The 144,179-nt window shown below is 42.1% G+C and overlaps 1 protein-coding gene across 3 annotated transcripts; it reads left to right on the top strand.

Annotated features, from left to right (window-relative positions):
• The first annotated feature begins 40,813 nt into the window (after positions 1-40,813).
• On the top strand, positions 40,814-119,954 carry PIK3R1 (phosphoinositide-3-kinase regulatory subunit 1). Of its 3 annotated transcripts, XM_081133683.1 has the most exons (16): positions 40,814-41,060; positions 50,453-51,164; positions 95,067-95,159; positions 95,583-95,657; positions 101,147-101,278; positions 102,104-102,305; positions 102,480-102,559; positions 114,189-114,291; positions 115,039-115,137; positions 115,241-115,421; positions 115,668-115,793; positions 116,533-116,675; positions 116,906-117,082; positions 117,170-117,238; positions 117,865-118,035; positions 118,852-119,954. In XM_081133683.1, exons 2-16 carry the CDS (start codon positions 50,831-50,833, stop codon positions 119,039-119,041), a joined length of 2,175 nt encoding a protein of 724 aa, XP_080989809.1. In that variant the 5' UTR covers positions 40,814-41,060; positions 50,453-50,830; the 3' UTR covers positions 119,042-119,954. The 3 variants fall into 3 exon arrangements, with proteins under 3 accessions (XP_080989809.1, XP_080989811.1, XP_080989810.1); XM_081133685.1 differs by lacking the exons at positions 40,814-41,060; positions 50,453-51,164; positions 95,067-95,159; ... (2 more) ...; positions 102,104-102,305; positions 102,480-102,559 and adding an exon at positions 110,296-110,613; XM_081133684.1 differs by lacking the exons at positions 40,814-41,060; positions 50,453-51,164; positions 95,067-95,159; ... (2 more) ...; positions 102,104-102,305; positions 102,480-102,559 and adding an exon at positions 112,211-112,773.
• Positions 119,955-144,179: the final 24,225 nt, after the last annotated feature.

Raw genomic sequence — 144,179 nt, 5'->3', positions numbered from 1 at the left:
CTAGGGGTCCAACCCCACCCTGGGCTGCCCAGCCCAGAGCACTAGAGCCAGGAGGAGGCACCCACATAACATTGGCTGTGAAAATCAGTGGGGATTCTGTCCACTGGGGAGAGACAAGAGTCTGCTAGAGACACAGGCACACTCTGAAAGGCCCAATGTGCAAAACCTCATTCTCAGTGACTCACCCTGGGCTCCAGCAGAGGTAGGATGGAGCAGACTAGAGTTATATGAGGAGTGACAGAGGTTTGTGGCCCTGCGGGGAAAGCTGAAGGGACAGCCAACTGGATTCCTATGTTGAGTCCCTCTCACACACCACAGATGCCATCTTTCTTGGGTGGAACACTCCCCTCCTTAGGCCATCAGTTGGGGGAAATGCAATAGTCCCTCTCTCTGGAGTCCCTGTCTCCCCACCTTGTGGAGCTTATGCCTTGAAAAAGTCAACTGCCTGGACTCTGGTGTAGAGGTTCCCGCAGATCCCAGGTGTCAGTGACTGAGTTGTGTGATTCTGGGGTGGGGGCCATTCCCCTCACCTTCCTGGGAGCCTATCTGGGGTTTCCCCGTGACAGGAGATCCACAAACCCCTCCTTCTGGGTTCCCAGCAGCCCCACACCCAACTCCTGGGGCCCTGCTCCCAGGGGGTGGTGCTGAGTATGACCCCTCCAGGAAGTCTGGGCAGAATCCAAGACATATTGTGTGTGTGGCCCTGGGGTGGGGACCACTACCCCCACATTTCCCCAAGCCTGCCTGACTGGCACCTCCCCATCATGGATGATCCACTAGCCCCACCTTTCCAACTCCCTGCAGTCCCACTCTGCTGAATTTGGGCTATCCAGGAGGTCCCAGCAGAATCTGGGGCAGGCTGAATTGTGTGACTGTAGGACAGGGGCCATTTTTTCCTTTCACACCTGACCAGTGCAGAGCTTTCCATTCACATGGTCAAATCTTGGTCTGTTTGGGCCTCGTAAACTCTGCTGGCCTCACCCTGCTGACTCCCTGAGACCCTGCCCTACCATAATGATCTGTGGGTACCCAGTGGGTGACAGCCAGACTTGGGACTTTCGCTGAGTAGCCTCAGACCCAGCACTGAGTTTAAAACACTATCAGTCTGGTGAACTCCACTTGCCCCTACCTGGCGACTTACTGAGAACCTACCTCATGCAACTCGAGTACCACCAAAGGCTTTTTTAGTAACTAAGCCTAACAGGAAGCCTGTAGGTGGAGGTGGAACATGGGCCTGTTGCTGACTTGCCCCAGGCTTGGTGCTGGTGGGAGACAGCCTTGGTGTGCAGCTTGGTCCTTCCCATATGCACCCAGGCCCAGGAGAGGCAGCCACAAACTGTGAGCCCTAATGTCAACAGTGTTTTGTTTTTGTGGTAGTATTATACAGATGATTATAATTTTCCTTGTTTCCTATCTCTTGGTGTATGGGAGTATTTTTTGTAAATTAACACGTATCACTTAGTAGTAAACTTATTTTATATTACATTAAAAATAATGTGTGATGTGTCTGACAGTGAAGACTCCCTATTGAAACACTATTTTCCAGTACAACATAGACTAAATATGTTTGCTCAGGCAAAGAAAATGATTTCCTAGCAGGTAGTTCATCCCAATGGTTCTATTCCTAGACTTGCTTTTCCTCGCCATGAGAAGGGCTGGAACTTGAGTATGTCGTCGCTCTTCCTTACCTGGAGCTGGTGCTAACAGAGCACTGTTCACAATGACATTTGAGATAGGTTCTATTGACGAACGCGAAATCGGAGGCCCTGGCATAAGCAGCTCCCAACAGGATGCTATTATAAGGCGTGCACGTGTTCTAACTGATTTACTCTTTTACACCCTGGTTAATGTTTCTAATTCTGATTTAGAGAAGAGGGCAAGGCAGATGTTTTTAGCCAGAAAGTTCAGAGAAGAAGAAATTATGATTTCTGTACTTCAAAAAGTCAACATTTTTAGTGTTCAGAAGTTGTAAGAGATAGTTACAATCTACAACAGAAAAGCACCCTGTGTGTTAAAGTACTAATAAGGGCTGCAAACAGATATGAAAATATTACACTAGTAGTAGTGATAGTGACATTTATTGAGTGTCTACCATGTATCTGGCACTGTGCTGTATGCTTTATTACATTATCTCTAGCCAGAAACAACATCTTTAAAAACAAGCTTTTTTAAAAAATTTATTTTTATTGTTGGAAGTATTACAAATGTCCCCTTTCCCCCCTATTGATCCCCTTCACCCTGTACCCCTCCCCCAGGCCTTCACCATACTATTGTCTCTGTCCATGGGTTTTGCCTATATGCATATAAGTTCTTATGTTAATCTCTCCCCACCCACTGACCCCCACCTTCCCTCTGAGATCCCTCAGTCTGTTGCATGCTTCTGTGTCTCTGGGTCTATTTTGTTCATCAGTTTATTTTGTTCATTAGATTCCACATATGAGTAAGATCATGTGACACTTGTCTTTCTCTGACTGGCTTATTTCGCTTAGCATAATACTCTCCAGGTCCCTCTGTGCTGTCTCATAGGGTAAGGGATCCTTCTTTTTTACAGCTGTATTAGTATTCCATGGTGTAAATGTCCAAGAAGATGACAAGCTTATTTATTGATTACTTTTCAAAAAGATAATTACATAAAAGTTAGATTTTTTTGAAACTTCTTTAGCTCATCACGTTATCCTGAAAATTATTGCTGTTGAGTCAAACATAAATAATAATTAATAAAAGTCCTAATACCTATTAGAATTTCCCTAAGGAAGGTTTAAGGTCTTCCCTAAGTGAAGATCTTTGAACTGTTTTATTTTCCGTAGTGAAAAGCAAGAGTTTATAGTAGGGTCAGACACTTAGATTCTAACCAGAGGCTGGGAGATGACAATAACAATGATGACAATAGCTAACACCTAATAACCCTTACTACATGTCAAACACTATTCCATGCGCTTTACATGTATGAATTAATTTAGATCTACCTGACAACTCTTCGAGCAGTTACAAGTGTTCTCTTAACTAAAGCATAAAGAAACTTAAAAACTTCTGCAAGATCACACGGCTAGCGAGTAATGTTGCTGATAATTGAACCCAGACGGCTTGATTCTAGAGCTCTTACACAACACACTGTGTCTTGGGATCTGGCCTCTCTAACCCAGATCCTTTTGGGGTGAGATGGGCTGTGGAAGCAAGTTATCAGACCATGGAAATAGGCCTGCATTATTTTACTAGCACATCAAAATGAAACACAAGTTATTTGGACAAAATCAGCCCCACTCTAATACGAAATTAAAAGAAAGCAGGGGGTGCCTAGGTTACTGAACTAACTGCCCTGCGGTTTTGTCCTCTGCTGCGGGGCACCTACCTGGAAGGCCACAGTCCCTTGGCCAGCTTCCTCTGTGACTCTAAAGGACCAGGTTTCACTTCGAGCCATTGCCCTTCCCCTGAGAAAGTGAGTTTGTCTTTTATCTAAATCACTGAGGCATTGACTGGAACGACAGCACTGTAAGTGCAGTGTAGGTACCACTGTGTATAGCAGAAACACGAATCCCCACTCTGTACCACATGTGGCACCTTGGGAATGCAGTCGAGTCCATGTAGCATAGTGACTTTGCAAGTCAGAACTGGTTTCGAATGTGGGCCCCCCAACCTACTCGCCCCAAGACCTTGGGAAAGCCACGGAGCCTCCCTACGCCTGTTTTCTCCATCTCAAGACGGACGTAATGCACTTTCCAGAGCTGCTGGGAGGGCTGAGGGCCCGCGCCTGGCAGTCACCGTGCCTCTAAGCGGCCCCGTATCGTTGGTTGTGCTTCTTTTCATTGTCGCCTTCAACGTGCCTGTTTGTCCGCATTCTGCAGCTCTAAAAGTGACTTTCAACGTGGCTGTCATCCTTGCTTTTAGTTGTCAACTACAGACAGTGGGATGTTGAGACACAAAACAAAGTATCCAGTTAGGCTCTTGAATTTTCCATCTAAAGCATCCTGTAAATATGAACCAACAGGAAGGAAGGACAAGACAAGATGATAATGAGGGAAGTCCACCCCACAGAGCATCCGTGTGGCCAAAGCGCTCTCAGTCAATGCAAAGCACACGAGACGGAACATCCCCTTATGTCACAGCTGAAAACTGTTAACGTAAATATTTTTGTCAGTTGGCTTTACTCTGCAGATGTTTTTGAGGATTTGTTATTGAAACAGCCAATCCACTCCTGAATTAAAAACTTTTGGCAGTATTCAAAGTGTCAACTAATTAGATCCAAATTGCAGCTGAACATTTTGAAATGTATGCATCGCCCATTGAATACTGAGTCAATCTATTATAAATAGAATTTCAATTGCTGTGAAAGGACACTCAATGGCACGGAAGTAAACTAATTTGTGAGCGTTTATTAAACACCTTATTAAGATCTCCCCTTACAAGGGACCTCATACAGTGGATAAAACGATGGGTATTCCGACAGTGTGCATAAGGAAAGCACGCTGCATGAGAGTCAGAAAAAAACACTCCAAGTTGTGCAAAAAGAACTGGATTCTAATCCCATTTCTAACACTAACTATAGAAACTTGAAAAGTCACTTAATCCTCTTGTGTAAATTGAGCCCCTACACTGTGGGCCTAATCTCCCCTGCAAACATTTTTAAAACTGAACTGGAATAACTTGCCTTGATGCCACCCATTCTCATTTGCAGGACCCACAGCTCCCTAACAGCTTGGTGGGCAGCTTTACACATTTGTGCTGCTGCCTACTCTGAAGGTGCTGAGTAGACAGGACTTTGATTTACCCTTTTGGGACCTCACTTTCTGCCTTTAGATGAGAGGTACTCTCAGTGAACCATTTGCCAAAGTATATCATGATATGTATCATAGATTATAGAATTCTAGACTGGTGGTTGATAAAAATAAAACAATTCAGGGAGCCAAGCAGAAAAATCTGTCTGCTTGTTATGTAAAGAAGAACGTTCTAGCTTTTAGAACCATCCAGCAATGACCTGCCTGTGCTGTTAGGTAGGGAGCACCCCATCACTGGCCCTTCTCAGGCCAACGCCAGAAAACAATCTACAGAAGTTTGAAGGAAGAGACTTCAGTATAGATTGGTAGATGTATTAGTGTCCTTAGGCTGCTGTGATACAAACTGGGTGACTTAAAACAGCAGAGGCTTATTGTCTCATAGTTCTGGAAGTTGGAAATCAAGGTGTTGGTGGGCCAAGTTCCCTTTGAAGGGGAAAAATCATTCCTTGCCTCTTTCTAGTTCCTGGTGTTTGCCAGAAATTCCTAGTGCACCTTGGTTTATAGCTGCATCACTCCAATATCTGCTTCTGTCTTCATTTGGACTTGTCTTTTCTCTGTGTGTCTCTCCAAACCTTTCTCTTCTTATAAAAGCACCAGTCATTGGATTTGGGGCCCACCTTAATCCAGCCTGACCTCATCGTAACTTGATTAGGTCTGCAAAGACCCTATTTCCAAGTAAGGTCACATTCACAAATACCGAGGATTAGGACTTCAATCCAGGATTAGGGAATTGGGGGAGAGCACACAGTTCAACCTACAACAGTATGACTACTTGACAGGATGATTCTACCTCCTGTGAGATTCTAGGAGTTTATAATTACTCTCTACCAAAATTATGTCATTAAATTGGCCCAACTATTAATAACTATCTCCCTTTTTTTTTTTTAAATGTGATATATTGCTAATTCTTTAAGTCTTCTATTTTATGAATAATTGGGGAACCTTAGGATGTTGCCTTGAGTCAGAGCACAAGATATTACTGTCTTTTTAATTCACATTCAGGCTTATGGGCCTCACATTTTGCTTTGTATTCAGAAAAACAGATATAGTTGTACATTGCCAGACTTGAGTTATATATTGAGCATGAGATAAAATGAACTTCTAAAATTTATTAGAGTTTTAATGATAGACCAGAACACAGATATTTTCCCTTTATTTGCCTTTAGAAAATGACAGGCTGGTCTCACTGGTAAATTAAAAAACAGCTTTATGGCTTAAACCTACTGTCCTATGCTGATCTGTATGTACATTGATGGGGAAATGTGGTGTTTTGGATTCATACACTTAGGTGATTTAGCTTCACTGTTTTGTTTCGATAGGCAGTTTTTATTTCTATCTACTATGCTCTAGGGTTTCTCAACCTCGACACTACTGACATTTTTTGCTGGTTAATTCTTTTTGTGGGGACTGTCCTGGGCATTGTAAGAAGTTGAGCATCCTCTCTGGCCTCTACCCACTAAATGCCAATAGCACTTCTGCCCCCACCTCTACCCACTCAGTGTGACAGCCAACAATGTTTAAAGACATTTCAAGTGTCCCTGAAGGAGATGATGGTCAATATTACCTTCAGTTAGGAACCACTGCTTTGCCAGTTTTTTAAATTGACATTCTTAGTCATTGCTTCCAAATTTGTCTCCTCAGTCTACCCAAATCCATGACTCAATTCAAGACTGAGCCATGAATAGAAAGACCAATTAAGGTTTGTTTAATTCTCATACTTCTGGGTCTTAACACCCCTTACTACTACTAAAAATCACTGAGGACCTCAAAGAGCTTTTATTTATGTTGGGTATAATTTATCAATATTTACTGCATGAGGGAAAAATTAATACTTATGTATTTCTTTAAAAGCAACAATAATAAACCTATCACATGTCTATGTAAGTAGTATATTTTATGAAAATTAACTATATTTTTCCAAAAAAAATCTTAGAGTAATACCATTGCTACATTGTTGCAAATATCTTTAATGTTCAGCTTAATAGAAGACAGCTGGATTCTCTTATCTACTTCTTTCATCCTGTTGATATGTTGTTTTGTTTGAAGTATATAAAGAAAATTCTACAGAGATATATAGTTGGAAAATGGAGAAATATTTAATAGCCTTTTTGAGTAGTTATAGATATTTTTCTTTAATACTTACCCAAATGCACCAAGTAGTAGTTTCTTAAAGGTTATTTTGTCACATTAGAATTATTTTCTGTACCTTTCACTTTGGATGGATCTTTTACCTATGCATTGGTCATTTGTAAAATGTTGATTCACTGAATTATGTGGTTCTTCTAAAATTTTGACACATTTATTATCAGTTTTATTGTTTTAGCATAAAAATTTACAATCATTAACATCACCACCAATCTCAAAGGCATCTTTAAGTATTAGGATATTGTCCAGTTCACAGTGGTAGATATGAGTTTTCCAAAATTTTAATTTCCTTTGAAAGCTTGAATTTTATTATTGGTTGCAAATACTGCCAGTTTTGTTTTTTTGAAGTGACAGACTCATTTCATTAATTCTTGAAAAAATGTCTGACAAATGCTCAAGTCTGAATAGCCATAATTTGTCATTCTTTCAAATAAAAAATTGTGTTCTGTGAAAAATGGCTATTAGCTTGCCAACCATACAATTCAGTGTGCACTTCTCAAGACAGCCACCCTACTTCAGGTGCAGCAGAGGTGTTTATGTGCCCTACCCATTTTGTCACACAGAATAGCTTTTAAAGTGTACTTAACAGTTAAGATTTAATACGGTTAATAATTTTTATACTTTACCAAAGACATTCTTAAGTGAACCTACTGTTTTTGTTGTTTTGTTGTTTTGCTACTGTAAGTGCCTGGTAACAGAGAATACAGTGTCTGCTATCGAAGTTTGTCACTGTCTTGGTTTGTGCTAAAGCACCAGCCTGCATTACACCATTGGTGCAAATATCAACACAGTGAAAAAGGCAAATCATGTGTTAGAATTAGTATAAATTTTCTTGACCTTGGGCACCCCCCAAAGTCCACAGGCTGACCTTGAGAACTGCTGGTCTGTGAAGGTCATTCTCCACTACACCTGATTTGAATAATCTAGAAAATATCTTCAGGTAGGCATTCACCACCATAGACACAGATTTTCAAACTAGAACTTAGTAGATTCCAAGAACTACATGGCATTCAAGGAATGTCTCTCCCCCTACTACTAAAATTGTGGAAAAACATACTGTTTTCCTTGACAAGAATCTCAGAGGTTAGAAATGTTTTTGAAACATTTTAGTTTATCTTGATGGAGCTGACATTTGTGAATTTACCTGTATCTATTTTGAAATTATTTCCACATTTAGCCTTAGACCCTCTTGAAGTAGTAAGTTTCAGTACCATATTTGTCATGACTGCTTTCTTATTCTTTTTTCACTTAAAGAGTAGTTTCTAATTCCTAGGAATTTGATAAAGAAGGGTGCATTCACCGGGTTTCCAACAATGCTTTGCTCAGAGTAGGCACTTCGTATTTGTTGACTCTGAAATTTATTTACCCTTTTTAATAGTGATATTTTTATAGTCAGATCGTATGACTTTCAACCTTCATCCATCTGTACAGAAGAGGGCTAATTTTTAAGACTCCTGGAATATTTGAAGGCAAAAATAAGGCTCTATATTGAAATCATCAGGCAGAAGAATAATTCTGTCTGAGAAAACTGATAAGCTGAAGAGATAAGGCAAAGATAACTGGCACTTGGAGTTCCCCAAAGAACCAGATGGGTCTTGTGTACAGACAGGTCTACCACTTGACAGTTCCCACCCCATGTGCACAGAGAAGAAGGCAGATAGTATCTGACAGAAGAAAGAGGTAATAAGAATTTCTAGGATGTTATTGACTGAAGTCGTGGGATAACTCTTAGTAAGCTAGGTTTGAACAAGGAGATGGCATAGTCCATGAAGTGTCTCCAACATGGAAATTACCCATTGAATTTGACTGTGTTTAGGGACTTCCAGAGACCTGAATGGAGAGTTTGGGTATAAATTGTTGATAGGTAAGTAGAAAACTATTCAAATATAAAAGGGGCAGTTAGCTCCTGGAAAATTTAAAAGCTATATAAGAAAAAAAAAGGTGTTCACAGTGTGCTACATGGTTCAGCTGGGACTTACGGGTTCATGGCCATAATAATGTAAACTCTATGCTGATTTAACCAAAACCTGTGAAAGATTTATGCTGGGATGATAAAGATGTGTGCGTGTGTTCTAGAGGCTACGGGTGATAGTTAGAAAAGAGCCAAGTCCTAGTAAAGAAAACCATGTCTGAATCAAGAAGTAGCATTTTAGGTATGTTATTTATGATATTTAAAAGGGGGTTGGGGACTGACCAGTGTGGCTCAGGGGTTGGAGCGTCAGCCCATGCAGGGAAGGGTCTTGGTCTGATTCCCAGTCCAGGGCACATACTTGGGTTGCAGGCTTGATCCCCAGCTCCTGCTGGGGTGAGTGCAGGAGGCAACCAATCGATGTGTCTCTCTCATATCCATGTTTCTCTCTCTCCCCTTCCCTCCCTCCCTTCCACTCTCTCTAAGAACTAGTGGAAAAAATATCCTCGGGTGAGGATTGACAACAAAAAAAGAAATTAAAACCAGAAGAAAGAGCCTAAAGAAGTTGAAAGTAGTTCCTCTAGGTGGTGGAACTCAGGAATGGGCCGGGTTTAGAGGAAGTAACTATTATTTTTCATTATTAACCTTATAGAGTTATTAACTTAAAACTACATACATATATTCCATCAAATTATATTGACAAAAAGAATGAAAGTAAGTCAAAGATGTCTGACCACATAACCAGGCTTTTGCCTAAGAGTCTTGAGTAAACCGCACTATCATTGTTTCCAGGTAGAGACAGCTAGCAGCCACATCCCTGAGTTTCCCTGACTTCCTCCCATCAAAATATATCCGTAGTGTGTCCTCGTACCTCACAATTCTGACTTTGTATATGTAATTGAATTCAGAATTTGTTCTAACTTCTCTTTTCAGCCTGCTTTGGTTGCTACACCCCACATGAACAAGTCTCTGTCCAGACTGATCTACTTCTTATCACTTGATTATGTAATTCTGTCAAGGTTAAAATATCTCCCACTCGTCTGAGTTTTGTCTGTCAAACTTCCAGTAATCATTCAAATCCTAATTCCTTGTGGAATCTACTCTTGACCACTTCAGTTGAAAGTATTTGCTCCTGTCATATGCTACCTGGTTTCATTACCTTTTAACTTTTTATAGCAAAATTTACCCCAGATACAAAATGTATACATCCTGTATCCGTATGACTTAAAATAAAATTAGCATCCAAGAGCTCACCTCTCAGTTGAAGGAATGGAAGGTTACTCTCCGCGGTTGCCCCCCCAGGAGGGACCTGCTGTCTCTCTTACTGGCTTCCTCTCCGCTTTGTGGCTCTGTTGTTACTGGATGTGTGTTCGCACAATGTCTTGACTTGTTTGCCGTGGACTTTGTGTAACCCAAGTCCGCTTTCTGTATTTTCCTTACATTTTCTTCTTTGCCCAGTGTTTTTGAGATTTAGCTATGTTGATGCATGTGGCTGTAGTTTATCTTTGCTATCACTGTACAGTGTTCAACTGACTGAATATACTACGGTTTATCTATGGTATCTGTTGTTGATTGGCATAACACGTTGTTGTTGATACTTTGCAATAATGGCCAATGCTGCTCTTAGCTTTAGTATACGCCTCCTTAGCTTTAGTATAGGCCTGCAGTTTTCAGTGTGGTCCCTGGACCAGTAGTACCAGCAACACTTGGGAACCTTGCGAGAGATGCAGATTCTTGGGCCCTACTCCAGACCCACTGAATCAGAAATGGTAGGGATGGGCCCAGGAATCTGTGTTTTAAAAAGCCCTCCAGGTGCACACTCAAGGCCAAGAACCACAAATCTAGTGTGATAACGGATTTGGCAGTTTCTCCTTGTAGTTTTGTTCATATTTAGTTTATATATTTTGAGGCTACATGATTGGGATATATGAATTAGAGTTACTATATCTTCCTGATTAATTGAAACTTTTATAAAAAGTTTTTTAAAAATTCAGTCTCATAGTCTTACAACTGATTTTAGTCCACCTATATTGATTACTGGTCTATTTTAATTCATTTCTACCATCTTATTTTCATACTCTATTTGCTCTGATTTTTCCATTTTTTGCTTTTGCTCTTTTTTTTGCTTTTTTGGGTTTGAGATTTATTTTTTCCTTGTTTCATTTCTTCTCTCTGCTTGTTTTGTACTTTTAGTGTTTTTCCTATAAATAATTTTATATGCAAGTGTAATTTTTAAAAGTCTAAGTTAAATTAGCATTTCTACTCTGAACAGTATAAGAAGTATGATGTTTTAATGTTAAATGGCACGCCTCCTGACATTTTAATAAAGGATTTTAATTTATTAACTCCATAAATTAGACATTATTGTTTTATTCCATTTTTCATACTTAGAAAACAACACATTCCCATTTTTGATGATTATTAATTTTTCTTAGTAATTCAGGTCTTCTGAGATCCTTTTCTTCATGAAACCTGTCATGTAGGAGATTTTTTAGCGAAGATCAGGTGGTAGCAAATTTTCCATTTTTGTATGAAACATTCTGCAGCTTATCCTATTTTTAAGTGATAGTTTTACTGGGTAAACAGTTTTATCATGACAGTTATTTCATCTTCAACAGTTTAAAATTAGTACTCAGATGTCTTCTCATTTCACATTGCTGTTGAGAAGTCTGCTAATTGTTCTTTTGTAGTAAAACTGTCTTTCTTTCAAAGTGATATTCTTTATTCTACTTCTGCAGTTTCTCTAAAATCTATCTAAATGAAGGTTTCTATTTAACTTGCCTGGGATTTGTTGAGATACCTGAATCTAAAAATTGGTCTTTTCGTAGAGATACCAGTACAATTTTCATGTAACTTAAAATCTATTGAATTTTCCCATGATCTTTTCTAGCAGTCTGATTACATTAGATAATCTCACCCCATGCTCAATATCTTTGGATTTCTCTTTTATATTTTCATTCTTTTTCAAATCCTTCTAGTCTTCTTTAACTTTGTATCTGATAATTCCAATATCTCACAGGTTTGCGTTCTGTTTCTGTTTGTTGTTATGCTGACTCTTACTCAAGGTGGCCTGTTTCTCCATGTTACTATTATTGGGGCAGAGCAGGTATTAGAGAATGGTGATGGCTGATGTTCCTTGGAACATGACATAGAAATTCATTTGAAACCTGGGTTTAAAGAGAATTTGTGTTTGCTTCTGCCAGGCATCTGGGGCCAATACAAATTTGAGATCTCTTAGACACTGTATAGATATCAGTAATTGTGGCCTCAAACCCATGTGGTTAGAAATTCTAGAAGAAGACATTTTAAAATATTTTTCCCATCATTTTTTGTTTGTATTTCACTACATTAGTTTACAGTATCTTTTACTACAAGCCAAGATCTTATATCCTCTTTGAGAACATTTTAAAATTGTAACTACAAAATTAAAGGAATAAAGTGAAGAGCATCTAAAGGCTGGTTAATTATAACATTGTATTATTTTTAAATGAAACTTTCCTAGGATCTCAGGCAACACAATCCAATGTGTTTTGCTTTTAAAGTAGGTTTCAGGGCATTGCCTAAGGCAGCAATAGCAGAATGAATTGATTTTAAAAAGTGCTTAGGCAGGCTCAAAATATGAAACAAGAAAACATGGAAGAAATTCCAAGTCAACATTAAATATTTACATGGAAATTAAAATTCAGAGACTTAGAACATCAGACCTGGGTTTGCTTCCCAATGTGAGTGGGCAGGATGGAGCAATGTGGGCTGTGTGTAAAAGAGAACATTAAAGCTCCAAAATCTGCTGAGTGAAAATCTATAAGTGCAGAACTGTGTGTGTAATATGCTGCCTTTCATGTAAAAGAGGGAAGGACATGCATTTGCTTGCATGTGCATGTAGTACCTATGGAAGGATACCCAGGAAACCAAAAATATTGGCTGCCTCTGGAAATGGGAACTGGATGGTAGGGAACAGAGGTCATAGAGATTTTTACTGTGCATCATTTTGACCCTCTTGAGTTTTGAGACATGAAAACATATTCAAATAAATAGATGTATAGATATAGAGATTGATATATGTAAAGATAGGTAGAAAGAAAAGTCAGTGAGTAAATGAATGACAGAGTGAATGAATGTATACCTTAACTAGATGCATCACTTACTAGATGTTGTCTAACTCCTACATGCCTTCACTTACCCATCTGTAAAAAGGGGATAGTGGCACACACCTCATTGTGTTGTTATGAAAATTCAGTGAGATAAGACAAGTAGTTAGAGCAATGTTTGGCACATAGTAAGTATACAAGACATGCTAGCTATCATTATTTTTATTACTGTAAGCCTGTGACCTTGAGAAAATGACTTACCTGACTAAACATGGGCTTTGTGTTCACCTCTCCTTGAACCTAGAAGTAGGTTCTCCTGTTGGTCTTCTGTGACTGTGCAGGATTTTAATGTTCTCTTGCCCTTAGTTCCTGTAATTGTAAAATGGGAATAATAATAATATAACAACAATTCAAAAAGCTGTCTCATTGACTTGATATTTGTTTATTTTAGGAAATTATTGTTAATATTTTAGATGTCATAATGACATCGTGTTCATTTTTTTTTAATGTTTTTATTGATTTTTTTTTTTAAAGAAAGAGGAAGAGAGAGGGAGAGAGAACCATCGATTGGCTGCCTCCTGCATGCCCCCCACCGGGAACTGAGCCCAAAACCCAGGCACGTACCCTGACTGGGAATCAAACCTGCAACTTCTCAGTGCGTGGGACCTCAATCAACTGAGTCACACTGGCCAGGGTGATATTATGTTCATTTTTAATGAGTTCTTATGTTTTATAAATATATATTAAAATATGTATGGATAAAAATATCTGAAATTTGCTTAAAGATAATAGAGGGAGCAATGAGTGGGAGCATGGGTAAAACAAGAAGCCCATAAAGTGATGATTGCTGTAATTAAGTGATGGGTACATGGGGCTCATCAGATTATTCTCTCCTCTTTTGTGTATGTTTAAAATTTTTCCTAATAAAAAGGTTTTTTAAGAGACTGTCATTAAGTGAGAAAATATATCATATAGTAGCAGGTATGCCATAGTGACTCAGTAAGGGCTGCTGGTAGCCAGCTGTCTTAGAGCCCTAGTTATTGTAGTGTCCTATTTATTTTTATTAGCTCAGTTAAGTGGTCAGGAACAAAAGCCTACAGCAAGGGAATGGATTAACTGATACATGTGGGGGAAACTGTTGCTTTTCTTTTTTCTTTTTTAGTTCTCTTGATGAAGATCTCAGCTTTCTGATATTTGGGGAAACACCAACCAACCTTCCCACACCCATTACAGAAGTCTTCATTTTCTGATAAGTAACATTGACAGCTCTCAGCCAAAAAACCAGACCCTGAAAAACAGTAAGTAGAATTCTCTCCCTTGTTAAATGTCAGTCAGTACCCATTTTGCATTCATTCTGAGCCTCAGTTCTGAGTTTCAGTTAAACAGTACCAACATGGCAGGCATCTTTTATTTATGCAGATACACCTTGACAATCAAATACCTATTTTCAGTCATTTAACCTTAAAGTGAATTTCAGTTACTGATGTGTGGCCAGTCTTATCTAGGACAGCCATTAATATTGGAGGTGTAGGGATTTGGAAATGCTGCCTTAAAAAAGTTTCCCCCTTAACTTATTTTTACCCTTTCCCACCTCCGTCTCCATGGAAATGGGGTCAGAGTTCCACACAGAGAGCAAGCAGCTGAGAATGAGAATTCTCACTTAGAGATTTCAGCTGAAAGCTATAAACTCTTTTACAAAGACCAGCTGAGTCTTTTGGCCACTAGTCTCTGGTTCTTAACACTGATAAGTAAGTAAGGTGGCTTTTTTTCTATGTGGAGGAGGGAGGTATGATATTAAGTAAAAAGCATTTCTTTTGCATTTATACTTGAACTTTTACTGTGCAATAAATCAAGTATAGAGACATTTCTTAAGAAATTATTTTCAACGTAAAATTTTTAAGTGATAGTGTACATTTGGAATTAAGCAATTATCACTAGTTTGATGATTTCATGCTTATGACATTACTGGGTATTTGAAGAAAAACGTGAATTTACTTATTGCATGCTATCAGTAATAAATGATTCTGTGTAATGAAATATCACCATAGCACAATTCAAAATCACTTGAAAAAAAAATCCTCAAGATTATGAGAAGTCAGTGCCATTTCACAAAATGTTTAATGAATTTAAAGTATGTTACTTTACTCCTAATTTTCTTGAGCTGTTAACACTATTTTTTATTTTTTGCTCTTTAAATATTCAGTTTACTTTCTTTTATAAACCATTTGAAATATCTGAGAAAACTGGATACTCAAATATGCTAAATATTTTAAGTTATTTATGTATTACACATTATTATTTTATCTATTAGCAGCTGAGTAATTATTGAAACAATATGAAATGTAAATTTAGGTTCAAAAAAGCCCTAGCAGGTTCTTATTAAATTTGGAGCTAAAAAAGTCTGTTTTAAGTGATTTTTTTTTTTTCTTTTTCTCTTCATGCCACATATCTTTATGGTTCAAAGTTTATAATCTCAGTATTAGTTCCAATTACTTTTGCAAAATGTCATCAGTACTCTTACATAAAACATTCATTTATTACTTTTAACCATCAATCACACAACTGCTCTGAAGTTTCTAGAATTTAGCTTCAGTAAACATCAGAACTACAGCACCTCTCTCAGGGGCTTTAATGGGTTTTGTTTGATTGTTTGGTGGTTTGGTTCCCACCCCCCCCCCCAACACCCCTCTCTGCCTCTCAATTCTGTGGTCAGCGGCCTAACCATGTTGCCTTTGTTCCTGTGTTTCCTGGGGTCTGGCCCTCTTGCTGTCTGTGCTGAGCAAGCGCTGTCTCTGTCCTGGGCTGAGCCCTTCCTCCACTTTCCTTTGCTCTCAGAGTGAACCAGAACATCGTGTTCTGAGGCTGCCCCGGCGCACATGCTTCACGGTGCTGCCAAGTTTGCAGCTGACCAATTGGCCTACTTTAGAGGACTTGCATTTGTAAAATTTACAACTCTTTATTTCCACCACCCCTTCACCCCCCCCCCCCAAAAAAAAGAGTGTGCCAAATGTACTGATAAATCAAGAGTTCTTTGGTTTTGTTGCAACAGAATGGGCAGCCCTTTCTTTTTCCGTCGCTGGCTCTCAGCCTTGCCGTTCCCTCCTGAGTAGATGGAAAGTAGCAGTTGATACATTGAAGACGTCTGATAGTGGCTGCCTCTGTAGTAATAACTAATTTTTTTTAGTGCAGTAATGAAATGATATGCTCTTGAGTTTCTGGAACTTTGTACTTCCAAAGTAATTCCTTTCCAAAACCCAGTCCAGGCAACTTTGTCTTCTTCCAGATTAGGAAGACAGAGTGGGTTCTCGCTTTCTCAGTGAGATCAGGTCAGGCAGGTCCTTTGTGTTTAGATATTCTAAACCCTCCTTATTGACATTTGAATCTTCTCTGCTTTCTTAATAGATAATCAGATGTCAAACCTTTTAGGCTGCGTTTCCTCCAGTTACATCATAATGCCTGAACTTTTTTAGAGTGAAAAGTTTGTTTACCATTTTCTTAAATGTTTAGACCAAGATATTGGGAGATTATTTTGAAAATAGGAACATGTCTTCTTCTTGCTTCTTGAGGATTCTGAGATGTTTCTCTTGAACTGTGGGGAGAAAATAATGCAGTCAGTGTGTTCCATGTGTGGATTATTGTGGCCTGTTCCTTTCTTGAGACTGAAAGCCACAAACTCTTCAGATAATGAGTAGGGATGGAAAGAACACATGAAACTCATAGATTACATCGAATCTTATAGCTAGCACTGACATAATGTATTCTACCTTTTTATTCGTGAATAAAATGCTCAGAGAGACTAAATGAATTGCCCAAAGTTATAATCATGAGTGGCATTAATCAGAAGTTCTGGAAGGGCAGCATAATAAAGCTCTTCCTCAAAATAAGTTTTGGAACTTTTCCTACCTCTAATTTTCATTTCCCCATCAGCTCTTCTTTCTAATACCATGATAACCATGATGAGCTATGTCTGTGTCAGTAATGTTTGAAAACTCAATATTTAATAATAATTGCACTCAATATTTGATAATAAGGCCCTGGGAGACCAAGAGAATTAGAGGTGTTATCTAGGAGGAACTTGACATTGACATGGCGCTGAGCACCCAGTGAGCATTTGAAGAACACTTACAGAAATAAATTGGGTACATTGAATCTTTGTCTCTAATTTCCCATACAGTACTGCAAACTGCAGCACCTCCCATTAATGTATTAATTTATTCAACAAACACTTGTTAGACCACTGCTCCAAGTCAGGCACTTTGCTCAGAGGGGCCTATATTGATATTAAAACAGGAACCCTGCCTTCCAGGAGATCACAATTTAGTGGAGAAGACAGATGCATAATGTATTAGTTTCTATTATTGTGCAACCAAATCACAACTTTAGCAGCGTAAAACAACACCCTTTTATTAGCTTACAGTTCTATAGGTGAGAAGTTTGGGTGAAGCACAATTGGGTTCTCTGCTCAGAGTCTCGCAGGGTTAAAATCAAGGTTTTGGGTGGGCTGCGCTCTTACCTGGAGCTGTTCTCAAATCCCAGTGGCTGCCTGCATTCCTTGCCATGTGGCCCCTCCACCTGCAAGCAGGCAATGGGCTGTCTCCTTTGCATCAAATCACTCTCACGCTTCAAGTCTTTTTTGAGAAGCCTCATCTCTTTTCAGTGATGACTTGATCAGGTTGGTCAGTCCTGTCCAGGGTAATCTCACTATTTTAAGGGGTCAACTGATTTGACACCTTAATCTCATTTACAATCCCTTTTGCCATGTATACTGTTACATAGTCATAGGAGTAATATGTCCTCACATTTCTAAGTCCTGCTGACATGCAATAAATAAATTATACAAGGGAATCATTAGAGGTCATCTTAGAATTCTACCTACTGCACATAACAAAAAGTTACATCTGCCAGAGTAAATGATTTATTGAAGATAGCCACAAAGAGCTATGAGAATTCAAAGAAGAAAACAAATACCTCTGCTTAGTGGAATGGATGGAGCTAGGGTAAGAGAAGAGGTCAGGTTTGAGCTGATTGGGAAGAGTGAGTGGGAGTACAACAGGTAGAGAAAGGGCAGGTTCTTACATAAGTGTCTGTTTCATTTCTACCTTGAGTTCATGGAGCATGGTACCTCTGGGGCCTCCCTCCCCTAAGCGTGAACATACCAAGCCTCATCATTCATTCATAGTAATGTTTATTTTGATTGAATATCTAACTAATTTATGAGAATTATGTAATCTTGGAACTCTTACCTACCTTATTCTTACCCATTAGAGATTTTAAATTTATAAAATTTGAAGTCATTTATTAGACAATTAAGGAAATCTGAATAACTTCTGATGTTAAATGATATTAAGGAATTACTTATTTTTAAGTGTGATAATGGTATTGTGGATTTTTAAAATCTTTATACCTTAGAAATACATAGATATATTTATAAGTACAATGATACAATGTCTTAAAAAATAATAGTAAAATTTTATTTGGTAAAAAGTTGTGAGATCTTTGGAGATAAGCATGTGCACATATGCACACACACACACACACACAGATGCAGAAGTACGTAATTGACTTTTGGTTTCAGACAGTAGAAGGGGACATGATATCACATGGCATCCCTAGTGGCATTACAACTCTGGATTCTGCATGTCACCTGTTAGGAAGGGAGAATTATAGAAAAGTGACTGGAACTAAACCTTAATGAGCACTTACTGTGTGTCAGGTGCTGGCCCTGGTTATTTAATATCTTACTAACTCTTCACAGAAAGCCCTTTGAGTAGTTACTATTATCGCTGTAGATGTAGAAGCCAAGGCTCAGATAAGATAATTAACTTGGCTAATGTCATTGCTAAAGTCAAGCAAGTTTTCCATCTGGCTTCAGTGCCTCCTTCCTTCTCCTTTAACAGATCCCAAAGCACCTCTCACATCTGTTGTCATCACCATCAAGCATAATTAACAGTGAGGATAAAGAAAGGAAGGAAAACACTGCAACTCTGGACACATAAATCTCTGGGGGAGGGGATGGAGTGGAGGGGACAAGGCCTACCCTCAACCTCTTAGTCAAGCAAGTTATCAAGTCTCTTGGCCTCATGTGTTCCATGTACCATCACTGAGTGTTGGAGCAGTGAGAGAACCTTGTGTCATTTGCTCTGATTTTTTCCTCTTACATTTGATGGAAATGAGGCCAGAGAGCCTAAAGGACCTGCGCTAAAGCCACGCAACAGGAGGCACTGCTTGAGCTGCAACCAGGGCGTGCTTTCGGCTCTCCTGTCCAGTCCAGAGCACAGTGTTGTTGGAGAGATCTGACTTTGGAACAATCTTCCTGGGTGCAGTGCTTGGGCCTGCCACTTACTGAGTGAGTTGGGCAAATTATTTAATCTTTCTTGGCCTTGATTTACTCGCCTGTTAAATGGGGCATAATAACAGCACCTATCTCTTGGATATAAATCCCATAAAACAGCACTAGGGACATAGTGAGTGCTCTGTTTCCTACATTGACCAGACCACAGCTCACTGCCTCAATTGCACTTTTTTTCCCCCATGCTGGCCCCATTTTCAGCACCTCTCAGGAGCATTGTTAAACTCTGGTTACCTCCAGTATGAACTGAATTACAATGTCAGTCATCTGCCTATATCTGTTCTAGAAAAAAACATTTGACTATGCACTGTGAAGCAAGAAAGACAATAGGGTAAGAACCCTGATTTTAGTCTTAATCTGCCTAACCTTTAGTTTTCCATTTTTTGCTTTCTCCTGACTGTTGGTGGAAGTAGAAGGAGGAAGGTTTCGTGTTCTTTCCACCTTCTGATTAGCTCACATAGTAGTAACTTACTGATAAGGCTTAACCAGTGACCTCTGTTTTTAGGGGGATTTAGCAGGTTTTAGGGGTTTTACCAAAGGTTAAAACCTAAACCACAGGATCTCTAATGTTAGGGTTTCAATATCAGTCAAGAGTGTTGCAGGTTTGCATTTTAGCTTTGTTTTGCTAGTGGTGCAGAAAGAAAGGCAGGAAACCCCTGTCTTATCCAGGTGTCACCTCCAGGCTAGGAGTGAGCTAACCAGGTAGAAAAAGTGTTGGATTTCCCCCAGGATTTCCTGAGGCAGCCAACTAGGATAGAAAACCAGAATTGTATCAGGGAGCTGAGGGGTGGGGGTGGAGGGCAGATCCACCAAGAAGCAAGGACTCCCCTGGCCAGGTGCCCGGGGGGTTGGGGCGTGGTCCCATACACCAGAAGATTGCAGGTTTGGTCCCTGGTCAGGGTGCATACTGGAGGCAACTGATTGATGTTTAGCCCTCATATAGATGTTTTTCTCTCTCCCTCTCCCTCTCCCTCTCCCTCTCCCTCTCCCTCTCCCTCTCCCTCCCTCTCTAAAATCAATAAAAATCATATACTCAGGTGAGGGTTAATAAAAGAAGACAACAAAGAAGTGAGGCCTTTATTGAAGACAGAAAAAGCACACATCATATCTAGAAGCCAAAATAGTACAGAGTGGTATGTGAGCGACCTCAGGAGTGAGTCTGAACCAGAGCTGACACCCTTTTTTGATTTGTGCTGGCTCTGTTTTGTGGAGCAGGGACAGATTCTAGGTACCAAGACATGGACACTTACTGCCCACTTTCTTTGCCTGAGGTTCATATACCTTCCAGAGTGGTGGGGGCTGCGGGGAGGCATTGGTCACTGTGACCAAGAGTTGCTTGGACTCTAGAACACCAGAATCCCATCCAGGTCAACCTACTAGCCCACGCGGAGCTGCCTGTGCACTTCCTTCTCACAAAGTTCTCTGGGGGTGTGAGGAGGGGGAGGTCCAGGGAACTGGAAGTCCAGGTAGAAAAGCTGCTCTGCTAGAACAGGAGGCCTAGGTCAAGGGCCTGGGGTGAGGCGTGGGAAGGAGTGGGCAGGGGAGCAGAAGTGCATGCTTTCCTTATTCGGCGCCCCAGGGGTTATTATAGGCTTTATGCAGCGAGCACTATCTACAGACTTAACAGGTGCGTGTTTTCACACACGTGTGCCACTGGTTTTTCAAATGTATATGGAAGCTGCAGTATGTTATATGATTAATGTCACCCTTAATTTATAATTCTTTATTTTCTCAATGAATGGATAATAAAACACAACTACTCTCCTATGGGGAACGATGAAATTATTTTGACTTTCAAAAGAAATTCCCTTTCTCGAAAAGGTTGCAAGCATTGGGCTACATCATTGCCTTTTCATCACCACTGCCGCATGCTTTATCATAGTTCTATGAATCTGATCCCTTTGCCCACCATGACTTTACCACCAAAGAGTATCTCTTTGGTTTCCTCTTCTGAACATTGGGAAAAATAAACAAATATGTTTGTTAAAAACTTCCTTTAAAATATCCCTCAGTGTATTTCCATTGAGCAGTACCCTTGGGACAAATTCTCCTAATCCATCTTGCCTACCAGTTCCTTATATGGACTAGGGGCACATTGTTCTGGGGAAAATTGAACTCTGCTCTCTGAATCTTCCCACTCACAAAATAATTTAGACAAATGTGACTTACAGGCAAGATAGACCTAAGTAATCTGGGACCTTGGTAACGTGTTAAAAAGTGTGCTACTCAGATTGCTAGTCAAATAACAGTTCAAGGTCAGAGGTACACAGCTAATTTCATTCAGTTTCCTTTCCACTAAAGTGAGTTGACTATCAGACAATTTTTATATTCCTAACATAATTTTGTTTCAATTTTTTAATTTTTAAAATGTATCTTAATTGTTGAAAGTATTACAGATGTCCGTCCCCTTTGTACAAAAATTTGTTGTAAACCATTTAAAGAGACTAGAAGTGCATAAAGGAAAAGTGCCCTTGTTAGTCCGTAGATAGAGGTGATTAAAATTTGAAATGCTTAGGCAGCAACAGTTGTGCTTACATCCGACATTGTTTTAAGATTATTTTTTCGTTTCTATTATAAATACTGTAGACGTCCAAACAAATGCTTGTGTATATAATGCTGAAGAAATGGCACTGCCTCCATCTCAGATTTCCATCTTTCTCCATCATCTTGTTTTCCTCCTGTGTCTTGTTGGGAATCTGTGTTCAAGGCAGATGTCTGTCCCTATCTGGAGTAAGCCGACTTCCTTTCCCTGAGTTGAGACACTACATTTGTAAACTGGAGCAACTCACTTCTCCTCAACTCTTCTGTAAAGGATGAGGGGTGTTTAAAACTTTGATACTGAAAACACTATGCCACCCTTTAATATTATTCAAAATAAAAATAACACCAGTCCCTAAAATAAATGTCAGAACACTCAACAAATGTCTGACTATCCCATGATGACTATTTCCTTGCCTCTGGGAGATACTAAATTCTTTCAGTACGTGTGTGTCTCCTTCATCGGGCTGTCAGGTAACCCAGTCCTAAAAGGGCCAGTGCATGTCACACCCTCTTCCCGCTCTGAAAGTCTTTGATTTGGAGTGGAGTGGAAGTAGAGGTGAAGAGATTAGTAGATATAAGTGGTATCAAATCAGGCTAAACAAGAAGAAATCACTTTGAGAGAAGAGGAGAAACGAATAAAACTGTTGTCGAGCACCCTGCTTAGGTGTGACTTCCAAAGGGCACAGTATGGAGAGTTGGGGGGAAGGAGGTAGCTTTTCAGTGGAGAAACCTGACAAAACACTACCTCAGCAAGTGATTAAGGTCAACATTGACAGCCATAAACCATGTTGATAGTATATACCCTTGATACCATGTGATGAAATGGCACTTTACCTCTGAGGCCCTCCCCTCAAAAACCCATTACTCTTGTCTAATCAGGAGTAAAAGACAGATTTCAAAAGAAGGACATCCTCTTGGCCTCTTACAAAATCACCAGTACATCTCAAAACTGTTAAGATCATCAAAATTAAGAAACTGAGAAACTGTCACAGCCAAGAGTCGCCTAAATAAACTGGACTTCAGCAATATTAGTTCATTAATTAAAACAACTGTGCATTGTTAGATGGTGATAACAGGAGAAGCAGGGTGCAGGGTATATGGGAACTCTCTGTACTGTCTTCTCAGTTTTTGTTTTCAATTAACCTTAAGCTGTTCTAAACAATGAAGTCCATTTTTAAAAATTAAAAATTAATGAGCAATTATTTAAAATAAGAACAGTGGCCTGGGAGCATTACATTTTCTTTACAGGCTCACCAAGCCCAGACTGGGGGGTTGCTTAAAGTACTGAGAAGGAATCCTTCTGCAATTCTGCCTAATGGTTCTACCTCTGAATTTTCCTGGAATTCTCTGTGATGAAAAGTAGACGTTGTATACAAAAATTATTGACTTTGTATTCTGGTGGCCAACTTGCCTGTTTTAGGCCACAGCCACCTGGCACCTTGAATTTAAAATTAACTAGGTATAAGTTACGTGTTTCTTAAGAAAGAGTAGAAGTTATTTTACACTCATGTCAAGCTGGATTTCTGGTTGAGCCATTTATAAACTGCATAATAAATACTGAACGAATTACTTAACCTTCCTGAAACTCAGTGTTCTCCTTTGTTAATAAGGGGGGGAACAACAAAATCTTGCAGGCTTGAGGTGATAAGCAGGTTCATCAGTCCAAATCAAGAGAAGGTAATGTCCGTGGGTAGTACCGAAATATAACTTGGAGCTCTTTCCTTGCAATCCCCCTCCCCACTCTAATAGGTCACACTCATCACACATCTACAGGGCTCTCTGCCAACAACCCTGCTGGCTTGTTATCTAAGTGAATCTTGGTCATTAAGCAAAGTCAGAGTCTTTGTTATGGTTCTCATCACCACTGGCCCAACAGAGAAAGACTGAGCCACAGGGTACATCTCTGCCTGCCAACATCCCGTATTCCTGAAACAAAAACGCAATAAAAAGGGCAGTCAGTGTCTGACACTGAGCTGGGCTTGGAAGCGGGTGGGGGGAGCTCCTCCTCTCCTCCGGGTTCCTCAGCACCTGTCAGAGCGGGTATGGCCCAGGCTGGGGAGTCTGCTCCCACCTCTTCCCCCCAGCTCCTGGGCAGCTCCAGACCTTCATCCCAGCAACACAGCACAGCCAGCCCACTCTGGGACTAGAAAGCTCCCATTGAGGGCTTGCAGCTGCCGGTGCCGCTTGCCCAAATACTAAATAAAGCCTCAACTTCAGTTCCAGCAAAGAAGCCACTACTGTATTCTTCCAAGGCCAGTCACGGCTATCAAACACTCAAAGCAAACTGGCGATGGTTAAACACTGCGTGTGTTTACACCCTGAATCTTGAATCACAATGGGGCGGTCTGAGCTGCCGAGGCTGGGCCAGGCCTGGCTTTATCCTGGACACTGGAGCCTTCTCTAACCCACCGGACAGGAGTAGAGTTGAGTAAATACCATATCGCTTTGCTTTTGATAGATGTTTGCTCTCAGGGACTTCAATAGGACTTGTCTGGGGGTGGGGTTGAAGGGCACATACTTGCAGAATCAAGATGCTGCCTCACGTTAGTGGGCGTTCAGAAGTTTTGAGGCTTTGTGAGCGATCCAACAAGAAAAAGCCCAAGCTATGTAAAATAAAATACATCCAAACAAATTAAAGGGTAACTGGGACCCGTTTGAAAAACTACTGCTTTGAAGAAGTGGGGAGGGGAAACTAGATGAAAAAAGACGGCAGTGTGGTTAATGGGCTGAATGATGGATCTCTGGGACCTCATTATACTATTCTCTGTCCTTGAGAATTAAAAGTTGTATTCATTTAAAAAAAACACCACTTTTCTCCCCTTTTCCCAGGCAATAGTACAAAACACAAATTTTCTTATAAATATTCTAGGCTATTCTGTCTTTTTAGCTTTTTCAGTTTTGTTTTGTTTTTAAATAACATGCCAGGATTCTGTTTTGTCTAGTTATAAAAAAATACATTATCATCATGGTAAATTGAGAGATGCAGGAAAGAAGTATAATGGAGAAAATATAAGTCCCATATCTTTGAATTAGCACTTGTTAGTATTTTATATATTTCCTTTCAATCTTTATATATACATACACAGAGAGAGAGAGAGAAAAAGAAGAAAAACTGTAGCATCCTAAATGGAATCCAGTTCTATTTAGCTTTATACCATGCTTACCTGCTTTCTTTTTTCACCTCTGGTGACCCTGCCCCCTGCCATTATATATTCTTAAAACAATGATATGTAAGGACTTTGAATATTTTCACCCTGTGCTTCTCAGTGCCAGAAAAAGTCCAGAACAGAGTTTTACTTATACCATGCCATACTTTAAAAAAATAGAAAAGGACTTTTACAGCTAGAGATTACAAGGAAATTTATTTTGTACTAGATATATACCACTTTCTTCAGCATAATTTAAGAATTGCAGTTGGATTCGGCATAGTATTTGGCAAGTACAAATATAGTAGTAAGATGAAGTTTTCTCACCTTCAGATGTGCTCCAAAAGGGAAATGAGAAGGAATGAAAATAGAGTGTAAGGGTGGGCTGTGGCTGTGAGGAGCAAAGCCAGAAATGGGGGATAGTGACTCAGCTCACACACACACTGACTTCTGCAGGCCTGGCATTAGCTGGCATGATCTCTGTCTCTTCATTAAGAACTTTGGAATCAAAGCTCAAAAGAATGCAGTGAAAATCACAAAGACTAAGAGGAAAAGACATATTACATATTTGAAGTGCAAAGGAAACAAAATGATGGCCAGCAGATCCCAAGACAAGCCGTGCAGCACTGACTGAGCACCTGCTGCACTCAGGGCCGTACGCTGGGTTGTGAAGATGAATGAGGCCCTGTGGACCTCACCATCTAAGGGAGGAGACACGATACTGGCGAGTTAGTTCAGCTCTGCATTGGAATTGCATGTACAGAGAAACGAACCAAGTCCAGTGGGAGCCCAGCACAAGAGACCAGGATGCACAAAGATCAGGCCTCAGACGAGCACCCTGGAGCCATGTGTAGGATGAAATCTCACAAACGTAGGCGGAATGGAGAAATAACGGGGAACATTTCACAGTTGGGTTAGCACAGAAAAACAACTATTTTTTAAAATGTCTTTTCCTCATGGCCTTGGGACCCAGTGTTATTTGATAGACACTTGCCCTTTCTTTCTGTAACAAGTACTCCTGAAAAGTTTTGCACAGGACGAACTTTGATGTTGTGTAAGCATATTCCAAATAAGTAAAGAAACTTGCCACTTAAAGAAACTCTGCCCTGGTTTTGTTTATCCCGATAACTCCTTATTCATCTGTTACTTTTTTGCACATGGGACTTTACATATCACCTGTAGTTTGTGCAATCAGGAAAATAGATATTTTCCTACTTGTTCCGTTCATTAGTTCCAAACACAAAAAGACCTTTGGTGAGTTTTATGTTTATTTACTGACACCCATCCCCACATCCCTTCTGTTCCCACCCCCACACACATTCACTACTCTACTCATAGAGTGAATATTAACACTCAGATGACAAAAGGCAGGCAACAGCACAGGCAGACATGGCTAAGGAAAATGCAAATTTTAAAGATTAACCATTTTTTAAAAAGCAAGTTTAGTTAATTTTGAAAACTACCATATTTGCAAAGCTGATGTAGTTCCATGGGTATGTTTCTAGTTTGAGGAGACCTAAACTGCTTTTCAAGGCTGGACTTTAAAAACATAAGACATTTGAGAAAATTGCATAAGGATTTTAGGTCACTTATACAATTATCTTTCTCTCCTTGAACAGACTGTATACCTATTGAAAAAAATTACTTTAATATAAATGGCTTCATGATTTTGATTCAGGATTAGTTTCAGAGTAATTTTGGTGAAGATAGTGTTCTGGTTACTATTGCTGTATAACAAATTACCCCAAAGCCAGCAGCTTAAAACCACCATTGTATTTAGTTCAGTTTTGTGAGTCGGGGATTCAGGAAGAGCTCAGCCTGGGCAGGCCTCACTTTGGGATCTTTCATGCCCTTCCAGTCAAATGTTGGCTGGGGCTCCCTCATCAAAGGTTCCACTGAGCTCTCTCACAGATCCACAGTTGAGGGGGTCCCCTGGGAGCTCAGAAGGGGCAGTTAACTAACAGAGTGCCTACGCCAGCACGCAGACTTCCTTCCTGCGTGGTGGATGGCGAGTGTCCCAAGAGAACCAGGCAGAAACCTTTCCAACCTAACCTCTGACATCACACAGCAACACCATCAAGAGACTCAGCTGGTTACAAGCGAGTCCTTAAGATCGGCCCCCTCTTGTTGGGAGATTTATTGAAGACATTTTAAAACTGCCATACAATACAATTTAGTGTGTATTATCTTGTGTGTGTGCGTGTGTGTGTGTTATCTTAAACTAGCAACCAAGATCCTTCTGAAGACCCCCACAAGTTTGTGAGTTTACTTTATACTTTGAGATCCTAGCACAAGGTCCAGATTATAGAAAATGCTCCAAAATATTTGTTAAACTAAACAGATGCCTGACAAGCTAAGCAACCTGCCATGCAAATGAAGGAGAAACTTTGTAGCTGCCAAATTTTTACCTTTGATAAATTGAAAGACTTACCATGCTGATAAAACTACTCTGAATAGAGATAACAAAAAAGCTTAGGTTTTTAAAGACAAAGGTCTCACAAATCCTGTGGTCCCACCCTCCCCTTCCTCCCACCTCTCCTCACCACCCCAGTCTTGCAGCTGAGGCCCAGAGAAGCTGAGAGCCATAACTAGTGACAGAGGTAGTCTCTAGCCGTAAATTCTTTTCCATTCTATTGTGTCAGCTGCTTTTTGGGGTTCTTACTTTATCAAAAATTGCAGGGTCACCGAGTATTTAGAGTGAGACTCCTGCCAACCTGTTCATCTCAGCCAGAGCCCTCTTCCTCCTGGACCTTCCATACCTTTCATCTGGCAGGCAAAGAAAAGTCCCAGAAAGATCTCACCAGGAGGCCACGGGACTACACGTTGCTCTATTAAGATATAGGTCAGAAATACAAACTTCCTGACCCTTTCCTCACATCTTGCATTAAAACCTTAGGTTTCTACATCTGGGGCAGTACTGAGGCTGGAAGGCTTCCTGTGATTTGCAAAAAGCCTGTGAAGAAATGGAGCTGTCCCTGAGCCTACCTAAACCTGTGACAGTGACCTATGGTATTTCCAGGTAGTGACCACACACCTAGTACGAGACATCACCCTCGCTGTTGCTGTTGTGGGTCAGGATGGCAGAATGTGCAGCCACCTACTTTGCATCACAATGATGCAGCTGTGTCAGGAAGAATAGTATGTTCAAGGCCGCCGTCCAGTTAACACAAGGAAGGTAATCACACCTTCTCCTTTGAAGTTTCTACAGCTTCCATTAGCAAGAGCAGGCTCTTGCCTTAGCCTGTGTCATGGCTAAATTGGAGGCTTTTCAATTTAGTAAATTCCATATTTATTGGGAAAGGAAAATGATAGAACTAGTGTCTGGGACTTATTCTTAAACGAATTCCTTAGGTCAGTCAGTATTCCTTTAACTCATTAAATTGATGTTTATGAAAGTGACTGGCTTAAAGTGAGCACTCAGTATATGTCAATTCCAGTGTTGTTCCCCACAGCACTGTATAGTGAGAGTCATGTTCACTCAAGTCCAGTACTTTTCTAAAATCCTCTGAATCTTTGTTAGCAAGGGAAAAGTCCATAACATTTGGCCTCCTGAATTTACTAAAGCAGATCAATCTCCTAAATTCTCTGTATTAGTCACAGTTCTCCAGAGACCCACTAGAATATATATAGAAAGAGACTTAGTATAAGGAATTGGCTCACATGATCATGGTGCTTGATAAGTCCCAAGATCAACAGTCGACAAGCTGGAGACTCAGGAGAGTGATGGTGTAGTTCTGATCAAAGTCCAAAAGCCCAAGGAAGAGGAGAATCAGTGGCGTATTCCAGCATGAAAGCCTGTAGGCTTGAGTTCAGAAAGAACCAAGTGTTCCCTTTGAGTTCAAAGGCAGGAAAAAAAAGAGTGTCCCAGCTCAAGGCAGTCAGACAGGAGGGTTACGTGGCAGGTCAGCCTTTTTGTTCTGTTTAGGTCCTTAACTGATTGGATGGGGCCCACCCACACTGGGAAGGGCAATCTGCTTTACCAAGTGCAAATGCTTCTGTCATCCAGAAGCGCCCTCACAGACACACCCAGAGTAGTGTGGGCACCCCAAGGCCCAGTCCAGTTAATACATGACTGAGCCATCACACTCCTCTTCCAATGAGTGCTAGTCAAAGTGAAATTTCAGATGACATGTGCATGGTTGTAACAGAAAGGACTTCCTGGTTAAAAGGGATATTTTACCAAGGCTGTGTCATGGGCCCAATTCTCTGAGCCTTCAGGTATTACTGTGTGCTCAGAACACTTGGCTTTAGGGCATGTGAATAAGTGGGATGTCCCCTCATCCCCATCTTTGGAAATGCATTACAGTGTTAATGTGGGTGCAGGGGGGAGGGTGTTGTCACATGGTCACCTTTGTGACCATCCCAGGAAGGGATGCTGGTGCCAGCTCTCCGTATTCACTCCAGAGGTATGACAGGGCATGGAGATTACAGGACAGCTTCATAGACATTCTCAGACAGTGGTGATATTTTAGTGCACGCAGTTAGAAGGCACATCCTCTGCACAAATATGATCTATCTAAAATTCAGAAATCATAAATGGGCTACATTGTGGTCTCATTCAGAAGCCAGGAGCCTGTTCTTAACATGTGGTAGAAGCTGGGCTTGACAGTGGAGGCCACGTGCTGCAGTGGTTAAGAGCATGCAACTACCAGGGCTCCACTTCAGGTCTACCAGCACCAAAGCAAAAATGAGAACCTTGTAGAGTTCTTAGTGTGGAAATAAATTGTTAAAAGAATAGTGGGAGAAGACTTGTGTTAGCTAGAAATCAAAATATTTGTGATTACGATGCTAAAGAGATTATATCTGTACAATCTCATACACCTGCTGTGAGGCTGATACTGTTGTCATCCCTAAGCTACGGTCAGGAAACAGAAGAAGCCTAGAGAACCTAAGGAACTTATCCTAAGATCACAGAGCAGGTAAGGAGCAAGCTCCCTGCAGAGAGCTGAGACCAGGGAGCCTAGCTCCACGTCCAACACCAAACTAGACACCTCTTAGTTGGGTGAGTCCTCTCCCTGCCACCCATACAAAGCCCCGATCTGCCCCAGTGACTCACAGGGCTGCCACCTTGCACTGCCAAGTCCCATGGGGATTACTGGGCAAAGCCTATCTACTCAGAGCCCTGTACCCGGGCAGGAAGGAGTGTGGTGATTTTGAGGAACTGAGAGAAGGCCAGCGTGGCTGGAGAACAGAAGATGGGGATGTAATTCTTTCAAGCCCTGACGCTTAACCCACAGCTGGAGGTTTATGGGGATGAAGTGACAGACCAGACCTGCTGGGGTCAGAGATCTCTCCTCCAGACCTTTCCCTATCCTGAGCCTTTTTACAGCCAACTCCCTCCATCCTACAACCCACCGTCAATCACATGCCTCTTAAAGTTCTGGACTGTCCATTCCAACCAAGGCTTGGGTTCCCTTTAAAGTTTTTGTTTCTTCTGTAACAAGAATCTTGGTTCTAAATTTTAATTTGCACAACCAATAGTGCTGCCCTTGGTAAATATTACCCTTGTCCTTACCATATATTAGGAGGGTAGCCTCTCCCAGACATAGGCTGGGGACTGGAGACGCGCTGGTGAGCAAAGCAAGCAGGGTCCCTCCCTGCCCACACAGAGTTCGCAGCCTAGTGGGGAAGACACACATATTTAACGAATTACATGTAAATGTAAAGCTATCCTGTGATAAGGAAAGGTGCAGAGTTGGGTGACCCAGAGTGGACATTTGACCTACTCGGGGAGGTTGAGGAAGTTTTCCCTAAGGATATGGTACAAAGTGCAGATCTGCAGACAAAGGAGTGTGTCACAGGAAGAACCTACTCAGAGCCCTGTTCCCCACAGGAAGGAGCATGGTGATTTTGAGGAACTGAGAGAAGGCCAGCGTGGCTGGAGAACAGAAGATGGGGATCTGGTCTATGCTGAAGGAGGAGGCTGGAGCAGGAGCAAGACTGCGTGCAGCCCACGCCTGTCTATCCACAGCAGTTCTTTCTGTTCGGCCTGCTCATCAGAATCACCTGAGGAGCATTTGAAGAATACTGATAAGAGGATCTCATGCCAGAACAATTAAATCCACATTTCTGGAAATGAGACCCAGGCCTGTTTTTTTGTTTTGTTTGTTTTGTTTTGTTTTGTTTTGTTGTTTTTCAAGTTTCCAGGTGATTTTATTGTGAAACCAGGGGTGAGAATCATTGCCCTACACCAATAGGAAACCATAAGTGTTTAAAAGAGAATATGTATATTGGGTGTGTTTAGGGGGAAATGGATGTCATTGAGATTTGCATTTCAAAAAGCATCCCTTGGAATTAGGAATTAAGAGGCTTCAGAAAGACCAATTAATTGGCTACTGAGTGATGGCAGGATGGGTGGAGTAGCAGCCATGGAGATGAAAAGAAGGATGACCGTGAGAGATTTCTAGTTGGTTAAGCCCCTGGCCCTGGAGGGGTGATGAAATGATGGGCTCGCTGTGGGAGAGAGGGAGATTACGAGGGTTATGCTTACACGAGGGGCTGCATAATGTGCTGTTTGTCAGATAAAGACAAAGATTAGACCCAGACATGGTTAGAGTGCAGGTGAGGCTTTAATTCTGACATGTGGAGTGTGCTTTCATTCGTCATGTGCTTTACTTCTCTTTTCTCTGGAACATCTATATGGCCTTCACCAAACTTTGCTGTTTATTATTCATGAAAACAAACAACAAAAACAATAACCACAAACTATTGAGCACTTGCTAAATTCAAGACATTGGCCTAATTAATCTCTCTTTGATTGCAACTTGTAGAAGGTTACTGATGAGTAAAAAAACTTTCCTAGTACATGCACATGTTTTCCTAGGAAAATTGTTTCTACTTCATCGTTTCCATAACATTTTTTATGTTGCGTATTTCTTAAGCTGTTTAGTGCCAAGGGACAGACACCCCACTCCAAAAGTGTAAACAAAAGAACATTTTGTTGTAAAGATACAAAAGTATCTCATGGAGTACAGAGATGAACCTGCGGTTAGGTTTCAGGAAAAACTAAACTCATGAACTCATGACTTCATGGTATCTCTCCTCAGGGCTTCCTCTCTACACATCTGCTGTGTTCTTTTCTCTCTCTCCTCACAAACCAGTTTCCAACACTTTTCTTGTAAAGATAAAAGAAAACGTGGCAATTCACACTTCTGAGGTTTAAGTCTTATAGCTCCAGCATCAGGGAGACTGTTCTGCCTCAGTATAAAATCCAAACCCTGAGGGAGGAGCTCATTGGCTCACCTGAGCCCGGTGCCCTTCCCTGGTCCAATCAGCTGTGGCCAGGAAGTAAGGCCTGAGGAGCTGGTTATGATCTTTCCGAATTGGTACTCGTACCCCACTGAACTAACTGTGGCTGAAATGCACTCTTCTGTGATGGCCCCCCGGGATTGCCTTGGGACTGGGGCTGCAAGTCCTGGAAAAGCAAAGACTGGCCAAATTGTGCAAGTTTGCCCTAACATCCCAATTGAGTAAATCACCATAAGATCTAACTGAAAACAATTCCAAGAAGGCTGAGGATTTTACAAAATATTTTATTTCTCGGGACTGGTGTTATTATGGCATCTGAAGTTTTCAAAATTTCTACATAGTGATGGATGCAAATAGACTGCACTTGTATCTGATTTGGACTATGAAGTTTTGAATGGATTGACAGAGCCCTGAGCTAGTTCTGAAATGTTAATGATTCTAAATATCATTCGCATTTATGTGGATGGCAAATTTTATAACAGAGTCTAGCTCTTTTAGTTCTCATTAGTATTTGATTAACACTAAGACTCCCCCAAACCTTAAAAGTAGCAGGAGTTGAGATTTCGGTTGCATTTGGGAAAATATGTACTTTGTTCCCTTGGAAATAAAGGACAGCATGTTAGATGACAGCCATGAAGAAGTTGGTTTCACAGTGTACTCTTTTGAAACTCTAAGATAAAGTGAGGGCTTTGCAAATTACTGGTGATCATAAATAAAGGTCTCTTACGAGCTTTCTTATGGAAATCCTAAGAAATAATCAGGTCAGTATTTCTGCTCTGACTTCCCAGGGTGTGGCCCTCTTTGCAGACTCTGTATCTCCTGTGTTCATGACCTTTGGAATTTCCCTCAAGGGATAGACAATCCAGTTAGGATTAAACAAATACGTGGTTAATAATGTTTATAATATAATCTATTCTTGAGTGTCTAGTAGACAACCTACAGTAATTTAAAGAGAAGTGAGGGCCTGGGAGTCCAAGCACGCTTGAGCAGCCCAGCCAGGACTGGCCCTGGACGAAGCCGTGAAGTAGGTGCAGTCTGTCTTGGGGGCCTTGAACCCTTGTCAGCACAGATCATGTTTTCTCCCTTTGGGCCTCTCTGTACTTACCTTTACCTCTCTTTTCCATCTGCTGGATGGTACCTATAATTTGTTCCAGCCTTGCTCTCAGCTCATTCAACTAATCCTTGTTAAGGTGCTAATTGAAAATTGAGGTGTTATTTCAAGCAGAACTACAGGTTTGGGCATTTGGATTCCAGAACTGGCTCTGCTGTTATCACTCAGTATAATTTAGGGATGATTTTTCTTGTCCCCAGACCTCATTTCCTCATCTTTAAAATTATTGGGAAGGAATTAGATAGATGTTACACTGTCTTCCAGATATTAAATCATTTGTCTATGTAACAACACCCTTCAGGGTTAGTATTTTTTAAAGGTGTGAGATAGACAGTCCCCATCCTTCCCCAGTATAATTTAGACCAAGGCTCAGCAACTTCTTAAGAAAAGCCAGATAGTATTTTAGGCTTTGAGGGCCATACAGTTCCTGCCACAACTACTACCTCTGCCAGGGTAGCATGAAAACAGCCACAGACAAGTTATTTACAAACATGGGGGCGGGGCAGAGTGGGCCTGCCGGGCATAGGTTGCAGAACCCTGGTTTAGAGTATGCTGTGTGGAACCAAGCTGCTTGTGTTCAAAGCTGAGCTCTGCCAGCTATCTAACCTCTTTGTGCCGCAGCTTTCTTATCTGTAAAATGGTAGATGTCGCACTCTGCCCACCTCATAGGATGGCTGTGGGGACTAAGTGAATCCATGTGTGTAAAGCACTCGGACCAGGAGTTAATAAGTGCTGTTACCTACTGCTATTATTCCCCCTCTTTTCAACTTCCTTTTGTGTTTCTGCACCTGTTTTTCTGTTGATGAGTTTGGCCCAACCTCTTCTGCAGGGAGGGGAGTAAGTACTAGTGAAAGAGCCTGCCAGTGAGGAAATACCTCCCCCTATAAGGTGAGCTTTCTACTTGGGAGCAGGCTTCGATACATTCAAAGCTTCATTCTAGAGCAAAAGCACATTCACTGGGACTGCCTGAAATCAATGGCCATAGCGATCATCTGTGTGGCATCACTTTGAATCTAAAGACAAATGGTCATGCGGCCTTCTGCAAGGTAGCTTGTTGGTAAGCCAAGAAGTTTCTGAACCCCTTTCCCAGAAAGAGTGAATGAAGAAAAGCTTAGCAAAGCCCCCTCTCACTAGGAAGAACACTAGGCTTTTAGTATTACACAGAGATTGGGGAGGGAAGGTTCCCTGAATGAGAATATTAGGATACAGTTTTTGTGGGTTCCAACATGGACTGTGGAGAGAAGGTGGCGGTAGCGGATCTGGGGGGAGGGGTGCCAGCTTTCATGGTCAGGTAAATGGCTTGGGAACAGATATGGATTCTTTTCTCCTCATTTCGATGACAAAAAAAATTAGCAGAAATTGCCAACTCCTTTGCCATGGAATTGTATGGTATTCCATGGAATTCCATGGAATTTCATAGTATTTCAGGTTTAAAGTAGTTTTGCCGTAGATTGCATCATCAGCCTGCACAGCATCTCCTGTTTTTCATGTGGCACAGTGCCTAAATTATGTACAAGATTATTAATCTTTTACAAGGGCATTGATGACAGACCTGTAATCATGTGTAAGAGTCATAAATCTTTTCTTCAATAAGTCAACGGTGCCTGTTATATTTGGCAAGTATTTACCAGGCACTAGCTAAGCAGGAATGATAGCAGTGAGGCCACAGGCTAGAACAGGGAGTCCTGTGCCTAAATTTAGGAAACTTAGGTTCTTGCTGTGATTCTGTCACTAATTAGTTGTGTGACTTGAGGCATCAACTAACTTTGTACATGGAGACAGGCACCACTGAGCAGTGAGATAGCATGTATTGCAGTCCCACAGTCAGAAGGCCCACGTGGAGATTTGGTTCTGTTGCTTACTATCTACTTGGGCCAGATCACACAGCATCCCTGAGTCTGTGACTTCATCTGTAAAATGATATCATGATACCTGCCCTTCCTACAACCCAGGGCTGGTCCATTAAATAAGACAATTCCTGTAAAAGCTCTGTCTACACATTACAATACAAAAGACATCATTAGCATGGCTCCCTTCTTAAAACAGAAAACATAAGATATGCTTTTCACACATTTTAGTGGTTATAGAAACTAATAACTTACCAAGCATCCTAAATTATCAGTAGTCTTTCCTTCAAAGTGCATTTTATTCAGAACTGGATAAAGGAAGTCCTTGTTAACATTGTGATACAGCCACCCAACAAGGATTTTGAGTGTTAAAATGAGAGATTCTAACCACTTTTAGAAAAATTGGTACTGTCACACCTTTTCTACAGTGTTTTCCGTGCACACAGCTTGGCAAGACCCAGACAAGGCTGTGTGATAGGCGCTCGATTGAGGAGGCTGATGGTAATGTGTTCCTTTATTCTGCAGAGCTGGCTGAATACTCTGGGCTAGGCTCTGTCAGAGCACTGACAGTTCTGGATCCCCTCCAGTGGCAGGAACAAAGGCTGGTGTTTCTTTTGAAAAATTCTTTCTGAGCAGTGAGATTGTCCAACAGTGTTTCCTTGATAAAGGGCTCATTATCTATCGGTGTGACTTTGCCCTTAATTTTTATGCTGGCAGGGCCAACATGGGCATATTTAAGCAAATCCTTTTACCCAGACAGCTGTAACAGCACCCTAACAATTGTAACAGTGCTCAAAGCTTGGGGGAGGTTTATAATCAACTATGGCTAAATTTCCAATTAGTTGAATCATTAACAAATATAGTTTATTGGTTTGCTTTTCATTGTATTTACAGTTTTTGTCATGTTTCAAATGCAAGCTCCTTTTTAAATATAAAAAATGATAGAATGGTTCAGAATTGCTTCTTTAATTCAAATGACACATCCTTGTGGACTAAGATCTGTGGTTGCTTTTGTTGGAATAAAGTGGCTTCAGAACTTTGGGAAAGGTGACCCTCTGAGAAAGAAATCGATATAACAATCAACACATGATGAATCAGTCCAAGAGAGAATCTGTAAACAGTGATGGAAAATATCTTGTAGTAACCCATCTAAACAAGGTGAGTATGTTTTAGTTTCTGAGGCAGGATGGGAATATTAGCTTAGGAAGCTGAAAGCTGATTAAGTGTACTGTAAGCTTTGTAAAACATTTTTAATCAAAGTGAGGTAGCTTCATGGAGCCCACAGAAAGATGTCATAGGTTAAGAGTGATTCCATGTTTATCAGACATACCAGGGAGAAGTTCCTGAGATGCAGGATATAAACATTCTGCTCACTAGGGAGATGAACTCCTTTGCCTGGGACACTTCACTAAGGTTTTCCAAAACCAGAATGAAATACCCCTGAAGTCTCTTCACCAACATTTACCCTGAAGGTTTTCAGGGCTCATCCATGTTGGAGTATGTATCATAACTCCATTCCTTTTCAAGGCCAAGTAATATTCCATTGTGTGTATCTATCATATTTTGTTTATTCATCTGCAATGAAGACTCGGGTTGTTTCCCACTTCTGGTTATTGTGAGTAGTGCTGCTATGAACGTTGGTATGTAAGTATCTATTTAAGTGCCTTCCCACTGTGATTTTAATTTGCATTTGTGATTTTAATTTGCCTTGCCCTAATAACTAAAGATGTTGAGCGTCTATACGTGAGCTTATTTGCCATCTATATATCTTTGGTAAAGTGTTCAAATCTTTTGTATATTTTTAAAAAACTTGTATTGTTTGCTTTTTCTAATTATTGTGTTGTGAGAATGCCTAATGAATTCTAAATGCAAGTCCTTTGTTAGATATATATTTTGCAAATATTTTCTGTGGCTTTTTATTTCCATAACTGTTTTTTGAGGAACAAAACTTTTCAATTTTGATGAAGTCCAATTTATTAATTTTTTTTTTATAGTTCATGCTTTTTGTGTGTAATATTTAAGAAATATAGGGTATCCCCAAAAATGTATACACACGCTTTGAATAATTATAAAGGCAGTGTTTATTAAAATACATTTCATTTTTAAAATTGAGCTGTCAGCTGTTAAAGTGTGTATACATTTTTTGGGGGACACCCTGTATATATTTTTAGGCCCTCTTAATTTTATGATGTACAACATCATAAAACCATAAACTAGTAGGCATCACAGTTATGTGGCCTATCCCAGGTTTCAAAGAATGTTGAATTAATTGCCAGCATTTAATAATTAAGAAATTGCTAATAAAAATCTGGATTTTTAAAAATATATATATTTTTATTGATTTCTGAGAGAGAGATGAGTCATTGATCAGTTGCCTCCTGCACGCCCCCTGCTGGGGATGGAGCCCACAACAGGGGCATGTGCCCTGACATGGGAATCGAACCTGGATCTCCTGGATCAAACGTCGATGCTCAACCTCTGAGCCACACTGGCCGGCCTAAAAACCTGGATTTTAAAACTTCTCTTTGAAAATTGAAAGGTCTGGCAAACTGGGCTCACATCCCTGTGTAACAACAATCAGCTAAACTCTAGTACCCAGCTGCTTCCTGTAACACGAGCCATTTGGGCTCCAGTCTCTCCCCAGCTGACTTTCCTGATGGCACCTTTCCTACCTGGTTCCTCCAAGGCAGTGGTTCTTTTAAACCTGGCTTCACATTGGAATTGCCTGAGGAACCTTAAAAGCTACTGATGCCTGTGTCCTACCCCCAGAGATTTTGATATAATCCATCTGGGGTACAGAGCAGACAATTCCAAATGTGTAGCCACAATTGAGGACCCCATCTAAGACAGAGCATCTCAAAGTTTAACTTGCATATCAATCACCTGGGATCTTGTTAAAATGCAGATTGTGATTCAGTAGGTCTAGGTTAGGGATTTTGCATGTATAACAAGCTTCTAGATGGTGCCAAAGCTGGTGGTCTGTGTTCCTCTCTTTGAGAAGTAAGGCTCTAAGGCATTCATATTCATTTTATTTTGTTTTTTGAACCCTAAACTACATACTTAGGTTTCAAGTCTAACGGAAGCATATTCTAGCACTCACATTATTGAGGTAGCTGGAGTGATAGTGGCAAATGAGAGTATCCTACTGGTCCTTTTGGAGAGGACACTTCTCAGCTTGCTCTGGCCACCGAAAACCTTTCAAGATGCATGGGCAAGGGAGGGAGGCTTGACTCCCTTAGGTCTGACTTCCAAAACACCTTCACCATCACCAGTTGTACGTGACAATCGGGCTTTGGTAAGATGTACAACCTCTGACATTTTGAGCTCCTTGGTGGTGGCACCACTTGTCCAGCTAACAGTTTGGTCTTGAATGAACTGTGGTGCTTGTGTGCTTGAGTGTTTTATTACAGTCATTTTCAGTCTGTGTTCCCAGATACCCTAGGCCTAGAGCAATGGTCCTCAAACCCTAGCATGCACCAGATCATTTGGAAGGCTTATTTAAACACATTGCTAGGCTCCACCCCCAATATTTCTGATTCAGTGAGGACAGAGAATTTGCGATTCCAACAAGTTCCCAGGAGATAATTATGTGGCTGGTCCAAAGACCTAGTGGCCCTCTTGGCCTCACCACGTGGCTTCTTATAACAGTTCCATTTGAGGAGTCCAGATAAGATTTTATTAAAGAAAAAGTTGTTTAAGTTTGACTACTGCGGTTTTGTTGCCTTTGTTTTATTATTTCATAGAAATCACTGGGAGTGAATAAATAAAAATGCTTAATATTAGTAATATGGGCACAGGTACCAATTTTATACAGATGATACGAAGACTAAAATTATTCAGTTTATGAAAAAAGAGGTCTGTTCTTCCATGGACACTCTTTGGACTTATGCTGTGTGTTCCAATATGATGGAATTTTTTTTAAGTACAATATATACTGGAAATAAATTACTGAAGACTTTTAAAAAGGAAGCTCAATTAAGGCTTTCATGCTATTTTTAAGTTTGAGGGGGACAGAACCCCAATTCTCAAGCAGTCCCTTTCCAGGAACTCATCATGTGCAAAAGGAGGAGATTGTTGGTAAGGTTTGTTCTGACCCAGGCATAAAGGAAATACTGTAAAGATCACAGCAGTTACATCTCAGCTTATTGCATTGGATCAAAGTAATTCTACCACAGGGTGAGGCACCTCGCTGTGTCTACAAAGCTCAAACAGCACATGAGGCCCTTCATTTTACATAGTCGGGAAGGATGAGCTGGGTGAACTTACTAAGTGCTTTTAGAGTGGTTCTTAGGTAGGTAGCTGTCTGCATCTGCATCTCCACTTGGAGACATACTGGAATAGAAATGCTAGTGCCCGATTCACCCAAAGGAGAGCTTTTCCGATTGAATGTGATTTAAAGAAAATGATTATATTTCCTGAGGACAGTCAATACATTTCAGAATGTTCTTTCCTCTACTTTCAACGCCCACTGGAATAAACCACCAAACTCACTGTTTGACAGAAGTCTAACTGCTTGATTTAAAAAATGCAATATTCTTGCAAGGAAATTGGGAAAGAGATGTAAAAAGGGCTTCGGGGCAGCAGGCTGGGCAGGTGCAGATCTCAAAACTGCAGAGGAGGAAGGAATCTGGGAAGAGCTTTCTAAAAAGCGACACTTACATCTTGTAATGGAAAGAGCGGAACACAAGGCGCTGGCATCCCATTTTACCCGTCAGTGGAAGGTCTGACCAGCATCAGGATTTTTGAAGAATCTGCCTTTGAAAGCTAACACATTCATGGGACCATAATTCAGGTGCGCTTCCTTCACCGACCTCAGGAAGGAACAACGAGAGGGCCATAGTCTGCCTGAGAGACCTACATTTGCGCCGTAATCTCAGGGCTGGAAGGGGTCAGCCAGCGTGCGCCCTCTTAAAACTCTCTTCCCTTTTCGCGGACCCGACAGGAGCGGGGCGACAGGAAGGGTCCGCCGGGTCGGAGCTCCGCCCCTCCGGCCTCTCGGCTCCGAGGCGGGCCCGGCTCCCGGTGGCGGTGCCAGGCTCTTGGATTTCGCGGCCAGCTGCGGACGCTCGTCCCCTCGGTTCACACTTTCACCCCTCCGTCACCGCCGGGCGCCACGCGGGGTGGCGTGGTTTTTCCGCCCACTCCCGAGGCTGTGCTGGCGAGGCCGGGAATTGCAGGGCCTCCGGGCTTTGGCGACTTCTAGAATCTGAGTCCTTCCCGCGCAGCCACTCGGCTGGGGCTGGGGGCACGAAAGAGGCCGGGGTTGGTTTGAGGACGCTCGGAGTAGACACGCAGCCTCTAAGTCTGAACTTGTCCTCGATCTCCCCCAGCCCAGCTGCCTCCGGTGCGGGAGACGCCCAGCAGCCGGCTCCGCCGCGGGCGGGCACAGCCTGGTCCCGGAGGGCGCGGACCCAGAGCGCTCCACAGCGGAGGCAGCGCGCGTCCCGGCCGGGCGGGCATCCCCGCGGCGGAGGCGGAAGGCGAGCGGGGCGGCTGGCGAGCGGGGCGACAGGAAGGGTCCGCCGGGTCGGAGCTCCGCCCCTCCGGCCTCTCGGCTCCGAGGCGGGCCCGGCGCCAGCGGAGAGGGGCGGAGACGCGGGCGCTGGTTGGTGGGGGCTCGGGGGCGGGACCCGCGGGGCTGGGCCGAAGGCGGGGCCGGCGCCGGCCGCTGGAGCTGCGGGCGCACGGAGAGGAGTCGCGAGCAGCTGGAGCGGAGTTGGAGGAAGCGGAGGTTGCGGCGAAGCTGGCGGGCGAGCGGCTTGGAGACGGCGAGCTCGGACTGGGAAGGCCGGTGCGTCGCCGCCGGAGCGGGGGCCGGGGCCGAGGCGCGTCGGAGCCGTGCGTGCTGGAGGCCGCCGCTGCAGCCCGGGCTCGGGAGAGGAAGGAAGCCGGCCAGCGGGGGAGGTAGGCGACGGCGGCGGGTCCGGGCGTGTGTGCTCGGGAGGGGGAGGCGGTGCGTGCGCGCGGCTGTCGCCGCTCTCTTCCTGTCACCAGCAGCGGCTTCTCCTTCAGCAGAGCCGAGCCTAGGGAAAGCTGTCGGCCGCCGGTCCTCCTCGCCGCCGGCATCTCCCGCCCGCGGGGGCCCCGCTCGCGGCCAGCGTCCTGGCTCCCGTTTCCCGGCCTCCGCCGAGCTGGTCCTGCACGCCGCCGGGCGCATCCGTCCCCGGAGTTGCAGGCGACCCCCGGCTTTCCCCCACCCCTCCGTCAGCGCACGCTTTGAGGGGTCCCCGCTGTTGCCTTGCTGCAGTTTTCCGGAACCCTGCCCCGGAGGGGAGCGCCGCGGCCGCTGCCTTTGCGTTTGCGGGAGGGAGCGCTGCCTTCCTCCGCGGCCTCCAGCAGCGACCCGGGTCGCCGCCGGGGCCCTTCCCGGCACCGGGGCGGCGGTGGTCCCCGGAGCTCGCCGCCCCCTCCCCCTCCCGAAGTTTGCCTCCCTCCTCTTCCGGGGTGGAGGAAGCGCGCCGCGGGGCAGCGGGCCCTGGGCCCCAGCGCGGCGCCGGGTGCCGGCCGCCGGCCGGGCCTGGCAGGTTGCTGGCGGCGCGGTGAATGGGGTCTCGGAGCAGCCCGGGAATCCAGCTTTTTGTGTCGCGGGGCGAGACCGGAGGGGCTGGCCCAGCGGTCCGGAGCCGGCTAGGGAGCCGGGGAGCCTGCAGCCCCAGCTGAGCGTCCCGGGGAATGTCTGGAAACCACAGCTCCAGCCCTCACTTCCCCAGGGCAGAAACCGCCGGCACATCCCCAGACAAAGGCGACCGAAAAGCTCGGGCCAGCCACCCCAGCCCAGAAATGTACCTTGGTGACGAGGATTTGAGCACGAAATGTACGGGTGCGAGCCGAAGGCGGTGACTGCTGAGCGGGGCGTGAGCCGCGCGGCTCCGGGCGCCGGCGGTACCGGGAAGGGCTCTCGCTCGCGGACCCGGGGAGCTGCTGCGCTCTTGGCAGCGAGTAGAGTTGAGTCTCATTTGGGGGTTTTTAAGACTTCGGAAGCTGTAGGGCTTCTTTTCGTTATTTCTTTCCCTGCCCTTCTCCTCTTTGTCGGTGCGAAGTACGAGTGGAGAAAGCAGTTCCGGGTTTTGAATGCAGCGTGAGATTGTCATTTCAGTGTGATGAGGCCAAGTTTTAGATGTGAGGCGGCACATTCACAAGCTTATCGACCCAAGCTTAATGTGGAATTGTATTTTAACATTTCATTATCTTGTGTTGCGTTTTGGCAACTTTAAAGATGGTGTGTGGTGTTAGTTAGGAAAGGCTGGAGTAGGTAAGCAGGTTCCTGTCTGAGGCAGAACAATGTATCTTCAAGGTGTAAGTCACTGGGGATTTCGTGACTTCTGCACAGAAGGCCACAAACATCTTTTATGGTTGAGAAAGAAAATACAAAGCACCCCCATAGCTATACTTGTTTGGCAGCTTGCACTGTTCTTGAAATAAACAGTTTAAAAGCAGTAGATTATGGTTTTCTTAGGAACAAATGTTACTTAAACTTTTGGAGGCAAATGTTTTGATCACTACAAAGAAAATACTCTAACAGGGATTTTTTTTGGGGGGGTCCCTCTAAAGTTTGGGCAGGTGTGTTCGGTTCGGAATCGAGGTTTAAACTGGAACGGCCAGTGGAAGAGGCTTCCTGCCTTGCGGAGGTGTTGGTCATGTCACGGCTGCTGCCTCAGCTTTTACATGCCAGTTGCAGGTAGTAGTAGAGAGTCATACTTTTTCCGTAGAAATGGATAGATTTTTGTGATTGGAAGAAAGTTTTATGTATCCAGTACTGGCTTTCAGAGTGTTACGTGCATTTGCGCTCTTTAACTGTCATCTTGATATGGGGCCTGTTCTTGCCAGTTGCCTAACAGAACTCTGAAATGTATACGCTATTATCTGCTGCTTTATCTGCTTTTGTAAAACGATGATATCACTCTTTTTACACGTGATGCCAATAGCCAATGTGAAAAAGCATTTTACTTCCCGCTGATTAATTATATTGTCTTCCTTTAGCTATTTCTTGAAATTGAAATTTTTTAAGATACGGAAAGCCCTGCAGCTTAAAGTTTGTTTTGTGAAACAAGTGATGCAATAAGTTATAGGTAATACATATTTTGGTTATTGACAGTGGTGGTGGTAGTGTGCATTTATTTTCTGGGACTGTGTGGAAGAGTTTTGTATCTCAAATGCAAACCTACTCCACTTTACCCAAATTTTGTGGTGTTAAAAGTGTTGGCCAAACCTTTAATTAAATTTTTCCATGAATGCCATGTAACCTTTAGGTTAGTGTGTTGGGTGAAATTTTTTTCCTTAGGTAGTTTAGGAGAGTATTCTAAAAAGGCATACTCTGAAAGGCTGTTCATTAAAACAGGAACAGTTCTAGTTCAGCTTTTATTGTGCTTGCATTTTGTAATTTGCCAAATGTGTTTTAGTAACTAAAGAGATGGTACATGAACAGATTGAAAAAAACATTTCATGGTCAGAAAGCTGAGATAATGTTTGCATTTGGGGTTTTGCTTTTAATTCTCACATCTGAGGCATGCACAGTGCAGAGAAAATGGGAAGTGCCTTTTTCAGTATGTTACACATTTTAGACAGGCTCCCCACAGGTCTCTTTGGGAAGGCACAGGGATTTGCCACTGAAGGCAGGAGAATGGAGCACTTCGGGGAAGCCCTCAGAAGGTGAGAAAGTTACTTAATGGAAGGCGAGGATTACCAATTAGTTTTTACCTCAGAAGACATAATATAAATTATATGACTTGTTTAACCAAAAACTTAGGTTGTAATTAATTTTGAAAACATATTATTTATTGCATTTTTTCCTATCTCCTTCACCTGCACTTCTAATGTGATTACTTGCCAAAAGAGTGGTGATTAAAAGCCATTTCATGTATATTATGCCAAATGAGCTGAAAAATAGATGCTGTCCTCACCCATTAACTTGTCTGTTTGGCTTATGTTAGTTTTTTTTTAAAGGTAGAATGAATGTAGTGTAGATTTTGCTAAAAACAAAAGAATTCTACTATAAAGACATCTTTGGATATTTTATCTTCCCAGTGTTGTTTTTCTTAAAGTAAATCAAATACATACCCACAGGCACCTGTAGTCAAAATAGTTTTCAGGTTAACAAACACTCCTACCCCCACCTCCAGCCCCACCCCCAGATTATTTAAGTCAGAGGAGTTTGGCCAAAATGTAAGGAGAGACTCCACCAGTGGGTGGAGTACTTTAATAAATCGAGGTGCCTGGGCTGTTGGGCCCTGCCCCTTTCCCTCTTCACCAGACCTCGGTGGTCCAGACTCAGGGCTCAGCCCCAAGAGCTGGGGCTGTAACATTCAGACTAGGCTGCCTTCAGTCCCTGGAGGATTGCATTAGTGTCTTCATCTTTTTTCTCTCCGAGAGCAGCTAGGGAGCAGCAGCCAAGCCCTGTTGGAGAGGAGTATTGTCCCCTACTCTGCCTCCTACATGAGGTGCACTCTCACACACCCTTGCTGCTTCCTTAGTCTCCTTTGCCTTGACCTTTGCAGGGCCACCCTCTACCTCAGGTAGGGAGAAGACTAGATGGACAAAGTCTGCATGCAGTCTTTATGTCTGCCTGTTTACTTTGAAAAGGAGTTAGGGGGACAGCGGAGTTTTATTATGGCTAGCTTCAGGATTCATTTAGAACAGGTTGCAGCATTTAGAGGCAATGCAAAAGAAAATTCCTGGCAAATGTTCCTGTTTTACTTATATCTATCTATATATATGTGTGTGTGTGTGTGTGTGTGTGTATATACACACACACATATATTTCTGAGAGAGGAAAGGAGAGGGAGAGAGAGACAGAAACATCAATGATGAGAGAGTCGTCATTGATTAGCTGCCTCCTGCATGCCTCCCACTGGGGATCAAGCCTGCTACGGGGCATGTGCCCTGACAGGGAATCAAACCTGGATCTCCTGGATCATAGGTCGATGCTCAACCACTGAGCCAAGCCAGCTGGGTGCAAATGTTCCTGTTTGAAATATGAATTGTATAAATGGCAGTGTCATTCAATGCTATTACTAATAGTAGTAACAATAGTAGCAATACCATGGCTGTAATTTACTAGCTGTGTAACTTCAGGCAAATTAACTTCTCTGCTTGTTTTCTCATCTGTGAAATGGGGATAATAATTGTACCTAGGGTGGTTATATGGATTAAATGAGTTGACATATGCAAAACTCTTAACAGCTGAGCCTGGCCCATAGCAAGCACTGTGTCGGTGTTAATTATTAAGCTCTAATTGTCAAGCATGGAGTTCAGTGCTTTATATATGCCATTTAATTTAATCCTCATAGTAACCCTATGAGCTGTAGGTTTGCTTTTTTGTATCTGTCTCATAGATGCTAAAATTGTTCCATACAGAGGTTTAAGTAACTTGCCCAAGTTTAAAAACCTAGGCACTGATGGGGACAGCTGCTGAGTCTGAAGCTTAGTGCTTGTTAAGAATGTTACAAAATGGCATTGTATTTTAACTAGAGGAGGGACTTTAGATTGTCTACCTCGATCCTCTCATTCCATGGCGCCTCCTCAGGGCGTCTTTTCAGTGATGATGCAGAGAAGCGGGATGGTCAGCACTGTGGCCATTTCTCAGGCCCAGGAAGCCCCAGTGTGAGTGCCTCGTCATCCCTTCTCCTTGCCCCCAGGTGATGACCTCTGAGCCCCAGAGCTGCTCCAGCTGGGCCTGGGTCTCAGACCCTCCTCCACCCCTCCCTCCTGCAGCGCTCTGGCGCCAGGCCAGTGCTTTGCATTCTGGCAACTCCGCCTCCTTGTCCTTCCTTGTAATTTCACCTGGGCTTTTCCTGTGCCCCCACCCCCATCCACTAAGGGCTTGCTGGCGGGAGTCCTGACCTAGACACCCTGGTTCCCCAGGCAAACAGCCCCAAGCGTGGCAGCCAGCAGCACATTCTGATTGGTTTGAAAATGAATGGAGATATTTGATGGCTGTGACTTCAAGATTAATCAGATCCCATCTTTTTTATTTTGTTTTAGTTGAGATAAAATTCACATGCCATAAAATTTATCCTGAGTGCATCATTTTAAGTTGAACTTTATTATGGTTTACTAGGAAATTTTAATTTTTGTTCAGTTCAATTTTCATGATTTTCAGGACGTAAAGTGGAAAGATTTTTAAGTAATGATTTTTATTTTTTAAAAACTGAATTTAGGTGGGGGGCTTGCCCTAGACTCAGGGCTAGCACACAGAGGATGGAGAGATGGCATGTAAGGAGGTAAGGGCCCAGGAACTGCTCCGTGGCCTTTGCATCTGGATCACAAACCCATTTTGTGCTGGGACCCAGTGCCAAATTGCTAATTTTATCGCAGGATAGAATCATATGATCAGGATATAGTCTTGCTTTATTTAAAGTGATTTTAAAATACCCTTAATCCTGCCTCTTACCAAGTTTGCTAAATCCCTGTCCTTTGTAAAAGGGGAGCAAGTAAGTGGACAAAAAGGGCTTTTCAAAGAATTTTGTTTGGTTCTTTGCCAAAATGCCTGCAGGTTAGAGGGTTAAATTGAAATTTTACTTTCAAGCAATTGTACATTAAGAAGTCGTGTTGGCTCCTTGTCAGGCATCAGAAATAACATTTATTTTGAGGAAGAGAGTGACAATTGCTCAGTGTCTTAGTAGAGAGAGGAAATCTGCTTCCACTGATCGGTGCTGCGGGTAGTCTAACAGGACTGAAGGAGGGAGCAGAGTCGCTCCCAGTAAGGAGATCTTGAGTGGTCCCTGTGATGTTACATAAGAGGATGTTAATTCGTTATTTGTTCCGTAGGCTTCCTTTTACCTTTTGTTATAGCAGCACACCTTTGCATTAGCTTGGAGATTAGGTATCATAACACCCCCTTGGTTATTTGAAAACATTAACATATGGATGGCGGATATTAGCTACATATAAAAACCTTTACTTTGTGAATAATTATGTTAGTGCTGGGTGGAAATAATTCAATGGACAGGTAGCCAAAGAGACTGGAAGCAAAATCTTGTGGAGCTGGGCAACAGAACGCCTGGGGATCTGATTAGTTTGGGCTCCCTTGATCTCTGGAGGATTACACACACACTGCCAGTGCCTCAGGCTTCTGAGGCTTCTGCATTCCTGTGGAGAATTGGAGGGTGAGGGAAAAGAACTTGTCAGTCCTCTAGATGTGATAGCTCTCCTGACTATGGATTGATGCTTCACATATCTCCTTAGGGAGGAGCTGAGCTTTTAGAAATTGTGCACTGAGGAGCCTGGGATAGCCACGGGGGCATAGATGCTAAGAGGGATACAGGTGGCAGAAGGTTGAGCTCATAGAGCAGAAGTGGGCACAGTTCCAGAAATGATGTGCCCAGGATTCTTTTACTCACTCGTTTATGGACTTCTTTGGCAAGAATGCATTTTAGTGAAGTCTGTATGGAAGGAAATTTGCATGGTCCTAGATGCTGGGTCTTGGACTTGACAGAACTGCTGCTGAGTTAGAATGGCTCTTTTTTGTGCAGGTGTGTTCGTGAAAGAGCCACAAACACTATCAGTAAGGCTGCTGTCACAAAGGATGAAAAGCGGAGGTCAGAGTGTACAGGCAAGGAATCTGCATCGGTGACCCTGTGGACATACCTGGGCTGTCTTTAGGTATTGAATCAAGCTGAGTTTGGGCAGTAGGTTCTAGTGGTGTTAAAAGTGGCGGCTCTGGAGCCAGCCTGCCTGGATCTGAATCCTGGTTCCACCTCTCAGTTGCTTAGTGTTATTATGGCCAAGATACTAAATTTTCTGCACCTCAGTTTCCTCCCATGTAAAGTGAGAATTATTGATAGTACCTGCCTTGTGATTATTTTGCTGTTGATTGTGTTAATTGTATTGTATTGTATTGAATGTGTTAATACAGATATAGCTTCCAATAAATATTAGATGATGACTGAACAGCTCCCGTAAGTGTTAGGTTAGGGAGGAAGAGGAAGGCATTTGAATTGGTTAGAACCCACATAGCTTCCAGTATCAGGTGATGGCCACGCTGACTGTGACAACAGTGACAATCATTAAAATGGGCCTAGCGACTGCAAAGGTGAATAATTGGCCACAGTTGTTTCATGAGCAACAAATAAACTTGGAATGGGGGCGGGGATGGGCCTAGCGGTCAGGAGAAGTGTGCCTGCCTCTTCTTAGCCAAGGACGCTGTGTACCTCGCACTAGGACACCATCCGGTCCTCACTCGATGACTAGGCAGATCTCCGTCTTATCTTATAACATTGCTCTCCAACCACTTATTTGGCCCCGAATCGTGGCCTATCTTGAGTTGTTTTGGTTGATCTTCCTGGCCTTGGTGGAGGAGTCCCAGAAGATAGGAGTGGTGTGTTCTACTTCCATACTGGAGTCATAGAAGGCCTGGGGTTCTTTGTAGCAGGTGAGGGCCCAGAGTTCTGTACAGGGTTCACCTTACACAGGAAGTAAGCTTCTTGCACATGGTGAGGGAGCGGGAATTTGTGGACACCTACTGGTCTCTGGCACAGATAGCAGAGATCGCCACTCCAGACTTTGACCTCACTAAAGCCAGCAGGTTCCTCGGGGATATTTTTATGTTTGCACGAACTTAGCTTCAGGCCTACCTAAGCACGGCTTTCCGGTTGGTAATACCTTGACTAGACATGGAGCCTTCCTTACTGCAGTGTCCCCTGGTGAGGAACATGCGTAGCTGCATAGGTATGTGCTGAGCAGGGGCTTGGTTGCTGAGGGCTATGGAAGAAGAGATCACGCTCCCCATCCTGTTAAGAATTTCACCAAATTAGCCCACTGGGTTGTTGAAACAGGAAGCCACAGGCAGCAGCTGGAGGAAAGATGTGCCAGCCTACTGGTTGAGGATTTTTCCCTCCAAAAAGGACATACATTGCCTGGAAAAGCTAACAAAAATTTCAGAGCAGATTTGGAGGAATTAAATTGTTCTTAGGCATATTGCCTGGTTTCCAGGCATTTAGGGATATGTAAATTTTTTCATGTTCTTTAGAGTTCTGTGTCTCATTTGTACAGAGAACATTAGTACTAAAAGTGAGATTTGCTAGTTCTGCGTTTTTGTGTGAATTTATGCAGTGAATATTTAATTTGATTTGGGATCTAGCAAAAGGAGAGGCTGTCTTCAAACATAATATAGTTTATTTTCTTAATCCACTCTGCTGGTTGCTGTAATTTTTTCTCTGATAACTGAAATACAAAGTAGAATAATACTAACCAAAATTAATATTCTTGCTACCCAAAGATTTCCATTGTTTGTTTTTGCTTCTTTTAATATGTAACTCTCTTAAGAGTGTTGTTATATTACAGCTAAGAGTCTTTAGCCATGTAAGGTTGAACACTTTACACTTCTGAATGCCAACATAACAATTACCTGTGATCAGATGTGGCTTCTTAAGATGCCTACACTGAGTAATATTAAACTTATAGTGTTCTACACTGTAAAACTCGTACAGGCTCTCTTTGATTTAACCAAAAGTGTGTGGCTATTTTTATTGCTTTATTGTCCAGCCAGCTTAACGGAAACCCTTAGGTTGCTTTGACTTTTTATAATAAAGATAATGATGAGAAATGAGTGGAGTGCAAAGTGCACACATATGCACACTGTCCTATTGGCAGCCCAGCGCTAGCTTACTAACTCACTAGCTTAGAGAATCTTTGGCTCTCCAGTTCTTCTTCCTTCACTATGTTAAAAAAAGAAAAAGAAAAAACTTTCATTTCCCATTTCTCCCTCCACTAAGTGATCCTCGTAGAGGAGTCTCCGGCAACCGTCTCTACTTCCTCTCGCTTCCTTAACTCCTTAAGTTCTAGTTGCCATCCCCAGTAGTGCTAGTCTGGAGTCTGCTTTCTCAAAAGTCAGCGATGCTCCCTCTGCCTCCAGACGGATTGGGCTCCCTGTTCTGGCTCTTTCCAGAATATGATATTTGCTTAGTCACATCTGTACCTAAGGCCATGCCACACATTTCATCTGTCTTCAGATTCCTACAGTTAGAGTTGTCTCTCCCTCATTTGAACTCCACAGCGATTAGTCTCTGCTGTCTTCTGGCATTTTCCTAATGTTATTATATACCATTTCCTTGTGTACCAGTCTTATCTCTGAGACATTGCCACATGCCAGCACCCCTCCCACCCCTGCCTGGTGCTTTTGGAAGGCAGGGATGTCTCACTGATCTTTGTTGTGGATATTGTGCCCAGCAATAGCACGCGGCCTGTGTACATCTGCCAGACTGATTAAGCACTTGTTGAATGTAAGTAGAAATTCAAATTCATACAGATGGCAAAGTGTGATGTTCATTCTTAAGTCTTTTTTTTTTTTTCTTTGCTAGGTGAAGCTCGCTTGTGGAGTGCAACAATAAAATCAGACGGCAGATGGACAGTGTGGCGGGAGTGTCAGAAAGGATGGGGCCTCGCTGTGAGAGTCAGCCTGGAGTCAAAGTGTTCACGAGCTGCTGAAAAGGAAGCCGGTGGGAGAACTGGCCCACAGAGGAAGGGGAGCCCTGTCTTCAGCCACACCGTTGATGGAGGACAGATGGACAGCCAATGGCCAGTCACCTCTCCTCTTAAACCTTCGGAGAGTTGTCCTTTGTCCTCTGCTGGACACATATTGGGAATCCTAACACACTCTCTGAGTTCACGTTCCATAGAAACGTAAAATTAGCAGCATTGACTAGACGCGCCTATTGCATGGTCCCAGATCTGCAAGCATGAGTGCCGAGGGGTTCCAGTACCGAGCCCTCTATGACTATAAAAAGGAGCGAGAAGAAGACATTGACTTGCACTTGGGTGACATATTAACTGTGAATAAAGGGTCCTTAGTAGCTCTTGGATTCAGTGATGGACAGGAAGCCAGGCCTGAAGAAATTGGCTGGTTAAATGGCTATAATGAAACCACAGGGGAGAGAGGAGACTTTCCAGGAACTTATGTAGAATATATTGGAAGGAAAAAAATCTCACCTCCCACCCCAAAGCCCCGGCCGCCTCGACCCCTTCCTGTTGCACCAGGTTCTTCAAAAACTGAAGCGGAAAGTGAGCAACAAGGTCAGTATTGATGAGTGAATGCTTAATGACTCTCCCCCCACCCCCCCCTTTTTTTTTTTTTTTTTTAAGAGAAAGTGTTACATTTGGGTTGAGCCGAAATGCTCTGGGCAGAAGCCGTTTTGGCATCTTTACCTGAATTTATATATGGTGCATAAAAGCTTGGTCAATCACTGCACAACTAGAAATTTGTGTTTGTGGGGCAGAGGATCTAGTTATAAAATAGGGAGACAGTACCTGAGAACCTGTTTAGTGAGTGTCTTTAAACTACTTTTGTAGTTGTCATTAAATACTGCTTTTGTATTCCTGTCATTGGTATTATATATCAAAATGATCATTTTAGGAAAGTACAGGGTAAGTCTGATATAAGTATACTTAACATTAATATGATTTGTATGGAAAAATGCAGAGCAATAAAATGACCACAGAACTCGGGGGAGAAGAAACCATTGTTTTTATAACCCGGTGTCTACCTCTTGGTTTCCTCTCCAGGAACACCGTGCCTGCAGCTGAAACCCAATCCTGTCGTTAGTGTAGATGTGGAGGGAGTTCTCTTCCTTTGTGGGCAGTGTGTATGTAGCATTAGTGCCTATAGTGTGCTTGGCCTTCCTGAGAAAAAGAGATCAGTGAATACTTTTCCTAAATGGAAACCACCTTGATTCAAAAACCATTCATCGTTTATTGGAGATGGTCCACATTTGAGCTTTGCGCACAGCTGTTCATTTAAAGGTTTTTTTCTGTTCAGTTTCTCACAGAGACAAGCCCTGTACTCAGCTTTGCTGTTAGCATCAGCTTTGTCTATTCATTTCCTTGCTAGTAGATTTCAAGCAGTTTTTCCCTTGTGCCATCTTTTTCCCCTCCTAGATGGAGGTAGGTATAGAAAGGCAAGTTTAAAGTGGGTGGGCTTAGGCAGTGGTTACATGTTGCGGAGAACTGACAGTGTATTTCTGGAAGAGATTCTGATACTGTTACACTAATGTTGGCTCATTGTAGCAAAAATGAGTGTAAAGCAGCAGCACATAAGGGCAAATAGCTGCCTTTTGGTGTAGAGTAATAGTAGAATTGGGAATATCTTGTAAAAGTCTAAAAAGAATTTACTAAGGATGCCTGAAGGGATATGCTTTTCCCTCTTCTACCTGACCCAAACGAGATACTTGTTTCATGAACATTATACTATAATGTCCAAGTATGTTTTACAGTGCAGTTCAAAAGCAAAATTTAATTTTTTTCAGGTGAATCAAAATCTTGACCCACACAAATTTTGTCAACCATTGTGTGTCTTGTATAGTTTCACTTAGCAGATCAAAGGTATATACAAGTTGGTTTTTCCCACCAAATTACACATTTTTAATTTGAATTTTTGTTTTGTAAATTGCAAACACATCCTCATAGGTAGGCTAATTCAAGAGGAAAAATGATATAATTGATCCCAGAATACAAAAGATTACAGGACCATAAAAATATCTGAATTGGATTAGAGAAGGTTACTTAAAAGGTGGAAAGGGATATTTTGTCAATATTAGTAACAAAAAGATTTTGTAAAAGTAATTTCTAAACAAAATTGCATTTGATAATTTCTGTCAGGTGTAATTTTATTTGGATGATAATTGCTGTCAGGTGTAATTTTATTTGGATGTAGTGTACAAAAAAAGCAAGTCTTTTAAGAAAAGTGATTTTCTCTTTTTAGGTCCTAAACTCTTTTATAATGCTTTCTTTCTCATGTAATGTGGTGACAATTGAAAATTTTAACAGTTTTTTAATCTTTTAAAAATCAGAAATATAGAGTAAAATGAAAATTTTTAACAGAATTTAAGAAAGAGACCCATGATAATGTGCATTAAAGTATTAGAAAGAACGGGCCTGAATATAGACAAGAAATTAGGAATAATTTCTAGAGAGAGGTGGAAAAGGCAGTGTTTGGGGGGTTGGGCAGGGAATGTAGTATTAGACAATAGATTTTCTGGAAACGTTCATCTTGTATTCTCATTTAAATACGATTCCTGCCCTGGCCAGATAGCTCAGTCCTTTAGGGCTTTGTGCTGATGCCAAGGTTGCAGGTTTGATTCCTGATCAGGGCATGTACAAGAAGCAACCAGTGAATGCATCAGTAAGTGGAACAACAAATCCTTCTGTCCCTCCCTCTCTCTCTTTCTAAAATCAATGAATTTTTTTAGTAAGTGAATAAATAAATACGATTTCTATGAAATGAGAATTCGGTAGCTCCTACTAGTTGCATATCTAGTTGATGTGGAAAGTAGTTGTAAGGACAAATTTAGGTGTTGAAACCTATGGGACTCTGATAAATAAGTGTGTATTTATTTGAAAAGCTTTTGCAGTGACCAAGTGTGCAGGCGAGAAAGGGTCCCTCTTTTCTCTTCGCCTGTAGTTGGATTCTTTAGCTCCTTTTCACCTTTTTCCCCCCACGTGACTTAGCCTGTTTTTCATGTTTGCCTGTGTTTTATTAGAAGGTGACCCCTGAGGCCTAAGGACTACATGCAGGCCCCCTTGTTGAGACAGTGTCCTGTGGGCAGTTTGCATTCTTCCACAACAGGCACAGGGCAGTAGGGTGCTCGGACCTGCCTGCCTGCTTGCTTATCCCGCGCCCCTCCTACTCTGGGCCTGCCACCTTCTCTGTTCTTAAAAGAAAGTTGTCATTAGACTCTGGCCAAAAGTAGATTTTGTGTGAAGGATTCCTCGTATAATAGAACCTGCTTTTCCACTTTCCTTGTGTGTTCCTGGAAATAAAGCTGTAATGTGTAAGTTTTAGGGAGAAGAAGTAAAAAAAAGGCCCATTTAACAATCTGATATACAACCTTTCTTGGGAAAATGTATGTTCTGCCCATACATTTTGTGTAGTTTTCTTACAAAGCCCTGCCTATAGTTTGGATCAAGTTTATATTGAATAATCTTTTATTTACTGGAATTTAAGAAATTCCGTAAACGTGAACTGCATCCTGTTGTGTGCTCTGGAGCAGGGATGAAAGATGGAATCAAGACTTGAGCGGCAGCTTGCCCTCCGATGCCCTTGCCCACCTCCCTCCTCGGGGCTGTGCTTGTCCCCTCTGCTTGGACAGCTCTTCCTCAGACACCCCTCTGCCTGGCCCACTCTCCCCACCTTGCTCAGATCCTTCTCGTGGAGCCTGGCTCTGCTCACCTTATTTCAACCTGCCCCTCTGCTTTGGCAAAGCCTTTATTGTCTAAACTGTTCATTTACTTAGCACACTGATTGTGTCTTGTCTGTCCCTGTGGTAGAGTGTGAGCTCCATGAGGGCAGGGATCTCAGTTGTCCCGCCATCGTCCCCAAGTATCTAGAACAGTACAGTAGGTTCTCTGCGATAGATGCTTGTTATTGAAGCTCAACGTCTAGCTATTTGACGTCCACGTGACTTTTGAAATTAGCCACATGCCTTGTGTGTCACATGCAGGCACGTGAGCCTGTGAGGGCCCACTCCTGGTTTTGAAGTCCCGGTTCATTTGTTACTTGCATGATTCACATCTGAGGCATGTTGCAGCCCCGGCCTTGACCGTTACCTGCTGTGTCTCCAGAGCTGTTTCACTCCCCATGGGTACACAGGCAGTTCTGTTGGCGGGAAGGTGTGTGACGCTGATGGTGTGCTCTGCCCTCTGCCTAAGCGAAGTGAGCAGAACACATGTCCAGGTCAGCAAGTGTCCTCAGAGGCAGGTTTTTTGCCCTCTCTCCCCTTCTTTTAGCTGGATTTTGATATGAGGGCCACATTGCGTTTCCCCACAGCCCAGAAAAGGCCCTTTTTGCCGCCTTTGCAGGAACCTCGTCCATGTTTTACAGGTGAAGGTGTCGATGGGAGTGTGTCCTGCTCCTTAGGAGAGACATCCTGTTCAAAGACGATACTCGAGCTCTTTCTGCATCGGGCTGCTCAGACTCTGGCATTTGATTCCCGCACACACAGCCCTGTCCAACCCTGGTTCCATGTGTCCTCTTGTACCCCAAGAAGCGAGTCAAAGGGGTGGAGACTTGGGATAGGGAATGAAACTATGTCTTCCTTCCATAAGGAAGCTTCTCCAGTGGGGCTGTTTCTCAAGGCAATATTTTGAGATCCTTTCAAGTCAAGCTAAAGCAGAATATTTAGACTGGTGAGATTCTGGGACCATGTTAGTTTGTATAGAACATTGAAATCCGCTGCCTGGAGAGGTCACTTATGAATCTGAGTCCATAACCCATTTCCATCCCCTGTCCACACACCCCTCCGTCTCACAGCTCTGACCCTGACGGTGGATCCCTGGTCCCACTGGGTTCACATCTGAAACAGAAAGCAGCCCGGCCGGGCGTGGCTCAGCGGTTGAGCGTCGACCTAGGATCCAGGCGATCAGGGTTCGATTCCCTGATCGCCCGGGTTGTGGGCTCGCACATGCCCGGGTTGTGGGCTCAGTCGTTGAACATCGACCTAGGATCCAGGCGATCAGGGTTCAATTCCCTGATCGCCTGGGTTGTGGGATTGCACATGCCCGGGTTGTGGGCTCAATCAATGACTCTCTCATCATTGATGTTTCTATCTCTCTCTCTCCCTCTCCTGTCCTCTCTCTGAAATCAATGAAGATATATTTAAAATAAATAAATAAATAAAAAACATGCATTTGGCGTGGCCTGCTTTAAATTTTGATCAAAATTCTTTCTAAACAGAAAAAGTAATAAGCCCCCAGTTTGTGTTAGCTTTTCATGGTTCCCCCAGCCCTGTTGTTTTCATGTTTTTCACACAGCATTTGAGTGTCCCTCCATGGGTGTTGCTCCCCCCCTGGAGAGCCAGGCTGTAGTATGTCACATACATTGAAGACACTGTACAGAGGTCAGAAGATAGCGACCCGATCCCAATTGCACATCTGTGCTAGGCCCCGTGGTTGTAACCTGTCTCCGTCCTTCACAGAAATAGCGTCTGTGAAAGGGATTCGCTTTGCCTCACGCACTCCTGCCTTTGTGAATTCTGTTTAGTTCAGAATATGCCTTGTCGTAACTTTCCTCTCTTTCTCCTGCGTAAGTGAGGCTCTGCTGGGAAGCTGGAGGCTCCTGTTGTGACAGCCCCCGGGTGTTGGGTGAGGCCGCTGCCTCGGGCCGGCTGCCTAGTCCGCACTGACTGCTGGCTTCTCTGAGAAATCGGGGCTGTGTACAGGACACATGGAGACAGGGCCTGTCTCCAACTTCTGACCAACCAGAAGAGTGAATTGGAACGCAAGATTTTTTTTTTACCCAAGTGTAAAAATTTAAGTGTTTGCCCTCTATGTTTTTGTGCGAAATGAAATACATTTCCAAAAGATGTAACAATATGATTGATTAAAGAGTAAGTACATCTGGAGAAAACAAATGTAGTATCAGATGAGCCTGCTCTCTTCTCTTATGACCACAAAATATATTCCTCATGTGTTAAGGTACATGCTATGACACAACTCTTATAAGAACCAGCATTTCTGTGTGTTTTTTAATTTTTATTAAATTCTTGATTTTTAAGACATTTTCCTGTTAATTTTAAATTAGGTTACTTGTTTTCCCAGAAATGTGAAAGAGATAGGAAAGCAACCTTAATGAACAATTTACATATCTGGATGGGTTATCTGAAACAAATTGACAAGAAGAGAAAGGATCCTCACCTTTGCTGCTTTTAGCTGGAAGGTTCTGTCCTGAGCTGGCCCAGCCACTGAGAAATTTACCAGGTGTCCCTGAATGGTAGGGAGCCCCCCTTGGTATCCTGGAGAGCAGAAGGGGGGCGATCCTCCCACCTTCCCAGGGAAGGGCCTGGTTCTCTCATTCCTGGAGTCCTGGTGACAGTTAAATTCAGGGTTACAGATAAGACATTATTTGATGAAAATCTTTCTGTCAGGCCTCCATGACCTGTATCATTTAGCATCACAGAGCTTGTGGTGCGAAAATTTTACATTTTCTTCCTTAAGTGAAAGATATTGTCAGACACTTTTCGTTAAGGCTTTAGTGATTTCATTCTCTGTTCTCTTTCCAAAATGGTTAAGAGGTCCAATATCCATATCTGTAGAACTTAAAGCCCTCACACCTCTGATTCGAATAGGAGCCATAGAAGTGGAGTGAGTCTATTTTGTTTACCTTCAACCAAGCTAATGTTGACACACTAATGAAATTCTTTGTTGTGAAAGTAGAACTCTGTATCCTAAAAGTGTTTCCTTTTTTCCCTTAGTTTCAGTATAGATTCTTTGATAGAATTAACGTCAGTCTTTTCTGGTTTCTAGGTGAATGCATCTTTGTCTAAACCAGGAGAAATTCTGATTAATAAGCACTTTTCCTGTAAGCCTGAGTTTAAGAAAATAAACATTCGAAATTCTGAAACTCAACAACAAATGGTGCCTTACATCTGCTAAGTAGCATCCAAAAAGGGGAGAATTTTGTACCTCTGGCAAGTAAGAATACCAAGTATATGGTGCCATTTACATACCCATGATTTTCTTAGTAAAAGAAACCAGATGTCAGCAGTACAGCTGGCCGTCCCTTATGTGTGTCTTTGTTGATAACAGATTTCCATGAGGAAAGACATTAAATTGGTTGACCCCTGAAAGAGAAAATGGTGTGATCGCTAGAAACGAGAAGCATAATTGTATGATGGCTTATATCTAAATATTTTGAGGTCTTAATTGAGTTTATAGCATTCACTATCAAAAACAGTTCTTAGGCTTTCAGTGAAACTAATATAAATAGAGGTGGTCAGAGGGATCCTGGACATTGGCTTTATTGGAGTTACTTGGGTCTGATTTCTCTAAAATGTCAAGTTTAACAGAATATTGTCACAGTACTTTACAAATGTGTTATTCCTACTTATTGGTTTATGTAAAGGACCATGGTATTTTGTTTCCACCATGATAATTTCGTACAGTGTACGTTGTTAAAATGTTCTGATAAAATACAACTTTGCATTTAAAGCAAGCAAGCAGATCTTTCTGTTTAATTATGTATGCAGAACTTTCTCCCCCTGTTTTTATGCCACCTAAAGCATGGCTGTCCTTTTTAGGAATACCTTCTCTGAACTGTTTCTTGCTTGGAGGTGTGTGTGCTCCTCCGCATACCAAGTCTTAGTTGGCAGTGTGTACTCTGCAGGTCCTGTAGGTTCTTAAGTCCTGTCACAATCTGATGCATATTGAAGTTCCAGCTGTGAGTTTATTACACTGTATTGTAGGAGACGCTTTGTAATTTGATGGTCAACTATGATATCCAAGATCGTAAAGATGGAGGCATTTGTGAATTGTAAATCTCTGTGATATATTATTTGAGTCAGAAATTTTACTCTGCTTTGCTTCTAGTAAATTCCTTAACCTTGTAATCTCAGTGTCCTCTAATTGTAAAATAAGTAGATACCACCTCTCTTGAATTTTGGCTGTTTTTGCTTTAACCTCTTATACTTGATCAGCAAAAGTTTCTCCATTCCTACGCATAAGAATTGTTAGAGAAACAAACCCAGAAAATCTAAGTTCTCACTAGTAGTAATGCAACCCTGAGGCCAGAGAAGGGTTCTTACATAGAGAAACAAGCTAGGATGGTTGGGCAGATGCACTCACGTGACCTCATGGCAAGATCTGATTGGAGATTGGTCCACGGGATTATTGCTAATGAAGGTACCACATTGGTACCAAGTTTTTGCAGATGTACATACTCTGATTTTAAGATATATTTCACCAGTGTGAGAATTTATGCTCTACCTCTGTCAGTAGGCACTCGCCAATTTCTGACATCTAAATTGGTTGGAGACTCTTCCAATTTTATACATTGTAGTCCATGAGGGAATTAAAAGATATTCATGGAATGTTGTCTTGGTACAGTGCTGCATGGTATAACAAAAATTGTTGGCATGATATGCTCTCAGAGTTCCTAAGGATTCGTCTGATGGTTTTTTTGTTAAATTTTCCAAGGCAGGTAGAAGGTGATGGTTATAACATGAGTCTACTCAGGTTATAGTTTCGTTTTTTCACCTCTCTTCAAATGTATGTGATAGAAGTATTAAAATAACACATTAGCACAGGCATTCAGCAGGGCTGCGTTGTAAAGCCAGTAGGACTGTGGGGTGGTCATTCTCATTGTAGGCTTTACCCCAAGGAGGCAAACTGCCATAGTGCCCTCAGAATCAGCATGTGGTACCATTGTGACAGTGAGAAAAGTCAGCATTGGTTCCAACCTGTGACTGGGCTTGGAAAATGCAGTTTTCAGAATTGCCTAAGGTTGTTAATACGATACTCTATTGTGAACCTGCATTAAACACTATTTTTAAAAATAATTTTTAATGTTTAAGAATGTTGCTTCTTTATCGGTAAACAGTTCCCTTGAAATACATCTTTCTGTGTCCTAACTATAGAAACATAGTTGTATATTTGTGTCTTTATTAATTTATAATTTTGAAGTATTTCACAACATTGTTAACTTAAGTCTTACCATGTTTTTTCCAGGTAGCAAAAAGGAAATTTTTCGTTTTGAAGGAGGGAAATTTAAGGAGGGTAGAGCAAAATGACTGTACTGCTAAATAATACTGAATATCTACTGAGTACCAAGAAATAACATTTAATGAATTTGGTCAGATCACGTCAAAGTCTACCTGCTAGTCGTTGTCCCACACTTCCCCATAGGTCTATTTAAATGTTGAAAATGCCCTTTTTTGAATGTACCTTAAACATTTGCAGACTTCCTGTTTGCCAAGCGTTCTGTTAGGCATTTTAGATACTTTTCATTTGACCTTCAACCACCCTGCAAAGAAGATGGCATTATTATAACAATTTTCCAGATTAGGAAAGGGAAGCTCAGATGATTACTCAAATATTTAAAAAGAAGGTGGTTCATTCACAGGGTTCAAGAACCCTCTGGCAGGCAGCTGTGTGGGTCTCGTTAAGCGTTCCTTTGTGAAGTTATCAGTATTGGAAGAAACCAGGTATTTTCTGCTTTTTGGGAGATCTTATAGTTATGTCTGTTGTTTCTAAGTTTCATTGGCTGTTGCGTTCATACAACCACATAACACATTACCTTTGCTTTACGTATGACTTACATTTTCTTATGTCTGCTAAATATAGTGAAGGGTTGAGTTATAAAGAGACTGATAGGGCCATGAAACTAAAGTCAGAGTTTGGGTATATGTGTATATATGCAGCTTTTCTTAGGAGGAAAAATACCTTGACTAGATATTCTAAAGTTATGTACCATTGATAAATGATTTTCCTTCCATTTCTGTTATTTTTGAAGAAGTTAAATATGTGCTTCAAATGTTTCCTTGAGTTTCAAATTTTCTTATTTCTGACTCATAATTACATCATTTTGATTAAAATGGAACACAGAATGCTTATTTCCAGCTTAAAAGCCCCAAAGCTGAAGGTATCTGGCGTAGGAGTTACATGTTTTGGCATGTGGATAGTGGCTTGAAATTCATAAGTATAAGAAATCTCAGGTTGGCTCAGACGAATGGGAAGGCTGAGTCCTGTCAACGTGAGCAATACACACCATTTTAAAGACTAGAGAAACAGCTAAATTCCTTTGAATGTCAAACTTCATTTTTCAGAAAAGTCAGTGATGGCCAAGTTTATAACGTAAACATTGTGTTTCACCTGAATCCAAGGACAGAAGGGTGGATGAGGGCAGGTGAAAGGCACAGGTGAATTTTGTTTCTAGGTGTTTAAAGGGACAGTGTGACATTGCACAAAGATGGTCTTTCAAAGGCAAAGCTTCTTGGATACTTTTATTTTTGCTTATTTTTTTTCAGTTGAAAAAGAAATGTATTTAAACATTTCCTGAGGCACAACCTCTTGAGACTTCTCACTGGAGTCCCTAAGAAGGTAGAGGAAAGCACTTACTCTAAACAGTTATAAAACTAGTGAGAGAAATGTCTACTGTCAAATCCATGGGCCTGGGTTTAAAAATATAGGCAGAGTAAGTGTTGGCCACCTAAAAACAGGTCGGCAGAGCCATCTCCTCCCCAACTCTCTGCTCCTAATTCAGAAAACCCAGGCAGCTGTCCCCAGAAGGCCCTTTCCTTCCCCTTTGTCATGTCCTGCAGCAGGGCCTTTCTACTCAGTGAAAGGTTGTAACTCAAAATAGCCGCGCAGAGCTGGGACGGTGGGATGGGGCGTTACTATTATGCCCTGAGAATCTTCCTCCACAAAAGTAAAGTGCCATAGGTGGGCTAGAGTTAGAAAGACGACCCATGTTTACTGAGGGTTTGAGTATCGTTTGTTTGAATTGTCCACCATTCAGAGCCTTAGGAAGCCAGGCAGTGACGGCAGAGGTTTTCTTTCAGGCTAACCAAACCACAATGACGTGAAACCACATTGGGAACTGGCCTGGGAACTGTTCATCTCCACCTGCCAACAGCTCCAGGTCTGAGACCAGCACCCAAGTGGATTAAGAGTGGTCCATAGCAGATTCCAGGTCTGGGCAGATCTCTCCTAGCTGATCAGTAAACAGGAAAAATAAAAGCCAAGCCAACCGTCCATTGTTCTATAAAGAAAATGGGGGATCATACTGAGGATTTGAAGGGAGAGCAGATCTCCAACAGTGATCTTTACTAAAAGGACGTGGCCCTAGCGAAAGGGGACAGAAAGCAGGTAGATGATCATGAGCTGAAAAGACAATAGGATGGGACAAAATGGAAATGAAACCATAACGAGAATGGTTGTAAAGAAATTGAAAATGTAACAGGACCTTACAGTCCATAGGAGAGGCAGTCAAGGGTAGAATTAACACCATGAAAATACAGTTGGTGTAAAGGAGCAATGCAGATAAAGCTCTTCCAGAATCCAAAGGAAGAGATAAAAACAGAGAAAATGGTAGCTGTGTAGAAAGGAGCTCTCACATGAGAATCTAAAGTGTTGGTAAACAGGAAACCATGTCACGGGAAGAAGAAAACATAAAAATGAGCTTCCTGTGTGTGTGCAGATTTGAAGGTGTTCTCCACATCGTTTGATTGAAATCAACGAAAGACATGTTGTGGGAACTTTTTTTAAATTATAAGAATACTATTAAAGCATCCAGCCACTACCTTGAAACAAAATTTAGGCTCCCTTTTCCTTCATAGTAGTAAATGCAGCAGGTAGTAGGTTGCTTCAGCAGAATTTTGAGAAAAGATGGTGACTGAAGAACGTAATGTGCTGCTTCCCTGTGTTCCATGTGGAAAGGCCATTGGGAGACGCTCCCTGATAAGCAAGCTCCCAGAAAGTCATGTGCAATGTCTCGTGTCATGTGGGAAGATTTAAAGACTTGCCCTTTCATCCTTAGACTTTCTAAGTAGAAAAGCAGGTTAAAAAATAATTTATTTTGAATAACTTAAAGAGTAATTAGCAAAAGAATAAAACTGTAAGGTATATATATTTTTCAAATACTTAGAAATATAATGCATATTCCAAAAACAGAGAAAGTGTAAACATATTATTGCCATGGGGAAAATGCTTACTATGTATGAAAACTTCAAAGAAATATATATATGAACATATATATGTACATGTAATATATACATACATAGGATTTTTACCTACCTATATTTGTGTGTGTGCGACAAATGCTAGTTCTGTGTCAGATACTGTAGTAACATTTTACTACATTAACTTGTTACTTTTCATAAGAATTCTATGACATTGGCCTTATTATTACACCTGTGGTAAAGATCAAGAAATTAAAGCTTAATTAAATAATGACCCAAGCTCGCCTGCTACTGGAGGAGTTGGGATTTGTCCCCAAACCACCTGACTGTTGACCCAGTGTTTTTAAGCAACAGGGCCATACTGCGAACGCACCCTTGATAGTGTTTGTGCTGGGTGACACAGCTTTATTTCTGGACAGCTGATCAGTCAGGAGGGCACCCTGAGCCAAAGGCAGATGATCACTGGCTTGCAAGGGACTTATGAGATGGCCTGATATTTGAAAATGAGTTAAACAGCAAGATTTTTCCACTCTCAGGAAATAGAACCCAGAAAAACTAAAGAGAATGAAGCAGATGTACAGTTACTCTTCCTTCCAGGAAAAGAACCTCATCACAGCAGGCTGAGAAGAGATGATTAGTTCAAAAGCATGTTGGAACCTATGGGCTTAAGTGGTTAAAGTTCACCCTCACTTGTGTAGGGATTCTCTCTCTCCTTCCATATATATATGTGTGTGTGTATATATATATATATTTATATATATATACATATATATTTATATATACACACATATATATCTCCACATGTTTATTTGTATAGCATGTTTATATAACATTTATAAAATGACATAACATATGTAAACATTTATATAAAGTATATGTAAGTATACAGTAGCATTTATATATAGTGTTATATATAACATCTGATAGTCTAGTATATAGGGCAATATAGAAAAGTCACTGTTGAGTTAAAATCAGCGTTAGAGGATTGCAGGCTGGTTCCAACTTGCTGCTTTACTACCCATCATCATCTGTAGTTACATGTACAGTTATATTGTAACTGTCATTTGTGGTCTAGTCTTCCCTTTAAGAGAAACTTGAGAAACCTGGTCAGCTTGAGCATTTAGAGGAAGTTTAAACACACTGGAGCGAAATACTCACAGTTGTTTAGGTTGAAACTCCGGTTTCTTGTCAGTCTGCATCTATCCAGCTCTTCTGCGACTGGAATCCAACTTTGGCCCACATGAAGGAAAGGTTTCCCGAGATGCACAGGGTGTTTACTCTTGTCTCCTTTGCCAGGTTCCGGAGTCCACGCAGCAGACTCTGAGACCTCTGCCTGTCTGCAGTGCAATCAAATAAGTGAATTGTCCCACTTAACCATTTTTTTTTTCCTTTTACTGCTTTTGGTGAATTCCAACCTGGTTGTTACATCCCTTCAATATTTAGAGTAATTTAGATTCTCGAACACTAAGGGTGAAAATGTTTTTGTTTTGTTGCAGGGGGGAGGGTTAGTTTTAGTCCAGCTGTGAGACTAGTTGCCTTTTGTATATTCTAGAAGGGAAGTCTGGAGGTCAGTTTCACAATGATATTTTTCCAAAATATAAAACCTTGTCCTTCCACCTCTAAGGCAACTCCCACTCAATCCATTTTCTAGAACACTTTTAAAATACAACTGAGGCTTTTGCCTACGAGTCTCTTGATTTGGTGGATCCCTAGGGACCATGTTTTGCCAGTGTCATATGCTCTATTTAGTTCACATTTTGAAACGTTTTAGGTTTATATCCTTGCAAATGTACTCAGTAATCTGCAGATTATGTTGTCTCACATTAGTATGTAATTTCCAAAGAAGAAAATGGAGAAGACAGGGTTAATAGTTGTCATTAAAGCTTCTTAAAATGAAGGGAAGAACTCTTTTGTGGATAGGAGTTGAAAAGCAGCAACCACTGCCGATTGGTTTTATTCATTTCCCAGAAGTCCTCCTCACGGAGTTGATATTTAATGTTTTAGGCAAAGGCAATGCAGGTTATGATTAATTTTACCTTACTCTGGACCTCTCAGTGATGGGTGTGTAGCTGAATGATTATGTGCATTTTTGATTTGCTAAAAGGGTTGTATTTGCAATTTCTTTATATTAATGTTTTTTAGTTCATTGCTTCTGGACTATGTTTACTTAAATACATGTGAGATGAAATGATTAATATAATTGCTGGCATGCACTGAGCAAATCCCTTGTGCCGGGCACCGTGCTGCATGCTCTACCTGCATTATCTCACTCCGTCCTGTTTATAGGTTGAGGCTTAAAGAGTAAAAGAAACCTGCCCCAAGGCAAACACTGGTAGGTGTGGGCAGCTGGGACATTGCGCAGCATTCACACTGTACCACCTCAAAGTGAAGTGGAGGTAGAGAGGAACCTAGTCTAGCAGGATCAGCCTTTCCAGAGGCCATGTCATACTAAAGCAATCACTGATTCTGAAAGCAAATAGTCAGTAAATGTTAGGAAGTAGTGGCCTATAAATTGCAGACTTACAGTCTCACATGTAATCTTTGCCTATATTTCAGTTTCTCAAACTAATTTAGAAGTCTTAAAGACATATATATTAAAAATGCTCGGTTGGCTAATATTTTCTGTCAAAGATCATGAATCTGAACTATACTTCAAACCAGAGACTTATATGAGACAGTTTCTGTAGACATTTGCATGAAATCACCCAACTTCTTTAAGCATTTTGATAAAGAGGGAAGGATATGAACTATATATACATTAAAGCAAGGGCCTCATTCCATTCAGGCAAAGTATTGTGCTATTAGTACATTACCGTATTTGAACCTAGAACAGACTCCTTTATGGCTGTCGAGAAGAATGTTTTAGTTGATTAAATGAAAGTTTAATCTTTACTTAGAGAAGAGAGCAGCCCTGACTGAGAGCAGTTTAGACTAGAACATGGACTCAGGGTTTCAACTTTCCTTGTGACCTCAGTTGAGTCTCGTCTTGCTCAGAGAACACAGCGCTTAGATTTTGGTTCATGTCATAGTCATGATGGATGAAGCCAAAAGAAAAGTTGTAGGTACTAGATGGTTGCCTTAAATCATCAAGACAGATTTAGTGATTTTAGAAAGCCAGAGCAGGGGGTCCCAGAAAGAAAGGTCTTGCATGGGTAGATTGGTCCTCATGCTTTTCAGGTGTCAACTGTCATGGTCTGGCTTAACCCTAAGACAGATAATTCTCCCTGTTTTAGGAGTTAGGGTCTCCTCTGTAGCTGGGATTGGGGAAAATCATTCCTATGAAACGTGAGTTATGCTGGGTTGACCAGATGGCCCGAGGATAGCCCAGGGCTGAGCTATAGTCAATGATTTCTCAATTTGGGAAGCCACCTTCTCAAGTTTCCTTTCCTTCAAACTTAAACCTCAGTTTCTGGGTAAGTTGGAGTATATTTGTAGGGAAAGCCCCTAGTTTGGGGTTAGTCAAGTTTGCCAGAGAAAACTGGATCTAAGCAGGAATGAAAGTTGCTGACCCCGGTCTCAGAGGTTACATTTTCATCTATGCTTTACATGACTCATTTTAAATTACAGTGCTCCACAGATACAGAAAGAAGCCTTCCTCCTCCCACCCTCCCCCAGACACCACATAATGGAAAAAGCAAGCATTTTCTGCATAAGCAAGGCTTTTTCTTTTCTTTTTTTTTAAACAAAAAGCCAGTCTCCGATGGGACTTTTTTCCTGCCAGAATTCCCACTGGTTGACTGTCGCAATTTTACAAAAGGCCACGGTGAAAGAGGAAGGCCTGTGGAACATAACTTATATTTCTCTTAACTCGTACTTCTGTGCTTGGTATCTGAATAGTTATCTTTGAACCTCTCTGGTAGGCATGTAAAACCTAAGCTCTGTAACTGTTGAAGTAATAATTTTGATTAAGAAAAGATTTGTTCCGCTGCTGTGACTAGACACATAAAACTTTGAAAAGTTTTGATGTTCTACTTCCTGTCTTTTTTTTAATGTGTCCTCTCTCATGAGCTCTGACCGGATGAGAGGGTTTTCCTCAGAGAAAGTCCGCTCTGGGAAGAGCTATCGTGGAGGTCATAACCTAGAACATTTTTGAAGGGAAGTTTCAGTGAATTAGAAGGGGGAGTTAGGAAGCTGAAAGTTCTGTTCTACTATAACTGTAGCAGAATAAACCATTTCACTCTGGGCAGGTCCATAACTTGTAGCAAGTATGTCTGCGGAAGTGACCACTGTCAGTTCATAGTGGACGGGAGAGGTGGCCGGCAGCCCCCGAGGAGCTGTACTCAAAGTTGTACCTTTCCTTCCTCCCAGAGGACATACACATAACCAGCTGGGGTAGACACGTGGATCCCATTGTTGCCGCCTTTCTTTTGCTTTAGAGGCAGTTTAATTTGCTAACCAGAAAGAAGCAGGACCAGACTAGCTCCCAGCCCGGGGCTCCAGCGTAAAGCAAGTAAGTGCTCAGTGAACTTTGGTGCCTGGGGCAGAAACAAGTGAGCTCTGGGGTCCAGATCTTGAATAGTCTGCCCTTCAACAGTCACAGGGGCCAGAGTGACAAGGGACTCATTTAATTGAAACTACGTGAAATGGTTCCTTAGGCTTCATGGACAATTGAGTAACTTCGGTTTCCTCTCTCTACTCGTGTTGACTTCCTGCTCTTTTAGAATCAAGCATTGGGGATTCTGGTCTCTTACAATGAGAAGATTAAACAGCTGCAGTTTAAATTGTAGCATTAATTTAGAGTGTTCTGTGGCCACATTAATTATATCTTTACTGAGATAACATTCCTGTGGACTTCACAGATGCAGTAAGTAACCGTATGGCTTATCCAGGGCAAACCAAACTTCTGTTAACCACTGATCCTTGTTGATCTTTTACTTATACGTAAAGAGCTATTAAAATAGAAATAATCTGACTTGATGTTTTTTCTTTCAGTGAGGTAGAAGATAAGGGAATCAACACGAAGCACAGTTGAGGGTTGTACTGGGATTCTGTTCTTTCATTCAGTGGGCTGTAGCGGAAAGCATGTGTTGAAAGTTTCTTACCTAAATGGATCATAATTAAAGAAATAAATAGTACTTACTTATTTTAATTAGAACATTAAACTCAGTAGTCCTTGTGAAAACTTTTCTTGTGACTGCATATTTTATATCTAGTAATAAGTTAAATTTTTGTGGTACAGTGAAGAGTTTCTGCTGTAAACATAATTGTAGCTCATGCTGAATATATTAATGCTGCTGTTTTTCTGAATAGTTGACTGGTCAGGCCCATTGTTAATTTTAAGTTTTTCTCCTTTGTTTTCTAATAATAGTTTTAAGACAATATATGTTTGGGAAAATGCACTTGCTTGAACTTCTCAGACCTAATGTGGAGCTCAGTGGGACTAGAGGTAAGAAATAGTAGCTCTAACTGAACATCATCGTCTAAAATTCTGTAATATTTTATTGTATAACACATCCCATGGGTATTATAGACAGACAGTTTCTAAGAAATCCAAAGTAGTGTTCAGTTTATCAGTCTCTTTGCATCTCCGTGACACAAGGAATTATTTTTGTTATGAGGGGACAAAACAGGTGAAGTAGCTCCCAGTTAACTGCCGGATTAAATCAGGCATCCAAGTCCTTCTGCTTCAGGTCAGTTCTCTGAAACTCAGCTGCTGTCCTCAAATGGAAGAAATACATTTCAGGTCCAAAAAGAACACAATGTGTAATATGTAATGGGTCTTACTAACTATCCCGTCTTCTAATCAGAAGGACTTCCTGGTGTGAGGGAAATTTTGAACTACTTTAGTACAGCAGCGAATCTTTATTATATTTCATTATTGTTTATTACATTGGGAATGGCTATATTTCAGCGGTGTGGTTGTACCCCTTGGAGAGTTTGGAATTTGGATAAATGTGCTTTCTTTCCTTGAGTTTTGAGTATGTTAAGTTTGGGTCTTACGGGCGTGTGCAAGACATAGGCGAGTGAGCTTGTGACCGATGTTACAGGAGCACCAGAGCAACCGCTGCACTTCTGCCCAGCGTCGTCTTTCATTGTTCTTGCTTTCGTGGAGGCTGTGCACAGGCTGGGCATCAGGGCTTTGAACAGTGCCCTTGGCCAACCGTTAGTCCTAATTGCCATGACTAATTTGTTGTGTGACCTAAAGATGGTCATGTACTTAACATTGGTGCTCCCATCTGTAACCGAGAATTAATGACACTCTACCAAGCCAAGGATGCCAGTGAGGCATCGTGATCACAACCAGGCCCCTAAAAAATGAATTAGAGTACTAAAAACCAGGTATTTGGTGAAAACCAAATATTTATTGATACCATTCAAAGATTTTTACAGTGTTTGGCACATGCACGCATACGCACACACGAGTTGTTTCTTAGACTTAAGTGGTATGTTTAGATCTGAAGGAAATGAAAGGAATTAAAATTGTTTAACCACAGGAAATAAAGATGCAGGTTTGATTTTAAACAATTAAAAGGTACATGAAGCAGTGTTTTATGGAGAATAGTAGTGAATTCTTTTTCAACTTCTTTGAGTCTGTCCATAGAAGAAATGAGGTTGCATAAATTGGACAGCAATGGTGGTGATACTGACCTATTCTTTCTAAGACACATGCTTGAATCTTCTCTTCAGTTTCAGTGAAAGGGGTGATGAACTTGCCAAACAGCTTCTACTTTTTCCCTCAAAAATTCCTCTGGAATAAGTGCCATTTCTTAGGGCAGTGTTTTCATTTGCATTTATGAGTCTCAGCCCCTGGAACATGTTGTCTAGTCAATTCCTGTATTCTTTTTCCCTTGTATGTCTTCATTACCTGTACTGTTTGGTCAAGAGCCATTCCAGAGTCTGTAATATGCCATGTGGTTATATTCTATACTTAATCTATGCCTTACTTGGTAATAATACTGTCAAAACCATGCTGGGACCAAACAAAAGAGAAAAAAAAGGCTCATTTTAAGAAGATTTTAAATTCTCAGGTCTTCTTTTTCTCTTACAAGGCCAAAATTACAGTTACTAATGATTTACAACTATTTCACTTTTATAACAGGAGGGAAGAAAAACTATCTTTCTAAACTGAACCTTGCCAAAATTGTCTTTGCAATAAAGATTGCCACCTACTGGTTATAAAAAGGAACTAAAAACTCAGAGACCTTTGCCAACCTGACAGGTAGTGGGTGTGATCAAAACAATTATTTTGAAGGTGCTCTTGTTGAGGTATTTGAAAATGCACGATTTAATGAGGAGTCTTTGTTCTGTGCTCTGAATTTCTCAGCCAACCTCATTAAGTCATAGCAGATATTTAGGGAGAGGAAGTGTGCAGCTCTCAGTCCCCTTTTAAAAAGCGTATTTTAAAAGAATTTAATTTTAATGAAATATTAGGTGGATAAATGCATTTTTAAGTGGACAAATGTTGGAGGCTTTATTTTGAAAACAATTTTTTAACTCTGGTTAGTTTGGGCTTTCCTTCCATGTACAGGCTTCAAAATCCAGAATTTCCTGTCCATCTGAAGTGGGACGGGCTTGATGACAGCCTTTTGTGGCACCTGATGCCAGGATTTGTTTTCCCTGGTCATGAGCACTATACAGAGAACACTGCCCTGAGACTGAACCTCTCCAGAGTCATGAGAACATCCATCCTTAAGGAACATTTGATTAAAAAAAAAAAAAGTTCATTGTTTTTTGTTGAAAAGTCTGGAGTGGTTACAAACTGGAAAATTGTTCTTTTTAGTAATTCTTTCCCCAATATTTTGATTGATATATAAATTCAGTTCTTAAGAAAACTTGTATTTAAATATAAAACACCAATTTTTTATTGGTGATACTGTATCATCTTAAATCCACCTCCCTTCTGTGTCCCCTATATCTAAACATCCCTCAAATCTTGAGAAAATGAAAATTTACATAGGTTAGAGTTTTATCTGTAACTGTGATTGTGTGCATGTGTGTTTGTGTGTATGTGCTGGTATGTGTCCTAACAAACTTAGGAGTAAAGCCACCACTGTTCTATATTTAGAATTTTAAGCTATTTTATGTAAGGTACTTCTCAAATAACCGTTTGATAACCTTCATTGGCATTGCATATTTGGCTAATTAATTTGGAAAAGTTTATTTAACACCGCCTCCCCCACTTTGAGAACTAAGTCCTCTAACAACTAAAGAAAGAGGTGTTACAGGGAAGTTGGGAGAACCATATGCTATTTGCTTTCATTTTTACATAGTGCACCTATCTATGTGTGAAAAAATACATAAACTGTTATAAAGCACCATAATGATGAATTTAAATGAGTAGGCACAATAAAAGCAAAAACCAAACAGAAGAGTTGTTGGAGTTGAGGTTATGGTAAATAAAGGAATGTTTTCTGAGGGAGGTAAAACATATCTTCCAGTGGATTCCTGTGGACGTCAGCAGGAGGCTTATACCTCGTATTGCTGTATAAGTTGAAACGCTGAGAGGGAGAAGAGGTGACTGAACACGACAGGGAATTTAAGATTAAGCATTTTGTGTAGGAAAGTTAAAACGCATTGTTATAACCATTCTGTGTAATTTCCTTCTGCAAAGACCTGCCCATTTACCAGTAATGATACCTTCTTTCGCTTCTATTTTTGTCCCTTCCTTTAGGAAAAGGAATATATGCTTACTCATTATTTAAAATTCAGAGTCATTTTCCTGTTACAGTTGGTCATGTTCCTACCATTAAAAGAAGAACAGAATTAGGTATACATGAAACTTTTTCCCTTTTAAATTTCTGCTTTTTTCCAACTTTCCAACTTTTATCCCTTTTAAAATTCTACTCTTTCCACCATCAAGTCTGAATAGAGGTTATCTCCCCCTGGTCTTTTTGTAGTGTATTTCCATAAAAGCAGACGTACAGGGCTTTTTCCATGCCACCCAGACAAATGATCTACCCTTGGCACTGGGCAGTCCTGTCACAAAATCTAGCATTTAAACACACATGACTGAACCATGTAAATTCAAATTCATTTTTAAAGAACATTGTTTTTGGGCAATTGGACTTTGTAACTAAACAGTTTCTTTCTCCCAGTGGCATAGGTTAAACAGGCATTGTAGGAATTCTGTTACCCCAGAAACTCCTGTACTACGATAATGATTTAACCTCCCATAAAGCTGCATTTTAATAGGTGTTTATAGGCATCACTTACCAAACATTTCAAGTGCTCTTTGAATGAAACTGCTGGGAAAAGTTAGCACAGGCCCTCCCTCCATCAGGCCACCATTTGCATGTTCCACAAAGAAGGCTGTTGATAGGCTGCTATTGAGTAAGTGAATGAATGGGTGACTACTGTCTCATTCCATGTTCCCCTGGAGAAGTGGAGGTGAGTCCCTGGGCCCCACTGTACACAGTCATTATGTGCTCACTCTGCCAAGTACTGCGCTGGATGCTGGGATCACCATAATGAATAAGGCATCTTCCCTGCCTTCTCCAAAGCTCAGCACCTAGTGGAGGGAAGCACAGAGCATGCGTCCCACCCAGCTGGTGAGCAGGGTCCTTGGAAACCTTTACCCTGACCGCCCCTCTCTCGTGTCACTGCCCTTGCTTCTCCCTGAGGTCTAGACGGCTGGGGCCACAGTGCCCCCCTGCAGCACCTCCCACAGGGTCTGGAATCTCAGTGACAGGCCCCAGCACACAAGGGAAGACAAGGCAGTGGGAACCCTGTGTTGCTCTCTGGCATTGTACCTCCCCTGTACCCCATCCCTTGTGATTCCCCTTGCTCTGTCATCACCCTTGCCTCTGATGTTATTTGCGAAGGGGGTAGGATTGGATTGTTCCCATTGGCCTTGACATGCTTAGATAGAGAGATTATCATAAGTGAGTTAGGTTTCCATATTTATTTACTAAAATTTTTATTACCCGTAATGTCACTCAAATATGCCCATATAAAGTCATCACCAATGAAGTTATTTTAAATAACTTGATCAAAATAGACTTCGGTGCTCTAATCTGAGGACCACCAAACACTAACATTTCTGGGGGGAAATCTGTGCCTAGTTTTGCTCAACCATCTTACAAATGAGCTTTGGAAACCCAATCCATGTGTAAGTTGGAGACTTCCTCTATTGACATGCAGCCATTCCAGGCGAGCCCAGCTTTGTGTGTCCCCAGCCTTCAGTTCCTAAAAGCAGTGCTGCTGGGGGATTTTGAATGGACTTTCTTGAGAGTTCTTAGGGTTAGTTGGGCAATTTCAAAACCTACTTATCAGTGCCACTGAGCCAAGGGAAACCTAATCGATGTACTAAAAGGTCCTTTTAAACCAAGACTGTGTGTGTTTACCTTTAATGCATATACTAAAATTAACCTGGTGCTCCAACATTTTGTTGCATTGAGACTTCCCAGGGAGAAGGGAAGTAAGAGATATGATTAATTTTTGGACACAATAACCAACTTTTAGATACCAAAGATTTACCTTCAAAACCTATCAGCATATAGTGTGTTACTCTTACTGCTTTCAGATAAGGATCACATTTACTGCCCTAGGGTTTTGTTGTTTTGGCCACTTGATTCTTTAAGGTAGATGATGAGTGGTTCTTCGTTATGGAAGTTAAAATCCCTGGGTTCTAGATGTAATAGAGTGTGCTGGAAACATTTTCCTGATGAAACCTTTGCAGCACACCTCAGGTAGTCTTACTGTGCATGAGGTCCCCCAGAGGGCTGTGGTTCAGAAAAGGAAAGGTGTAAATACTTTTTGCTCAGTTGGTTCTTCAGTGTACCCTGTTATGTTAAAAAGAAAAAAAGAAAGTAGTAGTTTTTAAAGTTAGTTTGTTTTTATGAGCCCTAATGGTCCTCAAGGTTTTTACTTGTTTGGTAGAACTGAGGGGGCTGGATATTGTGAGCTGTTGACTAACACCCACAGGAAGTGCGTAAGTCAGCCTCCCAGGTTGGGGCTGGGTATGTGGAGAGCTTGGTTCCTGTAGACCTGGATTAACCAGCCACTGATTTCTGATGGTCGACCCAGCTGCTGACAGTAGGACACTTTCTTTTCTAATGGGCTGGAATTACAGATCCTGTTCTTTCTTTCAAATCTTTCAGCCTTAGTCCAGTTTTCATCTGAAAACTGCACATTTTTAAACAGTCATTCTATATCCACAGAGGAAAGCATGCAGTTGACAGCTCTGTGACAGGGGAAAGGAGCAAACTGTTTATTATCCCGGGAGGGACTGAGATCAGGGTTGTGCAGGGTCCTGCCCCGTGGGGGGTTGGTGGAGCCTTGGCTCTCTGCGCAAGGAATGGCTGATCTTGGAGATGTTCTGTTGGATCATGAGTTTGGGCTTGGAAAGCACTGCCTCCCGTTCAGCAGCAGGAATGAAGCGGAATTCACGATTTGGTGTCTTAAGACTTTGACGTTTGCCAAGTGTTTGAGCAATCCCTCTTCTCCCCATTGAACTGAAGGACTTATGACTTGTTTCACAGTAAGTCCAGCAGAGATAAAAGGGTCAGCCCCTTGCATCTCATCTGCTGTTCAGACGAGGACCTAAACCACCCTAGACCCCTCTTGGCACACTGTCCCAGACCCAAGGATCAGAATTAGAGGCCCAATTTCAGGCTGACTTGAGGAGTTTGTGACTGATGACGGGCAAGTACCTACATGTGTCTTTCATTATTTGGTTGCCTTAGGAGATGCTGTTTAAGTTGGCAGATAGACTTATTAAAAGCAAAGCTTGTCACTGGTGAGATTACAGATTTCACCAAAAAAAAAAAAATCAAATGCCAAGGGAGAGAGGGAAGGGAGTATGAAGGGTTTAAAAGTATGGGGAAGCCATCAAGTTAACAAGGAAAAGTAGAATAAAATGTGTTTTTAATTTGTTGTACAGGGTTTGGGATCATAATTTCAGTAGTAAACTATAGGGTGTGTGTGCGCGCGTGTGTGTGCACGTGAGTGTGTTCATGTTCTGAATTTCAAAATCGTAGAAGTTATTTAGAAGTTTTAATTTGTTTCAGTCCCCAATTCATATTCTAATAGTAAATAAGTATTTTTTCAAAGGACTTGCTGGTGATCAGAGCAAAGGTTCATAATTCCTAGGCCAGAGGTCCCTGGCCTTTTTTGCGGAGAGGGGCTACTTTTTATTTCCTGAAGCCTTGAGATGTTGGGGCAGAGCATGTAGGGCTGTTGAGTGGCCCGTCCTAACTCTCTGAGCAGCTTGCCTGTGTGACAGCAGCAGCCCTGCCATCCAGCGTAGTGATAATGAAACCTACCTTGTTCTGCTTCTCTCCCTGAGCTTCCTAGTTTGTTTGTTTTGTTTGTTTGTTGTTGTTTTTTCACATAGTACCTGACACAGTATCTGATGGGAAAAATTGACTATATGTCTGGCTGAAATAACTCAGGATGAATGTAAATTTTGTTTTTACCTTGTCTCTTCTTCCTAGCAATACTAAGTATATCTGCATTGCTGTTTTTCTCCCCAAATTAGTACTAATATGCATACTTTTTCCTGGTATGTTTGTACTTCCTTGGCTTCTTAGTTTCCATTAAGGAATCAGTGGTTGGTGGTATTTCTGGTTGCTACCGTTTCGATTTAAAGTGGGTCTTCACTTACATCGTCGCATTTGTGCTTTGAGCTGTGGTTTCCCAGTGTCCACGGCTGTTTCGTGACACTTATCCTACATTTCAGACAAGGATTTATGTGTCCCATAGGACTCAAACTGGACTTGCAGAAAGAGCCAACTAGCAAATGGAATAACTCTTTCTTGTGAAAAGTTCCAGCCCTTTTAAACGAGACTCGGAAAAAGAGAAAACAAATATTCTTGGGAAGAAACTAGGTTTGTTAGTACTTGGCTAGAAATTTTAGGAAAGGAAAGAACATTTCCTCTGGCCTCAGGAGCACATTCAATATGAAATATCACTGTTTTCAAAAGAGCTCAACTTAAATTTATCTCTGGGTCATTTATTTGACTTGAAAATAAATGGATCTAGTCCTTGTAAAAGAAAAGGGTGCAGAGTCCTATTTTAAATAGAAGAAATAGTCCAGTAAGTTAGGCAAGACGCTCCCAGCACCAGCTATGAACTGAAAACACCTGGGACTCACAGAGGTGTTTGCAAATACCTACCATGAGCTGGGGAGTTGGCGAAATGTGCTCGGTAGTTCCAGCTGCACACATTTGCCTCATCAGAGTTCTTTACAATAAATGAAATGCATGCTGCATTTTCCTGTAGTTACTTCTCTCAGCATTTGACTAAGCAGGTGGCAAGTTTATTCAGTTGGAGGACTGACTGCAAACAATGAACCATAAGCCCATCTGTATCAATTCCAAGAAAGAGCTATTAAATGTCTTCCTTTTATTTTCCCATGAATCCCGTTTTTTTGTTTTTGTATTTTTATAACCTTTCCAAACTCTTGAGTGATTTTTAAATGTTTGCCATTTGCTCAGAAATGTGGCACGTAAACGTTACATAAGTCAGCTGACCCAACTTTTTTGTTTGAGCAGATCTCTGGCGATCGGTCTGTGGACTTGCTCTTCTTTTGGGACTGTCAGGAAATATAAAGCCAGAGCAGGAGAGTTCCTGACACAAGAACGGTTCTGCTTTCTCAGTCTAAACAAACTGTCCATGTTCTGTGGTTTTGTATGGTCAAGTCTCTTCTCGTATCCTCTCCCCTCTTCGATTGGGATGGAAAATTGAGAGTTTACCAAAAAGAATTTGGGGTGGAATTTTACATTTGAAAAGGACCAGAGGGTTATTCAGTCCAAGTTGGGGAAAAAAAAAAATCCAAAGAGGGTGAATGATTTAGTATTGGGACACTGGAATCTTTTTGTAGAGCAGAAGTCATCTTAAGGTATTTTCATCTGAAACTTCTATCCAAAAGGGTCTCTTACAAAGACTTTGTTTTAGTGAAGTCTTCAGTTTAAAAAATGACCCTGGCCCTGGCTGGGTGGTTCAGTTGGTTAGCGTCCTGTACACCAAACTAATCAATGTTTCTCTCACATCAGTGTTTCTCTCTCAAGTCAATAAAAATATCCTCGGTTGAGGATTAAAAAAAAAAAATTAAGTTTAAAAACAGACCCGGTGTCAGGAATTCTAAGGATAGGCTTCTGGTATGTTTTTGGAACATTGGTTCGATGTTTAGGTCATTGTTACCTTGCAGCTGGCCTGAATGGGCTGATAAATGTTGAGTTAGTAATCATTCGCAGCTTACTTTTTACAACTTTAATGTGGTTTAAGGGAAGACACCCTTGGAAGTGCTTAGCTATGGTTCATAACCATAATCATGTTTCTTTAAGGTCTTAAAACTTTATATAATACAGGGGAATAGACTGCATAAGCAGTCTTTCTTTTCTAAACGAGGCAAACGAAGCAGTGTCTTAAGTTAAATCGGAGTCTCCGAAGGTTCTGGAGTCTTACTCCTACATTTTCCACTGGGTAACCTCCAAACCCTTCTCTTGCGTTTGTCCCGAGTTGACACGAGTTGGGCCACGGTTTGTACCATGAGTGGATGTGCTGCTCCGAGGCTGTCCTCGCTGGGGAGAGGAACCCTTCATAGGATAAAAGCCTGTAGTGGCCTGGAACACTGGTCACCAGGTGGCTCCAGAAACAGCTTAACTCGTAAGATCTCTAAATGGATGATGAAATTTAACAGCAGCTAATTTTCTAAAAATTACCAAAGGAGAATTGTTTCAGCCCCTGGTTTGCAAAGTACTCACTTTTTAGTCCTCTTGAAATTTTTGTCAAATACAGGCTTTTCCACACCACAGATGTGGAAAGGAATAACCCGCTTTCCCTGGTAAAGCGAGGGTAGTGTTATCCGGGAACAAACAGTGAATTCAGGGCTTCTCCCCAGTCTTCGGAGCTATTCATTCTTCACCAAGCTGTGTGCAAACAGCATCTTCATCCGGGTCAGCCTCATCGTTTCCTTCAGCAGTGGGTTAAACAAATGTCATTTGTCAGCTGCTGCTTCATGACCATTATGGACCCAGCATTAATTTGAAGCGAGCTCCGTGAAATAGTCCTTGGGGGGAATGGGTCAGTGTTTATAATGAGCTGTATGTCCGTCTCGATTCCCAGCCTCACTACGGTCATGGTACTGTGTTCTTTCAGGACCCCACCCTGGCTGTTCCCACTGCTCTCCTGGTAACCTGGGAGGGAATTGGGAGAAGTGAAGTGTGCTGTCAGTGTGCAGCAGTACCTTCAGCTAGTGTTCGTAGCTGTTGTCATTAACCCCCTGTAATGGAGAGATTATAATGTGCACATTCGTGAATGTTCTTATGTTGTTTGGAACAGTATTTATGCCTTGCAAAATTCCTAGGAGGTGGTGATTGTTTAGGACTTCGGTCTGCAAGATGTTTCACATTAAAGTGCTGATAGCATCTTCTGAAACCCACAAAGACCCAGGCTTTGCAGGCGTGGTAAGTGAGCGTCTTTGGGTGTGGTTTCATTCCTGCTTCTGAAGCCCCCAGCTGCCAGTGTGGGGCACTGAATTCATAGGGGCGTGTTTACGGAAATCTTTAAAGCCACGTATCTTCTTATTGAACATAGCACGTTGTTCAAAGCAACTTTGATTACCCCAGCTAGATGTTTTTCTGTTCTTTAATGAAAGCAGCCTGAACTTACATACTAACCTGTTGCCTTTCTCCACCTTGACCTACCCCCTGCTTTTCTCTTTAACCTCCTGCTTTTTTCTTTCACTCGCTCTGTTTTGAGGATTGGGAAAAAACAGATAAGAGCATTTTGTAATCTTTTAAGCACTGACGTGCGACAGTAACTGTGGAAGAGAAACCTCTAGAACACAGGGCCGACCTTTGTAATGGAACATTGATCCCTTTATGCCTTTGGCTTGCTGTCTGTTGAAAGACCCCAAAAGGAGTAATATAGTCGTTACATCCGTCAGGGTTGGGAACCTGGGCATACTACACTTGAAGTTAACATGTTCTGCTCATACTTTTTCTTGGTTCTGCATGATGGTTTTCTCCTTCCTTTCTCTAGACTTTTTCAGAACAGACTGATGAACATTTTCAAACAGTCACTGCATACAGCATGTGTTACTTGTTTTTTTATTGGTGTGGTTGGTTTTTGTTTTTGCTAACGCCACACCTTTTTTTTTTTTTTAAATATATCTTTATTGATTTCAGAGAGAAGAAAGGAGAGGGAGGGGGAGAGAGAGAGAGATAGGAACATCAATGATGAGAGAGTCATTGATCGAGGCCACAACCCGGGCATGTGCCCTGACTGGGAGCCGAAGCCCAATCGCTTGGATCCCAGGTCAACGCTCAACGGCTGAGCCACGCCCGGCTGGGCCATACCTTTTTTTTATTGTTCATCAATAATCTCATTTATATACTGTCTTCAAGTACTGGGTGTGGAAAGGGCTATCACGCGTGGGTGTTAAAACCTCCAAACCTCGATGATACGTTATCTCAGGGTTTATGTTCAGTACCATTAGCAGAGATACGAAACACAGTTGTTCAGGTCTTTGCCAGCATCAAGTTCAGTTCACAATGTTATTCATAGAGCACTTGAGAGGTTAACAGAAATGACAACCCAACCCATACAGCTTACATCTGAGCAAACTGAGGTCCAGAAAGATTCAACTTGGTGATAGAAAAAATAAAATAAAATAACAAAAATAAATAAAATTTAGAAAGTCCATGTGTCAGGCACTTGAAACAGCGCAGGTACAGTGGTTAACGTCCCTGCTCTGGAGACACTTACTGCCAAATGCAGAAGAAGCAGAAGTGCCATTTGAACCCAGCTCAAACAATTTACATTAAGTAAATTACCTAGGACCTCTTAATTAAGAATCTCAAATGGGTCCTAGTGATCATAAGTTTCATCTTCAAGTTATCCTCTTTGACCAAGAGTTCTTGAACATTTTGGGAGAAATGGACCTCTTTATAGATGAATATCAGCAGACACTCATTGGTTACATCCTGTGTCCTGGTACAATGAATTTGGGACAGATTCCATGAGTGACTTCCCAGAGCTTTTACATTCTCTTGGTGATCTTGAACCCCCTTCTTGAAATGTAGGCTTACATCTGAAATTAATCTTTTCTAGCTGTTTAACACAGGTGGTATGGACACAATTTTACAGACCACACACTTCCTCCTGAGTCAGTTTCCTGGGTATCATCATAAAGCAGCACTTGCTACCAGGGTTTGACCTGCGTACCCAAGCCCCAAACCAGTAACTTCACACCTTGAAAGCCTTGCTGACTTGATAAACTCTCTATGTTAACTGTCTCTTCAGGTAGGCTCTTCAAACCCCTACTTAGAAATGTGAGGCAGTGACCCCCGCTGCCTTCAGACTCAGTTTTCCCCCGAAAGAGCTCAGAGGTCTGAGCAGCACACTCACTGCAACTCTCTGTTCTTTCCTTGTTGCCTTTCCTAAACAATAATTTTTGATTCAGGACCTTTTAGCGACATAATGTTATCATATAATCTGAGTTGGGAGCTGTGTGCCACTTCCAGTTTCTGACACCCATAAAACACTTTACATTTGGAGAAAACAATAGCTGCTTGACTTTTTAAAGGAAGAGGTTTTTTTCTGGGCCCAAATTGGAAGCAGATATTTGAGCTGTGCAACTCATTGTTTGGAGCTGGGCTCCTAAGCTTCATGTTCCATGTCCTTGGAAAGAAGAAAGCTTTAGGCCTGAGAGCAAGCAGCATGGCACCTGCTGCAAGGAAGACAGTGTTTGACAGCACAAGCTGTCACTTAAGTTGCTCCATTCTCGTCCACAGCCCATGTCATGCTGCCTTTTTAGCAGGAGTTTTAAGCCCAAGATGCACTTAGTATTGTTACCAACACACTTGAGAAATAGTTTCTGAGTTTTTATAAGAATTAATTCATTAAGTTGCTTCTTGTGGAAAGAGGGGTGTGTTAGAGACTTTGAATTCTAAGATACTTGGCTGTAAAAATACAGGCCAGTGGGCCATCTTACCAGGAGGGAAGACGGCTCCCTAAGGTGCCTGCCTCTACCTCCAGTACTAGGTACACATTTCTGCCTCCACCCCTCTTATTCTTTCGTTCATTTATCAGGCGTGTTAATGATCACTAATTTTATAAATGAAATTATTGCAGCTCATGCTGTCAGGATGTGAACCTCAGCTGACTTTAGATTTTCTGACTTAATAGCTAGACTGCTGCAGCCTTTCCCTGATGATGGGACCTTATGTCAACTGCAGTCAGCAGACCGCCTCTAGCAGGAGGTACACAGACACATTTAATATTCATTCTAAGGGTAGCCAGTAGCAGACAGAGAGCCATCGATGAAACAGTCTTACTAATCACAGCATTTCTGAAGAATCAACTTAGGTCCGTACCCCACGCTGGGCGTTGTGACAGACATCAGGATACCTGCCTCCTGGTGTTCTTAGTGTATAACGAACACTGCAGGTGCCCAGCTCCCTCCCAGTCCACCCGGACTGAACGCCTCTACAGTGGCGTTAAACTGTTTTTACTCATTACACGCTGAGAGCAAGGAACACAGAACTCTTATTTCACCCTCTCAGGATATAAGGAATATGGTTCTTTGTATATCTTTTTAGTTTTTTTTTCAAAGTTAACACATTCTCCAGAGAACCATATTCACAGTGAGAAAACTTGAAGACTGTTTTTTAGAGCTGTGCTGCCCAGGACAGGGTCCACCAGCCACGTGTTACAGTCACACTGAGCCATTGAAATGTGGCCGGTTCAAACAGATGAGCAATGAATGTAGAAGAAAAGAAGAATGAACAATATCTCATTAATACCTTTTATACAGGTGTGGGCAAAAGTAGGTTTACAGTTGTAAGTGCCCAGAACAGTTTACTCTTACATTATTTACTCTTACGTTATTTAACTGTAAACCTACTTTTTGCCCACCCCATATGCTGAAATGATGATACTTTGGGTATATAAGGTTAAAGAGAAGATTGAACCTGCTTATTTTTACTGGTCACATAACTACTAGAAAATTTTAAGTTACATGTAAGACTTATGATTGGACCCCGTCATTACAGAGTACTAAAAACCATTCTCTCTCTGAATTTCTGGTGTAAATTCTACTTGGTACTGGTTTGTACATCTGTTGGATTTCTTTCTTTCTTTATCTAATTCAGTTTCTAACTTTTAAAATTTATTGGGGTGACATTGATTAATTACATAGGTTTCAAGAGTACGGTCCTATGGTACGTCATCTGGATTTCTTTTCATGTATACCTGTGTGTTTTCTCCCCAAGTGATCATTTGGTAGAAGATAGGACTATGGAAATGGTTGGCCACATACTGTGATTTTCAAGGATTAAGAGGGTTGGTTGTTATCATGACTGGGAAGTTCTGCTCTCATATAGTGGACAGAGGTTAGATATGCTCAACATCTGGTAGAATATCATAGAATTTAAAAAATACAGTGGGTAGGGAAATGGGCCAATCAGGGAGTGGCTGTTCTTGAGTTCTGTACTTTCCGGGTTTGTTCTTTAACTAGAGAACCCTTATCTTTATAACTCTGTGGTCTGGCTCTTGGCAGTCCAGTTTCCAGAGCAGTGGGCTGGGCTGTACCAAGAAAAGGTACACTCTCAATGGAAGCCATATGCCCTAAAGGAACTCAGTGGGATGACACTGAATTAGTACAGAAGGATCCCTTGGAAGGAAGGTGCCTTTATGTCTTCTAAACCAGATAACCTCTGTCACTTAAATCTTAGCTCTGGCTGGGACAGCTTTGTGAACCTAGACAAATCACTTAACCTCTCTGAGCCTCAGTGTTTCCCCTCTGTAAATGGGGATGAATATAGAACCTCCCTCATGATGAGCTCATTTCAGACAAGTGTGGGCTGTGGTGTCTGCTGTGCCAGACACTAGTCAGGTGACCTTACTGTAGTCACCTCACCTCTCAGTCTTTCCCATGTACAAAGTGAGACTGATGTCCTTCACAAGGCTGCTATCATGACTCAAGGAAATCACCTAAGTGACTTAGAGGCAGCATCTAGGCCAGTGACTGTTTTCCTCCCTCCCTCAGCCTGACTTTCATGTTTCATGATCTCCACCTCCCCATCTCCCCAAAATCATGATGTACAGAAACCGAGTTAAAGTTACAGTCTCTGATTTGTAGTGGTCTTGACTTTGGAATACATTTAGGAACACGGAGCGAATTACTTGTCTTCCAGATCCACATACAGAGATTAAAGAAATGTTTTAGTCCTTTAGAATTTGTTCATTCTGACAGACTGAAAATTTCTATCTCACTTGAAAACACTACTTCAAAAAAGCTTCCCCTCCCTCTGTTAGAAATTATAGTTGCCCAATGAAATATAATTAAATGTTGCCTTTTCTCAAAGCTTGATATCATTCATTTCATTTACCCTCCCCTGGCTCCCCATATTTGAAGTAATTTTTTGGTTGGTACCAATTCCAGTCATCCCCCAGGTGCCTTCCCGTGATTTTTGCCAGGTTTGCAGCAACATAGTGCCCAAAGAGAAAATAGATTAGTTTTGAGAGTAATTCATGATTAAATGTAATTTAGTGATTTTATGTTGGTTATGTGATCACTTTGATTTTATCTTCGAATCATAGAACTGAAGAATGGGAAATTATTTGAGAACTTCTTGGCTAAACCTTACTGCTTCACTGATGTGGAAGGGAAGGACCAGAGACGTTAACGGTTTTCCCCAAAGTTCCAGTTATTGACAGAGAGATCTGCAATTCATGTCCTCACCTATTGTCTAATTTTTTTTTCTACTACACAGTGGCTTTTCAGCTGTCTTCATATGCTATAGTAACAATCATGCATGGGTAAGGAGTATTTTTTATATAACAGTCACAGAAAGAATGCAGTGGCACCATAAACCACTTTCTACTTGCTCCAATAGGTTACGTTAAATGGCCCCCAAAAACATTTTATGGACTAAAATGAATCTGTGGCTTCAAAAAGATAATGCAGAAAGTGACCAACAGGGGGAAACCTAATACAGCCTTTTGAATTAATTTGCTTAACTCCTATCCCCTTTTAAAAAATTACCCAAGCTCCCATTGAAGCCAGCAAAAAACATCTGTTGTTTTATTTATAGCCACATTTTCTAAGAAGTATATTCTATAGCAGATGAAAAAGAAGTTGACAGCTCATAATTCATAAAGTTACTGAGGCCTAATCTGATAGAACAAAATGTACAAAACTCCCTCCCATGGCTCAGGCCCTATCACTTCCTTCAGCTGCACCGTCAGTGGCGCAATGGAGAAGTGGAGCATAGGTGGTTACGGTTGTTAAGAAAGAGGGACTCGGAGGTGAGAATGCAGAAAGGAACACCCTGCAGTGACCCGTGGCTGCTGCCACCCCTGGGCCTCCCCCAGCCTCAGTCATCGGGTACTTTTTCATTAGCAGCATCACAGGTGTTTTCATTGTAGCAAACCACCATTTTCCTGACCATTCCCACTTTTCACGGGAAGTTCTAGTCGTGTCCTCTCTACAAATGGTTACCAATATATTTTCTAGCAAGAAGCTTGTGTTGATTAAAATTACTGATTGAGTAGTTCCTTATCGGGGCCCACCTTAATTTTTCACTTCACTCCTTTTCTCTCACCAGTTAGCTCTAGCTTATTTCACATAGACACCTTTTTCCTGCTGACTTTCAAGCAATTTAAAAAATATACCCAGTTCTCAGCTATCACCTATCTACATTTTTTAGTTTATTTCTGAGACTGGGAACACAGGCAGTCTTCTTTCTGTAATCGATGTATATTTTATATTTTGCTTCTGTTCTATCTTTAGGGCCTCTTGTATATCAGTGGTTTTTGGTTTTTTTAAAAGAGTAGATTAGTCTGGCACAAATAAGTCTCTGTAGCATTATACACTTTCTTATCCTAAGTTTGTTTGAGAATTTAATGCTCCTACCCAGCTGCTCCCCAGATTGACCCATCTAAAATTGTTTCCTTAAAAAGAAAATCATAACCAGAATAAGTCCATGAATTTCTTTAGCCGAGAGGTGAATAGTTTCTTGTTTGTTTCACTGATGATCATAGTACATTGTGATATGAGAATTGATTAGCCCACCAGAATTAATCACATTTGTTTGAGGTAGTGGAGATACATTGCTTCATTTTTAAAAAATTCCTCACACAGTTGTTTAGGGTTGTGTTTACTTTTATCTCAAAATTGTACCCTTTATTATGTATGGATAGCCGAGCGTGGCTCAGTGGTTGAGCGTCGACCTAGGATCCGGGTGATCGGGGTTCGATTCCGGGTCAGGGCACATGCCCGGGCTGCGGGCTTGATCAATGACTCTCTCGTCATTGGTGTTTCTATCTCTCTCCCTCTTCTTTCCTCTCTCTGAAATCAATAAAGATATATTTAGAAAAATAAAATCTTTTCATTGGAAAAAATCTGACTAAATACTATATCTTATTTTCTTTTTCTTTTTTTTTAAGTTTTATTATTGTTTAAAATATTACAGATGTCCCTTTTTCTCCCCAATGACTCGTTCCACCCCGTCCTTCCCCCTCCCCAGTCCCTCTCCCCACCATTGTCCATGTCCTTGGGTTGTGTATATATGCACATAAATTCTTTGGTTACTCTCTCCCCCTCCACCTACCCTCCCCCCTCCATCCCTCTGACATTCATCAGTCTCATCTATGCTTCCATGTCATTGAATCTATTCTGTTCATCAGTTTATTAAGTTCTTTAGATTCCACGTATAAGAGAGATCATGTGATATTTGTCTTTCGCTGCCTGGCTTATTTTCTTATGTAATTTTTATGTGTTAGCTGGTAGAGGATTTTCAGTATTTTCTGGCCTCTTGGTTTGTTTGTTTTTCTTTTATTTTTTCTTCCCAATCCCACAGACAGTTCATCTTTTTTCTCTTCTCTCCCTCTCTTAATCATGAGCACTTTAACTCCTTTCATATATTTAGTAAGCACTTCTTAGTAAGATTTCATTTTGGAATCCTTTGAAATATAAGTTACAAAATATATGTGTTTGTGAATTATTTGCTGGGCCCCGTCTCCACCCAGTGATTAACCAGAATAGTCCATTTGTACCTTTCTGAAAGTGATAAGTTAGCCAGCTATATTTAGCCGAATAAAATCCATTACATCCTTGGGGAAGAATGTGCTTAGTTTAGCCTTATGAGAAAATATTTAGTAAATGCTGTCCTGAAAATATTTAGCCTGGCTGAGTGGGCTGGCAAGGGTTCAATCCTGATAAAGCAGAGGTGATGGCGAGAAAATGTCCCACCAGTCCAACCTCAAGTTGAACAAACACACTAAATGTTGTAATTGTGTGTGTCTCCTGTTGCCAAGTGCTTTTCCATCCATAGCCTGCAAAGATTTTTCAAGCTCTCCTGGCTTTGTAACCACCAGAATGTCATCATCATGCATTGTGTCTGTGCAGTGACGCAACCAAGATTCAGAGTGGCTATGGTTGGCTTTGAAGTTGATCAGTTCTTCAAATCCTACCTTTAGCACTTGCTGGCATGACTGACAACTTGCTTAACTTTTCTTAGTCTCAGTTTCCTCATCTGTAAAGTGGGGACAGTTACAATGCCTCCAAGGTTGTAAAGATGGAATGAGACAAAGCACACTAAGTACTGAACACAGTTGTCAATACTAAGTGTTTAAAGCATGGGAATGACCAATAGTATAGTGCTTAGTAGTAGTGGTAGTAATTTGTTACGTCAGCCTTTTTAATATTCTACCCCTCCCCAACCCTACCATAATTGAAACAGGCGAGTCCTCTTGAATGTGGTGGGAGGTAGGAAAAGCCCTGGTGTGGGCATCAGGAGAAGTGGGTGCTAGTCTTTGATCTGAACTTACTGTGGGAACTTGGCAAGTTGTGCCACGTGACCCTTTTCCAACCATGGGTACAGATGCACTGAGCAGTGGGGCCTCTACTGCTTGTCTCTCTCTTTTGATAACTAATTAGGTATCATATCAGATCCAATTCGAGTTCATAGCTAGACCCTCTGCGTCAGCATCATCTCTCCAACACACATTCAGACGTTGGGCTACTAGGATCTGGTGTAAGACCAGCCCATGAAGCCCAGGGCATTTAGGCAACAAGTATGAAGTTTGAAGGTTAATTGTTAGGATTCTGTCTCCCACTGTGACCTAGATTTTTCTTTCTGTGAGTGATGGACTCATACTAAATTCTTGCTACTCAAAGTGTGGTCCGAGAACTGGCAGCATGGGCTTCATTGGGAGCTTGCTGGAAATGCAGAACCCTGAGCCCCACCATAATCTGCTGAAGCAGGTTTTTACTGTGCACATTGAATTTAGGAAGCACTGCCCTTGGGAATATTCTGGCGAACAGAAGATGTTTGCTAAATGCCTACAGAATTGGTATTAGACATTGATTTCCCCCCCCCCCCCCCCCCGGCTAAATGTTTCTTTCCTCTCTTTGGGTGTAGTGTATTGATGTATTAGGCAGCTTGGGCTGCTATGATGAAATCCCATAGACTGGGTGGCTTCAACAACAGAAATTTGTTTCTCACAAATTTCTGTTGTGAGAAAGTCCAGGTGGCTGGAAGTCCAGGTGCCAGTATGGTTGGGTTCTAGTGAGGGCTCTTCCCTGGCTTGCAAACAGTTGTCTTCCCTCTGTGTTCTCAAATAGCAAGGGGAGGAAGAGGTTGCTCTCTGGCATCCATTCCTAGAAGGGCACTAATCCCACAATGATGGCCCCACCCGCATGAGCTCATCTCAGTTTAATTACTTCCCAAAGGTTCCATCTCCAAGTGCTATCACACTGGGAGCTGAGACTTCAACATATGGATTTGGTTGGGGGAGAGGCGGGGGAGGAGTATAATTCAGTCCATAGCAACAATTGATTTCTTTAACTTTGCTTTGTATCCAAAAAAAAGAGATCGCTGGATAGATATGCGATAAAACAATAAACTGTTACTTTTGGAATCTAGGATAAGGATATGTGGCCATCCACTGTACAGTTCTCTCAACTTTTTGGTAGTGTATTTAAAAATGTCAGAGAAAGCCCTGCTCTCTCTGTAGTTTTTAGAATGGAATCTAGTGGTTCTTTCCTCTGATTTCTATCCAGGCTTTCTTCAAACTGCCTGTTCTGCCTAGCTGGACAGATTTTCCATTTTGGCTCTCCCTCCCTCCCTTTGCACTCTTTCCTTGGTCAGCCAACATCCTGCTTCTGTTCAGTTGGTGAGGTTCCTACGTAGAAAAAAATGCTACTTTCTGGTCTCCAGTTTCACCAGTAATATCTTTCTGTCCAGTTCCTCTCTGCCCTCTCCTGATCGGAGGATCCTTTAATTCTTACAGGATTGGGCTTCTCAGGTTACATTGGAAAACCCTGCTTAATTATTTGTAAGCATTTCTAACGTTGTATTTTATACATTTGACTGTGAAATCTATTACCAGATATAAATGGGAGAGAAACGAGTTCCTCCACAGTTCACCCTGAGCCACGGGGGAGACAGCAAGACTCACCTGGAGCCCCTACTACCTTCTTGTTATTAAAGGGGATCCCACTCCTTTCTCTTTACGGTGTAATTATCTACATTTTAGAATGTTTTATAGTGAGGGAGAATTGTAAGAATCCTATTGACTTGCTTATTTTGTGGAAGCAAAACTGAGTAGCTTTAACTAATACACCAGAAAGTGCTATGGCTACTTGTGGGATCAAGCCGTCAAATACCTGTGTGTCAGGAACACCCGTATTACAATTACCCTTTAAATTAGGGAGATGGCAGGAAATTTTGGGAGACTAATTACAGGTGTCTTTCCTTAAATGGGGCTTGTAGACCCTGGTGGAGAGAAAGAGATCCAAGCTGAGCTTAGGACCATTAATAAACTTTGGTACCTTGACCAAATGACTTAATTTCTCTAAGTCTCAGTTTACTTACCTAGAAATTGGGGATAATAAAGATGCCTTTGAACTGCAATAGATAATAAATGAAAGTATGTCTGTAAAATACTCTTGGGGTGTGGCTCCTAACTGATGTTCAGTAATACTTATTTTTTAAAAATTTATATTGTTGAAAATATTACAGATGTCCCCTTTTTTCCCCTTTGACCCCTTCTACTCCACACCCACACCGTGCCCCAGGCCTTCCCCACACTATTGTCTGTGTCCATGGGTTATGCAAATATGCATGTAAATTCTTTGGTTAATCTCTCTCTACCCATCCATCTACCCCTCCTTTCCTCTGAGGTTCATCAATCTATTCCATGCTTCTATGTCACTGAATATTTTGCTCATGAGTTTATTGTGTTCTTTAGATTCCACATATAAGGGAGATCATGTGATATTTGTCTTTCTCTGACTGGCTTAGTTCACTTAGCATAATATTCTCCAGGTCCTTCCATACTGTCCCAAAGGGTACAAGATTCTTCGTCTTTACAGCTGCGTAGTATTCCATAGTGTAAATGCCCCACAGCTTTTTTGTTCACTCATCTACTGATGGGCACTTGGGCTGTTTCCAGATCTTGGCTATTGTAAATAGCGCTGCTATGAACATAGGGATGCATACATTCCTTCTGATTAGTGTTTCGGAATTCTTAGGATATATTCCTAGAAGTGGGATCACTGGGTCAAAAGGCAGTTCCATTTTTAATTTTTTATTCACTTATTTATTCAACAAATGGTCCAGTACCCATTGTTTGTGTCACGTGATTTTTCCTTCTTTCTTTCCCTTTGGGGGCCTCTTACTCACACTTCCTGTGGAATCTTTCTAAGCCAAAAGACCAACTTCCCTTATAAATCTTTAGCCTTCTAGATCCCACAGACTCAACTATAAATTATTTTCCTGTTGGGGAGAGAGGGGAGTCCCTTTCTTTCCCATTTACCTCCTGCCCAGCATTTTAGTTTGCTGTGCACTGTAAATGGTAATCTTTAAATCAGACTCCAATTTAGGAGATAAGAATCACAATTAATTAGGCTGGCCAGTCAAAGATTAAGTAATCCTGCATTTCAGTTATCTCTTAACTCTGAGGCTTTAGCCAAGGCCATCAGAAGCAAAGCTGTAATGTCTGCTTAGGTTTAATAAGATCTTTGCCAGCTGTTTGTTTCCTATACTAGTCTGTTGTGTAGAAATAAAACTAAATGGGCAGAGGATCTCTGATTCCCTTCATTTTTTTTAAGCTGTGGAGCAGAAGAGATAAGTGGGAGAAGATAAACTTAAAGATATTGAAGATTAATTAGTTTCGGGTATCTGAAAAGATTTGCAAACTTCTTGTTTAGATCTATTGACAACTCTTTTAATTCCTTTGGACTAGTTATCTCTGGAAATAATGTAGTATGGCTGAAGATTTATTTTCACATCTACTCTTTTCCCATATTTTCCCCTCCCCCTGCCAAAAAAAAAAAAAAAAAAAAACTCTTTTCCACCAAGTTCAGTATCATTCCAAATTCATTTTTAAAATATATTTGGAAAACTGAAGTATAATAATTCAAATAGATTACTATGATAGTCCTTATAGGGAAAAAAGTGGGATTTATGGAAAATAATATGACATTTTAAATACGATTTCTGAAAAAATAATGAATATATTTGTGCATAGAATTAAAAATGCAGTTGTCTACCCTCTCACATATGCCTCCAGATTACCACCTTTAAAAAGTATCGAGAATTCTGTCTTAATATTTTCTGGTTTTAAAGTGTGCCATTGCAGTTGGGTATTTTTAAAATCTATTAATAATAATGAAAAAGATTACATAAATAAATCTAAATTATTCATAGCTACCCATTAGTTTGTGCTTTCTACATACTGGGCACTGTCTACCATGTTGATTTGTATTATTCGTTGAATCATTATTACACTAATAATTATTCCCATTTTACAGATGAAGAAATGGGGGTTCAAGTTAATTAACATGCCCAAGATTACATTCAGTAAGTGACAAAACCAGGACTAAAACCCAGGTCTCTTTGGCTTGCTTTAAACCTGTGCTTTTAATAATTTCTCTACTGCTGCTTAAACAGGTGTGCTCCAAAATTAAGGACCCATAAATGTTTTTTTGCTTTGCTTAATTTTTTTAGCTGCAGTATCTTAGCCAGCATTTGTTACGACTTTGCCCATAGAGCTTAATAAGTGTAAACATTCAGGGTATTAACCATTACACACATAAAGTATGAACACACTTACAAGGTTTATTTAAGAAAAGTATTGGGATTTGTTAGATTCTTGCCCACCAGAATGTGCATTTTTTTATTTGAAATAATGAGAGAGATTGTTTCAGACAAAAACCAAGTTTTGATTCAGCAACAGTGATTAGACAAACATCTTGATTTAATATTGGTCCACACTTCACATATACACTTTCTTTTCCGTGTATTTGTATTAGATTTTAAAAGGTAAGTGGCAGTTTTTCATGCACTTCCAAGTTGCTTTCATCAGTAATGAAATACTTGGCTTGGGCAGTCTCTGGAGTCCCAGAATTTCAGCTTAAACTTTCCATTCGCCCCTGCCAGGCACTAAGTCTAAAATATCTTTTTTATGGAGAACGCCTCCAAAAGGTGCGGCTGTGTGCTGGTTTCATCTTGCGCTTTGTAGCAGTGTTGGCACCGTGCGGCGCGAGGAATGCCACTGTCTCCCACACGCCACCGAGCCCGAGGGCTGTTCGGGCCTGTCCGCGTTCATGGTTTGGGAAGGGCCTGCGCTTGAGCGAAGGCTCTCCTCTGTTCTCCGCGATTGGTTGTCACCAGGGCAAAGGGGGAAAAACAGAACTAGTGGAAAAGGCAGAATCTGATGAGTCATCAAAAATTCTTTCTCCAACTTGGGGCACCCAGTTCACTGTTGAAGACTGATTCCAGTTTCTTAGGAAACAGTGCGTCAGCTTCCCCGCTTTTAGACCCTCCTGCTGTTCCTTTCTTCTTTCTCCTTAAGTAATACTGATTTCTTCTGATGAGGAAAGGACTCAGCTAAGAATCTGTGTTCGCCAGATTGTTAAGAGTGGACTTGGCTACCACAGGATTCACAACTAAAAAGCATTCCTCATTCAGGTATAAAAATCTGTCTGGAAGATGAAATCTAATTAGAATTTATATGTAAACTATATGAGGATCATGCAAATTTCTGTGTTGTTTGATAGCCACCATAGATGATCCATACATTTTGTTAGTTCCATTATGTTTTCGTTTATTGAACTGTATAATGTAGGGCTTTATTATGGACTTTTGAAAGAGCAATTTACCAAATTTGGTATTCCTAGCAATTGTCATTTCCTGTTGGAATTTCTTAAAATGAGATCTCATGGAAAAGTAAAAATTGACCTTTGTGCACTTAATATAATGAAAGGAATAGTTGGTTTTAGGATTGTTGAAATAATTAGTATTTTGCTTTAGAATACTTTTTAGACTTGATGTTAATGGATCCTGCTGCCTGAATTAAAAGTGAAATTGAAAGGTTTCTGGGTATGGCTTCCACGTTCCCTGTTTAAATATTTTAAAGGTAAATGGATTGAATCACAGATGACGTACTAGAAAATAGGAAATCCTTGCATTGTTATTTTTAAAAATCGTCTCTCGTTGTACAGTTTACCTTTTGAAACTCCCATTGCAAAACTTTGATCAGCTGTGATGATTCATATATTTGGTAATGAAGCTCTTTTCAATATTAAAAGTTCAGGGGGAAATTCAGTGTATTACCTGTATTCCTACCACATGCATCTTGTGCATGCTGAGAAAAGTTCCAGATATCTGGTAGCTGTCACAAATGCGTTTTAGAAACTTCACATAATTCTTGTATGAGTGAAACAAATGCTATTTTGTAACTCAGGATACTGAGAGTAAACTGCCATTTTTTTGCCAAAGAACCACTGAAAGAACTGAGGAAAGAAGTTTTGCTTTTTTCTCTCTCCTTCAAGCTGAAGTGAAGAAATAGAAAAATAGAAACCCTTTTATATGTAGTATTTGCTAACCCAGTAATACAACAGCTGTTGGGTCTATATTCCAATCACAATTAGGTGAAATCTTTAACATTTAATTTAGCTTTCATATTTGCCTGCAGAAATGATTATTTTGATAAGATTCTGGAAGGAGATAAGCCATTATTAAGTATTTCCATTTTCAGTTGCCAACTTTAAAGGTTAGTTTTTTAATTTAAAAAACATAATGCTTGTGTAGTTAATGAGGGAAGAAAAAGTGGAACTGGGCATGTTAATTGGATGACTGTTGGATGGATATGTGGGTCCGTGTATTTATGATTTAATCTTTAGCTTTCTGTGTCTCGGCGTGTGCTAAGACCTGCAAGTTTGAGAAAGCTAAGGAGAAACACTACAGTGAGTTCCTGATTAATAACATTTCTGTATATCTTATCTCTACTTTTATGTTTTCCTCCTGTTACATATGCTGATCGGGTGATATTTTATTTTGTGGAGAAGGCATTTACGGAGGAGGGTATTTTTGAGAGCTGAGACTCTTTGAAGGCAGGGGGGAAGTATTTTATAGCTTATCAAAGGAAATGAACTGGTGTGCTTTTTCATTTTATAGTATTTCTTTTTAAATTTTACAGTGTTTTAAATTAAAAAGTCTACATGAAATTTTCAAGACATTTATATTTTCAGTGCTTTTCAGATACACTCACATTTTGACATTTAAAGACACAGGGATGCTATTGCTGGATTTTGTTCAGGGCATCACCCACATGAACTTGCTTATCATAATAGCACATCCTAAGACTTACTACTAAATCAAAACAGATTACTAACTCCATCCTGGATATTCCAGTTCTGGAGAGGAGCTGCGGTAGTAAATACTCTGATTTCCTGGCAAATTCTCCAGGTGATCCATAGGCTCAGGCAGGTAAGGGAAACACAGGAGAGATAAAGTTCCTACTCAGCATTCTGCATAGTGTCTGTCTAGAAAGTCAGTGATATATCTGTCCTGCCTTCATGAAATCCAAAATGTGTTTCAGGAATGTTACAGTAGCACAGAGTCACCCAGTGATACACTTTGCAGGCCCAGAGTTCAGATGTCAATAAGCCCTGTGTCCAGACACCCTGTCCTCAGGGATGGCCTTATAATGGGATCTCTCTAGCACAAAGCCAACTCGAGAATCTTTAATCTGTTGTTGACAAAATTTGCCCTTGCTCAGGCTCTAGGACTGTGTTCTCCAATACTGTGGTCACTAGCCACATAACAGCTATTTTAATTTAAATCAATAAAAATTAAAAATTCGGTTTCTCAGCCCCAGCAGCTACATTTCAAGTAGCCACGTGGCTAATCACTGCTTTATTGAATAGCATAGCTATAAACATTTCCATCATCAGAGGAAGTTCTAGAAGTTGCTGCTATGGGCTTTTCTTCCATAATTTAGCTCTACTTTTATCCTAGGAAGTTGCAATGGCTAATAGAGGTAGGTGGCAAGATCATGTGTTGTCACTCTATCACAGGACATTTTGCAATCTTAAAGGATCTTAGACCATAGGGTATAGGGTTTACAAAAATGGTATAAGGTCATTAATTCTCTGAGGTCAAAATTTAATAGCAATTTTATTTTATTTTTGTATTGTAAATCTATTGTCCTATACAAAATCATAGTACTAGAAAAAGGACCTCTCATTAGAAATTTGCTTAACATAATATGTGGCTTATAATAATCACACACCTAAAATCTTAGATTATATAAACTATTCCTAGATAGTACACATTGATGAACCTTAAGTGTCTAAACAGTTATTAATTGGTAGCTAATAAGCAGGTTGCACATGTAGATACTTTTATAACGACTGTCATTTTACCTATATTTGCAGTTTGAGAAATTTGAGGTGAATATATTTAGCTCCCTCTTCTGGTTTATTATGAGAATTTTTTTTTTTAATGTTTTCAAACGTTTGTGGAGTAAGAACACAGTTATCAATGTAATGTTGAAGGACAGTTGTCATCCAATTCGATTTTTTTTCTTTTGTATCATTATAATTAGGAAAACATGTAAATAGAGCATGGTAAAAATGGGTTCATGCAAGTATCACATTTCTTAAGATATTAACTCACCAAAATAATGTAAGCAAATAAAGGCTTCCTCGCAGGAACATGGGTACTTAACTTGAGTGCCAAGTGGCCAGTGATCATGTATATTGGCTTCTGGCCCTGATATTGGCCCACCTCTGACATTTGTGGGGCTTCGGACAAGAGTACAAAAGGGGACCCACATACCCTGTCTCTGAATATTTTAAGTTATAAATCACATTAACAAACTGTTTGATAAAATCTATTCTGTCCTGCCTGGACAGTTATTTCTTCATAATGACCAGGAGCCACATTTTAATTTTGATTTCTTGGGCTCCAAGTTCTGCCCAGAGCACTGCTTTTCAGGGGCCTTACACATCCAAACTCCATTCCACTCAGAGTCCCTTGGGCCCAGGGGCACCCCAGCAGGGAGGTGTGCCCTAGGGAGGATGGACTTAGGGGAGAGACCATGAGAAGCCATTGGGGCAAGGGATTTGGGGGTTCCAGGTAGTATTCTGAGTGTGTCCTAGGAGAGAAGCCATGTCTCTTGGCCCTCAAAACTCACAACACTTGAGTACAGGGCTCAGCACAGGGCTCTCTTGCCAGGCCTCAGTTTGCTACTGTCAGAACTAAATTATTTTGTAATTAAATGTTTTTCATTGTCATATGATGCATTTGCCCCAGATTAAACATAATCATAGGATTTTACTTTTTTGCAGCTTTGACCCTTCCGGATCTTGCAGAACAGTTTGCCCCTCCTGATATCGCTCCACCCCTTCTTATCAAGCTAGTAGAAGCCATTGAAAAGAAAGGTAATACAACCTGTAGAGGGAACCAGTTAACTTGTTATATCCTTGTTTTATGGGTGTTAGAACTTGTGTTTGTCTCTTGGGCATTTCTTAAATCCTGTGCTAGACACACAGTGATGTGCTGTTGTATACTGGGGACAGAATCTTGGTCTGATTTCTAACTCCATATTAACATGCACTTACACTGTATGGAAACTATTAAGTTCTCCATAATTTAATAAATATAATTAACTTAATCCTTAGCAGACAGAAGATTTTGCCAAAATTATTGACAGGCCAGATAACAGTAGTAGGAAGGGATTTCCAAGAATATTTGGTACACATCTAGAATAGATACTGATGGAAACTGGAATGTCTTTCTGGCAGCGGTCTCTCAGGTTCTCCTGAGAGCTGTGTTTTGCATGCTCACTCTGTTTTGTGTCCTAGGTCTGGAATGTTCAACTCTATACAGAACACAGAGCTCCAGCAACCCAGCAGAGTTACGACAGCTTCTTGATTGTGGTGAGTGCCGTGGAGCTGCAGATACAAATGGCAAAGACAGTTCTTACCTTTCTGTTTCGGGTAAAGCACAAGACACTTGAACTCAGCCTTGCTACGTTCTAAGCTTGAAGGGAGCACAGAAATCAAGCATAGTTCCCTCTGCCCTATTATGGTAACAATGCAGACTTTTGATGTTTGTCTCCTGTGTTGGGGTGTGTGTGCAGCCTGCCTGTAGATATGTAGGCTGTCATCACAGCCATGAGCCTCTGAGTCCTGCTGGAATTGCAGAGGAGAGAAACAGCCTCTTGAGATTTCTCTGGCTTTGCCTATCTACCATCTTTCCCTGACCCTGCAGTTGGCCCCTCTAATTCATCTGGATCAGTTTTTGAAATATTTATGTCTATGTCATTTGACAGATGTCTCTTCTCACCTTTTCCCTTTCCCTCTCTCTTTGCTTTCCCCTTCCCTTTCCCTTTGTCTTCCTTCCTTCCTTCCTTCCTTGTTTGCTTGTATTTTTTGTGCCATATTTACCTTGAGTAACATCTATTGTGAAATTCCATGGTATAGTGGTAAACCACCTCTGAGGTGGGGAAAGAGCCCTGGTTGTTGCATTTGCCCATTTCTGTGGTGTAAATATTCTCACCATGGTCAACTTCAAGCCCTCATGTTACCACTGGACTCCACCTTCGGCAGAATCGAGCACATTTACATTGTCCGTTAGGAGTGGGTACAGCCCAGCTCCTGCATGTCATTGGTTAAATGACACTAATTAATTCAGCCAAGTAGCAGTTCTATTATGTGTCCCTCCCGTCCTTTGCCATATAGAATAAGATGGTACAAAGGTGAATAAGTTTACTTGCCATCATTCCAGCAAGTCACCTTTTCTATCAAGTTCTAGAATCGCTCAGAACCTTCATCTGCTTCCAACACTTTTCTTTTTTAGAAAAATAACTTTCCTCCTCACATAATTTTAATTGATGGATGTTCGAATGAAAAAGAGTGAAACCCAGTGTGGAAGAAGCTCTTTCAGACATGTGCAAAGAATGCCCCCGTGATAGTTAGCAAATGAATATTTGAAGTGTGAGGCAGCTTATGAAATTTTTTAGAAAAGATGTTTCGGGGGAAAAAGAAGGAGATTAGATCTTTATCAGTAAATAGTTTCACTTGAAATGCACCACCTGAATGTTTGAAGCTTAAAAAAAATTTCTTTAACTTGTATTTTTTTCCTTTGTACATGGAAGTCAACCTTACACTTGAGGGCATGTCCTCTTTGCTGCTGTGCCTCTGGTCTTGCCCCAGAGTAGGTCATTAGGAGCTGATTGGCATAAAACTGTAGGTGAAAGACCTATTTTTCTTTATTTTTAACAGCTTTACTAGGGTGTTAAGGAAACACTGAATTTTGTCCTGAGCTAGTTGCAGCAGTGATACATGTTTTGGTCAGAAAATCGGTCAAGTTGAACATGTTAAAAGTCACAGGAAATGTTTAGACATCAGAGACCAATGAAATGGGAGTTATTTGAGAAATAGTGGTTGAGTTTTTAAATGTGACCAAACACAAATGATGCAGTTTAGCTTAAAAAAAAAAATTATCACACCACTTGTGTGATGGAATAAATAACCAAAATATACGTCAACAATATATTTTGACAGACAGATTTCCTTCCCTGTTTGAGATCAAAGCACACACATAGAACACTGGTTTCATTTGGATTCTGTACTATAAAAGTGAATTTTGTCGCCAAAAAAAAAAAAAAAAAAAAAGGAACATTATCTAAATCTAGAAGTTGATCCTCCAGGCTGTTTCCAGCCTGAGGATTTTTCAGTTCATAAAAATATTGTAGTGTCCTAGAAGCAGCTCAGAGATAAGTCACTTACACTAAACAAAACAAAAAACAAAGAAACATGTCTTTTTAACCAACTCTATGAGTTGCCAGTGTCTGAAAAGGACAGACAGGCAGACAACAGCCCACTTTCTTACCTTCCACTAAGTGCTCTTATTTCACCCACACTTGAACCTTGCGACACAAATATCAGTGATTGCTGATGCAAAGCTCTGACTTGCACCCAAATTGTTCTGACCCTAAACATCCTTATGCTTTTGTTCTGACTATATTGCTCTAAAATGAATTATTTCTTTCTTATCTCATTTGAATTTTAATGCTGTGAATTTTTTCCTATTTCGGTTTTCCTTAACCCAAATTAGGCTTTTTTTTAGAAGCTCTCATCAAAACAATTTTTGTTAACTAGGCTTACAGTGATGATCATTTCACGATGTATATGAATACGAATCATTTTGTTGTACACCTAAAACTAATATAAAATCTCAATTTTAAAAAATCAGGCCTTTTCAACCTCAGCACTTATTGACATTTTAGGATGGGTAATTCTTTGTTGTAGGGGCTGTCCTGTGCAAGATAGAATGGTTAGCAGTATCCCTGGCCTCTACCCACTAGATGCCATCATCCCCCAATTGGGACCAAAAAATGTCTCCAGGCCCGGCTGGGCGTAGCTCAGCAGTTGAGCGTCGACCTAGGATCCAGGCGATCAGGGTTCGATTCCCGGTCAGGGCACATGCACATGCCCGGGTTGTGGGTTCAATCAATGATTCTCTCATCATTGATGTTTCTGTCTCTGTCTCTCCCTCTCCCTTCCTCTCTCTGAAATCAATAAAGATATATTAAAAAAAAAAAAGCCTCCAGACATTGCCAGATGGGGCAGCAGCATTGGGAGCTAGTGATGTGGAGGTGAGCTGAGGAGAGTGTGCTGGGGGCCGGTCATGAGTGGACTCTGCGAAGAGTCAGGTGGGAAAGGAAGTAAACTCCCCCACCCAGACCTAAAGGTTGTGCAGCTCTCACCTGGCTAGTTTCGAAAGTCAGTACCGCTCTTGGAAGAGTTTAATGCAAAAAAGGAGACATAGGGCAGAAGTCAGAAACTCCAAGAAGCTTTAGAAGTTGCATTAAAAAGAAAAATAGGACATACTATGTCATGAGCTCTAGTGGAATCTGACTTTAGGTGAGCTTATGCAAGGACTTGCCAAAGACTTACCCAAAGACGTGAAGTAAGGCTATTTCACTCAAAGACGGTAAAGGCTCTTTGGGCTATGCCTCATGTGTTAGAGCAGTGTTAATTCGCCAGAGCCCTATTCTAAGGACTTTTTATAGTTCAGCCACAAACACTGAGCAGGCACATTCTGTGTGCTGGGCTGGGCACGGGGAGGCGGGAGGAGCGGTAAGAGCCACAGCCCGTGCCCTTGAGGTGCTCTCAGTCTAGCAGGCAGACGCATCAGAGTACTGTTTGGGGCGTGTCGTGAGAGAGGGAGGTGGCTCGTCAGCACTGCTCTTGCAGAGAAGGCAGCAGAAACCCTGCCTGCAGAGGGGCATGTGGAATCTTTAGTGTCTTCATGTTCATACCACATCACCCAATGGTTTATCACATTTTTTAGGATGAACAAATTAAGTAATACTAATTTGCTGGCAAAGAGACATAATAAATGAAGCATGTGGGGTGGAGTATGAGGGGGTGGGCAGCAGCTTGCCCAGTAGTCAGTGGCTATGGAATGTTCCCATAGTGATTCACACACAGTTTTGCTTGACAGTCTCTAGTAAGTAGTTGCATTACTTTCGAGGTGGGTGGATCCTTTATGCAAAGACCTAGTACCGCATTTCCCACGCTAGTTAGAGATGGGATGCCTCTCGTTAGTCCTTCGTAGGACGTTTAACTGATTTAACCGTTTGACTGTACCGTTTAAGTTTAGTAATTCTTTTAGTCAAACTAACCTATCAACATCTTCCATGAGGTAAACTTTTCTGAGCTTTATGATATTGTGATTATATTGTAAAATCTGCCTAGTTAGTTGGGCAAGTTTGGGTTATGATAAGAATGTGTCTCAGGAACTTCTGTAGCCTCAGGCTCAACCTGGAGTGATTTATAACATCACCCTTGGTTCACAGGATCCAGAATACCACCTTCTAATCACGCTCACTTTGCCTACATAGTTCTTTCCCATTCTCTCCTAGTCCCCAGCCTCCTCCGTCAGTCACCACATTACACTAGTCTTGATAACGTCTCACGCATTTCTAGCTGTATTAGAATTCAAGTCACAAAAGTGTTATCTTCACTTCCAACAGCTCTGCTTTCCAACTTACTTTTAATACCACAGTTAATAAAGCTGTTTAAAAACATACCATTTTGTGCAGTGGCTCACTTTTTCTCCATTGAGTCTCCAGATAATTTTCTTCAGGTTTTACCCTTCATGTCATGAGTATGCATCCTTTAGCAGCAGCCAAATGCCTCTTCTTTCTGGATGGTCATTCCTGTCCCTAGTATCACTTCTTTCTGCCCGACACTGTGCATTTCTCTCTCCAGCACTCGGAGAGTGGCTTTGATTCGTATCACCCATTATTGAATTGCCTGACCTCTTTTCCAGCAGAAGGGTTTGCTGGACACATATGCTCTTCTTATTGTTCTGAGATAGCTCAGAGCCCACTGGTGAAGGTAGTAATGCCCTAATCGCAATACCCTGTCAGAATTCGGGGAAATGCTCTAAAGATACTCAAGTTATTTTTATGGATATTAGTGAGATTACTAAAATTCTGTGATATCTTACTATCTTAATCGGTTACTCTGTTGCTTTAAATTTTTATTAATTCTGAGCTGCATTCTTTAGCATTCTTTAGGAAATTTATGGACTTGCATTTTATGTTTTCCTGTTGAGGTTTTAGGAAGCATTTACTGTATGAGTGGCCTTCCCTGGGCAGAACCCCTCTCGTCAGGGCAAAGCCAGCCTCCAGAAGTTTCATTCACTGATACCTAGAAACAGTCTCTCTGATTCTTTTCTCATTTCCTCCTCCTTTTTTAAAAAACTTTGGAAATGTTTTGGGGACTACAGTTTGTTAGGGGTGCCACAAATAAAATTCCACAGACTGGGTCGTTTAAAGAATAGAAACCCATTTTTTCAGTTCTTAAGGCTAGAGGTCCCAGATCAAGGCAGATGTGGTGTCTTCTGAAACCTCTCTCCCTGGCTTACAGATGGCCACCTTCTCACTGTGCCCTCCCGTGGCATTTCCTCTGCGCCTGTACCCCTGGTATCTTTTTGTGTGTCCAAATTTCCTCTTCTTTTAAGGACACCAGTCAGATTGGATGAGGGCCCACCCTAATCGCCTCATTTTAACTTGAAACATCTTTAAAGGCCCTGTCTCCAAATATAGTCACATTCTCAGGTGTTGGTAGGTAGGGGCACAATAATTTTCTGTTGCCCCAAATTCTGGGAATATGCTCCTGGCATTATGGGCAAGGACCATCATGCTGACACTCACTGTGTTGGGGACAGACCTACAAAAAGAAAAATTGTTCTGTTTGAAATGCCAGGAGCAACCCCTGTGAGAAACTCATATCGGTCCTCATTGCTTCCTTTCATATGTCACTTTTAAGTTAAACATTCAGAAAATGGGCCCAGCCAGTGTATAAAATATCTAAAATCTTTTTTCTTTTTTTTTATGTTTCTGTCATAGATGCCGCCTCCGTGGACTTGGAAACAGTTGATGTTCAAGTTTTAGCAGATGCTTTCAAACGCTATCTCTTGGAGCTACCAAATCCCGTCATTCCAGTAGCTGTTTACAGTGAAATGGTTTCTTTAGCCCAAGGTTTGTTTTCTCTTTGAGAACTTAATTGAACAGATATTGAAATGTGGATGTGTTTGTAAAGTCTGCACAGGTAGAGATAGTTTTCAGAAAATATCAGTCGGAATCTTTCCTCCTTCCCCCACCTTTGTTCCCACCTCTACCACCACCTGATCCCCCACTCCCATCAGTACAACTTCCTCTATTAACATCCAACAGAAGACCCAGATTCTGGTTCCGTGGAAGACTGTCCATATGCTCAAATGGCTAATTGGTAACTTTTATCAGGATTAACAGAGTTCATTGCATCAGTGAAGGCCACAGTGTTCAAAGTACCATCATTGGGTTCGGGAAACTGGGACTAGGGCCCGGTGACTGGACTGGGGATGTTCCTATCATCTTCAAGTGGCCCTTACAAAAGTTTTGAGGGAAGAGGAGTCTCAGGTTTAAGAGCTGATGCTCAGTTAAAGTGCTTTGGGGACAGGAAATTGTGGTCTGTAACCTTCAAAGTTAAAACCTGTGATACTTATCTGGAGCTCCTCCAAATTAGCCAATCGCACTTGCAGCTGCTCAGTAGAGGGCAGATTTCTGCCAGCACACCCTGAACCTTTTGCGGTTTCTTACACCAAGAGTCTCTTGCACTCCATTTGCCTTGAGATTTTTACTCTCTCACAATGCCTTTTCTAACGAGGACAGGCAGGCTGCCTGCTGCTTCTGATGGCTTTGTTTTAAAGGACTCCTTCCTCTGTAGCCAGAAGGACAGGCATTTTCTAGGTGTTTATTCACTGATACCTAGGAACAGTCTCTTTTATACTTTTCTCATTTCCTCCTTTTTTTTTTAACTTGTAGAAGTACAGAGTTCGGAAGAATATATCCAGCTGCTGAAGAAGCTCATTAGGTCACCTAACATACCTCATCAGTATTGGCTTACGCTGCAGTATTTGCTCAAACATTTCTTCAAGCTCTCCCAAAGCTCCAGCAAGAATCTCTTGACTGCAAGAGTGCTCTCTGAGCTTTTCAGCCCTCTACTCTTCAGATTCCCAGCAGCCAGGTGAGTGAGAGGAGAAACACGTGTTTTGGGGAGATGAGGGTAGTCCTCGATTGATTGGCCTTCACGCTTACTCTAAAGGTACTAGTTCCCAGGCACATGTGCACACTCAGGCTAGAATGTGTGTAAATGAAGAGTCTGGTTTTTAATAGAACTCTCTCTTTTTTTTCCCTGTAGCTCTGAGAATACTGAACACCTCATAAAAGTTATAGAAATTTTAATCTCAACGGAATGGAACGAACGACAGCCCGCACCAGGTAATGCCCTTTGAATGTTTAAAATTCTCTCGTTGTTTGGTTTCTGGAGCCTAATAAATGGCTTTGGACTTCATCTGAAATAACATAAGTTTCTTGTGGAACTGAAATTCATAATAGCGTGTTCTTGTGATTAAAGAAAAAAGTAGCTGAATGGTGGTGTGGATGGTAAATGTTACCCGTAGGTCAGTATTTGTGGATTTTAAATGATCTTGGTTTTCAATGAGGCTTGTTGGGAGAGCTCTCTGTTCCCCTCAACTTCTATGCTTTTAGTTTTGCATAAATTATGGAACTCATTTTAGTTGTTGACATTTTAGTTTATCTTTCTAATATTTAGAAAGTAGGGGATTTATAATTGCTATATAATTTAAAGTATTTGGGAATGTGTTTTTTGGAAGCAGGTATGCTGAGAAATGTCTGTCAAAATAAACATTTTCAATAATGCAAGTAGTATGAACCAGGGTGTTCACTGCAGCGAGTTAGAGCAAGCCAGACACTTCTTTGAAAGCAGGCTGGCATTCAGTTAGCCATTTAACAAAGCAGGAAATGTGCACCGTGTTAGCAGGGGATTAATTTAAACTGATGTATTTTTCTTCCACTGTAGAAAGTCTAAACAACCTTACTTTGCTATATATACTGGTTAAAAGCTGGTCATTTAGAATAGTGATTAACGTCCTGTAAGTGAAGTTTCAGGACCAGTAAAAGGTGTTACTTGTACTCTTAATATATGCCTAGAATTAAAAAAACACAAAAACATCAGAGGTAGCTCATGTAACTTACCAAATTTGTCTGTGTGAGCAGGCATGGGAACCCAGTTGTCAGTGTCAGGCAGTGGAGATTTAAGTCGTGCTCTTTGAGGTGTCCCACGGCCAGGGTTGGTTGTTTGCACTTGGATGGGGAAGGCTGCGCGAGGCGGGGGCCATGCTTAAACCCACCCGTAGGGTTAGGATAAAGCGAGGCAGGTGCTGGGCAGGGCTTCTGTGCACAGGCCCCAAATATGATCTGCAGAGGTGCGGGAGGCAGCAGAAGTGTTCCTTAAGGCGTGTGTGGTGTGTTCCGGTCACGGCAAGCGGGATGTTCCCCAGGTAGACTGCTCACTGTAGGTAAACTGCATCAGAGACGTCTGTTGACAAGGTGGCCTGAGACTAAAGTCCAGGGGGTCGCCCAATGATTTCACCTCCTGTGACCACTTGGGTCCTTCGTTAATGCATCTTGGAGCTCTATGTTGATGTTCAGAGGCTGCCTTGGGCTCAGTAAGCAAGAGTGCAATGAGGTGTTAGAAGTACCCTGTGATAAGGGTCAGGGCAGGTACAGAACATGGCACTTTAGCCGTTCATTGATGACCTTCCTTAAACTTCCCACATGAGTGGGGAAGGAAGCAGATCCCTGGGCCAAAGGCTGGGCCACAATCTTTTACTTCCTCCTGACCAGTGTGGCGGTCCATCTCCGACCCTAGGGAGAGCGGGCTCCTGCTGGCAGGGAAGGGCTAGGTTAGGTGGTGGGCCTGGTCTCCTCAGTGGCTCCTCCTCAGGAGACATGGAAGCTAAAGGCCAACCAGGGTGTGACAGATAACCACAAATCTATCACATGGAGTTTTTGAGAATTTCCACTACACGGGGTATAGTAGGATCAGTGGTAGAGTTTAATGAGTGACTGGTATAAACTGGTTAAACATTTTTATCGATTTCTACCTAATTCTACCAAAGAAATGATTCATCTGCAACTCTTTTCAGAGTGCACACTTAAAACTACTTGATAGCCCCAGCCTGTGGCTCAGTTGGTTGAAGTGCCGTCCCATACACCAAAAAGGTTGCGGGTTCAATCCCCGATTGGGGTTCATATGGGAGGCAACCGATCGATGTTTCTCTCTCACACAGAGGTTGCGTGCTCTCCACCCCCCCCCCCCCAAATCAATTAAGATACATCCTCAAGTGAGGATTAAGAAAAACAAAACTGCTTGATATGTCGTGGACCCTACCTACATTCTTCCGTAAGAAATCGGTGTGCCAGTTCCAAGGGCAGATTACCTCCGCCAGCTCTGCTGAAGGATGATAAACGAAGTCTTGCACATTTGCTAGACCATCCCAGAATTAATACAGCGTCTTCAAAAAATGAATCTAAGTCATTTTAAACCCTGGTTTGAGCCATTTTTTTCCTTTGTGTGATACCCTTTAACTGTTCTGGAAATTGTATAGGCCCTTTGGAATTAAATGGATGCTTCAGTGTCTCTCACCCGTGAAAATATACTACACATCCCAGGAAAAACGCTCCATCCTGAACGCCTTTGTGTTCAGGAGTGGCTCCAGTGCAGATAATTGGCAGGAGGCCCTGGTAAGAATGTGACATTCTCGTAGTCCTCCCTCATTGCCCCCGCCTGTGCTAGTACTAGAGGACTTTGGAAGCACACCATCCATACAGCTCCATGAACGGTCATAAATCATTCATTTGCAATAACTTCATTATTGTGAATAGAAATGAACACGTGAATGATATTTGTGGGAAGGGGTAGCAAGACTATTATGGGACAGAGAGATATCTTTGCTGGTTTTTACCACGTAGAAGTTGAATGGATAGGCAAAACTGATGGTGTTTGAGGCAGTGGTCAATTCCAACAGGACCCATTAGCACATTTCGTCTAATTAAATACTAGATCGAAGGATGAGTAGTGTAAGCACAAAAAGAATTTTAGGGATATGATTGGTACCTTATTAGGGTAATTGAGTGGACAGAAAAAGCTCATAGAAAAATTGAGACTTGAGATGGGCTTTGAATAATAGGAGCAGTTTGAATAGGGGAAGGAGAAAAGGCATTTCAGTTCAAGGAGTTTCAAAGATGTATTCAAGATAAATTGCAAAGTACAAAAATAATGGCTTGATGAAATTAGTCAGAAAAAGCTAAGAACCATATGATTTCACTCATGTGGAATATAAAACTGAAACTCAGACACAGACAACAGTGTGGTGGTTTCCAGAGAGAGTGGGCATGGGGGGTGTAAAGAGGGCCTAATATATGGTGACGGAAGATGGTTTGACCTTGGGTTAAAAAAAAGCAGGCTTGATATTTTTATCAGGTTTCAAAGAGCAGGAAATATTTTCAGTGGCGGTATCGTAAAAGCATCACTCTCGAGTGGAGCCAGCAGAAGTCAGGGGTTTCAGCGGGTGTCACCCACCCATATGTGTGGAGCCTGGTCGGCAGGAGGAGTCCGGTCCACTGCTTCGTCTGCGGCCCCCACTGCCCGGGCTTTTGGAACATTCGTGAGCAAGGATGCTGCTTTAGTGTCCGATCAGAATTCCTCTGAAGGCTCCGGCAAGTAATAAACTAAAAATATGTAAGATTTGCCCCTCTGGGTCACAGATAATAAAGAGCCACGTGCAGTTTTTATAACTTTGGGGATACGGCCCCGAATCACTCCCTCTGTTGGTTATTCAGTGGAAAGAACCATGGGAGTCAAATAGACCTGGGTTTGAATTTCAGCTCTTGCTACTTGCCAAGTACGTTATCAGGTACTTCAGCCTTTCCAAACTGTTTTCCAGGCTATGAAATTGAAATAATGCCTCTGTCCTGCAGTTGTTGTAAGAACTAAGTGAGGCGATAGGTACTGAAGCTGACCTTGCAGTAGGTCTGTAATATCAGTTGCATCAACTCTGTGTGTTAAGGCCCTGCCAGAGCTTGCCTCACTCTGCAGCTCCGACCCCCCATTCCTGGTGAGCACTGTCTGAATCCTGTTTTCCCCACTGACTGCCATTCCTGACCTGCGGAGACAGGCCCCTGGGAGCCTGCGGGGGCTTTAATGCAAATGTGAAAGAGAGATTCCTGGCCAGTTGCTGCCTAGGGGTGCATGCTGGAGGGAGGAAGGTGCCCTGTATGATGCCCTTTCCTCTCTGTGTGGTGTGGTGAGTGGAGGGGCCTGGATTTAATAGCAGCCCCTCCTGCCACTCTGCCCAGGTGCCCTTACACAATGCACTGAATGTACAGCTGTGCACAGCAACCCCAGACAGTGCCATCCGCTGCATCTGCCCAAGTGGGCCCTCCCCCTGCTTGATGTGCAGGTTGCCAGTCCAGTCTGTGTTTCTGTCCCAAAGCCCCTTGTCCTATTACACTTCAGTGTTCTCATCTGCTCAGCCACATTTCTCAGGGACAAAGGCTGCTCCTCCTTTTGAGCTCCTCCTAGCATAGAACAGGGCACAGAATGATAATCATCCAAGTGATTGTCTTTTAATCTCTGATAAACGTCCCAGCTTTCAAAGAACTTTCACATACCACCTTGTTTAGTGCACCCAGCAAACCTGCAAAGCAGGACTTCTTCCTTCATGGAGGGAAACTAAGGTTTGAGGGGTTAAGCACAGAGTAAGTGCTGTGCTCTTAGAGGTCTTATACATATTTAAAGCTGAACAGCAGGTTTTCTTGAATCATTGTGTTATGTTTACCCTACTCAGGTAGCTAAAGTAGATCACTATAGGGCAACTAAGGTAAAAACAGGACCTGTGAACATGGGTGCCTTTGAATGAAACCCATTATAAGTGTATTTACGTATTTCACATACATTCAGAAATATTAATGTAGCGTAATTGAAGCCTGATATTGCACCCCCAAGTCCAGAGTGGAAAATAAATGACTTTCTCCCCCCTGCCCTCCTACACCTGTCAGAGTTCATTTTTAACCACTGGCGCATTGCAAAACATTCATCCTAAAGAGCCTGATTAATAAATCTTGTCTTAAATGCTCTGGGCTGGCTTTTCAACCAAAACTAAAGCAAGCGCTAAGGTAGAGCAAAATGACTTTCTAAGAGTTTTACTTTTCTCCGATTTATTTTTTATTGAGTTTAAAATATGGTCTGACATTAGAGGTTGTTTCAAAGGTGAGAAACGAAACCTTGAAAAATGCATGCATACATTTAGATGGGTAGGAGTAAACCAAGGCAGCCATACAGGGCTATGTGTTGAAAATAGGAAGTTTCACTCGTGCTTTGAAAGAGACACATTTCAGGGTGTGTATGTTGGAGTAAGCTCAGTTTTATTTCTGTTTCCACAGCGCAGCCTTCTCTTTCCAGGGTCAGTGACATGGTAGGGCTGGAGTTCTTTCCTCTGTTAAGCAGTGGGTGCACCTTTTCCGATATTATGTAGAATGTGTCATTTTTGTGCATGTGTAGACCGGAGTGTACTTAGAAATTCAAATGGACACTCTTCTTCATGCAGAGGTGCTGAGAGAGCTGGATGTGGAGTAATGAATATGCATCATTCTGAAAAGCCTTTCTGACCCAAGTTGTCTTAAGTTAGATTATAAAGGGAGGCATGTCATTTAACCCTTAAAGGACAATTTGGGTTCTTTATTTTTTTTCTCACTGATTTTTTTTAAAGTGGTCTTTTGTTCAGAAATGACAGCCCACAAAAATGTGTAAGAAGTGCAGGATGAAAGGTGGTTGGGAAGCATTCACTGTTTGATGATGATTTGCACATATGAATACAGTGTTCAGACTATAACTTTCAAACATTTTTAGTGATTAGGGAACCTTCTGAGAAGTGAAATATGCCTATTTTTGCCTCCGAAATGAGTTTTACCAAACTTGGGAGAAAGGAAAAGTAGTAAGACATGTTGTCTTGAAGAATTCGGAAGGCTAAAGTTCATTTTTAATTGTGTGTGTAAGTTTTCCAATGTGGCTGAGTCTTTGGGTCTCAGATAAATGCTGAAATTAACATACAAGTTTTTCTCCAAGAGCTTAGCAGCCACAATGAAAAATATGTACTAAGTTGTTATGACATCTGTGCATTTGATTTATTAGCTGTTTGTTAGTGAATCATATAGGTTAAGTGACAGTTGGATAACTATGTTTATTTTGTGTGAAATTTTGGACCTAGTATATAAGATGAATGAAAAGTACAGAAATGTCTTCAATTTTTTTCCCAAGCAGAGGTCACTGGCTCTGTTCTACCAGCAGAGGGCTCCCTTTTTAAGCTAATAAAGAGCATGTGTCCTGCAGATCACTTTTCCACAACTAAAATTGAATGGGAAAAGACCCAGCTCACACTTTCAGTAATATAATAGAACCTCTATAATAGATGATTGTACGTATTGTGAGGAATTAGAAGCAAAGTTTAAAAATCTATTTTAAGACTTTCTTTCTGTAAGTAGAGGGAGTACTGCTTTCCAGTGGATAATTTTTTCTGAAACAGAAAATGCATTGTTGGACTAGAGAGCATTTTAATCTTAGAAGGTTTTGACATGAATCATCATGTGCATCCAGACAGGTATGCTTATGAGACTGATGTCTCCAAGGTTTCTAGCTTCAGAAAGACTGTTTTTAAAATAGAGCAAGATTATGATGCAAGGTATTCTCTGAACTAACCATGTGCCTGTAATCAGCTGGCAGGAGCTGGAAGATGCACTTGTACACTGTTCTTGTTTTCATTAGAAAAGGAGGTTTTTCATATAACGTCAGTTACACCAAAGGAAAGTTTATAGTCACTTTCACTGTGAGTTTAGCAGCACTTCCCAGATGTTGCAGGTAATCCTGAAGCTGGCTCCGCCTGTGTAGACTTTAAGTCAGCGCCTCGAGCACCTCGATGTTTCTTTATCATTGCATGTGACTGTTGGGTCACTTTCTGTACAGAATCAGAGGGTATTAGAGACAGAACCCATATTTCTTCAAAGAGAATTAGAAGGTAGCTTTTTAAAATTTAGACAAGCTAAAAATAGAAAACAAAAAGTCAGTTTTGCTGCAAGTGTGAAATTTTTGGCATGTGGCTTAGAAAGAATTAGCTTCAGTTTCACTTGTTAATTTTTACTTTCTCTGGCAGAGGGAAGTGAAGAGCAGCAGGGTCAGTAGGTGGAGGAAAAGGAGTTCTGGTCCTGGTGCTATAATCTGGTGCAAACCACTTTACCCCTCGGGGTCAGAGTTGTGTGTGTGGCATGAGGGAATTGCTTGAATTCATCTCTAAATTACTTTGGTTTTAAAAGTAGTGATTCTGTGATTTTATGTTGTGTTGGTTCTTAGGATAATAGTATAGCTGGTGCAAGTGAAAATTTTCTTAGGTCAAATTTTAATTCTTTAAATAGTAGCCAGCTAAGTCTGGCTCACTGCACCTTTCTGAAGCAGAGGACAGAAATCCCCTAGAAAGGTAGCCCCTGTTCGCCACCCCTTGCTCCATGTGGCCACCACACGAACCTAATGCAGACACCCCTCTTATCACATAGTCCTATTGCTATTTAAGCCGGGGTTGAAAACATAGCTGCAGAGTGGGGTTTTTTCCTTTCCCCGTTGTCACATGGTCGTGGAGTACAGCATCCATGCCGAGTTAGAATACTATGAAATATTTTTTAAACCTGTTCCCTGCCCAGTGGCTGCTGAGGGCTTTCCTGCTACACCTGCGGGCTGCCTGTGCTGGGTGTGGGAGGAGGTGGACTGGAGCAGGGCATGGCGTGCGGGCCATTCCGAGAGGTTCAGGCCTTTACAAGCAAGGCTTTGATTCTATTTTTTGCTGAACTAGCTCAGCCACTTCCTGTGCTTGGCTGCGCATAGAGCCTCCTTCACTGTGGCCACTGCAGCCCCGAGCCAGCGAGCGCGCAGCCAGTTAGAGACTATTTTAGGTCTCGCACAATGGCCTTCTCATTTCCTCGGCGCAAATGAGCGAGTTGGGCTGGCATTGGCCACTTGTTAGCAGATGACAACTTTGACTTTGACTTAGGCTCTCCTCCCCTCCCCGAAATCCCTGGCTCAGCAAATATTTGAACCTGCCCAAGTTAATCATGAAGCCGCGATCTTTATCTGAGAGCGCCTCGCGAGCGCCCGGGCCCGCTCCCTCCCCAGCGCCCTGCCGGCTGGCCGCCGTCTCCGCGGGGAGCCGGTGAGGGTGCAGCGGGGCTGGGAGGGCGCTGCTGGGGACCGCTCCGGTCCGTCGGGGGGGTCCCTCGGTGGCGCGAGCACCGCGAGCACCGCCTGCCGAGCCGCGGGAGCGCCGCGGGGGCTGGGCCCCCTGGCTGGAAGAATAGCTCTTTGGATTTTTTTTCATTGTCGGATACAGGCATTCAAAGAGAAACCGTTGAAATGCATAACCTGCAAAGTAAGTTGCTTTTAATTTGTGCACTTGTCTGCCCCTTTGCTGTTGCACTAGGGTTTTGGTTTTTGTTTTTGTTTTTGTGCTTCTGTGAAAGGTTCCTGTGTGAGTGAGTGAGAGATTAAAGCACTCCCTGGGGAGAGCAGATGGCAGATTAGAGGAGATTCTCCCCCTTTCCTTGAGGGGCAGGGTGTGAGGGAAAGATGGGGTTTAGGTTGGAAATGGGGAAGGAGGTAATTACAAAGTGCTTGACTGGAAGTTGGTGCCTGGCCAGGCCTGGGAGAGACGTGGAAAATCACCTGTCTCCCTGCCCTCCTCCCTGGGTCCCTGTGCCACATGGGCTCCAGCCTCAGGACTGGTTTGCACCAGGTAGCTCCCAAAGGCATGGGGTGGCCCTCTGTTGGAGGCTCCACAGCTCCCAGAGAACTTATCTCCCTTCTTTGGGCAGTAGGGGGGTATCAATATTTTCTTAAACTGAGAAGTTTATTTCTGAATCTTATTTGAGCCCCCCCCCACCACCACCACCACTTTTACCATTTTTATTTATTTATTTGAGTTTAGGTTTACTTAAACCCTTAGACAAATAGAAAAGTGAGTGGGAAAGTATAGGCTGAGTCTGCCTTCATGGTAAATGGGAAGATGAATTAAACTAGAGAGGGGATTCAGGTGAACAGTGCTCAGAGAGTGGCCTGCCTTTGCTCTGTTCTTTTACAAAAATTTTATGATTCCAAATTTGATAGAAAATCTAAAAGTAAATGTTAGGACTTCTGTGTTGTTTAAATCATCACACAAATACTTATGTAGACCATAAAGCCCATTATAGTTTTTTAAAATCAGCCACATTTACAGGGGTGGGGGGCTTTTCCCCCCCTTCCTCCCCTCTTACCATTTTGTAAAGAGAGACCCTTTCTCAAGGGGGATGCACTTTAGCTCCAGTAAGAGCGGCAAGATTATATGCAGAACAGCTTTAAAGAGCAAAGATTAATAATTAGGTTTATAGGGGAATTGGTTTCTTTACATTAAATACTGCTGAGGAGGAATAGTAATATCCCTCCCCAGTGTGAGGCATTTGAGATAGAGGGGATGAAAGCCCCTCAAACGTGATTACATCACCACCACCCCAGCAGTATTAGCACAGTAAATCCGAGGATGTGTTCACCGTGAGAAATACTCTGCCAAGATAACTCTCCCGTCCTCTGCATCCTGTATGTATATATATGTATATATATGTGGCCTCTTTCTTTTTGGAAGACACAGTGTACCTTGACCGTCCTGTTAGTAACATTAAAATTCTCATTAATAATGTTGACAGTTATGTTGATTATTTCTGCTAATAGACCTCTTCATTCCTGTTAAGAATTTTCAGTGTTAGTGCATACAGTCTAGCTTTGACTCTGCAATATTTGGTAAAGGAGGAGATTTTGCCTATGTGTTTCTTTTACTTGTGATTTCTAATGTGATAGATTTGTGACATATTTTAAGTTCTGAGTTTTCAGTGATTATACAGGACTGAAATGAAATATCCAGAGTCCTTTCTGCTTTTAACATACATGGGGGAGGTACTGAAGGACTGAAAACTATACCCCCAATATACCATTTTGGTGCATTTGTAAGATTTTTAAACCGAGGAATGATCGGGATATCTAAAAACCCAGCTGCACCAGGGGAAAGCTCCGTGCTGCAGCCTATCAGCTTTTGTCAACCTGCCAGCAGCGGAGCATACCAAGCTGCGCGAGTAATAAAAAAGGAATTAGAAAACTCACTGCTGAGGAGACGGTCAAATTAAACACCTTTTTGAAACGATGAGCATGTACACGTTGCAGTTCTACTAAATGTAGCTTCTTGGTGAGGTTGGGATTGTGCTGAGGCTGGTATAGAAGAGAAATGATGAAGCAGGAGTGGTCTGGTGACATTTTTCTGACTTGATTGGCTGGGGTGTGTGATGTAATAGGTTACAGTGCAGCCCCTTATAGGTTTTAAAATGAATTCCAAGACACCATTACAAAGAAAGCCGGACTCTTTTCTTATAACTGAGCTCAGCCAAGGAAACTCTCGCACAAATGTACAACACTGTGTGGAATATGGAAGACCTGGATTTAGAATATGCTAAGACAGATATAAATTGTGGCACAGACTTGATGTTTTATATAGAAATGGATCCACCAGGTAATACTGCAGTATTCTTGTGGAAAGCTTGTGGCATTTTTTTATTATACTTTTCTGACAACTCCTGTAACCGGAGCCTCTTTAGATTTCTATTTTTATTAATTTGTTCTAATTTAATAAGAATTTGTTTGATCATAGCTTGAAAATTAAACAGACTGCCTGTGGAAGCAAGCAGATCAGGTTGTGTGTGGTAAATGCTTATTCTGACTCGAATGGATATGAATGGAATGCCAGTGTTTCATCCGCGTCTTTTGTTAAGATCTTTTGCTATTTGGGTTATATTGTTGTATATCGTTCCTTTAATTAAATTGATGTTTCCTTTGTGCTGCTCGTCTCTGTTGACAGAGGAGACAAACAGTGTGGTACTTTGCAGGGCTAGCACTTGGTACTTTAGAAAGCATGTAAAATGTAGCAATAATTGCAACTCGGTTCTAGGTGACCGGAAACTATTCTAAATCAAATGCTGAGACTTTGCCTCCTCTCTCTTATATTAATACTATAATAAGAAAAGGAGTTGGCTCTCCATTCCTTAGTCCTAGTCTTTATAAAATATTCTTGATAGACTCCTGAAATAATTTTTACAGAAATTAAAATAGTAACTGCTTTAAAACTTCTGACTTAGAATTTAGCTAAAAATCCTAGATTTATTTTGCTTTCTAAATTTTTAATCCCTGTGTTAGCCCACTTCCCAACTGAGAAATTTCAGAAACCCTGCAGGCTTTGGTTTGTCACCAGTTGGTATGTGAATACTGATTTGACATTGAGGAAGAGGAATATGGCTTTTTTAGTCAGTCGGCATGTGGGGCATGATTTTTCCAGTAGAATATTTAACATAGACACCAAAGAGATTTAGGTCACAGATGAGTTTCTTAAAGTGGCTTTTGGCAGAACAGTGCCTGAAATACTAAGATGAGAAAAACCTGATTCTCCTCTTGAAACCTATTGCTGTAGATGAGCTTCTTGACCACGCCAGCGTTTGTGGAGGGCAGAAGCCAAATTTGTCTCCTATAATTAAATAAGAGGAGGAAATTAAAGCCAACCCCTGTGATTCCTCCTGCTCATCTGTGCATGGTTTCTGACTTCTCCTGGGTTTGACTGGGCAGGAAACTTTAACATAACTAGGACCCAGAAGCAGAAAATGGCAGGACTCTGGATTTACTCTGAAATTCACTCAGATGGCCAGCCCAGTTTGTTAGTCTCTAGGCTGTTCTCTTTTTCAGTCTTTTCTGGTTGTGCCATACTCTGAGAGATTTCTGATTTTCCTTTTTTTTAAGAAAACGATCTTCCATTTTTCATGGAATGCCGAATTTTTGCTGTATTTCACACTGTTTTTATCTAAAGAAATTAGGTCTAATTTAAAATATTTAATTGTAGTTGGGGTTGCAAACAACTTTCTCTTTCTCCTTAATCTGCAGCACTGCCTCCTAAACCACCAAAACCCACTACTGTGGCCAACAACGGTATGAATAACAATATGTCCTTGCAAGATGCTGAGTGGTACTGGGGAGATATCTCGAGGTAAGCCCGCAGCAACGCTTGCTTTCCCCGAGATAGCCTTAGGTTGGGGGAAGAAAAGCACCAGCTTGCTAAGTTCCATTCGTAGGCTACCACCCAGCATAAGCACTGAAGCATAGTTGGCTCTCTTCCAAAGGTGACCAGGGACGTCCCTGAGCCGCTGGGGAACTGTGTGCTGGGCACCACAGGAAATTACACCCCCGAGGAGTCCGGTTATTGAGGGAGATGTCAGGGCAGGGCCACGACGGGTGGCACTGCCTGAGGCAGCGAGCAGCCGCTCCTGTCACACAGAACTCTGAAAGTTCATCTGTTATCTTACACACAGTACAAGAAAGTGGCATTTTTATTCTTAGCTTTTTTTAAGGGGGTTGAGGAGTTGGGGGTAACCTTTTTGATATCATGACTTGCTTTGCTTATTAGCATGTTTGGTTAAAAAATAAATTAAAACATTGTACCACAGTTATAGAATGGTGAAAGTAGCTTTGTTTGTTTTTTAACTCCCATGCACCTGTTTATAATGAGATGGAGTTTGTAACATTTTTATATAAACAAAGAGGTTGTTAAGCTCTGAGAATGTAATTAATAAATGTAAATCTATAGGGGCAGGGAGTATAGAGGCTGTCTCTGAACTTTCTGCTCAATTTTGCTGTGAACCTAAAATTGCTCTAAAAATTAAGTCTGTTTTAAAAAATGTACCTAGAGTCACTAAGTCCTTGAAGTGAGCACTGTCTTATGTTCTTTTTACTTCAGGGAAGAAGTGAATGAAAAACTTCGAGATACAGCTGACGGGACCTTTTTGGTACGAGACGCATCTACTAAAATGCATGGTGATTATACTCTCACACTAAGGTGAGTCAAAGGATGGAGTCAAATTGGGGTGGTTTGAGTGGATATTAAAACACATTTATTTAAAGAAAATTGCAATGCCATTATATTTATATTGTATTTCCAGGAAAGGAGGAAATAACAAATTAATCAAAATATTTCACCGAGATGGGAAATACGGCTTCTCGGACCCATTAACCTTCAACTCTGTGGTTGAATTGATAAACCACTACCGGAATGAGTCTCTAGCTCAGTACAATCCCAAGCTGGATGTGAAGCTGCTTTATCCAGTGTCCAAATACCAACAGGTAAGCAAGTGCTCATGTTACCTTATTTAAGATACTTTCAATGCTTAGAAACATTTTGAAGCAGTTGAATTGCATGTAATGAAATTTGAAAAGCTTTGTACGCATAGTCACAGAATTGCAGTTTAGAATAGCTGAATACAGTACTCTGAGGGTTTTTCCATGTCAGATGTTTGGTTAAACAGTTCTTAATTGACTAAATACCTTACCAACTGAATTCCTTTTTCTTCTCCTCTCTAATCCTTCTAGGATCAGGTTGTCAAAGAAGATAATATTGAAGCTGTAGGAAAAAAATTACATGAATATAACACTCAATTTCAAGAAAAAAGTCGGGAATATGATAGATTATACGAGGATTATACCCGCACCTCCCAGGTGAGTTTTCTGTGAAAATCAGATTATAACTTTAGAAGTCTTAGTTATTAAAACCTACCACGTATTATAGTGTTAAGCTTCAAAAAAAAGAGTAAGAAAAGGTTGAGTTCTTGCAGTAGAGTGGGGTTGAGAGACCGTGTGTTTGTGAATCCCTGCTGATTATTCTGGTAGTTTATTCACTGTGCCTCTAAACCTTGTAAAGAAAGCCTGTAAGTATCGCAAGATAAGTGAAGAGATTGCTATGAGTTTTAAGTTGATTTGACATAATTCTTGATTGAAGAATTCTCTTTAGAGTGGAAGCTAATAATAATTGGAAGCTCCACAGACATGGCTAATCTCGGAAACAGAGATTTAACCAGTGTATACTCTGCCGGGAAGAACAGAGGCAACCTTCTGTAATGTTCCCAGAGCCGGAATCTTCTCTAGGCCATCCTGCATCTGGGACCGGCAGGGGGAGGAGAGGGCACCCTGGACGTCGTAAACTGCTGAGAGCGTGGGATGGCTTTAACTAGGACGAAAACTTAGGCAACTGTCAAGCAGTCACCTTCCATAGACTGGATCAATTCCCAAAGGAAGTGCGTGTTTTCGTGACAGTATTTTAGTGGGTTTTATGACTTACAGTCCCCCCTTGCTAACAAAGTACTTACCTTCTAGATAATCATGCTGGGCTTGTCTCACAGTAAGAAATGACCTGTCCTACAGAAAGGTGTGACGTGGTCTTGCTAATACTGTGTTGCAGGAAATCCAAATGAAAAGAACAGCTATTGAAGCATTTAACGAAACCATAAAGATATTTGAAGAACAGTGCCAAACCCAGGAGCGCTACAGCAAAGAATACATAGAAAAGTTTAAACGTGAAGGCAATGAGAAAGAAATCCAAAGGTTGGTCACCCACGCCTGTTTCCTTTGTCCTTGTGCCAGAGATAACCAGAATCTCCTAAAACCGCTTAAGTATCATCTCGCTGTCTGCTTTGCATAATTAAAACGGCAGGAAGAGAAAGCATCCCTTCCCTGGGGAAAACGGCCGGGGCTCCACAGCGAACCTCTCCGTAAACTGGGGGAACCTTCCTGATGACCTCGGGTAATCACAGATGCGTGCCTCTTGCCCGCAGGATTATGCATAATTATGAAAAGTTAAAGTCTCGAATCAGTGAAATCGTGGACAGCAGACGGCGGCTGGAGGAGGACTTGAAGCGGCAGGCGGCCGAGTACCGGGAGATCGACAAGCGCATGAACAGCATCAAGCCCGACCTCATCCAGCTGAGGAAGACGAGGGACCAGTACCTGATGTGAGTGGTGGGAGCGGCGCCCGGGGGATTGGCGAGCGGGCCTTCGGGATGAGCTCTGAATGCGTTCTCTTTCCGATGCCTTCTCAGGTGGTTGACTCAGAAAGGTGTGCGGCAGAAGAAGCTGAACGAGTGGCTGGGCAATGAGAACACCGAGGAGTAAGTGCCACCGCCCATGGGGGCAGCAAGCGATGCTTTTCTTAGGGAAACGCGGGACTTGCTTTATTTAGAGAGCAAGCGAGGAATTTTACTGAATGTGGAACATCTTGTAGAAAATGTATAAACTCAGCCTCATTATCCAGAAGTTTTTTAAAGGGAAGGTTTAGGGAGGGAAGATACAGATTTATTTTTTCCCCATAATGATGTCCCTGAATGTTTGAAAAAAATCCCAACATATTTTTGGAACCCTTAGGAGAAAGGGCACAATTAGGCTTCGTATATTTTTGAAGCTTAAGCATATGTTTTGTTTGAATTATCTGAACACTGGCAGTCCTCCTAGTCCATCAGTTTCCTGATCTAAACTGGACAAACAGGATTGTTTAATACCTTCCTCCCTGCCCAGGCACCTGAGCTTAGGTGCTGACTGGAGAATAGAAAGCGTGTAACTTACCCGCCGACTCTGTCCCGGGAGGTTACATGGGGCCCCACTGGGTGGGAGGGACACTTGGCCGGAGAGGCTGGCGCTGAGTCAGTGGTGACCGCTGGTCAGACTTGCTGCGGGAGGGACACGGGCGGGCTGGAGGCCCCCGTGCACATCCCTGAAACGCTCTCTGCCGCCTCCTCAGCCAATACTCGCTGGTGGAGGACGACGAGGACCTGCCCCACCACGACGAGAAGACCTGGAACGTGGGGAGCAGCAACCGGAGCAAGGCTGAGAACCTGCTGCGCGGGAAGCGGGACGGCACTTTCCTGGTCCGGGAGAGCAGTAAGCCCGGCTGCTACGCCTGCTCTGTCGTGTACGTGTCTCCAGCGGTCATGTCTCCTGAAGGGGTCCCATCAGCTGGCCGTGGGGCGGGGGCTCAGAAGGCTCTGCCCTGGGAGAACCCTGTGGCACAACCACCTAGAGGGGAAAGTAAACAGGCGTAACACTGTAAAGCCTGTTAATAGAGTGCAGGGAAGAAACCTGCCTTGTAGTCGGAGATTGGGGCTTCGGTCCCAGTTCAGCACCTACTTTCAGTCATTTTTCTCATCTCTGGAGTGGAGATGGCCCTGCTCCGAGGCCAGAGTAGTCAGCAGGAGGTACCTCACAGAGCTCCCCCCGCAGGTAGAAAGTCCCCGTCAGGGTTAGGTCCAAACAACAAGAGCAGAGAACCCTGGTCATTGTCCTCGAGGTAATTACACCCAGGAGAAGACATTTTTGTTCATTTCTTAATAGCCTGGGGGGCACTTTGAGTGAACAGTGAGTTTTGGGTCACTGACGTCATTTCAGAGCACATTGTCATCTGCGAGCAAGCTCCGTTCACAGGGGGGCCTGCAGGGGCGCCCGCGGTCCCGTGCTTACTGCACTCTAGGCATTCGGTCGGGCACGCTCCCTCATTTCTCAGAGCCGCCCCGTGACATACACATTCCTATCATGTTCCCCTTAGACCATTTTAAAGGTGACAACGGCAGCCCAGCAAAGCAGGGTTACGTACCGGCGTCACCTGTAAGTGGCAGCCGTGTGCCTGTCGGCTAACCAGGACTGCTCCCCAGGCGGAGACTGGCCCGTGCCGAGTGTGCTTTGTGACGGTGATGATTTTGCAGCGTCACGACGTGTCCTCTCTCCTCTCTAGGGTGGATGGCGAGGTGAAGCACTGTGTCATCAACAAGACGGCGACCGGCTACGGCTTTGCCGAGCCCTACAACCTGTACAGCTCCCTGAAGGAGCTGGTGCTACATTACCAACACACCTCCCTCGTGCAGCACAACGACTCCCTCAACGTCACGCTGGCCTACCCGGTGTACGCACAGCAGAGGCGATGAAGCGAGGGGCCCCCCGGTCCTCCTGAAGTTCGGCCACCCGGGGCCTCTGGAACGCACGGGCTCCTCCAGCCTGCCTGTGAATTGAGCTGCGGAAACCAGGTCTTCAGATGGGACTCGAGCTTTCGACACAAAGCAGCGGGGAAGACACGCAGCCCAGCGCCGCGATGACCAGACGTTGCTAATCTGGAGTGCTGCTCCTTCCTTCCTTCCTTTGTTTCTTGGTTTAATTTAAAGCCACCACAACACAAAGAGAAAAATACATGCAAAAATCTCTGCGTGCAGGGACAAAGAGGCCTTCAACCATGGTGCTCGCCAATGTTTCCGAAGCTTTACCAGCTCAAAGTTGGGACCTTGCAGACCAGAGGGTGGACAGGCTGTAGAGCCCTGGGCCGGCGCGCTCGGTCCAGCCTGGTTTAGCCTGGTGTTGCTGTGCACGGTGGGCCCAGACTCTTGCACTGGGATTGCTTCACGTTCTAGCAGGTGGACATGTCGCAGAGCCGCTTCCGCTCACAGGGGACAGGGGAGAACCTCGGCTCTCGACGTTCGGAGGAAACACTGTTGCAGCAAAGTGCCAGAAAGCGTTTTGTTTAAACTTTTCAACAAAAACAAAACCCACCAACGGAAAAATGGAACTTAGAAGACAGGACACTCAGTATATAAAATATGTACATAATATTGGATGACTAACTATCAAATAGATGGATTTGTATCAATACCAAATAGCTTGTTTTGTTTTGTTTTGCTGAAGGCTAAATTCACAGCGCTATGCAACTCCTAATTTTCATTAAGTTGTTATCTCGGTTTTAAATGTACCTTCAGAATAAGCTCCCCCTACCCCAATTTTTGTTGCTTGAAATACTGTTGTCTTGATTTTTGTGTTAATACTCATTTTGTTATTCTTTTACTTTTTTTTTTAAAGAAGAAATGTACAGGATGCCGGTTTTAAAAAAAAAAAAGGCTTCAGAATTAAAACTATGAAATATTTTACAGTCTTGTACAGAATACTTGGCTATTAGCCCAAGGTTAAAAAGTTCATAACAGATTTTTTGGACTAAATGTTTCGTTGGGCAGTGCCTGATAAGCTTCAAAGCTGCTTTATTCAATAAAAAAAGAGAAAGATATATGATTATGACAAAGTATCGCTGAGTTCGACAATGTTGTTTCAAGACTCTTAAAATACGGTACCTGGCAATGTTTGTTCCGTAAAGAATTGTGAACTTCTTGAAGGGGGGGGGTAGCAAAGGGATGTACAGGTGGGGGGTGGAATGCACTTTGTTCTCATGATTAGAGAAAAAGTGGGCAACTGCAGAGCGGAGTTGCCTACACTTCAGTCTTTCGCTCTCTGATCTGCTAGTTGTTATCAATTATGGCGATTTCAAACCCGCCGGGACTAACACAGCGCAGCTGGTCGGGTGTTTCAGGTCTTAGGAAGGACCCGCTCGGAACACCGACTTCAAGGTATAATCGCTACACTTAGAAGATGTCCCTTCAACATTAGACTGCCATCACAGCCACAAACACTCGTTTCAGAAAACGCATGATCTGAGAAAAGATTTTTCTGAGAGATTTTTATGCCGCTGTTCATTATTTTCCTAGCTCCCCACTCGCGGTAGATCATAAAGCAGATAGGCATGGTCGGAGCTGTTAGCGCTCCGGGCTGTGCGGAGCTCGTTGGAGTCACGGCCATTTCAGGAATCACAACAGCCTCCGCCAGCCCAGCAGCCGCATGTGCTAGACTTCGCTGTGGGGGGCAGGAAGGGGTTCTCAGCATCACCTTTGCTTCGGGGCACGAGTGAGCGTCTCCCTGACTCACATGCACAAAAGCCTTCTGTTCAGTGGAAATGTGCATGGAATGGGAGGGAGAAAGGGGTGTCACAACCATGGTCACCAGGCTGGGAGACTAGGGTGGAATCTTAGTTTCAGTTTTTCTTTCTTAATATTAGATTCACCCACATCTTTACTTCTCCTTCCTTCAAATATTGAGGTTGAAGGGGTTTTGTTGTTTTAATGTTGCTCCTTTTAAAATTCTTGTCAAAGAATTTGTCTAGCAGCTGACTTAATCAACTGTAGAATGTATTTTTCCCCCTTTTTTCATGAAGCTACTCATATCGAGAGCAATAGTCAGTCCTACAGCCAGACTGTCGGACCTCAGACTTGACTGTACCGATCTGACCATCTCCCTCTCATCTCCAGACAATTGGTGATTTTCCTGGTTTGACTATGAGTTTCTGGTTTAAAGCTATCCCTCCACATCACACAGAAGTCTAGCAATTAGTTAATAGTTTATAAACGAAGGTGGTTCTTTTTTTTTTTTTTTTTTTTTTGGTAGCACATCTATGTATGCTATTAAATATAAATAATTTTCATTTAATTTCTAAAATATAAGATCTGAAATGGAATGTTTCATTAACAGCTACATTTCATAAAGAGTTTTGTTAGTGTTTTTGCTTCAACACTTCGCAAGATGACATATTAGGCATCTGCCTTATTTTTGTATCTCGCAAGCCCCAACAGTCGGCTTTTTGAACTGCAAAGGCAGGATTCCTCGCTCCACAGCACAGTGAGTTCCGCCACACCTGTGATGTCACACCTCTGCCAGGTGCCTTCTTGATTGTGTGTAGCATGCCCACCACCTGTGTCCTTCAGATGTCTGACCAGCAGGGCTCTCTGGGTTCCTTCTGACAGTCGTCTAACAACATCGTCTCAGTGGCTCCGAGTGTGAACGGATCCAGCAGAGGCACTCTGAGACACCTCTTACCCATGCATTGATTTTCCCCGCCCAAGACAGCATCCTAAAAATAAAGGCCAGAAGCTAAGCCGCAGAGAGGCAGGGCCATGACAGGGCCATAAAGATGGGAGCACTGGGACCTGATATTAGACACGAGGAAAATCATTTAACCGCGCAAAAAGGCAAAAAGCATGTGTTTGTGACATCTGACAACTTCCCGGCCCTTGATAGCTGTATATATGTATATGTGCATGGACTGTGTTTCCAGGACACCTTTTGGCCAAAACAGATCCACAGTCGTCGAGTTCAAGTGCGTAACAAGCAAGTGTCTAGTGCAGTTCTTGTATATGTGTGTGGGTTGTTTTCTTCTGTGAATTTGCTTTGTTTTGTCTTATAAAGGTGAAAATTGTTTGCAAGTGAAGTGAGAAGTTCATAATTCTTCGGCTTTTTTTCTGTTTTTAAAAGTTACTCCTTTTGGGAAGCTGGTCTGGCTGACTCGCTTAACTTGGAAATCCTTGTTTTCAATGTGTCAAGTCAAAATGTGTTTGTGTGAACTGTGACTAGGGAACCAGTGGCTTTGTCATGTAGCTGGTTGTGAACTGGTGACGTGTTGGGAAGTCCTACTGCTGCTCCTTATTGGGAGGAGAGTTCTGCTGGCTCTAACAGCTGTGCTTTTGCTATGCCTGGTACCCAATCAGCGGGAAGCAGGCCCTGATACCTGAGCTCAGGGTCACTTGAGAAAGTGGCAGTTTAAAGCACAACGCCTCACATGGGACAAAGTTCCAAAATGCCAAATTCTTATTTTTTAAACATCTAGTTATATAAAATACTAGTATGCATAGGGAGGGAACAGAATTGGGTTCATTGGAAACACTATCCAACCTAACATTAAACTTGTCGCCATGAGATAGCATTAGCTACCCAGGATGCTGCTATTAAAAAAAAAAAAAAAACAAACCCTGAAAAATTCATTTGTATGTGTGTATTTTTTAAAGCTACAATCTGCTCAATGTTTTTACAAGTCTGTTTATATGACCTTGGTAGAATACAGTTGGTCTTTTGACGAGAGGGAGGATGTGACGGGCTGCTGTCGTTCTGCCTCGACACGGCGGCGGGTGGGGCGGGGAGTGTGCCTCCTTGACACTTGGTTCAAGCTATAGACTTAATGGAGCTATGTCTTGTTGTTTTAAGTTGCTTTAATGCATTGTATTAGGTCTTCAAACAGAATAAAGGTTGTTTTGAAACTTAAGTGATGGTTTGAAATTTCAATTATCGCCTAAGACATATTTCTGAAACCACTCTCTTGCTCTTTTGGTTAATGAAAGTTGCTGCCTCTATAGTCCCCCCCCCTTCACTCTGTTGTCTCACTTTTGTAAAATGAGAAGGCCATTAAGAGCGGTCACATGAATGATCGTTCAGTGTTGTTTACATAATTACACTATATCCTTAATGATGAAATACCTCTAGGTGATGTCATTTCTAGGCGTGTTCTTGCTCTAAGAAAACTTAAGAATGCGCACTGTCCCTCCACCGTCCATCTCCAAACCGGCAGAATTGCTCTCTACAAACCACGGCCTATAAGGAATTGGTGTCCCCTACAGTCCACATGTTTGGAGCACTCAGTGCAGGGACAGCATGAGGCCCTGTGCAGCATGGAGAGTGATGTGAGGCTGCAGACAGCGAAGCAAGCTCCAGATTCCAGGTTTCACACTGTAGCATCTACTCAATATAGACACAAACTATTCTGAATCTGAAATGACTCCCATTTCATTTTCTTTGCGGAGTGAGTTTACGGCAATGCCGCTTTGCAGGTGTATGTGCTCCCTTTACCTGTGGGCACAGTGAGAGTCCTGGACAGGAAGACGTGGTCTGGCAGTGGAGATGAGAGGGGCACATAAATAGTCATGGCAAACAGCGACCGATAATCTCTGCGCATGACAGTAACTGATTCATTCCCTGCTTTTCTCCCGCTCTGTTCTTACCCCAGAGAGCTGCATTCCCAGGGACCTTTGCCCTCTGGTTTCTAGGGAGTGAGTCTCCCACGTGGCTCCAGCTCCTCACACAGACCCTCTCTCTGGGGTCCCAGCAGCCTCACTCTCTCTCAGTAGAAGCTCTGGTTTCTGAGCTCTGGCAACATTGCCTTCTCCCATTTTCACTCTAGCCTAAAGGTTGGTAGGTAGGTGCTGCTTTCCACTGTTGGTGACCCTCTTGTTTTTCTCATTACCCTGTTTGGTATCTGAGCAATATTTCTCTTTATTCAACACTCTCTATAAGAGCTAGTCATTTCTTTTCTCCCGACTGGTCTCTGATATACCAAGTGATTTTTATCCCTTCAACACTTCATGTGCGTTATCTGATTTAATCCCTCCACAATTGAGTTAGAAGATAATATCCCCACATTCTACAGATGAGAAAACTGAAACTTAGATGTTAAATGACAAGATCAGACAGCAATAAGAGCAGAGCAGAGCCCCTCGGCGGTCTGACTCAGGCCAGCGCAGTCACACCTGTGCTGTGACAGCCTCTCAGTGGGAAATGCACTAGGAAGTTCAAGGAGAAGTTCACCGGTCACTCCTCCTGCTGGGATCTAACCATGTGGCTCTGATTGGTAGACAGTGCACAAGTGGCCAACGATAAATGTCAGGAAAGGACAGGGGTCTGCTTTACACCAGTGGTTCCTGTGTGTGGTCCCCTGACTGACAGTATTAGCGTCATCACCGCTTGGAAACCAGTTCGAAGTGCAAATTCCAGGACCCCACCCCTGGCCTACTAACTCTCAAATCAGGACCCAGCAAATCTGTTTCAACAAGCTCTCCAGGTGGTTTTAATGCATACTACAGTTGGAGACTGACTAACTGCTTAAGGACATTAATGAATGATAAAATATACTTCATATCATTTATGCGCATAGTGTAGGCTCTATACAGACATGAAACTCCTAGAAGAAAATATAGGGAAAAAGCTATATGATATATATCATCAAAATGGCTTTTTTTAGATATGACACCTAAATCACAAAATAAATAATAAATGTGTGGAGCTATATCAAACTAAAAACTGCACAGCAAGAGAAAGAATCAGCAGAATGAAAAGGCAATCTAGGGAATAGGAAAAGATATTTGCAAACCATATATCTGATAAGGAATTCATATCCAAAAAATATAAAGAACTCATACAACTAATAGCAAAAACAAACAAACAAAAAAAACAAATAATGCAATTTTAAAATGGGCAAAGGACTTAAAAAGACATTTTTCCAAAGAAGATATACGAATGGCCAACAGGTACATAAAAAGGTGCTCAACGTCACTAATCATCAGGGAAATGCAAATCAAAACCACAATGAGATACTACACCTGCTAGAATGGCTGTCATTGGCAAGAGATGTCACCAAGATGGTGACGCAGGTCATTACTGACTTTGCTCTCCCTTACAAGAGGAACAACTAACAAATATCATGGACAAGATGCCACCGAGAGGATCCTAGAGCTAGGGAGTGAGACTGAAGCATCCCCTGCACCACACAGACCCAGAGAGACTGCTGACAAGGGAAAGAGGGACAGCTACAGGCTGACAGCATTGCCCCTTCCTCAGGCCTGCACAGCACCATGCCAAACAGTCTTCCCTGAGCCTACGGCTCCTCCAGTGGGAAAAGAGAGCGCAGAGGTGACATCTAGCCCACCCCCAGCATTGCAGATCACTTCTTGGGAGCCCCTACTCTGGTCTTGCCCCACAGGGGAATCTGCAGGCCCCAACTACTAGGGATCTGATTGTGACAGAGAAGAGGGGAGGGCCTTCCGACAACCCGCACTTGGATCTTGGCAAACTAAGCTCTTACCTGCAGAGCCTGAACAGCAGCTTTGCTCAGCTGCAAAACTAAGTCAGTGGTGCATTCTGAAAAGGGCACTTGGCGGGGTGCGGGTGTGCCTGATTCGAGTCTTCAAATGGGGAGTTTTGCTGGCCCTAGAGCTAGGTCTGCCACACCCAGGCAGAAGAGCTGAGTCACAGCTCCGCTCACTGTGGAGCGCGGCCCCCAGCCCCAACTGGCAGGAAGGGCTGGCAAGAACACCTGGAAGCTTTGCAACCAAGCCGCGCTGAGCCAAGAGGCGGCGGGCAGAGCCGACTGCTCTCAGCACAGCCAGGGAATGTGGGCCACAGGTCAGCTCGAGTGAAGGCTGCAAACAGAGAGCCTGAGCGGCCTTGGGGCCGCTTCTGCCACTGAGCCCTGGCAGAGAAACTAACTCATAGCCCTTATGGCTGACAGCCTTCAGCCCGCCTGACCAGGGAACCTACCAGAGCACATGCAAGCTGTGTTGTTCATCAAACAACCCTGCTTACAGGGGAACTTGAACAGAGAGCACAGACCATGGCTTTTCCTGTCTTCAAAGCAAAACTGGTGGCCTCACCTGACCAGGATATTCAGTACATACTCTTGACTGATTCAGGCCCCCAAACAATGAGCCATGCAGTCCCTGGATTCCATCCTGCTGCCCAGCCAGGGCAGGGAAGCTAATTCATAGCCCCACCTACTGCTGAGTATAGCAACCAGTCCTTCTAGTAAGCCTGACAAGAGAACCCAGGTAACTGCAAAGCCCCTCTACAGCCTCACTTGGTCAGGGAACCAAGCCAGCAGTCCCATCAAGCTGTTCTCAGGCAGTGGAACACCTCTCCCCACCATCTCCAACCTCAGAACTCAAACAGTTGCCTCACCTAATACAGGCCCCAATAGCAGGTCCCACCCACCCAAGACATCACTAAGCTAAATGGTGAAAAACTATCTCTGCCAAGGTGAACCTGCAAAGTCTGGAAGAGGACACCACTTACTCAATACACAGATATCAACATAGAATCAAGGATCATGAAAAGTCAGGTAACTATACACCACCATAGGAAACTAATAAAGCTTTAATAACTGACCCTAAAGAAATGGAGAGGTAAAAACTGTTAGACAAAGAATTCAGAATAATTCTCAAAGAAATTTAGTGAACTACAAAAACACACAAATGACTAAATTAAATTAGGAAAACAATGCATGAACAAAATGAGAAGCTCAGAAAAGAAATAGAAATTATAAAAAAACCCAGAAAACCTAGAGCTGAAAACTATAATAACTGAAATGGAGAAGTCAATAGACAGCTTCAAAAGCAGACTCAGCCATGCAGAAGGAAAATAAGCTGCCTGGTAGATGAGACATTTGAAAATGACCCATCAGAGAACCAAGAGAATGAAAGAGAGTGAAGAAAGCCTGCGGGATTTAGGGGACACAATGAAAAGAAACAGCATTTGTATTATGGTAACTCCAGAAGGAGAAGAGGGAAAGGAACCTACAATATATTTAAAGCAATAAACCTGGGGAGAGAAGTAGACATCCAGATCCAAAAGCCCAAAGAGCACCAAATATGTTGAACCCAAATAGGATGACACCAGGACACATTATAATTAAACTATTAACTATTAAACTATAGAGAAAGAAAGAATTTTAAAAGCAGCAAGAGAAAAGAGGGAACTTAAATTGTTATCAATGTAAAATAGACTGCTATAGATATAAGTTGTTATATGTAAGCCTCATGGCAACCACAAAGCAAAAACCTATAGTAAATACACAAAAGAGAAGAGAAAGAAATATAAGCATACAACTAAAGAAAGTCATCAAGCCACAAAGAAAGAGCAAGGACAAAGGAAGTATAAAAACAGCCAGAAAACAATGAAAAGCTAATAAAAGTCTCCTTTACCTTAATCTTCTAAAAAATCAAAAAATAAAAAGCCAGAAAGCAATTAACAAAGTGGCAACAATCATATATCAATAATTACTTTGAATAGACTATAAAAATTTCAATCAAAGAAAACAGTGGCTGAATGGATTTTTTTAAAAAGATACATCTATATGTTGCCTACAGGAGATTCACTTTAATTTTTTTATTGAATTTATTGAGGTGACATTGGTTAATAAAACTAGATATAAGGACACACAGAGACTGAAAGCAAAAGGATGGAAAAAGATAGTCCTTACAAATGGAAACCAAAAGAAAGCTTGAGTAGCTATACTTACATAAAATAAAATAGACTTTAAAACAAAGACTGTAATAAGAGACAAAGAAGGGCATTACATAATGATAAAGGAATCAATCCAAGAAGAAGAAATAACATTTGTAAGTGTGCACCCAACATAGAAGCTCATAAATATATGAAGCAATATTAACAGACCTAAAGGAAGAAATAGACAGCAATACAACAATAATAGTAGGAAACTTTAATATTCCACATACATCAATAGATAGATCATCCAGAAAGAAAAATGAATAAAGGAACATCAGTTATACCAGATAAACTTAAGGTATTTACAGAACATTCCACCAAATAGCAACAGAATATACATTCTTCCCAAGTGCTCATGGGACATTTTCCAAGATAGATTATGTTAAGCCACAAAAAACTCTTAATAAATATAAGAGTATTGATATATTCCTAGAAGTGGGATGACTGAGTCAAATGGCTGTTCCATTTTTTCAATTTTTTTTGAGGAAACCCCACACTATTTTCGATAGTGGTTGTACCAGTCTGCATTCCTACCAGCAGTGTATTAGGGTTCTTTTTCTCCATATCCCCACCAACACTTATCCTAAGAAGCCTGAAACACCATTCAGAAAGAAAACATGCACCTTTATATTCATAGTATCATTATTAACAGTAGCTAAGATCTAGAAATAGCCCAGGTTCCCATCAGTAGATGAGTGGATAAAAAAGCTGTGGTACATATATATAATGGAATACTATGCAGTTGTGAAAAAGAAGGACCTCTTATTCTTTGAGACAACATGGAGGGGCCTGGAGAGTATTATGTTAAGCAAAATAACCCAGTCAAAGAAAGACAAATATCACATGATCTCACTTATATGTGGACTCTAATGAACAAAAGAACTGACAAACAAAATAGATCCAGAGACATGGAAGCATGGAACACTGACAAATCTCATAGGGAAGCGGGGAGGGGAGCAGGAAGAGATTAATCAAAGAACTTATATGCATATATGCATAACCCATGGACACAGACAATAGGGTGATAAAGGCCTGGGGCAGGGCGGGATCCAGGGGGGGCGGGAAGGGATATCTGTAATACTTTCAATAATAAATATAAATTTTAAAAAAGGATATGGAAACAACCTAAGTAAGTGTCCACTGATGGATGAATGGATAATGAAATTATGGTATGCATATGCAATGAAATACTAATATTATTCAGTCATAAAAAAAAGAATGAAATCTTGCAATCTGCAACAACATGGATAGATAGAAAATACTAAAGACTCCACTAAAAAACTGTTAGATCTAATCAACAAATTCAGTAAAGTTAAAGGATACGAACTTAACATACAAAAATGAGTTTTTCTATACACTAAAAACAAATTACCTGAAAAAGGAATAAAGTAAACACTACAGTTTAGTATACATATAAAACAATACTTAGGAATAAACCAAGGAGGTGAAAGATCTCTACTCTGAAAACTATAAGACATTGTTGAAAGAAATAGAAGAAGTCACAGATAAATGGAAAGGTATCCCATATTTATGGATTGGAAGAATATTACCAAAAGCCCTTTATATATTAAGTGAAATTCCTATCAAGGTTCCAATGGCATTTTTTTTATAGGAGCAGAAAAAACCAATCCTAAAATTTACATGAAACCACAACAGACCCCAAATAGCTAAACCAATCCTGAGAAAGAACAAAGTAGGAGGCATCACACTTCCTGATTTCAGGCTATACTATAAACTATATAACCAAAACAGGAACATACTGGCAGAGAAACAGACAAGTAGACCAGCAATTCAGAATTGACCGTTCAGAAATAAACCCAAGTATATACAGTCAATCAATATTTGACAAGAGAGCCATGAATACTCAATGGAGCAAAAATGGTGGGTTTTTAATTTTATTCTCCAATTACAGTTTACATTTAATATTATCTTATATTAGTCTCAGGTACACAGCATAGTGGTTAGACAATCATGCTTTACAAAGTGGTCCCCCAATATTTCAAGTGCCCACTCAGCACCATACGTAGTTATTACAATATTATTGACTATATTCCCTATGCTGTAATTTACATCCCCAGGACTATTTTGTGACTACCAATTTGTAGTTTTTAATCTCTTCACCTTTTTCACTCAGCCCTCCAAATCCTCTCTCCATTGGCAGCAATCAGTCTATTCTGTGTATCTATAAGTCTGTTTTTATATTGTCTGGTTTGCTCTTTACATTCCACATATAAGTGAAATCTTTTGGTATTTGTAAAAACACACACACACACACACACACACACAAAACCCCCAGCCTTTTCACTAAATGGTGCTGGGAAAATTGGATATTCACCTGTAAAAGTATGATGCTGCACCCCTATGTTATACCACTCATAAAAATTAACTAGAAATGGATTTAAGATGTAAATATAAGACCTGAAACTCATAGAAGAAACTTGTAGAAGAAAACATGAGGAAAAACCCCTTTGACATGGGTGTCTTCACAATTATTTTTTGGATGTGACACCAAAAGACCACCACCACAATGGAATACTACTCAGCCATAAAAAGAAGGAAGTCCTGCAATTTGCAACAACATGAATGGAACTTGAGGGTGTTACGCTAAATGAAATAAACCAGATAGAGAAAGACAAATCTTGTATGATCTCATATGAGGAATCTAAAAAACACACCACAAAATAAAAAAATCCAAAGCTCATAGAAAAAGATATGGGATTTGTGGTTACCAGAAACGGGAGGAGTGTTATGGGCTAAATGGTTGTCCCCCTCTTCCCCACACGCCAGTTCATAAGCTGAAGCCCTACCCCCCGCAAAGTGATGGCATTTGGCGAAGGAGCCTTTGGGAGGCAATTCGGGTTAGACAAAGTGACAAGGGTGGGAGTCTTGATGGGATTAGTGGCCTTACAAGAAGAGACACCTGAGTGCTGTCCCCTCCAGGCACGCAGAAGCGGTCACGGAGCGCACAGCAGAAAGTCCCGCCTACACGCCCAGAGAAGAAGCCTCTGGAAGAAACCTGCCTTGCCAGCAGTGATCTTGGACAACCCGCCTCCAGAATGTTTCTGTTTTTCTGCTGTTCATGAGCTATCGGGTCTATGAGATTTTGCCATGGCAGCTGGAGCTGCCTGGGGAGGAGCAGCCAGGCGCGGGCGGTTTTTCTTCACTAAGTAACGTTTTAAGATCGCTCCTTCCCGAAGCTTGGCTTAGCTCCTCCCTGTGGCCTTTCCAGGCTTCCTGTTCATTCCTCTCTGCTGGATCTCTTTTGATGGATGGCGGTTAAGAGCTTGCCTTCACCAGCAGGCTGAGATCTTCGAAGGCAGCCCCCTGTCTTCTTCATTGTTGGGCCATACAGCACAAGGTCTCTCTTAAGATGACAATAAATATGAAATCGAGTGACCAGCCCCTGTTCTCCATTGTGATGAAGTTATCCATATTTTTTGGTTTGTGAAGGCTTGGACTATAAATCATTGAGCTCTGAAACGAGCGCTCCATAAATAAATTGGTTCCAGTAGGTTAGGCATAGAGTGTGTGGCATACTTTCCAGTCAAAACCATAATTCTAATGAGCAGTCCTGGTGATGAATGGCACTGCCCCAGAACCTGGCTGTTAATGTGATGAGTGGTGATAGCTGGAAGTTGACTGTCCTGTTCTTGTATTATAGGCCAAAACTTTACATGTGTGAAGAGAGGTATAGCATTAGGATTTGTTATTTAACAACAAGTTAAGCCTGAGGTCACGCTTCAGACAGTTGTGATTGAGTGCTACAGAGAGTGGGGAATTTCTAAATTTCCTTCTAGAAAGCAAACCCAGATAAGCATGTTGGTGGTTACTCATCTATCTTTCTTTTTTTTTTTTTTCCAAAAGCATCTCAACAGTTTTCTGTTGAGCTGATTTATGACATCAATACCGAGTGGAGATAACCAAGTGCTATCTTTTGAAAATATTATCTGAAGTTTGTATAGTGAACAATCATTTTATCTATTTACACAAGATATCACTACAGGATTTTTTTTTTTTTAAGTTGTACTGAGTTATAATCACCATGAAGCACTGTACAAGTTTAAGATGTACTGCATAGTGATTTGACTTACATATATTGTGAAATGATTATGATAAATTTAATTAACATTCATTATCTCATAGAGATACAAGAAGAAAAAAGATTTTGGCCTTGTGATGAGGACTCTTAGGATTTACTCTCTTAACTTTGGAATATACTATACAGTGTTAACTGTAGCCATAACATTGTACATTATACTAACTGGGTTAGAAATTCTCAACCCTGGCTGTACATTAGGATCACCCAGGTAGCAATTTAATAGCAAACCTGACCTATCGAATTGGAGTCTTGGGAGTGAGAATTAAATAAGATCATGTGTACAGTGGCCCTGGAACACGGCTGGCAAGTAATGAATGACTCACGGTAAGACTTTCCTATCCAATAAGATAGCTTCTCAAGAAACTACAACCTTTTATTTATTGTAATTATTAGAATGGGCTGGACATATGGTAGACCCACTCAAAACGTATCTACTTTTAAAATATTTATTTATACCTTTACCAATATCTAGAAAATATTTTATTATTTTACTTTTATTGGAATTTAGGTACACAACATTGGATTACTCATAATCCAACACACCAAAATCACTGAATCCTGGATGTTTGGCTGTTCTATTGATGTAGTTAATCTAAAAAATATATATAGTATAACATTTTGTTAAACACAAGTATGACAAGATATTTTTTTTTTAAAAAAAAAAAGATCAACTAAATGCAAAACAAGTAGTGGAGGAGGGGAAGGGAGAAGTTATTGAAAATAAAATCATGTCTAAGGAAAGTTCCAATAATTGAAGGAAAACAGAGCTTCCTACCAGCCAGGCAAAACAAGGACCCCACAATGGCTTCATAGCCCGAAAGCTCCAACAGGAGGAACTTGCTAGTTCATTGTGAGATAACCGCTCCCCTCACCTCGTGCTTGAGAGGAGTCTGTCAGAGGGGTCTTGTAAACAATAGTGCCTCTCCCACAATGTTCTTGATTTTGAAAAATTGTTTTAAAAATATTCCCCACATTGTGCTTTCTTATTCAGCCTGTGTCAGAAGCTGCATATTGTTCTAGGAGATTCTCTGGCTTGGCTCTAAAACCCTCCTGGTGCAACTTGTCCACTTCCCAGCGCTCTTTCTTTGGGCCGCACCTCAACATGCCCAAGAAAGCCGATCTGCAAGCTCTTCAGAAGGACAGTCGCAGACCACGGTTCACACGCTAGGCAGCTCCAGGCCAGGAGCTCAGTGGTGACTCTCTCTTGCCACTTAATGTTAGTTTTGGTGTGTGGATAATAAAAGTTAATGCAAGATATAAGTTAATGCAACTTTTCAAGAAGTCCTTGTGACTTCTCTGGCAGTGCCAAGTCTCAAGCTATGGTGAACTGGACCTGCGCTCTCTCGCCCAGACATCAGCTTGGTCTGGCCTGGAGCCCACCTTCAGGGGACACTGCATTCTGTTCCTCACTCTTTCACAGGACATGCTAGTTCCAGTTTATTTTTACTGGTCGCTTTTTTTTTTTTTTTAACTTCAGTGATCAAAGATACATTTTAACTAAATAACATCCATGAATCTTTGGAAGTACAAGTTTTCTGGTGCTTTTCTGAGGGGAGAGTTGTCATCGAGACATAAAACTTTATAGGAATTTCTGCAAAAATTTGTGAGTATAGGATAGGATGGAAGAGGTTCTGACCAGTCTAGGATTAAAGGCACTAGAAGGGAAGGTGTCTCTGGCAAGTAAGTGGCTATAACTCCTCAGCAGAACTCACACAGCATTAACCCTCTCCTCCCCCCGTTTAGAGAAATTGAGACTGGGGTTAAGGATAGGCCAGCAGGGTGTGCTGGAAAATGTCCAACCACCAGCTCTCCCACATGCCACTGATACAGATAAAATAGATGAAAAATACCTTCAAGAGCACATATAATAACAGATTAGGAAGTGATGAGTTTGGAAATGTATTTGATTGTAAGTGTATATGATTTAATTCTTAATGAGACCTATGAGAATTTATTTAAGTTTGTATCATTTAATTTTTAAGAATATCTGTGTATAACAACCATCTCACAAAAATAACGAAAATTTAGCAAACTGATTCTTAAGTCAAAAAGGGCTGAATCTTAAATTTAAGGACTTTGGGAGATGGATAGGTCTTGACATATCCCCATTTGCTGTGAACCTTATGTCCAACTTCTGTGTGGAAGGATGATTGCTAAGAAAAAGAGAAGGAGCCCTATACCAGCTTCCTAACAACATCAGTTAGAAAAAGCTGACTGTTTCTTGCCTAATTTGGGGCTATCACAATAACATGGAAAGCCACTTGGAGCAATAACTGTTTTTATTCAACAGTTCTGCCTTATTTTGTTACAGAACAATGAATGATCCCTTAGTCTAGAAAAATGTAACTTTTTAGATTACAATGTTAATAATTATTTTTTTAATTAAAACTTTAAATTATCAAAAATATTTACTTAACTTCCCCTCCCCTCTGACGATTTCAGGCAGAACCCCTGTGTGCTCTCAGAGCTAAGCCACATAGCCCTTGTGCTGCAGAAATTTCACAGCCAATCACTGGGTGTGTGGAAAGCTTTAGTAATTATACAAAAGGGGACACGTCTGGAAGGTTAAAGAAAATGTCTCCTGTGTGAAAACAATAGACTCCAGGAAACAGGAAAAAAAAATCAATTTTCTCAATGAAATTTGAGAGAACCTTGCATTATAATGAAAAGGAAACAATCTGAGTTCGGGCCTAATTGCTATCAGGTGAAAAACACTATTAGCCAAGTGTAAAATGGAATTTTGTCAGTGAAAAAAAAAACACATCAGATGCTACAGAAACTTAGACCAGAGGATTAGCAGAACCATTCAGGGTATCCTCCCAGAATACATAGAAAAGAGAAGACCTAATACATGAAAAGAGAGAGGGCCTAGCCAGCAGGTGGGGGAGATCTAATACACATGTACTAGGGATTCCAGGAGAGCAGAGCAGGCAGAAAATACCAAGGAAAGAACTGATAGAAACAATTCCCTTGAGTTGAATAAGCAATGAGCCCACATATATAAAGGACACACTGAGCACATGAAATAATAACTAAGAGCCTCCAATTGCTGGTAAGTCGTCTTAGGATGTGAGGGGAAAAAAATTTGTTTTTACTAATAGCCAAACAAAAACAACATGCTAGTAATAAAATATTTTTGAAAATAAAGTTGATAATGACTTTCCTTCATACCACTTGCTGGAAGAAGACAGTGGGAGAACATCTAGAGCATTTAAGGAAACAGGATTGTGACAAAACAGCTGTATGACCACCAGGCAGTTGTTCATGCTCCAAGGCGAGAGAAATTCAGGACACGTAATGTCTAAGAGTGTCTACTACAAACCTGTTCTGAAAAAATTACTCAAAAAACCCTCCAGCCAAACGAAAAGCAAACCAAGAGAAAGCACACAACTATGGAAAAACTGTCCTATTAAGAATAGCAGAGAACAGCGACAGCAGTAAATGGTTGCTGTTCCAGCCGTTGGTAACATGCACGCGAAAAGGGCGAAGGAGGTGCTGAGGCAGGAGGCGTGGAATGTGAGACAAACTGAGCAGAAACGGACAGTATGGATCTGAAGGCCAAGTTGCTCCAATCATCCTGAGGGTTGGGGAGATAATGGACCATTGGACGTGTGTGTGTGTGTGTGTGTGGGGGGGTGTCTGTGTGTGAGCAAGGATTCATATTGATACCTTCCTTTGAATGATAAATGCTGGAATTAATCTAAATGACCAATCTATTGAGTAAATACCTGTAACTGTTCTGTGCTCCACCTGTTTACTACTCCCTCCCTGCTAACCCCTGGCCACCACCATCTCCATAGTTCTGCCTTTTCCAGAATCATACTGTAGGAAAAGCCTTTTCCTGTTGGCTTCTTGTGCTAAGTAATAGACATTTAAGGTTCCTCCATGTCTTTTCAGGGCTTGATAGCACATTTCCTTTTATTGCTGAATAAATTCCGTTGTCAGGATGTATCGCAGTGTATTTAACTATTCATCTGCTCAAGAACATCTTGGTTGCTTCCAGTTTTGGCAATTAAGAGTACAGCTGCTATAAACATCTGTGTGAAGGTTTTTGTGTGCACTTAAGTTTTCAACAACTTCATGTAAATACCAAGGAGTGCAATTGCTGAACAGTATGGTAAGAGAGTATGTTTAATTTTGTCAGAAACCACCGAACTGTCTTCCAAAGTGGCTACCATTTTGCGTTTCCTCCAGCAATGAATGAGTTCTTGCTGCTCCACATCTCTGACCAGCATTTGGTGCTGTCGGTGTTCTAGATTTTGGATGTTCTAATAGGTGTGTAGTGGTACCTCATTGTTGTTTTAATTTACATTTCCCTGGTGACATATAATGTGGAACTTTGTTTCATATGCTTATTTGTCATCCATATAGCTTCTTGGTGAGATGTCTGTTAAGGTTTTTGGTCTCGTTTTTAATCGGGTTGTTTTTTTATTTCTTACTGTCGCATTTTAAGAATTCTTTATACATTTTGGATGACAGTTGTCTGTCAGATGTGTCTTTTGCAAATATTTTCGCCCCACCTGTGACCTGTTGTCTTATTTGCAACACTGTCCTCTGCAGAGCAGGAGTCCACCTAGCAACACCTTCCTTCAGGCCATGCCTTTGGTGCCGGCTCTCTCTCTCTCTCCTCTCTTTTTCCCTTGGTGAGCATGGAATATCTATGAAAAATTTTAAATTTAAAAGTAAATATCTAAGGGAACACATGAGTGGTAAATTTTGATTTGGAATGTTGGAAAGGCTTTTCAGAGATATCATGAACAAGGAGGGGAGTTTTGAAAGGCATCCAAGTCGAAGCAAGAAGAATTGCACAGAAGCAAGTGCGCACGTGTGCGCCCGTGTGTGTACGCAGTCCTTCCTGTGCGCGCATAAAATCTTAGCTTTCCCTGATGACATTTCCCTGAGACACAAAAAGCAAAAGAAAACCTTTGAGAAATGTTGTCAAGATTTGATTGTATTTCACTATTGTAGAAACAAACAATGGAACACTCACAGCATGAGGGAGGCTGCTGAGCTTACCATGTTCTGTCCTGGCACCTTTCCTGACCGTCTCCGTGACGGCTGACCCCCTCCCAGAGCCCCGTAGGAAGCAGCACAGGAAGGCAAGCTTACATTTGCTTTTGGTGAAAAGACTGCCAAAAGGTTTGCTGGGTGGAAATGTGAAACTATTGGTTAAAGTTGACTCTGTCACTGCCTATGTCTTGTAGCAGGCACAGTGAGGGCTGACCGAGTGCATCATCTGAGAGGCAGATCCTCAAGCCCCAGTGAAAACTTCAGATGACACCGCCCTGGCTGCTTCTGCACTGCAACCTCATGAGAGTCCTCAAACCTGAGCCACTGAGCTATCTGTCCCCAATTCCTGACCTCCTGCAACTGTGTAAGGTAACAAATACTGATTGTTTTTGAAAGTCATTAGTTTAATACACCAATATACTCATTCTCTCAGTATTTATTATTTCAGATGCTCCCCATAACCACCCTGTATGAGGTAAGAACAGGTATATCAATCTATATTTCACAGATGAGAGCACACAGGCTCAGAGAGATGAGGCAACAGGGCCAGGATCATGTTGATGAGGTATGTTGGGACCTGACCAAGGACCCTGATCATCTGATTTCTAGTTTGGGATATTTTCTACTTTGGCCCTCTGTATACCAGTGGGGCTTAAGGAAAGTGACCCCAGAGTCCTTATTTCTTTCCCTGCCTCAGGGTAATGAGTCACTGGCCTAACTACAAGGCTGAGTTGTATTCAAGTGGATACCGGTTGAGATCTCTGGCCTCTCCTTGGGATCAAAGATAATCACCTTATTGCCAGGGGCAACCTGAGCTGGGTGAGGGAAATGCATGTGATCTTTTCAACTAAATTTCTTTTCCTTCCCCTTCTTTAAGCCTCAGTCTTCCTCTGGCCATCTTTGTTTCTCTCCAAAAAGGGTTTTGAAGTAATGATGGGAAGATGATTCCCAATGCTCAGTTTTAGCTCACAATTCTAGTAGTGGCATGTCATTCACACATGGTCCAAGAGCTTCCCAGTTCTTTGGAGTACAGTTTTGGGTAGAGAAGAAACCCCCATGTCTCCCATGACTTCTCTTTCCACATTCTCCTCATCATAACTTCTTTCTAATACCACCTGCGTTTCCAGAAGATCCTTGGTTTCAGCAGAGAGGAAATACCCTCTGGCCACTGGATCAGGCCCACACTTTATAAACCCCTGGCTTGAGGGCAGCTCACAAGGATTTGGATGCAGAACATGTTTTTCCAGCACAGACCATGGCAAAGAGGAGAAGCAGAGATAAGAGTTTTAAGTGATCCCTATAAGCAGGATAACGAAACGGGAATTTAGTTGGAAAATGGGTGCTAGCAAACCACTTCAGCCCAAATTTCTCTTCCTGCAGTTGAGTTCTCCCATCGTGGCAGGAACTGTGCAACCAAAGCCTCGGGGCTACTCAGGTCACATCTCCCTTTGGGCCCCATGACCAACAGGAAGCCTCGCTCCATTTCACAAACACAAAAGGGGAGCAGATGTCTAGAGCCTAAAGGGACTTCTGCTTTTCTAAAACATTCCTTTTGTATTGTTATAGGCTTTCAGAGTCAAAAACATTCTTGGAAGGAATATAGCTCAACCACTGCATTTTACAGATGAAGAGACCAAGCACTAAAGGGAGACGAGAAGCGCCCTGCGGTCTGATGGCAGCCAGGCTGCAGCTCCGCCTGCTAGCAGATCACTCAGAGCGGGCCCTCTTCTGTCATCCCTGTGTCTGAAGCTTCACTTGGGAACTGATTACACCAGGGGGTTGAGAGTAACCTACCCTTGGAACCCCCTCCATGGGAATCAGCTAGAGCATTCTGGAATGTAACACATTGACTACAAACCCTCACTTAATCTCTTTGTGACTCAATTTCTTCATCTAGAGACAATAATAATACCTGCTCCAAAGGGTAAAATAAGGAGCGAAATCTGTATAAAGAACTTAGCTCAGTGCCTGGCAAGCAGAAAACGCCCAGTAAATATCAGCCATGATAGGAAACAGTCACACGCAAAAGCATCTCTGCAGAGCAGCAAACACTCGCGGTGAAGGACTCACACGGGGTCGCTGGCTCAGAGGTGGCGCAGTTATTGCAAACTCCTCTGGCCACATTACGAGGGGGCCAGGTCGGCCAAGGGGAGAACAGGGGCCAGGCCGGGCCCTAAGGCGCAGCCGACAGGTGAGAGAAGAGATGTAGACAGAATGGACAGGAGGAAAAGCAAAGGAGAACCAGGCCCACATGTTACATATGCCTCCCTGTACAGCTGAAAAGGAGCCTTCATCCGCCTAGTGATCCTGGGGAGGTGGCCCCAGGTCAGCTCTTTGAGGAACAAGGGAGGGAGGGAGAAAACCCGCCAGACTGATGGCAGTGGAATTTTGGGGCTACCCGCCAACACCAGGCTCTCTGTAAAGTGGGCGCAGGCTGGACACCCCCTCAGGCCCTGGGCTTTTCCCACTCGCTCTCTCTGGGGCTCGGCATTCCCCACAGCCTCCTCCACAGGGCTGCTGGATGGCCTCCAGGTGCTGCTGTGGGCTCTGGCCTGGAAGGATGCACAGGCCGTTCTTCCTCGCCTACTGTGACTCACACTCCCGGCCTGTCCACTTCCACCCACCTCAGCAGCATTTTCTCCCAGGAGGAGAGGGAAGCAAGCAAGCCCGAAGGAACAGCCTGTGTTGAAAAGCCCTGGAGGCATTCGTGGGTAGTGACCAGGTCGTAACACCAACACGCTAAGTAACTTTGGGCACTTGAACTTAGCCTTAGATGCCACAGCCATAACAAAGAGTTAATGTGACTCATCCCTGCTGTTACCTCAGAGAAGGGATCTGGATCAGTGAGTTGATAAAAGAAACTTCCTCAGGACAACAGGAGTCAGTTAACTGCAAGCCATCCGGATTAGTCTAGGACTCTGATAGGCACACAAAAATGAAAGAAAGGAAAAAGGAAGGAAGGAGGGAAGGCAGGCAGGCTAAAGAAATATATGTGGGCTTCCTTCTCACTCTGCAGCCTCAGGAGAAAGAAGACATTGGCTTTTCCCCAAAGAAAGTCTTCCAAAGAGTGAAGGATCATGGGGTACACTAGAGGGGGAGGCGAGTTGATTCTACCCAAGAAGCATTCGGCATATTTTTGCTTTGAAGACAACCTCCCTGCCTGGCTTTGCAACTGTTTTTAGGGTCACTCTAAAGAGTTTGAGGTACATGAGTCTATTTGTTTGTTGAGGATCAACCAGATCAATGGACTAGATAAGTCAGTAGTATGGTATGGTTTGTCAAAAAGGGTGACTGCTTCCCCAGAATTCTCTCATGCTCTCTAATGTTCTATACACTTGGTTCTCAATATATGGTTCACTGAGAACTTGCAAGAAAGTTAAATTCTTGGATTCTACTGAGACCTACCAAATCAGAAATTCTGGGGATAGAACCCACCAATCTGTATATATTAAAACAAGTCAACTAGGTAATTCTGAGGCTTGGCCAAAGTTTGGTCAAAACAATACTCCACACCAGTGCCCCTTAAACTTGAACAAACACACAAAGCACCTAAGATAGTGTCAGTCTTCAGGATTTGATTCAGAAAGTCTAGGTGGGGCCTGAGACTCTACACATCTGTCAAGCTCCCAGGTGTTGCTTATGCTCTGGTCTTTGGACCACACTTTGAGCAGCAGAGCTCCACATCAGCCTTCACATAAGAATTCACATGAGAATACCTGGGGAGAGTTTTAGACTATCAATATTTGAGCCTCACCTCTAAAAAGGCTAATTTGATTGGTCCTGGGTTGTATCCCAGCTCTGGCACTTAAAAAAAACCCTTCTTTAGTTCTGAGCAGGGTGAAACGGCTGCCTACACTTCCAACTTTATTGCATTCTATTTCCCATGCTTAGGCTCCTATGCTTTACACTCCCTCAGGAATACATGCATTTTAAGCACTTGCTCCTTGGAAATGCATGCCAATGAAGCAGCTAGCCTGGAGAGGGCAGGGTGGGGAGAACTTGAGGCATTCCAGAAGGATGGAAAGACATAGAAGGGCTGCACAGTCAGGCGGCCGGAGGTGCTGATGCCAGGTCGTTTCGAGTCTCACCTCGGGGTTGCCTAGTGTTTCTTTGAGGATCAAAAAGAATTTTTCAGTTGTAGGACATGTGAGGAAACATTGTGAAAGAGTGACATGGGCAAAAACAGTTACTGGGTGTCTGGGATAGCACACTGGGTTATGGTTTTCTTTCAATGAAACCACAGCTCTCTGATAGTAATGCAAATCATTTTTTTATAGAAATGTAAATTAGGTGGAGATGGTCTCAATTATTGTCCTAGAGATATTGGTCAATTTTATATCCATTCATATCCATTATTTCAGCATTCCTCATGGCCTGTGTATGTGTGTGGGCTTTTCTTCACCTTTGAAACAGCTGTGCCATTTTATGAGTTCCTTAATTAGTGAGTTAAATAAAATCTTTGACGTATTTTACATTTGTAAACAGTCATAGCTTTATTTATTTATTTATTTATTTATTTATTTATTTATTTATTTACTGACAGATCCTGCCTCAGGTTTATTTGTACAGATAGCACAGGAGGGCACGGCCCTAGGCAGACAGCAGCCCAGGGGTCACACCAGTCCTTCCATCCTCACGTCGGGAGACAGGGGCCTCTACTGTGGAGCCTTCTTCGGGGCCTGGGCACCTTTGGGAGCCTGAGCTGGAGCTTCAGCCCCACCCACACCCTGGGGCTTGGTTTGAGCCCTTGGACTTGGCCGGCAGAGCCTGAGAACCCTTGGCCTCCCAGGGCACGGGCACGTTTCCCAAGCTTGGGGTAAGGACATAGGCAAGGGGACTGAGCTTGCGGCTGCTGCCCTTTGGGGTCTTGGGCTTGCCCTCCTTGGGCATCATGAGGGCCTTGGTAGCCTCGGCACGTGAGCTCACGGCCTCAGCGCCACTGTATCTTCTTCAGGCCCTTCCTGTGCTTCTCGGCAAAGTGCATGTTCCTCAGGAACTTGGGGTCACCCCCTTAAGAGATCCGTGTCTTTGTGATCGGGGTTTCTTGATGTGGTTCTGTGCCATTTTTAAGACTGGTATGGTTCTTGGACTTGGCCATATCTGCACCTAAACCTGTGACTCCAGAAGGGTCATGGGACCGGAAGAGTAAACAAGAGTCATAGCTTTAACCACTAAAAAAAATTAGCCTTTAAGAAAGGGAATGAACTTCACTGCATGGCTGTGGTAGGCTAAATAATGGCCCCCAGAGAGGTCCACTCCCTAATCCCTGGAGCCTCTGAAAATGTCACTTTCCTTGGTAAAAGGGACTATACAGATGTGATTAAAGTAAGACATGGAAAGATTGTCTTGGGGGGCAATATAGTAACAAGAATCCTTGTAAGAGGGAGACAGAGGATCACAGTCAGAGCTATGAAGCAGAAGCAGAGGGTAGTGAGTGGGAGGAGCTCTGAGCCCAGAAAGCAGGGAGTGTCTAGAGGCAGGAAAGGTGAGGAGAGAGAATCTCAGATGTCTGCCTCTCCAACTGCAAGGTAATAAATTTGCATTGTAATTTGTTACAGCAGCAATGGGAAACTAATACAGTAGTGACCAGAAGGCTGCTTCCTGCGCCCCTGAAGCAGAGGAGCTACATGGGAGTGTCTGCTGTTGGGTTTGCCAGTGATGCAGCCTCCAGTCGTGCTCCTGCCTCTGGCTTTCCATCGCACTCCCTCTCCTCCCCTCTGGCTTGGGGTTCCAGCTCCCCTAGCGGAACCAGGAAATGCCACCTCACGTCTCACGACCCTGAGTTCATCACCTCTTCTTTCCCCCTCTCAAACATACTTAACCAAAGAAGGCACCACTGAGGTTTAAATGCTCGATTCTTGGAGGCTCTCAGAAGCGTTCCTCAGCCTTACCTTATTTCTCTATAGCTTACTATTATTTTTTTAATTTTTCAATGAAGATGCCGAAGGACCATGGCACGTGTGACTCACCAAAGGTCAACAAGGAGTGCTGAGCTCCTCTCATCCTCCCAAGTTCAGCAGCTCTGGCCTGACTCCTCATTTAACAGGAGACTCAGCACAAACTTCACATTGCATAGGGATGGGCTGCAAAGTGCTGGTTGGTCCCCAAACGTGGTCTCTTCATTCTCTTATCCACAATCAGGTATTTCTCTTACTCTTCTAAACAATCTGTGAGCTTTAAAATTCTCCTCTTTCTTTCTCATTCACTAAAGCAGCTATGGGACCACCTGCCTGCTGTGTGAATTGCTGAAACCAGAGAATTGCAAAGAAACTCAGACCTTGGCCCTTGGGCATTCACAATTTAAGACATGGACAAGATGGGCCACTTACCCTAAACATAAATGGTGAGTGGATAGGAAAAATTGGCCCGTTTAGGTCAAGGGTAAGTGCATAAAGGGAGCTGGCTGGGTAGTGGGTGGGGAGTGTGGGAAGGGGGACCAGCAAGTTCCAAGTCCAGGCAGGAGGAACTATGGCCACTGCTGGGATAAGCTTTGCAAAGGGACAGGGCTGCCAATGGACCTCCTTGCAGGGGGAGGTGAAGAAGAGAAGCTGAGCTCCAGACACCAGCAGCGGGTCCCCAAGAGCATGGCTTGTGGGGGGCGCTGGCCTAACAGCTTCAGAGCAGAGTGAGTCAGCAGACGCTTATTTGCTGCTAATAGGAGCCCTGCAGACAAACCTCTCTAGGAGAAACAAAATCAGGTTCCAGCTGTATCAGCGATTATGATTGATTTTCAGCCAATTGCACCTAGAGTGAGCTGGAAAAGGTACCAATTAGCTGCTTTGATTTAGCAGCAGTCAGGAAGAGCTCCCCAGCTTAGCCTGCCTCCAATCTTAACTCGTCATTTCCCACAGCTAGGCAGGTAGAGACACAGGGCTGCATGAAACCCCACTGGCTGGGCCTGGGAACTGTGCACCCCGACCACAGGCGAGAGCAGGCCTGGGCCAGCACCTGCGCTAACTCATAAGGAGAAATTCCCAGGCTGCTCTCCTACCTCCTTTCAAAATAACAGGCCTAGAAAGGGAACTCTTTCTACACGTGAAGACTTAGAGAGGAAGGCTAATGACAAAGTATTAGTGAAATAGGCTTGTTTTTAAATAGATGCATAATCAAGCTTCATTCTCTCCCTTTCTCAGTTTCCTTTTTGAGGCCTGCTCAACCAGGACTCAGTTTCAGGTTGGTGTGGATAGAAAGCCTCTCAAAATCTCCCTTCATAGGGATTTCTGTTGTCCTATCTGCTTTTTAAACATGTATTGCTTTGCTTTTAC

Source organism: Miniopterus schreibersii (assembly GCF_964146895.1).
Source record: "Miniopterus schreibersii genome assembly, chromosome: 3".
NCBI lineage: Eukaryota > Metazoa > Chordata > Mammalia > Chiroptera > Miniopteridae > Miniopterus > Miniopterus schreibersii.
This window is presented reverse-complemented; position numbering and strand designations above follow the sequence as displayed.

Bases quoted from the DNA above. Each gene is read 5' to 3' on its own strand.
- PIK3R1 (XM_081133683.1), top strand. From the start codon at position 50,831: ATGAGTGCCGAGGGGTTCCAGTACCGAGCCCTCTATGACTATAAAAAG. The intron at 115,138-115,240 runs GTGAGTCAAAGG...TTGTATTTCCAG, and splicing joins GATTATACTCTCACACTAAG to GAAAGGAGGAAATAACAAAT. The intron at 117,083-117,169 runs GTGAGTGGTGGG...ATGCCTTCTCAG, and splicing joins ACGAGGGACCAGTACCTGAT to GTGGTTGACTCAGAAAGGTG.